The sequence below is a fragment of the Cyrtonyx montezumae genome, unplaced genomic scaffold (genome assembly GCF_038088225.1).
Source record: "Cyrtonyx montezumae isolate F1298 unplaced genomic scaffold, pur_monq_1.0 scaffold_2, whole genome shotgun sequence".
NCBI lineage: Eukaryota > Metazoa > Chordata > Aves > Galliformes > Odontophoridae > Cyrtonyx > Cyrtonyx montezumae.
Genome location: NW_027071936.1, coordinates 47,258,003 through 47,388,643, shown reverse-complemented (window position 1 = coordinate 47,388,643; position 130,641 = coordinate 47,258,003). Strand labels below are relative to the sequence as shown.

The following is a 130,641-nucleotide window of genomic DNA, read 5'->3' as shown; positions in this document are numbered from 1 at the left end:
GCGAATTAGCTGGTACAAAGCTTGTATTGTGTTCTCAGGTTAATGTAAGAGAAATGTAGTCATTTGATCACAACTGAACCGAATTTATACTGCTAGATTTTCTTAATGCACAGATACAAGCTTAACGAACATCTGACCATAACCTAACCTGTCAGGGCTTACAGATAAAATATGGCTTGCTCAAAAGGAGTGATTCTACTGAAGCTGTCAGAAGAGGGTTTTTGAGCTCTAGAAACATCAGCTCACCAACACAGACTCTGAGATACAAGCCATCAGTCAGGAGAAATGATCACAAAGGATTGCTAAAATGCTGCCAGATCATAGCTGACCAGCAACATTTTCCAAACCAGGAAATGAAGGAATGAACTCCGAAACTGACGGGACAAGGATTATTTTACATTTATCTAGAATATTGACAAATAGTTTACAGTAACTACAAAATGCAAGCAGACCAACGGGGATGTTAACAAGATTAGGCTGGAAGAAAATATCTAAGAATAGAAGACTAATGTCTGAACCACTGGATTGTTAATGGCAACACCGACTGATAAAGGTACACCAGTTAACTAGGCCAAAAATTGGATGTGTGGAATAAGAACTCTATGTCCTCAGTAACCATATGAATTAATGAGACAAAGGTCTGCTGAATTTCATTGTGTTTGACTATTATGCAATCTCTGGTAGAAACATACTTTGCAAATACTTTGGGAAATCCCCTCTAAAAATGCGGTCTAAGTGAACCAACACCAGTAAAACCCTAACAAATTGTTTTTCCTTTGGAGCAGAAACCATAATAGCAGCTGCACAATTGTGGTGGCTTTCTTGCAAAGAAAATACAAAAAGCAGTGTTTACTGCTTCTTGAGTCACTGTAGTTCACAGCCATAAACTATTTGCAGCCAGAAACTTACCAGCAGCTATCACTGCTCTATTCATCTGAAAACTGTTGCCACTTGGGAAAAACACACAATGTCACACTCCATGTTCACAGTCATTTCACCATTCCCTCTGAATCTGCCTCTGGACGTGAGTCAGAGCCCTCAACTGTTGCAGTTTTTACAGAGTTGAAATAAAAATGAATTCCTGTTCCATCTAACAGAAGAAGACACACACATCTAATACACAAACCGTGGGCACACAGTTCAAGCCAGTTGGTGTAATGAATGTAAGTGCAGAAGAAAATGTTAGAGAAGGAAATGAAAGTAGGACCCCAAAGGGTGTTTTTAACACTTTACTACATCTAATGTGCATGAAGGCATGAAATTTTTCTGGTCAGTATTTGGGAATTATTCTGATCTGACAGGAATGTAAGTACTTTTGTAATTGGTAATTAAAATATTACATGTTTACACAGTATACAGTTGAAATTTAAGAGTAACTGCTCATTAAAAAAAAAAAAGAGGCATTATTTACTAAGAACAAAGACATATAAAGAAGGGAAGGCATTTCACATATCTCTGAGAAGGTGTGTCAAAAGGCATAATTCATGCCAGTCATAAAAAGGATAGCAGCATCTGTGTATGGACTACAGAGAACTAAATCAAATTGTTGAGAGAGAATCTGATCCATTAGCACAGTAAGTGATACTCCAGTTTCTGAAGCACTCTCAACCATGGTTTCCATCCTGGATTTTAGAAGATGAGAATTGAAAAAAAAATAAAATTAGAAATAACTCGTGTCTCAGCTTGCCAAGCTCCGTGTGAACTTCAAGTGATGGCTTTAGCCTGTGCACATTTGCTGTCTGAGGATGTGGTATGGCATAGCTGGATGCTTGCTGCAGAAAGTTATTTCAAACCTGTTGAACAGGAGCTGTAAACCTTAGTAGTTTGATATAAGGAAGAAAATCAGGATTTACAGAGCTGATAAGAGTACCAGTTGGGGAGGAAAAAAAAAGAAAACAGAGTTCTGTAGTATTCAGCTCATACTTCAGGCTGCAAATCTTGCAAAAATGCTGCAAAAATTAACAGAAAACATTTCAATGTTCAGAGTGTGAATTTACATTTCCAGTGCTGAAGTGTGTTTTTGTGGTTACCTTTGTGTTAAGCTACTGAAGTTTAAATTGGACACAGATGTTGCCTCTAAAACTGGAGGTAATTATTGAAGAAGGATAAAAAGCATTTGAAGTTGGTGCCAGAAAGAACTGAGGGAGCAAGACTCTTAGTGGCACCCAGTGTCAGGGCAAGAGCAATGGGCACAAACTGAAGCACATGACATTCCTACTGAACACATTGCTTTACTTCAGTGCGTTGAATACTGGAACCTGTTCCCTAGAAATGTTGTGGCATCCCTGTCCTTAGAGATATTCAAAACCCAATTGGATACAGCCCTGGTCAGCGCTTTAGCTAATTCTTTTGAACACTTTTCTTGGATTGAACTAGATGATTTTATGAGAACACTTTCAATATAATTTCAGTGGGAGTAAAATTATTTAGGATGAGTGATAAGAAAATAAAGAACATCCTTTAAGACATCCAGAAATGTATATGCAAGGAGACACTACATATCTACACTGTTTGCTGTTCATAGGTTTTATGTCTGATGTCTGAGCAGGGAAGGAACCTACAGCATAACACCACTACATTCCTAGGCCTAGGATTTGGAAGCTGTGAAATCCTGAAAGACAATCATACAGCATGACTGAATTTCTCCCAGCATGACTAACCTCTAATTGGGGAAAGAAAAATACAGTCTAGAATACTGCCTTTTAAAAGGTGCCAATTTCCAATTTACCATGTGATCTTTTTGCACTCTGTCAGGCAGATGGGAAAGCTGTAACAGCAAATTTTATGAGATGGGTTATACCTCACAGAAACTGCTATAATTGCTACCTCTCATTTGAGAAAAATGTTCAAGACAAGCTCCTTATACCCAAAATGTGTCTTCTGCTTAGCAAAGGAATGTGCTACTACTGAAAAGATAGGCACATAGAATAGGAGGGATCTTCTAGATACTGTTCCATGAAATATTAGGTGCTTGACAGACATGCAAAGGCAAGAAATTGCCTACCTCTGCTGCATGCAGGGAAATGGTACATTACTTGATGCATTAAATGTATGCTATTTGTGCCTTGATGGTTTAACTTGACTTTATCCTCAATACCTTCCTTTAATAACTTGCCACATCCTATGTGCTTGCTATCTACGTGGAGACAATTAAATTAAGAAAACAACAAAATCAGTTTGTCTTTGTTATCTTCTTGAACTGTTACTACTGGTTTACATGACTTCAAACGCAGTGCAATTAACTTTTTACATGGCTGTGGTCTAAACAGTGAGTAGTGGTTTACACTTAGTCATTTAGTATTCGTATTTAGCATAATGGTTAGTATTCAATCATAGTAAGACCAATAGAAAAGTTTTTTTTCCTCTTATAGAGCTGTCCTAGCCTCCAGACTGCAGATATTTTAGGGTGGTATCGAGAGCAATACAACTTGACAAATTACCCATCTGTCATGGATGAGCTCTATTGGGATGATCTCTGACAAACTTCACTAATTTGTAAATTTTTATTCTAGACAGTTCCAAAAGACTTACATCAGTTGTGGATTTGGTGCTCATCATGACAGATTATGTTGTAGTTCCGCAAGATGGCTGTCGGAACTCAAATTCTAGCGAGAATTTCAAAAAGCCTCACAATCCCCGAATTGCTGGATCAACCAATACTAGCTGAATGCAAAAGCTCTAGCTTTCTCTTTTTGTTTTGTATTTTATTAAAAGGAGCAATATTTTACTACTTTTTGGGATCCCTTTAGGAAACAGATAGACCTTTGAAAGGATTCGTAACAACTGATGATGTAAAATGCACTGAACATTTTTTTCTCTGTGGTGTTATTGATTTTATTTTCTCTAGTAGATTTCTTATTTTGGTGTATATACTCTTATACTATGATTGTTCATGCATTATTAATCCATAATCTCTCGTAACTGGAAGGGTTTTTTGAGGTGGGACCACATGAAGTGTGAAACTACTGCCTGTAGGAGCTTGGTTCCCATATTGCACATCCCTCGCCGCAGCCTGCATTGATGGCTGCCTTAGATCACAAACATGATGAGCAAGGCGTCCAGTCATATCCCTTCCTCCCAGGCAGACACAGTGGTGATGTAGGAGGACAGCTTGTAACATACAATCCCTGAATAAGTGTTGCATGTCTCCCCAAAGAAAAAGGCAGAAGCCAGCCAGAAGCATCCTGCAGACCCAGATCTGATCTACACTCAGCTGAACCACTTTGTGCACCACAAGCTTTTCAGCAGGTAGCTCATCTACACTTTCAGAAGTCTGAAAATGTTTAGGCCGGCCATAGTCAATGGCCAAAGTCATTTAATGACTGCTGTTGCATGATTAACTCGTGGCTGCATTTCCTCTAATAGAAAGTGTTTTTATTTTTTAATTTATTCTGGATTTTCATGCTCATTCATTCAATGCTTCATAACGAATTCTGCTTCAGTTCTAATTTTAAAATCATTTCTTCTAATGAGACCCTAAGTCCACCTAATAATCATTCCAAAATACTAGCACCATTTTAACCTTCTCTCACTTTTTCACTGCGTTTAGCTACCTCCTTGGCTACTACCGCACTGAACAAGAAATTATTATTAAATAAAGTTACATAGATTTGATAATGTAATAATTAATAATAAATTACTAGACAGTAATGCAAAGTGCTTAAAATAGTATAAACAGCTCAGTCCGAGTAGAACATGTTTCTGAATGGAAAACAATATACTAGCAAAGGAACATAGTAACTGTATCTTTTGTATTATCTGTCAAATCCTCTCTTCCCCTATAACTCTAATACTCATGAGTCTAATAATATGTTGTGAAATCTGATTTTGTATTCCCAATTTGCTTCCATTTTGAAAGGACTCTCAAAAAGATGGCTGTTTTCTTTTTGTAATAGGAAGAAAGGAGCACAGCTTCACAACTTTTTCTTTATAAGAAGCTTCATTTCCCTCTGATCAATCTGCCAGTCTGCTGAGGCCAATTTTTTTTTTTTTTTTTTTTGAAGGCAGATGCCCACTCATCAAGAATTAAGAAACCTGAAACCTCTTGGTGAATTATCACAAGCCTCTCACAGCCCAATCTGATTTTTATTATTATTACTTTTTATTTATATTTTGTGCCTCTCATGAACCCACAGGAAGCAGCCCCACGGTGTACATACCACCACTTGCAAACCACTTCTCCACAAAGAAGCGTAATTTTAACAAGATAATTTTGCTGACAGACTTAACAGGAGGCTGCTCGTTCCTATGTTTTGCTATCCAAGACATCAGGTTCAGACATAACATTCATTTGGAAAACACTGCCAGGCCACCAAATTAATAAAAAGTCCAGGCTGTAACATCAGTTTCTAATGGAAGTCCTTAACAAGTGAAGAATAAGTCGAGTGTTGCTGCTAAACTACCCAAAATTTCTGCATGGGCATTATTTAATGGAAACTTTGCTAAATCTTGTTGTTGAAGTCATAGGTCGTAAAATCAACAGCTGAACTCATTTCTCGTCTGACTTCATTAAGTTAAGGTGAATTGCATCATACAATTTCAGGCTGACTGCCTTCAGATACATCTGAAGCTTAATGAGTACATGTACTGAATTTTTAGCATGTATACTCAGGCTGCTAACAACCCGAAAAACACAGCTTGTAAAGTGGGTGAATCGTGACCAAATACTGCATCTCTCCGCCGGGAACGCCGAACAATTTCTGTTCTGCTGCTTTGAGCGTTTCTGACTGTTCTTCCCGAGCATCTTGACGGGAAGGAGCGGACATCGCCGTCGTCAGCAGCAGCGCCGCAAGCTCTCCGCGCGGCGAGCTGCACCCCACCGGCGGGATGCATCTCACGCGAGCAAGGAAACCTGCGCTGTTCCACCCGGGAGAGGGCACTGTTCCACCTGGCCACGGACCGGACACGGACACGAGGAACGGGAAAGAGGGGATGGCAGCCGAGAACTCGGCCGACTTGCACGACCAGTAGTTATTTGAACGATAGCGCTCATCTTCGGAATGAGCTGAGTCACTCGGGACAGGAGCACTACGTGACAGGCAATAAACACGCAGGGTAAGCTTATTTTTGCGGTGTCTGAAACGTGCCAAACGAATTGCAGGTCAGAAAAGCAGCTTCTGGAGTGTAGATCTCTCCGTACAGCTGGGATGGCAAGAACTGTGGGTGTCATTTTGGAGCCAGACGAGGGTTGCATTTCAAAGTGATGTTTTTTAATGAATATTTTAGTCTTCCAATCCGTTGCTGATTAATCTCTTTGATAAAGCATAATGTAAACGAACATTCAAACATTTAAATACAAAATTAATTGCATCTAACAGGGCTCTGAGGTTTATGCTTTGACGGATGCCTCTTGAAGATAAACAAAGTAAGAGTACAAAATATGTTACAGCTTCAGTCCCTCTTTCTAAAGTGTTTGAAACGGCACTTAAAGATCTCTTGAGACAGCTCTCTCCTCTGTTAAGAAATCCCTCAGCAGCGATGTGAGAAGACCAAACTTGACATTTCTGATTATTCTAAACGAAAGAGGCCACGGTGGGGTGGGGAGAAGACTTGTTATGCAAGACACAACAGAGCAAAGGAAGAAAAGAAATGTTGCATGCTAAAAAGTTACCGCTTCAATAATTGTTTTATTATTTTCACAGGGAACAACCTCAGAAACTCCAAATTCTCCTGGATAATTCTAACAGAAATACTCTACTGAGATGAACTGAATAAAATACAGAATATATTGAAATAGAAAAGAGATTGTGAAGGATCTTAACCTGAAGGACAGAAATTTAGTCATTCTTAGCGCTGTCTTACTCAGCTTGGAGTCCTCAGGCACTGTGCTGGGTGGAGGGGCAGCCAGTCTCAGACAGATGAACCATGCATGCCATCATTGTTGTGTGTTTGTTTGCAGCAAGTCCAACACACCTACATCGTTTGTGTGCGAACAACAGCCACCTTTCCATGAAAATATAGAGCATGGTTTCTGACATAGGTTGTAGGATAGATAATATTTCCCATACTACATGTGAAAATGTATATTGTTTAGGATGTTTGGTTATTCTTGTATCAGCTAATGAGGGCTGGCAGCCCTTACCCATCAAGAACTTAGGCTGATGCCTTATATCACTGACCTTGGCTTATAAGCAATGATCCTATAAACTTTCCTTCTGCAGTAACATTGCATAGCTACACTTTCATTTAATGCACCATATCCCCTGCGCCCATTTCAAGAAGTATTTCAAAGCACTGTGCCAAACATACTCAGTGCATGGATACTCAGAGATGTACCTCTCAGTCTGCTACTTCTGATCAAGATCAACAGACAATTTTGAGTCAGTTTGCAAAAGCTATTATTGAAAGAACTGTTTGCTCTAAGGCTAAAATGATGATGAGATTAATGAAAGAGGAATCTCCTGAAATGAGATGTGCAACACATTTCCATAACACAGTGAACTGACTACATTCAAGGGACTACAGTTTTATATTTTGTGTATGGATTTTTCTAAGGGTGAAAGACTAATTAGAATTTAATTCAGAAGATATACACAGAATTGTATTACCGATATGTTATAACATATAATGAAGTCAAATAAAGAATACATTGAAATCATGTGAAGTGGTTATATTCTCATGTTTTTCTAAGTGTTTTCTATTACAACCTAAAAGCCAGTGGAATCTTCTGTAAAATATAGAATACTGCAGTACTGGAGGTATACTGTGATAACACCAGCATGTAGACTGTGTAAGGTACCAGTGTCATGCAGTATTTTAATGTGCACAGAAATTGCCCCCACTCCTTCCTGCCTTTGAAAAAATAAAGAAGTCTTTTTGTATTCACTATATTTTACCAGAGAGAAAATGAGGAGAAAAATGACCACAAAAATGGAGGGCTGGAGGAATATACAGTGAATATGAAACATTTGTGAGATAAATGAAAAATGGCTGCTTAAGAACCACTGAAAAGAGTGGGTTATGGTAAGGGAAAGAGAACAGTAATTCATATTAATTAGATTTGCTTTTTGCAGTAACAGACTGACATTTGTAACCCAAATGAGCACATGCAAATGATTCTAGATACAAACCAGGCAAAATCACTGCCCTTTACTGTGGCTATTATTTGATGTCTACTACCTATAACATACAAGCACACTCACAAAGGATTCTTACACTTGATGGAGGTTATTTTTTCACTCTGTTCAGAGCAAAATGTGAACATTAGAATTTTTTTACTACTAGGAGCTGCCTGGAAAGACATGAGGCGTTCAACCTGCAGATTAGATGCACATTTTTTTTTTTTTTCATTTTTGTCCATAACATTCAACGGGAATTTAGTACACCACAAACCTAGCTAACCTAAAGCTCTGTAAAGCAGAGTTATTACCCCTGTTTCACAGGTGAAGACGCAGAGAAGCCATGGCCTACCTCCTCAAAAGGAATTCCAATACATGATCAGGATACACCTCATTCCTGGGGGTGTTCAAGACCAGGCTGGATGAGGCCAGTTGGAGCTCAATGGTCCCTAAGCTCCCTTCCAACTCTTCCTCATTCTGTGACTTTCTGAAGTTGAAGGCCTAAGATCACCCTGGAAGTTGTCAAAAACAAATCTGGCCTAATTGTCCACCTCAAAAAAAGGTCTGAAACCTCAGGTTGGGAAACTGCATTGTGTATTGTGTTAAAAACAAGCTTGGGTTTAAACATCTAATTTCATGAGAAGGTGCACAAGGTACAACACTGTTGCAGGAAAATGGACTTTTTCCAGTGAAATCACAGGGGAAGAGTAAATACACATAGAAAAAGGACTATATGCATCTGTATGTAGCTGACAGGATTTGCTGTAGTGTTGTTTTATTAAATCTGTTAGGTCTGTGCTTTCTTTAATGGAGATATAATAGCCAAAATACTGTGTGTACTAATGGAGATAAGCAGATAGAACTTGTGCATCACAGCCAGACAACAGGTAGACAGCCCCAGTCAGAAGCCACTAAGAAGCCAGTTCTAAAGAAATGGCAACAAACTGTTGAGAAAAATGCCTCTTCTGCGTGTTGTCCTGCACTGTACAGGAGGAGCAGGCACTTCTACAGACCTCGGTGTCTCAGAGGCCTCTAGTTCCTTGAATAAGCAACTGCTGTAAATGCAATCTCATGGTCCCCTCAGAAAACCTATCTACATTGCTCCATACCACATCATATTTTGCCCACCTCAGACCAGCTGGGATGGTTCCTGGTGTCCTATTTCACTTTTCCAGACAGAGAGCATCCGTGGCTTGCGGCTGATGGTTCTGCAATACAATATATAACAGCCCATTACACGGGGCTGACATTTCCACCATTTACTCTACTTTTAAAGTCTTGCAGCAGAATCCACGCAGAGAAATGGTTGCTTGCTTTGTGTGCCACAATTACCTGCTCTTAGGCCTGACGCGCCGTGTGAGGAGACTTCAGCAAGTCGGAGCATGGGCACAAGGAGAGAAGAGCTGCCAGTGAAGGGCGGGCACTGCGGTTTTGTCAAGAGAGCATTTGGAAAATAAAAAATAAAAGAAGCTGGGAATTGCTGTACGGGCAGGAGGGATGAGCAGATTCTCAAAGCGGGAGAGAAGTCCTCTGGTTCCCAAGGAGCTGCCCCTCACTCGCCAGCCACACGTTCCCACACAGAGTCCCAGGGGAGCGCTGCTGCCCGGCCCTGCCCAGCTGCCCTCAGCGCTCCCTCGGGGCTTCGCTGTCCCCGCGGGGCCGACGCCGGGTAGCCCGCTCCGTCCCGGCTCAGCCGCGTCGGGGCCGGCCGGCTGCGGGGACGGCCAGCGGGGTGTCCCCGGTGCGAGACGCCCACGCCACGTCACGGTGCTGCGGCAGCCTTCCCTCGGGGGCAGTGGGGAGGAAGAGGAGGAGGCTGTGAGGGAGCCATCCCCACGGCGGACTCCTCGCCCACCCTCGGCCGACGGCCCCGTTACCAGCGCCGTACACACGGCGGCCCCGCCTGAGCGGCGGCCGCGGAGCCGGCACCGTAGCGCGCATGCTCGGCAGCCGCCGCCATTTTGGTGGGGCCGGGAGTTTTCCAGCGGGAGCGGCGGCGGCGGAGCTCGCTGGGCCCGGCTCGGAGGTGGCGGCGAGTGGGTGCCCGCTGCGGAGATGGCGAACATCGCGGTGCAGAGGATCAAGCGGGAGTTCAAGGAGGTGCTGAAGAGCGAGGAGGTCAGAGCCGCTCCCGCTGCGCGCCGCCACCGCCACCCTCCCCGGCTACGCGGTGGGAGCGGGGGAAGGAGCGGGCGCCCGCCGGCCCGCGGGGGACCCTGCCGCCCCTCGGCCCCACCTCCCCGCGCCGGGGGTGGGATCGTCCCGCGGCCTCGGGGAGGGGAATGGCGATCCCCGAGGAGAAGGGACGCGCTGGGCGGGGGGAAAGGGGGGCGGCGGACGCCTTCCACAGCCGGAGCTGGGGGAGCGGGGCCGGCCCGCCGCAGGCCGGGCGGAAAACCCCCGTTGCGGGCCGGGCAATGCGGGGCGATGTGCTGCCAGCCGGGCGGGTGGGGCCTGCCCCGGCTTCCTGCCCCGCCGGGCTGGGGGGGGGGATGGAGGGGTGCCCCCAGCATTGCCCGTCTGCTGCGCAGTCCGCGTTTTTAATATGTTGGATTTTTTTTGCAGGTAAATCTCTGTTTATCTAGGCTGTTTCATTGCAGGGTTTCCATTATCCCAATGTAGGTTCTCACCTTCAGGTGGATGGCTTTAGAACCTCCCTCACTTCTGTGTTGTTACCCTCTTCACCAGCATCCTTCTGAGATGATGCGTACCTGAGGGTATGGGCGGTCGGTAAGGATGGCCCGCTGCTCTTAGGAAGGCACTGAGGAAGTTCTGATCTGTTCAGGGGAGCATACAGCTGCCTTTGCAACACTACATCAGCACGGCTTTTGCTGTGCCCATATCTGAGTTGGTGGATGTCAGCCAGATAGGATTTAATAGTTGTGTCGTCATCATCGTCCTACTTGGGATGATGTTGCAGGTTAGATGCTTGTGAAATATTAATGGGAGTGTGTAACTCCTAAAGCTGGTGTTCTAGAAATCTGGACACATTCTTGAGGAAAGGTTGAGAGGGTATCTTGTAAAATACATTGATGGTTTAAGGAAAATGTGTTTAGCATAAGAGTAGTTGATGCACTTCAAGTGTGCATACAGTGTTGTTGTTGTACAGCTTGGATGATCCCCTTGAAGGAATATACAGGCCTAGTTCTACATCTGCCTTAGAGCCCAGGCTGATGTAGCCAAGCTCTTGCACAGTGTTGGCAGAACTGCATGTAAACTGAGAGAAAGTTCTCAGCGGGTTTCTTTGTACCAGAGCTACCAAGTCTGAACCCTGTACCCCATATAACATAGCTTATATTTGGAGTTAAAGTCTAGTAGCTTCAAGATATTTTCCCTTTGCTCTCTTTAGGGGAGAGGGAAGAAAACTTACCCAGTTTTAGGGGGAAATCCATGCTGAACTTTTTTACTGTAACAATCAGATCTGGAGAGCGCATTTTTCTCAGTTCTGTTTATTTAGTTTGTGCATTGAAGGGCTCAGCATAGAATGTTGTAAATATATAATACTATGGAATGCTCCTTAAGCTGCACAGAACTCCGTACAAAGTCCCTGATCTTTACAAAGCTAAAATTATGAGATCTTAAAATATATGGCTTGGATATTTTTTCCCATGCCTTTAGTTAGCCATATGTGAGTGTTACATTGATAAAGTAATACATGTGAAATTGCTGTTTAAGGATATATTAATTCTCCTATCACAAAGACAGAATCTCAGCATTCATCAGTGCCTGCAATTTAGACAACCTGAGCATATTTTGAATGTTTGTGTGCTCAAAGGTGGTCAGACTGTGGTATCAGTGGTACCACTAATGTGAAAACACGTGATGAAATGAGGAATGGAGGATGGAGGTATAATTAAATATACAAATCAAAGAGGAAATAATTGTTGTTTTTTTTCTGCATAATTTATGTACTGAAATTAGTCTAAAACCTTGTTCCTTTAAAAGAAAAGAACAAAACAACACAAATGGTGATGCTAAATTTGTTACTTAGAAGTTTAAGTCCCTCTCTGAAGGCAAAGTGACTCATGTTATTTGCCCTTTAATTATTCTTCATTTCGTGCTTGAAGCTACACCTGAGCATGGAGAGCAGCCCCTGTTTCCCTGCAGATGCAGTAGGAGCACAGATGCGTGGGGGGAGTTGGGCAAAGAGTACAAGAAGGGGTTGGCTCTTATCTGCCAACCCCCTCTTGTACTCTTTGCCCAACTCTGTACTCGTCTTGGGACTGAAACAAGGTGGTAGAACCAGAGATGTTTAAAAGGGAGGAGCTGGATGGTATTTAACTTCTTCTGTAAGTGGAAGCACCGAATTTAACTTATAATATTGGTGAAAACATAATTCTGAAAAGTGTGCTTATGCTTGCTGTGGATAAGGTTTAATGTTTACATGAGTAAATATACTTTGTGCTTTCTGTTTCTGTGACGTTCAATAATATTTCTGGGAAATCATTACAACAGTTTTCAGTCTTGTCTTACTCTCTGGCTTGCAGGTAGGAGCTGAGGGGATTTTGATGTGGGAGGAGGGGTTGACAAAGCATTTGAAAATGTCACACTTCAGCATTTATTTTTATTTTTATAATTTCTAGTTTTTTTTATAAGGCCTTACACATTATCTTAAGGAATGGGATGTAGTAGAGATCCTCACAGCTTTGCAACTTTTTGAGTTTATGAATGAGGTATGTGAAGCTGACAACAGTTTCCTCATCAAGAGTGCTCTCCAAAGTAGAATTTTTACTGTACTGTAGACAGTTTTATCATTTCTCTGGTTGATGGTGTCCTGCATATTCCAAGAAGTGAAGCTGCTAGACTAGGTAATGACTTGACTAGTGAAATATATGTTAGAGGGCACTGTACTGTGCCTGTATTAAAACTTAAAATAGTAAACAGTGGTTAACTCATGCAGTGTTTCAAATCATAATCTAGGCAAGGCATCAGTTTCTCTTGTTTTCTTTTGTCATTTCATTAATTTATCTTGTTAGTTTCATGGGTTAGGCTAAATTAAGTTCCAGAGCAGCAAAGCATGTTCTGAATGAATGTGTAAGGCTGCAGCTTGATGGAGGGACCAACTATTGGTGGAAGAATAACAGCTCAGTTTCTTTCTTTTTGATGACTGGGAGGAAGCTTTGGTGAAGGTTGGCTGGTATTATTTCAGAATAGGGTTAGTGGAATGCTACAGAGGCTAGCCAGATTCTTGCTTTCTCTGTAAGCAGCTATCCTATGAGGGGAAGGATCTGGCATTTAACAAGGAGTACTGAAAAACATGTGTTCATTCATGGTCTGGTGCTGACAAGTGGTTGTGGCTCATCAGGCATGTTAACATGTAAATCTTTCTTCATATTTTAATATAGTATCATGTTGTCCTTTAAGGAATGATATCGTGCTAGCAGTGAAGTTCAACACAAAAACTCACATTCAAGGTGAAATTGGCTATCCAGTGTCTTTATCATGTAGAAATGTAAGGAGCTTTCTGGCCATCTCTAAGTCAAACACTGCTATGGAGTGAAATTGCCTCTCTGTGGCATTGAGGGTAACACTTTGGTAAAGGTGGCTTCCTCCTGGTGAGAAAAGAGTGGTGGTATTTCTACCACAAAATGTTCCTCTTCCGTGTATCAAAAGGCAGGGGTTTATCTGCATGGAAGGTAAACACAGATAAAGCTGCAATCAGATTAAACTCAACTGTAGTTGTGGAATATGAATATCTTCAAGAGCAGATATGTGTGGTAGCAGTTAGAAATTTTAACTTAAGTCCAAAACAGTTTCCAAGTGGAAACTGTATATTGATAGCAAAAATTTAGTTGCATCATTTCCAAGAAGGATGTCGACATTCGTTCTGGAGTCTACTATGTGATTTTGTATTGTACAAGAGAAGGGGAGAAGGGAAGAGTAACAATTGTGTGCCATGCTGTGCCCCTTCCTAGGCTTGCAGTGGGTAGTTCTGGCATTTGTTTGCTTCTAGTGGTCTTGGGATTCTTGGCAGTTTGTAAGCTGCTAAGTGACATCTTGCTAACTGGGAAAGCCGTGAGCTAAGGTTTGGAAAAACTTCATTATATTTGGTTGGCTCTTACATGAGCAGTCTTAGCTGCTAGAAGCTGAATTCACTAAAATGGAAGCTTTTGCTAGTGATTGTGCTTGAGTGTCATCAGAAAGGCCTGATGGATACTGTGGATGTTTTGTGTTTTTTTCCTTACCATTTATTATGTAGGACCAATGCAGATGAATAAAAATGGATCTCCTCTATTATGACTCCTGAGTCAGCAACATTATATTTAAACAATGCCAGCTTTCTGCTCAGGCATATGTTTAAGACTTGATTCATGAGAATGGCCTATTGAGGTCAAGTGTAGGTTTAGTAAGTGCAGAGTGTGAGTAGAGCTAGAGTGGGCCTAGTTAGTTTTTAAAAAAAAAACATGTAAAAATGAGAACTTTTAAAATGAAGATGTTGTACTGGTACAAATATCTGTTAAGCCTCTGTAAAACCTGCATATGAGTTCAGATTGGGCAGGAGGAAGGTGTCAGTGCATGGGGTACAGGCTGCTTTGCAGAGGGACGTCTGGAGAAAAGAGAAATTAATGAGCTGCCAGGAGCCTTGTGAAGTTACCTGTTAAGTGCTGAGTCCTGAATCTGGGAAGTAATACTGCACATCAATATATACTCTCTGGGAACTGCCTGGAGGCCAACTAAGTTGGCAGAAAAAGACCTGTGGCAAAGAAGGCCAACTGCATCTTGGGTTGTTTTAGCATGAATGCAGTGAGAGCGATGGCGAAGTGGGTCTTCACTTTCCCCTGCTCATGTGAGACCATGTCTGCAGTGCTGTGCCTAGATGTGGGAAAGACATTAATATACCAAAGTGAGTCCAGTAGAATGCCATAAAGGAGATTAAGGGGCTGGAGTGTGTGATGTGAGAGAAGTGTTTTAGTGGCCATCTTTCTGCCCACCACAAGTACTTGGCTCTAGAGGAGAATCATACTAATTTCAGTAGTGCATAGGGATAGGATGAGAAACGAAAAGCTGGAATGTGATAAATCATGACTGGAACCTGGAAAGAAAAAAGTTGTTACAATAGTCAGATTTAGCTGATTGGATGGAGAGACTGTGGGATCCCTATCCTTGGTGATATTCACAAACTCAACGAGACAAGTTCTTGAGCAGCCTGCTCTTGTTGGACCTGTTTTGAGCTGGAGGTGGGACTAGCTGCCCTCCACGTCTCTTCCTGCATTGTTTTATGCCTCTAGTGTAAGGTTCTTTTGAATTATTGGTGTGGTTGGGTTTTCTTCTTTGTGAAAGAAAATGACAGAGGCTCTAACTGAGGCCTTTTACAGGGTCCCCACAACATCCTTCTTTCCAAATTGAAAATGTGTGGATTTGATGGGTTGACTGGTGGGCAAGGAACTGGTTGTAAGTTTATACCCGGGGAGTGGTGGTCAATGGCTCAGTATCCAGATGAGGGTCAGTGACTGGTGGTGTCCCTCAGGAGTCAGTGCTGAGACCAGGGTTGTTTAATGTCTTCATCAATAACATCAATGGTGGGATTGAGTGCACCCTCAGTAAGTTTAAACTAATATGAGGGAAAAATTTTTATGGTAGTGAAACACTGGAATGGATTGCCTAGAGAGAGGGTTGATTGCTTGACCCTGGAGACATCCAAGCCCAGGTTGGACGGAGCTCTGAGCAACCTGACTGAGCTGCAGGTGTCTCTGGTTGTTGCAGAAGTTGGACTAGATGAGCTTTAAGGGTTCTTTCCAACTCAAAACATTCTGTGATTCTTTTAACTGTCGCCACACCTGATAAAATATTTTCTCCATAAACAAATATTTTTAAAGTAGAAAAAAAGTAAAGTAGATATGTTTTATCTTTAACTGAGAAGTTTCTGCTGTTGTAAGATGAATCCTTTGTCCTCACATCAGAGGCAAGCACCTGTTAGGTTCCAAGTTGCTGTGATTTTTAGGTAGAATGAAGTCTGGGTTGGAACCATGAAGGTAGAATGGATGTGAAGCCCATAATGCTTCTGTAAGCTGCATTTATCTGAAATGTGAGGATCTTAACTTGAAGATACCCATTTGTGGTGGTATCCTTTATACCTTGCTATGAAGAGCTTCACTGTGTATTCAAGCTCTGCCTATGACAGCAGGCAAAACAAAGTTTAGAGCTGTTTTTTTTTATAATTAGAGGTTACTAAAAAGGATGTTGAAATGCTGTTATTATGTACTTTTTAGTTTTTAATTCTTTCTGGTGTGTTTGGTTATGTCTTCTAATTTGTAGTAGAAAATCACAGGGTCAGTTAGTTTGGACAGGGTCTTCAAGATCATCAACCTCAACTACCAACCTGACCTAAGAAGCCCCGTTGTTATACTATATCCCTTGGGCAAAATAACTTGGGGTGGATCTCTGCACCTCAGCCTCTATAGGATTTGGTCCATAAGCAGCTTTTTCTTGTTAAAGAGTAATTTCCTCAGAACCAAACACATTTACTAGGGTGTTTCAAGAAAAGTGCTTACTATTCTCGCTTCTAAGGTGATCTTTCTCAACTATTGATTACTTGGATTTTACACCTCATGTACCTTATGTAGGTACTAATGAACACTAGTGATATGAATAACACTGCTTAAATCTTCTGTTCAGGATTCTCAGTGCATAGTACCTGTGATGGTTTGACCAGAGCTGTGAGTTGGCTGAGTATTGGAGTGCTTGTGCAGGGAAGGCAAGTTGTGTTGCTCATTCCCCATGCTCAGATAATGGCATTTTGGTTGTTAATATGTATCCAAGATTTCTAGTGAATGCTGTTCATTTTGAAATAATCCCAAAGATGCTGGAAGTTAGTAGAAAGTGGGAAAAACTTGGTAACCTCTGAAGTCAGTTTCATGTGATTGCCTTCTGTAATCTTTTAAAAACCTGAGGAAATGTACAGTGCTGTTTACAGGACTGGGGCAGTGAGTTTAGGATTCGTGGTTAGGCTGCAGCTACTAGGTGCTGCCTTCTGAACTCAACCATGTGGACCCACCCATAGTAAAAATTAGCCAGTTATTTAACCTTCCCCGTCTCCCATTCATTCTTCTGTGCTTGTTTCTAGGAGTTTGACTTTAATAGAAAAGAAGTGTACGAGTTCTAAGGTTAGTTCAATTTACTTGGTCTGAAATGTAAAGACTATTACTGTTTTATAATAGTGAACTTCTATAACCATAAAAGTGTGCAGGAGAGCACTAGTTAATAATCCAGTCTTGAGTTGTGTCTAATGGTCTTTCAGTCACATTAAAGCATTTTTTTTTCTGCATGAAGGGAATTCAGTGACACAAAATCTCCAAACACACTTCCACGTCAGCCACTGTTTTGTCATAGTGCTCCTCTGCTGCCATCTGTCACATGGCAGCAACATATAGTGAAGTATTGTCAGGAAGATTCCACCTCTACTGCCACACCACCAACATCTGCCTCTGACGTTGTGGGGCAACATAATGAAAGAAACAGCCCTCTCTAGGGCTGTACTCCTGACCTAATGAGTGTTTTCCCTTTTTGATGTCCATGCAAACCTATAACTGTTAGCTCTTGTAATGTTTGAATTGAGAGCGTGTGAATCTGCTTGCTGTGGGTATTTCATGAAACAGTTATCCACGTAGTAAACAAAGGATCACTGTGAGCAGCAAAAATAACCTTGTATGAAGAGTAGGTTGGTGTCTGCTTTTCTGTTTTAACAGAATTGCACTGGGTCGTTGGGTTGTTTCTGTAGTCATCAGTGTCCACATAGGAGAGAGGTGTTAGGAATATCGGTGGGTGCAGAAGAAGCTTCCTTTAGCACTTATGCTTTATGGGACAGCAGTCATAGCAGTAGCTCCACTTTGTGCTTTTGTATGTGAGAGCTGAGCTCATATTGTGTGTGCATCATGCTTCTACTGGACTGTTAATGGGAACTATCCTGTCTGCTTTTGTCTGTTGTCACAAGGAGCACAGAAAACTTAACTTCTGTTTGTCATTTCATCATTTCTATTATTAGTCAGATCAACAGTCCATTAGGAAAACCAAACCATCTAATGGCTGTATAAGTCTAGTTGCTTTGGAAAACCAAGATCTGAAGTAACATGCCTTCAGCTTCTGAAATGTTTGTGAAATATTTTATGAAGGGGGGGGGAGGGGAAGCAAACGAATGGGTTAGTCTATATTTTCAGTATGTAGTTTAGTTCAAGCCAAGTACATATGACTTTTTATTTTAACTGGAAATAAACTGTGAGAAAGTATTTCTAAGTTTTTTGCTTTATTTAAGCAGGGGAGGCTATAGCTGAGTGAAGTAGCATGCTCACATGGGAAGTGCTGTAACGGTGTGTTACCTGCTCCCTTTCTGGGATCCCCTTGAGCTGAGACTTCGTGGCATGTAGGTGTAAGCCCTTTGGCTTTGGAATAAGGGAGTCCATAGGGGAAGCTGCCATGGAAGAACTGTTCTGAGCTATTTCCATGTGTACAATGAGTGAAATAGCATAACTGATTTAAAATGAGCTGAATCCTGCAGTGCCTTTAGGTGTAGCATTACTCGTGACCTAAGCAGAGCAGACTTAGAGACTCTGTAAGGTTTGCCTCAAATAGTTCTGTGTTTACAAAATGACTTATTCCAAGTACAAATCAAACTGTTTATTAAAGCATTCTTTAACTGTAGGGGTTTCTCAGTTGTTTTGCATCAAAAAACAGAACTCTATAAAAAAGTTTGAGGAAATACACCTTGCAATCTTAGTGAATTGCTTGTTCACGTAGGCTTTCCTGAACTGTGTTGTTCAGAGCAGGAGTCTCTTACACTGCATTTTCGGACAGTCTGTATCTCAGTGGTACTCAGCTTAAGTTCCTGTTCCAGTTCTGCAACTCCTGCCCATGATTAATGCTTCTCAGTACTGTAAATATCATGCGTGGTTAAACAGATATAACCTATCTCTGTGTTAGGGCCCTTACATCAGCACAAGAGTGTAAGTGTGCTGCTGCATACACGGCTTTCATGGCATGGCATCCCTAGTTTAACCACACCATCCTTTCAGTGAGACAGGCTGTCATTGTGTAACCACACCAACTCGTGCCAGCATAGCTGTGTCAGTTACACCTTTGCCTGCCCGTGACTGACACAACTATTTTGTCAGATATAAGTTTAGACGCAACTAGAGCTGAAGTGTCAAAATACTTTTAGGCTGTCCTGAGGCGGTGCCAAGAAGCAGTGTCACGTGCCTCTTGTAACCTTGTTGCTTCCTACTTTCACGCTCCCTCTCCTAGTCTCAGTTTGCAGTGGATCAGGCGGGGGAGTTGAGTTGAAATGAAGGAATCATCTCAGTCATGTCCTTGTAACCAGGTGTGCAGCTGTGTGAACACTTGTGGAGTCCTGCTGCCTTTCTCATGGAGCTCTAGCAAGAGCAGAGCAGAACCTTGGCAGCTGTTCAGCTGGTCTAAGCTGCTGCAATTGGGGGCAGAGTGATGTTTTAACAGCTGAACGTAGCAAGGGCTGATATTTAGGTACTTTAAGGAAGCTTTATGAAGACTTACTGTTTTGCAGAGTCTCATCTAGCTCTTGCAAGGTGAAGATGTTTTGTTTTCCTACAGAAGAAAATCTTGTTAGATTGCTGTTGTATCTAAGTACATGTAGTAGTACAGACTTTTAAAGTTGGTGTAGGTTGAATCTCTTGTTAAATATGTTAGTCAGAATTTGAGGTGAATTCATGCTAACAGTGATCCATGGGAACTTCAGTATGTGTGCCTTACGGTACTGCAGAAATATCCCAGGGTACTCATTTGTATCTCCTTAGGTACATTCAAATATGTTACTTAATAGTTTCAAAGTATATTGGTTAATAAACCAAGAAACTGTTTCTGTTAGTAGACAAAGCTAGTCGGATTTCATTTTGTAAAATGAGCAGCTAGAAAATACAGGTGAAACTCGGATAAACAATGTTCAATATGGAGGAACTTCAAGACTGAGAGCGGTAGTAGGGCCCGAGGATGTAAGAGTGGTTTAAGAAAATGCATTTCTTTGTATTGATCTTTTCTTATCTGGGAAAGCTTCTCTTTAATGTTTAAAGTAGACAGTCTTGCTTCCTTTCTCCTGCCCCTCCCAAATGCTTAATGATGATGAGCATTGCTTTGAAGGTCAGCAAGAGCTTTTCCGGTGAATGTGAGGCACTGATCTCAACTGATTGTGCAGTACAGATAATCCATTGCTATGTCTGACAATTGTGGCACTTTGGTTCTCTTTAGAAGCTTCAGGTTTTTTAGGGCTCTGGAGATGTACTTCATTCTGGCTTTTAAGTGGGAGTGAGTGTGAGGAAATACTTCCAAGTTATTGAGCTATTACAGCTCTTCAGAGTTTGTGATGGGGGGATTGTGTGGAGCTGAATGGTTTTTTTGCTGTTGAATTTGCCACTTTACTGCGGCATAGTGCCTTGCACTTCTGGTTTGCTGTCTGGTTAAATGATACATCCTATGTTTTTTCTGTTCTCCCATTTCTGGCATGAGAGAACTGTCTGGATGCAGTGTGCTTCCTGAGCTGCTCTGGGGGAGCAAAAGGTGAAGGTTGTGAAAAAAGGAAGGCCAGAGAGCTGAAGGAAGGGAGGTAAATGTGTGATTATAATAAGGCATATGGATTCTAACCAGTTGGTCTGAAAATAAAAGAGTAGAACATTAGTATGATGCAGGGGATGCATTTAAAAATGAAAAAAAAGAAAAGCTATTCCTAATCTTCCTAGAATATTGAGGGAAAAAGCGAGGAGGGAATGCCACTGTGCCTTGCATACACTGCTTTGATCCTCATTTTTCTCTTTTTTTAAAAATGATTTTGATCAAGGCTGATTAAAGTGAGATGATACAGCACTGGTTCTTGTAGATTCCTTAAATAAGGTTTTAGTGTGGGGAAAGCGTTTTTCATCTTGACGAGGAATATTAGTGGGAATCCTTACAAAACTTCTTAGGAACTGTGGAAGTAAATGCTGCTAGTGATGGCATGGCTCAGATATTTCAGGAGTTGTTAGCCCAGTGATTCAGTTACCAAACTGCTACTGAATCAACAGGAGGTGCTGCTATTCTGGGCTTGGCATAGAAGAGTGATGAGGTCTTTGTAGAAGTGCTTCAGGAAAAGTCAGCTTGTGCTGTGTGATCACAGGTTGGGTCATGAGTTGTGCAGTGAGGACTGTTGGTGTTGAAGAGGCATGCTTCTGGAGCGTGTAACAACGCTGCTGGTGGCAGCTTCATAGAGGCAGCCCTGATGGTTGTGTGGGAGGCCAGGGATTTCTTCTGTTAGAGCTGCGAAGATAAAGTGCTTTTATCCTCTGTGATCCTCATTAAGAGGAAATATTATAGGAAAACACCCCAGATTTAATTAGATGAACAGTCAGTACGGTTGAATGTTAGTCATTGCTCTGGGGATGTGGAGAAAAACAAGAACTGGCAAAGCCAAACTGAGCTGCACCTTGAAAAATCCATCCGTGTAGTGGGAAAGGGGTCCTTCAGCTACCTAAGTCCATTTGTTATATGGGGAGATGGTGGAAATGAAGTATGATCCCCAAAACAAATTATTCCTTTCACTGAGACAATGTGAGGCAGCCCAGTGTTCTTAGTACTGTACACGAAGGAGGTAGCTGCAGTGATAGACCCCATTGTCTCCCAGGGGCACTGGGCTTGCTGCTTAGGGAAGGAACTGGTCCTGGGGTTAGCAGTAATGAGTGTCTGCTTGTTTCCACCAAAGTTAAAGAGGGATTTGTTACAAAAAGCAGCTAGTGTGATATTAATTTTCAAGGAAAATGAAGGTGGGTATCCAAGCTCCTGCATCAGCATGGAGGGCCTTAGGGAAAACACAGAGATAACAATGCTGAGTAGAAAATAAAGTAAGTTATAGCATGGGTTGAGCATAGATACTGCCATTGGCTTTCTGGGCAGGCTGTGCTGCTGCTAGCATGTGTTATGGAGACTGAGTTCTGAAAGAAAATTCCCTGGTCAAGCAACTTCTCTGGAGAGTAGGAGAAACGAAAATCAATCTAAAATCTTTTAAGATGTAAGGAATATAATTTCATTGATTCTGTTAATAGCTTCCTGCCCTTCTCTGATGTGTTTTCTAAGGCTGTGAGAGATGACAGAACACTTGATACTGAATTAAAAAAAAAGAGTTAATATCTTTAAACAAGACAGTAGTTATTAAATACTGACTTGTGATTCTGGATGTGTGTGGTGTGGTCTTAATCTCGTAGTGCAGTTCACTGTGCTCTCTGAAGCCCCCTGCTTGGCTGTGCTGTCACAGGCACTGCCTCCCTGATGAGAGTTGAGGGATTTTTACCCAAATTCTAAAGGGAAGTGTGTATAACCAGAGGGGTAGGAAAAAAAACAAGTCCCAAATCACCACTGGATTAATTTAGTAGAACTTCTGTTTGATATTCTTTACCTGGTGAAACTATTAATTAAACTTTGCCTCTTTTCTTCTTAGCTTTTTTATCTGTGAGCTTTTCTGGTCTGAAAGGCACACCTTTTTTGGTGGGTGGCACTGGATCTGAGGAATGTTTATGGGAAGGAAATGGGTAGTTAATCTCCTAGATGTTGCTCAGTTAATTCTGCATCGATAACATCATTGGTAGATCTGAGAGCCAGTTGATAGCTGGTCCATCTTTCCATTTTAATGGCGCAGGATGGCACTACAAAACTTCTGAAGAAAACAATGTGCAATTCAAGGAAATCCCCGTTGCTTTCAGTGAGTGCTGTGTACACAACTGCAGAATGGGCAGAGCTTTGATAACTTCCCAAAATGTCGCGGCGCTCCTTTCTAAAAGGGGATTTTGCTTTGCCTTGTCAAAAATGTTACTGGCTGAAGGATCCGTGTGTATTTCGTACTGCTCTTTGGACTTGAAAGGCGAATTCAGTGGATTGCATAGCTCTGGCTGGGCATCAGAAGCGCTTTCTACAAAGCATGCATTTTCTCGTTAGCAATAGTGTTTTTATTTTGCAGGGAAGGTGGTACAAGTGTGAAAATGCTGAGGAGGTGACAATGAAATTCAAGTGTATAAATGAATAGTACCTTATGCCTAAATATTAAAGATAAACGTGATCTTAAACAAGGCTGTTTAGATCATCATCTTGTTCAGAAATAGTGAGTGCTCCATTTGGGGATGTCTTTCTTACTCCAGTGAAAGTGACAATTACGGCTATTATTATTCTAGTAACTCTAAGCCAGGAAAAAAAGACAGCATATAATTCAGCTAGTGTATTTTTAGCTAGTTTAACAGATTGATCATTATTTAAATGTAACTATAATAATATAGAAAAAAAACCCCACAGAACTTCAGATGCTGCTGGGTTGCTTTGCTTATTTTAGTGATAATATAAAGGAAATTAATGATGCTGTTAACGCTTTACAGATTGTTTTTATTGGAGCAACTGGAAGATCTACTTTAGGTTACTGTATTTAAAAAATTAAAGGAGTTCTAAGATTTACTTTATATTTGGGGGGGGAAATGTATATGTCAGATGCTTACTTACGACTCTTTTTCTCTGTTTGTTTTTAAGACGAGCAAAAATCAAATTAAAGTAGATCTTGTAGATGAGAATTTTACAGAATTAAGAGGAGAAATAGCAGGACCTCCGGATACACCATATGAAGGCAAGTAAAGTTCTTGTGTATACAGTCACTGTACGCTTCTTGTGCCTTAAGATGCTTTGTTTGTAAAAGTAATTAACAGCATAAAAATTAAGAGTTATGTGTTCTTAAAATGTTCGTTTTCAAATAGAAACAGAGGGGTTTTCTTTTAAGCAGTTTAGCATGTGTTGCCTGGTGCACCTGTTCTACAGCAAGACAGGCTGTCCAATATCAAATGCACAGGTACAAGCCGTGTGGTACGACTGGTACGAGGCTGGCTTTGTCCACTGTTAATAGTTTTAGACGTCTTAGCCATGTAACATTGAGAAGCTAAGTCTCAGAGTCTAACAGACTATAGCTTTTTGACTGCAGAAATGCACATATGTGCTAGTCATTCAAAAATGTACTGATACGTTGTCTGAGGGAATGCCGTTGCAAGTTAGATTTGGGATTAATATCAGGCTTCCGTGGGTCCCCTGTACTTAATTTATATTGGAGTGGGGGGACTCTGTTGGACAACCTGACTACAGCTGTCTTCAAGAATTACCTCACTGACTTTTTAGTTTGGTAAAGCTGATAGCAGTAACCTCACACTTCAAGTAATCACCCATTTCTTCACTCTGGAAAAAGGGAGGTAATTTAGTATATATTAAAAGCAAGCGAAGAAACCTTAGATGCTAATAGAGCATACATGGTCAGAGATAGCCAATAACTCAGGAGCTCTTACAGCTGTGGACACTGTGTATGATAAATGTGCAGCTGATGGTGATGCTTTCTATTAAAATTCCTTGATGGGAAAAGGTTTTTTTAGTTGCTTTTAAACGATGTTTTGCCAAAAGTTCCCATGCAGGGCATCTACTTCATTTGAACTTCTAGCTAGAATTTCAGTTAACAAAAATGTCTCAAGGAATATTGCAGACAGATTGTTCTGCTGCAAATCAGTTTTCCAAGCTTTCAGTTGCTCTTGTTTTCTGTGCCTCAGGGCCAAGATTGGGATTTGAGTATTGTTCAGCAGTTCTCCCCTATCTCCTGTGTCTCTGTACCTTCCTCTAATCAGTCACCACAGTTTAGCTGGCAGAAGATAATTAGAAGTCAATTTCTTCAGATTGTAACATGTGCCTTCAGTTTGAAAGGAGAGCTACACTGCAGGCATGAATGCACTGTCCTTCTGGTAAACCTACCTGGACGTTGATACTTTTGCTTAATGGAATAATTCTCTTGAGAATATAGTTGGTGCTGTAAGTAAAAGCAGACTTACATGCAACTGCAACTTCTTATTTTCGTACTAGGAAAGATCTCAGTTATTTTTGTTTGGAAAATGTTTTGAGGATTACTACAGTGAAAGGTACATCAGTGTGTCACAAACTTAAGAACTTTACATCAGCTCATGAAGAGGTTAAAAAAGGTTTTAATGGACATGTGCAGAACTGGAGTCTGTGTGATGTTGGATAATTCCAGCTGGACAAAACTTCAGGAATGGAGCACTGTGTTCATACACTGTGTGTCTAGCTAATGAAAACTGGCAGTGTGTTTAGTGCTAAATTTCTGATGGGAAGTGCAGGCATAGTTGCATACGTGCTAATGAGTACATGTAATGATGCGGATGAGAGAGTGTACTCCATATCCTGTTTTGGGGAGAAGTAGGGCAGAACTATTATGTATACTTATTGTGACAGAACACCACAGAAGATAATGTGACCATGTACTCACTTGAATCTGCAAGGTGTTTGAAACCATGAGGCAAAATCAAAGTTTCCAGCAGCCCAAATTCTGTCATTTCCTGACACTTGAGTTCTTCAAATGTTAATATTTCTGTAACATAGTTTTATGCCATTATTCCCTTACTCAGTTACATCTGGTTTGCCAGTGTGTGTAGCTGATATTTTATGACTGAAGTGGAAATGCATGCTGCATAATTACTGACTGATTTCATGTAATCTGCAGTCTGAACAATAATACCACACATACTTTATGGGGAGCAGCTAACACAGCCATTCAAGTTGGACCCTTCCCTGATACAGGAGGGAATTTTTAGGGCTGTTGTGAAGTAAGAGAACAATAATATTTATAATTTAACTCAGCTGATGAGGTATCTGAAAACTGCTGCTGCAGTGTTCTTTTGTAGGCCATATTGGGACATTAATCGGTCTCAGTATGACTGAGAGGAGGAATGCAATCTGTTCTTGATAAATGTACAGCTCCTATTTTTCTACAAGTGTTGTCTACTCATGCTGATCAATTTTCATAAAACACTGCTGCTTTCCACTTCAGAACAGTCACTTGAAGAGAGGACCTTTAAAAGTCTGTTAGCAGCTGCTGTTTTACTTGGATCCAAGAACTTGTCAATAGTTTTTTACACATAAAGGTATAAATTTCAAGCCAGGTTTGCTTGTGAACCACAGTTATTGAAGGAATGTCTGACTGTAAATTCCACGAGAAAAATTATTAAAGCTCAGGCTAAATCCTGTCATGAGATGCACTTTCCAAGAAGAGTGCAGAAGGAATGTTCTTCCATTATTGGTTAATTTGATCTCATACATTAAATGCTGGGAAAAGGTCAAACAAATGATTCCCTTTTTCTAAAAAAATAAAGAAAATGGAGAAACGTTAGCATTTTGAACTTAGTGTTGAGGAAGTGAACAACTGTCCAGACTTGTTCACTGTATTCCATCTTCAAATCCATGTTTTTAACTGTAAACTTCAGTGCACAGCAACTGTGCTTAATGAGTAACATTGCCAGCTTATTGGTCCCTGTTGTTTTAAAGTCATTCGGAGCTGTACATCCCAGCTGGAAAAGTCTGGCAGCCAAGTAGACCATTGTGGAGAAGGCTGTAACAGGCTGCCTTTTACAGGCACCATCTTAATGGCATGCAGAAAAAATGCTTATATCGAAGGCTAGGATTTGTTACATTGCTACAAAACGGTGCGGCCGTGAAGTCATGCAGGGACTGATAACTTCAGGAATCCAGGATCAGTGTAATAATTCCGCTTCTTGAAAAAATTGCTGCTCATTCAGACACACAAAAAAGCAAACATAGGTGACTGCAGTCAATGGAAATGTTAAGTGTCTTCAAAAGTAACTTGCCTCTGCTATCCTGCAAGCAAAGGCAAGCTATCATGTTAGAAATGATGGTAATTTGGAGCTTGTTAGCCCTGTTTATTTTCTGTAGAATTAATATTTTTTGCTGAAGTTACTGTACAGTTAATACAGGGAACTATGGTTGTAGTAGGCACTGCAAAGTATCAGCAGATACTAACCATAACTGGTTTAGTGTACTGTATTATACTGAATTACATCTAAAAGTGTGAGATATTGATAGCTTCCACTGTATTTTTACCACAGAGGAAAAAGATGCCATAGACTTTGACTGTTCACAGTGTTCCTTAGTTTTTTGTTGTTTTTTTCCACACATAGACTATATAGAGAGTACTTGAGAGCTATTTTTGTATAGGGTTGTAGATAAGGAAACATGGGAATTCTAAATTTAATGATGGGAAGGGTTTCTTTCAGAAAGAACAGTGGTAGGATGAGGGGAAAGATCAGCACATGAGAAGCAACGTTTCCAGTTTCTATAAAAACCAGGTGTCTTAATTGGTGTGTGTGTCTTGCTGTGCTGTTCTTTTAATCATTAAAATGATGCCACTCCCTCCTGGCAAGTAAGCATGAGTAGGCAGAAATGGTTTGAGGTGGAAATCTTGCATGTTTAGATAATGATACAGTAACAAGCAGACAAAAACAAAATATGTTTAGAGAAGGGCAGTAGAGAGTTCCATCTTCCAGATTAATCCTATCATTCATTTATTTATAAAGTATATGAAATCTAGAAGTACCTTCTAGGTAATACTTACTAGTAAATTGAAATTGCTGGAAAATACGAGCATTTAGAAGCCTAAGTGTTGCTGACATAAGATTAAGCTTAGTTATGTTCAGTTTTAATTTCTAACTTGTTTTTGTTTTCCAAAGGTGGAAGATATCAATTAGAGATAAAAATTCCAGAGACATATCCTTTTAATCCTCCTAAGGTAATACAAACTTTTTTTTTGTAAAATAATTTGCCTAACAAGTTATTTGTGATTATTGATGGTTATTTACTTGTGTACCCATTTGCTTTGCAGTCCATGTCTCCCTTTTTTGATTCTGCTCTACACAGAAACTCAAACTGTCTTGTCAAGGTAGAAATGGTGCAGGATGTGTAACTGTATCCAATCAGATACTCTCATTATTCTTCAGAGTACGAATTGAGGAATTCTGGGCAGTGGTTCATTGACCCACTTGTAATTTCTTCTTGGCAAGATACAGTTTTTGGATAGTTTTACTTGATGTAGATAATATTGATTTCTGCCTGCCGCACCTTGGAATCACTGAAGAAATGCTGTAATAGATAACTGTTCTTTTAATTCTTTAAACCCCATATGCTATATTTGGTGAAGTATTAGGTTTAACCTTGCAAGTTTTCTGTTAATAATTCAGTCTGGCTAGAGCTGCTCTTATTTATGACCTCAGGACCAATGGAAACAGCAGGGTTTTACTGCAGCTCTTCTGAAGGAGTGCATAAAAGCTGCGTGCAAGTGTGGGAGATGTGAAAAATGTGTTAGATTGACTTGTACACTTCTGCTGCTTGCTGCCCTTCAGTTTTACCACGTCTTTCTCGTGTCTTTCTAGTGTTTTCAGTTTGTGACTCTGCTTCCATCTTAGTGCTCACAATAGTGTTTGCTCCAGTTGTGTGCAGCTGCAGCTGTTTATTCCTACAGTCTTGTTTGGCCCCTTCTTCAGTGACTTACGATAAGCTGGCAGACTTCAGCATTGTCTTACAGCTGTCTCATGGCGTCTTGCTTGGCTTTCTGTTTAGGTCTGAAAGATGTCTTTGGCTAAGAAAGTGTCCTTAATTGTGATAATTTCACCCTGCTGTGTAATAATGGGAAGACACTGGGAAAGGGAGGGCAGTCAGTAGCACTTAGCTCTTGTCCTTTGAGTGACTTCAATAGGTCTGGAGTAAAAGGCATTAATTTTTTTGTTACTGAAATGTCTGTTGGTTTCAGTTGTTTCATCTGCATGTGTTCTGGTGGGAACTAAAAATAAGAAGGACTGAAACTGGTCGTAGCCCCTGGAAGATGAGTCTGTGGACCGTGGCTTAATTGCTGCTTTAGGGCTTGATGCTCATTTCCAAAGCTTCTAGGTAGCTGATAGAAACTCAGTTTACTGTAGCATAGTACTCCTTATTCTGGAGTAGGTGGTGTTGAATTGGAGGCCTTTGGGCTTGTATCTAGCCCTGCCTTTCATCTGAAAGATTTCTTTATCTCGTTCAGAATGTACTTTGACAGCCATTGTTAGCTTGCATTCCCTGTGAGAGAATACCCGATATTTACATATAGCCTTTTGGTGGTGGTTTTTTGTGTGTTTTACATCTACAGAGTTGAGCTAGTTAATAATAGCTAAATGTCTTGGAAAGCAGATCTCAGCTATTCACACACTACAATTGGTTTGATTTTTACTATAGTCCTGTATGTACAGTATTTTGCTGTAGTACTTGACCAATAATGTGTTGGCTGCACTGATTTGCTTGCAGATCAGGGGCAAAGGTTGAAAGCAAGTCTGTGCCATTCATAAAATGTTTGCAAGAGTTTGGAGTGAGGAGGAGATGGGGAACACTGAAACGAGTCAAAGTCATTCCAAGGTAGTTAAAAGCAACTTAAAAGGTTTGAAGAAAATTTGATGGGCTTCTGTGGGTTTGCATATATTCCTGTCAGAGGACAGCTTTTAGAAATATGCATGCCTTGTTATGCATACTTTGAGTGTGAATACACTTCCGTGTTAAAATACGGATGTGATCAATGAATGAGAGCTGGACCGTATCTTTCCAACAGCAAAGAATTCTAATTTAGTTAGGTTTTGGTTTGTTGATGGCCTTCGTGCAAGTGGATAGCAGGACTGAGGGTTGTGGAAGTAGTGGCATCGATCAAGGGAACATTTTTGCTGGTCTGGTAGCTACCAGCAATTCAACCACACAGTGAGATGCAGTGCCTGCATCTGAGGCCAGGGATCTGCCTTAACTGAGCAGGCTTTCCAGCACTTAAGTTGTCTTTTGACAGTGCTGAACATCTCTGTCTGCTTTTCACTCCGTGCCTGTGTTCAAATACTGGTCCTACTGGAGGATGTTTCTAAGTGGCTTCGTGTGATATGAAGATGAGCCCACGTGACAGTATATGGGGAAACAGCTGGGGATGATTTTGTTGTACTCAATGGAGCAGTAGTCTGTTCCTGAGGAAAGCAAGGCTGTATGTAACAACTGGGCTGGCAAACTTGAGGCATCCTGAAAAGGGTTGTATTGTAGTCTTAGTTCTATTTTTACTTTGATCTTTTCTAAATCAGTGTTACATCATAATTAGAAATGGTGCGTTTTAAATATGTTTACTTCATATCCTGCATGTAATAACCACTTTATTTGAACATTTTCTTGTGTTTTAGGTGCGGTTTATCACCAAAATATGGCATCCTAATATTAGCTCAGTTACTGGGGCCATTTGTTTGGATATTCTGAAAGATCAATGGTAAGATTCCATATAAGCTTTAATGTGCAAAAATCAAGTATAACGGGTGTGCTAGAAGGAAGGCAGCAGCTCGTGTTGCTTTTCAGATTGTTTGTAATTCCATATGCCTTTAAAGCTCAACATATTTCAGTGCATGGTTTTATAATGGAATGGTTGGGAAGTAACTTCAGCTAATATCTACTCAGTACTTTCTGACTAATGAGCTTTTTCAAAGACTTTTCCACAGATTGGTGTACCTTTCATTGCTGATGGTTTTTAGTTCTTCTCCAGTAACACACACTACCTGTTGCCTTCTGAGTGTTGTCTTTTCAACCTCCTGAGATGTAAGCAGAAAAAATAAGTATTTCATTTTGATTTTTGGCTCGTGCTTCCATATAAAATTAATTCTGCTAGAGCTAAAACAATATATGGAGTACAGCTGGGAACCTGGGAGTGTAAAAGGTAACAGGTGGACAACAGGAAGGGGAGAAGAGACTGCCATGCTAATTTTATCTCAGTTATGGTTGATAATACCGCTTGAATGTGTAAACTTTTGCCTTTTAGCTGCTGTTCAGTTGCTGACTGATCATTTGTTACTGTTGTTACTTGAAAGTTTTAATAGCCCAAGCCCTTGGAATAAATCTGCCCATGCAGTAAGACCTGAACTCACTGTACGCTTTTTTCCCCAAGTGATAAAATCTTCAAGCAGTATGAAATGTGTGCACCAGTTGTATCGTTCTGATATCCAATGGAAGAGAGAGGTGTATTTCTCTCTTAGATGTATGTCTTTCCAAAAATGGGACTGTAATTCCCAGCTAGACAATGTCAGTATCTAATCCATATGGGCCTCAAGTGCTCTGAACTTCCACAGGTTTATCAAGAGTAGTATTGGCCAAGCAGGTATCACTGGGGTTTGAAAGAGGAACTTTAGAGTTGGAGTTCAGGACTTGCAGCTGACACATGGTATATACCCTTTTTTTTTACGTGACAAGTTTTGCAGCACATGTGGCAGAGTATGGTATAAATTAGTGAAATGAGTTATAAGCTGCATAAATGATGATTATTTGTAGTCTTCATTTTTTGAAACTGCTTGGTTTTTCTTACAATCTTGCAGCACTTTGGCCATAGTTCAGGCAGTAGAATCTTTCAGCAGACATGGTACATGGTATAACTTCTATCACTAAAACCAGTGTACTTCTGTGTCGGCTCCCAGTTATCCGTCCCCTACAGCTGTACTGGAGATTAATGGCTCTTCAACTGTGCAAGTGCAGTTTCCTGAGAGATCATGAGGCAGATCAGTGAAAAGGCATTGGGTAGAGAGCTGGCAGGCTGGTTTCTCTACTGCAGAATTTTTCTTTGGTTGGTTGGCTTTTGGCTTTGGCAAAATAACAAACTTAAGAGGATGTTTTTAACAGGGATCCTTTCACTGGTTTGAACACCAGCCTCACTGGGGGAGCAGGTTTCTTTCATTTGAGACAAGGTTTACATAGTGAGTGTATGTGAAGTATTTCTTTCTAGAAGCAAAGGTGGTTAACAGGGAAACTTCATCCCAGTGTCATTAATACTGTCATGGGAAGAATGTATCTAAAATATTGAAGTTCAGTGTTTTGGTTTATTTTCCTTCCATCTTTTGCTGTTCCTTTATTCACTGTCTGGTTGCATTACTCACAGTACCTAGGCCTGTGACTTCAAGTATCTTCAAGGCTAAATCTTTCTGACTGAAACAACTTAATGCTTTTTTGTTTGTTTTTCAAAAGTGACATCTGCCATTTTCTGTTGAAAACTTAGAGGAAGGAGTCCTTCGCTGAAGTATTCCTTATTTATCATATATTGAAATAAAACCAAAAGTCTATTAAGAAATTTTTACAGAATGTTTCATTATCTTCATGTTACTTTAGTGCATTCCTGAATTAGTGTTTCCTGTGAACAGGGACAGGTGTTCTTGCCTTTGTATCAGCAAACTGGGATTCAGGAGATCGCATCTTTGTCTCCATTCCTGGAACAGGTCTCCTGTTCTCTTTCAGCAATGCCAAATGCTATAACTTGGCAAATTCTCGCAATTCAGTCTTATCCTGGAGCTGGGAGTTGAGCAGTTAATAGGTTCAGGTGGGCCTCTGGCCTTTTCAGTTGCTGTTGAGACTTTAAAACAAACAAATGGAAGAAAAACCCCAAAAGACCCATTTAATATCAAAGGCAACGGACAGCCATTAAGACCCAAAGATATAATGGACAGAAATTTGGAAAGGAAGAGCAGGAGAGGAGAATTGACTTGTATTCTTCTAATCTTTGGAAGTTAGATCTTGTGCAGCTCTATTAATCTATATCTGCCAGTGAAGAGAATGCTCTTTCCTTCCATCACCAAGACGTATTCAGAATGGGGCTGTTTGAAGATCTTCCCATATGTGTATTTAGCTGTGGTACGAGGTGCACTGATCCCATCCCATCTGTATATTGCTGATAATACCATGGTAATGCTCACACATGTGGTGAGTGGTACAACTATTATCCTCTATTGGTACAGTTATAACATCTCTCCCCTACTCACCCGACCTATGACAATAGTTTTCTAATGAGCATGGTTGAGATACTGTTATGTGTATTGGCAGGAGCCTTTATCAGCTTGCAAAGTGATGCCTGTAAATGATTTTAATGAATTTTTCTCCACAGTATATGCTCCATGCTGACGTTCTGTGCAGCTGTGGAGCTCTGTATTTAGATGTGTAAATACCTGTTATGCCAGTTTGTTTGCAAATCTGCTACTGTTTACTGGTAGAATTGAAATGGGGCTGTGTTTTTATAGAAAGAATACCATTTATGCTGGTCTGATCTGACTCTTTTGTGGTTTCGCTTAATGTAGCTTGCATTTATCTTCCAGGCTAGTGTTCTCTCCCTGAATTTTATTCTTAAATATAAATTGTATCCAATACTTCCAGCTGAAACCCGAGAGCTATATTATTTGAAAGCTGTTTTGTGTAAATCCCTTGAGCGGTGATTTTTCAAGCAGACATGTTATGGCTGTGTATGTTGCTACAAAAAACTTTTAGCTGTTACGGTTTTGACAAGTGATATAAAAATGAATGATAAGACTATTTTTTTGGTAGTGACTGTACTGGAGCATTCAACCTTCACTTTTAGTTGATAAGCAAACTCATTATAGGAGGTAATGTAACTTTAATAGGTACATAAGCAACAGGGAGCAGGTAATCATCTTGGGCATCTAAATCTGCTGGGGTTTGCTCAGTTTGTTGGAGGGACACTGAGCCTTTTCAGGGCTTTGGGGAAAAAAACACAGAGTACTGACACTAACAGAGGATCTCTGCTGTAAACCTGCTGCTTCCTCCATCCCGATGTCAGCGTCACCCACCCAGCCTTGTATTTCTCCTCTAAATGGTGGCTGTACCACCAGCTTCATCCTAAAGGCCCTCATTCATTTCTCATCTCCTTCCAAATTCCATAAACCCCCAGTACAAATTCCTGGATCTTTTCTCTTGGATTAACAAGTTTAGTTCTTCCTCAAACTGAATAAGTATTGCAGATTATTTAATAGTAGTAGTAATGAAGTGTTTCCAGTAGCCATGCCTGGTTGACAGACTGGAACAGCAATCTGCTGGCTGCAGCTGTTCTGTTGTTCTGCTGGGCTGCCTCTCAAAGGTGGAGCACCACAGAGACTGTTGTCAAAGAGGAATGTACAGAACATAAATAAAATCTTTCTTAATAGAAAATTACTTAGCCTTTAAAGATGATGTGGGGAGAGGGAGAGTGCTTCGTAATCCTCTTAGGGCTCTTTCAGTTCATCTAAAGGTAGGAGATTTCTTACCTCAGGCATGCTGAGCACAACTGGGTTGGCATGCTTTTCAATATTCTCATTGCATTCAGCCCCAACTAGGGCTGCTTATTTTTAATGGAAATGCCCCCAAGATGTTAAACAAAGAAAAAGTGCACGTTTGCACATCCGTCAGCATTGGGATTGGCTCCGGGTTTTCCTTAGTGGAGTGCTTTTGTTGCACTTCCCTTGCACGTTTACCAAGTGCTGTGCCACCAGAAAGCCCATTTGGGGGATAGGACTTGCAGGGTGGGGCTTGTAGTTTTAAGTTCTCTTTTCCCACCCATTTTATAGATCCCAGGATATCAGGCTTGCCTAGTGGCTGAAGGAGCATTTTGAGATTGGGTCAGAGGTTATAGTGAAGTTCAAGAGGACCAGCAGTCAGTCATGTGGTGGGACTAGATAAGGCAATAGAAGAGTGGGGTGTCAGAGGCTCACCTGCATCAGGTATCTGCCTGCTTTTTATTTATAGTTGGTAAGGCTTCAGGTGGATTTGTGTACCTGCTTGGAGCATTCTATTCCAGGAAAGATGGGAACCATGGAAAAAAAAAACCCAAACAGAGGAAATAACAGGAATGAGAGCCTAAGCAAATATGACCTATGAAAGATTTTAGCTTGCCAATCAGCAAATGCAGTGAGGCATCAAAGTAGATTTTCCTAGGAACTCGTGAGGCAAAGATATCAGGCAAAAGCACATTCTCGTCCAGCTTCTGGGGAGGTGATGCTGGATGTGTGCTCTTGTTTGTTTGTTCTGTGCCACTCTCAGCCTTGCTTTTCTCCAGAAGTGATGATGACACTTGTTTCTGCTTTTTGCTAATGAGGAACAGGTCCTGCTGCTTTTTCTGGTGCCTGTGAATGTAATTGTGAGCCGTCATCTCTGTTTACTTTATTCTCTTAGAAGTAGGTAATAGGAAGAAAAAAGGTGGCTTTTCTATTTTCTTTCTTTTTTAAGGAAACCGGAGAATGAGAATCTATTTTTAGCTGTCCTTCCCATTTCCTCTGGGAATCATAATTAGCTTCTGAAAAAAATTATTTTCTACGAAGATGAGGCTTAAAAGGCTTTTGGACTTCTGATCAGGAAAGCTAATTCATGTCCTGAAGGTACAAAGCGTTACTTGACATATGGTAGCTGCAGTAAATATCAGAATATATATATATATTTTTTACTTTCAACCACAAACCTCATCTCCCTTTCATTAAAAAAAAAAGTGCATATACGTACAGAATTAAAAGCTAAAACTGCAGCTGGTTTTCTTTTATAACTTAAGAACATTTCCTCAGGTGCTTGTGACAAATGAAGGCCATCTTATGCACGAGATGAAGAAGGCATTTTGAGGAATTAAAGTAAATTTTAAAACGTAGTTTAGAGCCTTTTAACATATATAGCTAACCCAGTCAAGTCTTTGATTTTTAGAGTGAGTTCTGAGTTACTGGCCATCTCTATACCCACACAAATGAAATATTTATTTTTGTTACTCATTTTGAAACTGGAGTGTCAGAAATTCAGGTCCCAGGATGCTCCATATCAGTCTACAAACATCAGATGAGTCTGGAAAGTCAGAGCCAGCAGGAGCCATGCTGGGACTCGTGCTCTGTTTCTCTATGGCACCTCTTGTTCTGGGTAGTGCTCCCTGCCCTGCTGGGCTTTTCTTTCTGTTCCTAGAAGGTACAGTGTTAATGAAAGTAAATAGCTTGTAAAAGCAGCGTGTGGCCAGAACTCCATTCACGAGGTCTATCCACTCCCGTTTAAATGGTAGTAGTATTCTCAGACATCTCAAGTAGAAGGATTTCTTTCTGCAAGGGAAAGTTTGGAACAGGTGGCTTTTTTTGGCAACAGAGTAATTACAGTATCAGTTACAGTTGATAGATAGCTCATGTTAAGTCCTCCCCCCTAAACAAATCATCCTAGACAGTGTAAGATGACGACTAAACTGAGAGAAAAGGACCTTGGGTTGACAGCATGTGTAGTGGCTGTGGCAGCTTCTGAAATCCCCTGCATGAAGATGGAAATGGTTGCATCCAGTTGTGCTTAGAAGCGTGTGCAAATTCGGTGGTCTGTGCCACCTGGGTGCAGGAGGGTCAGTACATTGCATCAAGAGTCGTTCAGCAGTTATAGTGTGGGTTGTGCCAGCTATGTATGCGTTGGGCAGATGGGTTTCAAATCGGTCTCAGCCAGCAGAGGTGGCACAGAACGGGAAGACTGTAAGAGTAAAATAGCACAGGTGCCTGTAAGGCAAAAATACTTGTGTTATTCAGGTTTGTTCTTCTGGTGTGTGTGATTTAGGCACGGAAAAACAAGATGCTTTGTATTCTGAGTTTCCTGAGTTAGCCAGGAGCTCATGGTGCAGCTGAGGCTGCGTTTCGGTGATGAGGTGTTCTTATTGGATTAAGCATCCTTCTGGTTAGTCCTCAGCTTTGTAATTTAAAGGAGTGTTCTCTGGCTTGAGAGAAGCATTCAGCTTGGACACTGAAATACTTGATGTTAAATTTAACTAGAAGAGAATCTTAAATTCTGAAGGAAAAAAACCCTGTTTAGTTACTGAGGAGTAGGTTTGGAGGAGGAGAATTGTTTGTTGTGATAGTTCTGATTTCTTAGAATATGGATCTTCTAAAAGCATTATGGCTTTTCAGTTTTTTGGGTTATGTTTTGAGAAGTTAACTCTACAAAGCTGAGTGCTTGAGGGACTTGAAGCTGACGTAGCAGCTGGAATAAGACAATGTGTGCTAATTGAAATCTCCATCACTTGGGATGCTCCCTCTCCCTTGCATTTTGATGTGGAATGTTGCAGTATGAAATCTCAGTGATCATCCAGTTGTGTTTCTTTTAAGTTAACTTTCTAGGAAAAATATTTAATGATTTGACATAATTAGGGAAGAATGCCTAATTTAACTGGTTAGCAACATAGGAGGAAAACCATACATGCATACAGGTAGGAATATAATATCCAGGTGTCACAAATGTACCTCTGGCTCCCTGCCTGCATAGGGACGTGTGCCATACCTCAAAGACAGTGCATCAGTGCTGGAACATAGCCAAGTTTCTGAAATCTGCCTCTGGAAATACAGAAGGAAATGGACAGCAGTTCTATCTGGACCAGCAGATGAAATTCCTCTCTAGCCATTCTAACAAACTCGCTGCATTTACTTTCAGCCTTCTGGAAAGGAGAGACTGCGTTCTGTTAATTGATGCTTGCATTGATCACGCTTGTTTCATGACGTTCCTTTAGCATTTCCTGTTCTGTAACTGAAATCTAAGATGTTGCATTTTCCCAATTCCACTGCCTCAATACTAGTACAAGGCTAAATAGTTTTGTGTGTTACCTTGATCTGTCTGTGCTGGCAGTGCAACAGCTGAGTCTGAACCACTCAGCACAGCGGATCCTGGTTCAGTCGCCAACGTATGCTGGCTGAAATGGATCAGAGATGGTATTCGTGATCAAAATCTATTGAAACTGTACATTTGAAATGTTACAGCTTTACAGATTATGATTTCATACCTCTTTTCTGAGTGATGATTCACTTTAGGTATATGCCTGGTTTTCCCTTTTAAAAGCGATTGAAGCCTCTTATTCTAGGTAGACATTGGAATGAAGGTAAATGATGAACTCTTAGGAGATGAATGGTTTCAACTCCAGAGCCATATTGTCTTCAACAAACTTTTCAGAAAGGCAGTCATTGCTTCTACAGAAATACTTTCCTATGCTGTCTGGAATTCTGTCCCAGCTGAAACCAGGATGCACTGGTTAAAACCGTCAGCAGTGTTGTGTTGGAACGAGAGGAAGTTGAGAGAGAATCTCCATCTGCATGTTTCTGTAATTGTCAAACTCTTTTATTATTGTGGTTCACTGTGTAAATGGTCAACTTTTGGGGGGAAAAAGTAATGTAAACTGTTACAGTGCCAAAAGATGTCAAATGTGTACAACTACTCATCTGTTACAGGAGTTTTAAATATAGGTCACTGTTTCTGTGTATGCTATTTTGCTCCAAAGAGTGCCAGCAGAGGGAGCACATGTTGGCTGACAGTTCAGTACCCAGAGTTCGAGCAAGGTGCTGTTACGGGTAGTAAAGAAGGGCAGCACAAACTTCAAGATAACAGAATTCATTTCACTTGCTCCAAAAAAAGTTATGTGGGTAAAATAATCGTGTAGGTCAAGGGCTGTTTTCCAGATACTTGAAGCACTGTTAATGACCAAGTCCCCATTTTAAAGCTCGCTTCAATTAAGCTGTGTTTTAATACCCCTAATCTGTACCAGTTCAAGTTGATAACTTTTAGATTTAAAAATTCTCTCTGTATTCTCATATCCTCTGTTTTATGACTGTAGCAGCAGAGATGACTATAAGTGTGGGATTCGGTAAAGTCACTTTCCAATTCTATTTCAGGGCAGCAGCAATGACTCTAAGAACGGTGTTATTATCTCTGCAAGCTTTGTTGGCAGCTGCAGAACCAGATGATCCACAAGATGCAGTGGTGGCCAACCAGGTAAGAGGCTCTGTAACCTTCACTGACTTGAATTAAGTTTGGAACCTTGGACACAACAAAGATTTTTCAGTAATCTATTTGAAAATTACTTTACAGTAAATGCAAGTTACTCTGGTGATCTGTGTTCTGTGTTCTTTACACTCTAGATTCCAAAGTAAATAGAAGTTACTCTGCAGGGTCAGAAGATTCTTTGTTATTGTCTTCCTTATTTAGCTTGTCAGAAATGTCAGGAGATAGCGCATAGTAATAAAATGGATTCCAATACAGCTTTCCTTTTAAAATTCAAGACTTATATAAGTATTTGTTTTTAAACAAAAACAAGTTTTAACCTGGTGTTTGTTGGCTTTGTAGCTCCTCTTCTAGATTAGTATGAGTGCTGTTGAGCATTGTATTTGTTAAATACAAAAATCTTAGCGTTAAATGCTACAAGTAACTACTGATGAGACACACTTAATCTATATAGAGTGTTCTGTATTTTACCTTTGCAACTACTTGGGTTAACTATTTTAGTCTAGTTGAATATGTATTCATAGAATTCTCATGTAATCAGCAAGGTTTGTTACTCTTCAGACAGCAGCAACAATTTATGAAAAATAAATGTTAATTAGGTCTTGTGCTGTACCAGAAATGGTGCTATTTAAAATGTTGATTGAAAATGTTGATTGAAGATCTTCACAGCAAGAGTGACAGAGCACTGGCACAGCTGCACAGAGAGGTGGTGGAGTCTCCTCTGGAGATTCAAGACCCACCTGGACGCCTACCTGTGCAGCCTGGGCTAGGGAGCTGCTCTGGCAGGGGGTTGGGCTCAGTGACCTCTAGAGGTCCCTTCCAACCCCTACAGCTCTGTGATTCTGTGAAGATAGGAACAGTATTTCCATGACTTTAATCATGCTAGCAGATTGGCCTTTAGTTACATGCATGTATGTTAGTAGAAAGTTGTTATCATCCCTGTGAGAGAGTGGAAGAGCTGATGTTTCCCTTCACCATGAAGTGCGTGATCTTTGTTTTTCCAGGTCACCTGTCTTGTCCCATCCCGTTGTTCCCCTCAGTCATCCCCCCAAAAAAAAACTTTCTGAAAAGAAAAGCTGATGTGGAATTATTTATCCTGCATGCTTGTTCTTTGTTTTACTTTGCTAGTTTACATAAATTATTTGTTAAATGAGGTACAAGGTAGTATTTTCCTACCTGTGTTTCAGCTGAATCCCGAGGAGAACATGGTGTTCTTCTCCTGCTCAGGTAATGGCAGTGTTTTCGGGTACCTGCCATCTTTAGATACTGTCTGGTGCCAAAACTACTTCATCACTCTTGACTAGTTGCAGCTGGCTTTTAAGTACAGCAGCACAATTGACTGTGATTCCCAATACAGAGACATCAGTAAGAGGTGCTTGTATGCTTCTCAATTCAGTGAGAACCCCCATTATTTACAGATACTGAAAGCTGGTTCTGAACAAAATGCACTTATGCAAACATGACTTCAATCCTTTCCACTTCAGCTGGTTGCTTATTAGGTCTGTCAATGCTTTCAAATACAGCAAAAACAAAAAGTAAAAAGAAAATAGGAACATTTCTTAAGAGAGTAGAAAAATACAGTGCTTCGGGATGATACTGATGCTACTGTTACTGCTTCCTCAGTTGTTTAGCTGTAAAGATTAAAAATGTATTAGAGACCGCTGGATATGTAAGAGTTATTTCCACCAATAGATTATCTTCTCTATTTGTTTTAACACCATTAATTATCAGTGCAGGTTTCTTCGTGGGGAGCGGAATTAGCAACAGGTGTACAAAGCTCATGATGCAGTCGAACTGGGGGCTGTGCTGTAGGAAAGGTAAAACGAAATGTAAGAAGTACTCACTTGGCCAGTGCTTTGCAGATATGGTTGTTGAGACGTATGGATGGAGTACTCACAATGATTATCAGTTGCGTTTCTGTCCTTAAAATGATTCTCAAATATTTGAATAATGCATTCTCCAGTATTGTGTCTCATCACTCAGTGCTCAAATGTATTATATAGGTAAGAATGGGAAAGCCTTTTCGAGAGGAATGATTAAGGGGAAGATATTCTTATAATAAAGGCAGTGTATGGTTATGGAGATTTAAAACCTGATTTTGTTGATGAAAGTTGCTAGAACATGGAGCTGTCATCTTGCTCTGTTGCATACAGCTCATGGCAGACGATCCACTTTCCTGTCTGTTTTGCTGCTGGGACAGGATGAGAGCACTCACTATGGTCCATTCTGTTACTGCTGAAAAACCTGCTAGTGACAAGATTGGTTCAAAGTAAAATCATGCAGTGTATTTAAATGGCATTGTCTGATTGACACTAGCTTGCAGAGTTGCAATTTCCTGGTTTTCTTGCACGCTCACCTGCTTTTCAGCACTTTTTTTGGTCACGTGCTGTCCTGACACCCTTATTTTGAGTAGGAGGCTGTGTAGTAAAAGTCAGTCCTCTCTTAAAGGCTGCAGAAGTCCTTGCAGCATACAAAACCAGGCATGATTTTAGTGGTGAGAGAAATACACAGAAGTACAGTGTGATACATATTATATTTGGCAGTTGTTAATGTAGGGGTTGCTTATGCTTTGCTGCACTGAATATGAATATTCAGTAGCTGTGCTCAGTAGAGCTGCTGTATTCCTTCCTGGTCAGTGCAATTGAGAGCAGTATTGGACTGTGCACACACCTGTAGTGTGTCATTTAACCTGACGGACAGTGCATGCAATTAAGTGCTGGCATAGGCTTCAGCTACATGTAATGCTCACCTCCAGGCATCGTTTCAGAAGCTTCAGTGGGATCAGTGTGAAATAGGGTTGAAGTAGTGTTGAAGGTGTTAGGGAGAGAATTACAGACTGGAAGCTGCCGTCTCATCGTACTCTTCGGTTGTACTGCTGAGTTGAGTTAACTTCCCATTCTCCCTTCTCTTTCTTTTGTGTAGTACAAACAAAATCCAGAAATGTTTAAACAGACAGCTCGACTTTGGGCACACGTGTATGCTGGAGCACCAGTTTCTAGTCCAGAGTACACCAGAAAAATAGAAAACCTTTGTGCTATGGGCTTTGATAGGGTAAGTATGTACATGAGGACCCTTCCAACCCAAGCTGTTCCGTGATGTATAACTGGAATGTTCTGCAGTAGGGGGTGGGGCAAGCATATGTGTGTCACTACAGGAACCGTTTGGACATTAAAGTAAGATCTGCTGCTTCTGTCAGCTGTTGTAGGCTCAGTCATACGGGTTAGCTGCAGTTGGAGTTCTGAGATGTTTCATTATTAGTAAATCTTGAGTTCCCCTCACCGTTTTTGAAATAATCTTTCTGCAAGGGATTAATTAAGACTTGGGGGAAAAACGCACGTTTAAACCGATAAATCTGCAGACATCTCATTTCATTTGTGGTGGGTTCGGGCACCGAAAATGTTACTGTTTACCTGTTTGTTTTCTTGTTGCAGAATGCAGTAATAGTGGCCTTGTCTTCAAAATCATGGGATGTAGAGACTGCAACAGAATTACTCCTGAGTAACTGAACCGTGTAGAGAGCTGCTTCGGTTGTCCAGCTTGCCCCTTCTGGAGGAGCATCACCATCTGTTATTTTTAGGATTCTATATAGATTCTCTTTTAAAACTGGCACTCTTGCCTGATGATGCTATCTAGGCACTATTGGAGACTGAAAAACCGCTCTGTAAATAAAGCTAATTAAACGTCTGTGTAAATTTAAAAAGGGGAAATACTTTAATTTTTTTCTTACTAAATATTGTAAAAATTCTTTGAGCTCAGCTAAAATAACAGGGGAGAAACATACCTACTTTTGTGTTTAGCAGTGTGACGAAAACTAGCAGGAACTTTCTTCAGGATTTTGATTTAGTAATTCAGAAAGCGACATTTTTGAGTGTTAGTCATCAAAATTGTTGGTGCCGCTCATCACAGCTATCTTACTGTTCTTAACATGGATCCTATGTGCCTGTGGATTGACCTATATTTGCATGCTTGTACTTAATAGACGTATTAGGTAGGGTCGCTGAAGAGAGCACCATTTAAATACTCAGTGTTCTTGTACCTATTTTCCTGAGAGACTTGCAGAGATTTGCCCAAAGTTCCAAATGGTGACCTATTCAGAACCTTTTTCTTCGTAGCTTATTAATTGGGAAACCAGATTCTCTTCTCCCTTTCATCACACAGCTGAGAACCCTCCCGAGGTGGTTCTTCATTCTGTTGGTATTGTGTGCCATGTACAGTAGTCTAGGCTCGCCTATGAAGAACACGTTTTGAATTATCAATGATTTTCATCCATCGTGTTTTCTATGCACCTGGTAAGGGTTTAGTATGCCTTGGATATAGCACAAGAATGGAGCTGGTTTTCTTTCTTTATTTTTTCTTTTTGTCTTAAGTGGATGTAAAATGTTCTTCAGTGTATCTTGGATAATATGACTTCACTGGATTTGAAGGAGGAAAAAGGCTAATTCTCTGGCATACTGAGAATTATATTTTCTTTTGAGTACTTGATACGATGCAATCAGCTGTTTTTGCAGCGGTTTTCTAGCTTTATTTTTGGCTTCAGTTTAAGGATTGCTTTCCAGGTACTTGAAAACTCATCCTTGCTCATGTTTGTCTCTAGTTGACACACGGAGGCCGTGTTGGTGTTTTTACTGTACATACTTCAAATGCACATAGAAGTTTGTTCTCAACTTAGCTTTCTTTTGGATTGATGTTTCTGATAAACGAGAACTGAAACTTACCTTGGCTTGTACATACAGTCAGTCTTCTTATTCGTATTAAAATGACGTTTCATCCCGAGTGCAAAAGCTTGAAAATTATTAGTTTGCAACTTCAAACACTAGTGCATCTATTTAAAGAGAGCTGTCACGTCCTTATGAATACGATGCTAACATTTGAGAACATATCTGGTGAGGAAGTTCAGAGAAATCCTGAGAGCAGAGTGGGGATTGGCTGTGTGGTACACACGAGTCATTTTTCCACACCTGTTCCTTTTCCTGAGTGGTATTACCGGGCTGGGGCGGGACGCACGTGTCTGGCTGGGGATCTTTCTGGACCGTCAAGTACAGGTTGAAATGGCTTCACCCTTCCTAGAGGTTTGTTTGCACTCTGTACTAGATGAGATCAGGAGCGCTGTACCTGATCAATATTTGGAGCACAGCTGTGGAACAGAACCAGAAAATAGAGCTGTACAGACCTGTCTCTTTGGGGATGTGTCCTGAACTCTTCTGTCCCACACGTGTCCAACGTTTGGGGCACAGACAGTAAATACTCCCAACTCATATCAGTGCAGTACTGAATGCATTTGCGTAGCCTCAGACGGACTGCTTTTTGAGGTAGAGTCAGTGATCACTTGTCTTGGATTTTCTTGAGTTAGTGTAAATCATTCTCGAAGATGCCAAAGGAAACAAACTGTTTTGTCTTTCTTTATATTTATTTGTATTCTTTAAACAAGAAGCTGCTACTGTTCATCTGGTTTGCCAGGTGAGAACCAGGTGTGGTAGGAAACTGGCTCGTGTTAACCTCAAGTTGCTGTCCTTTCTGTTGCACGCGGTTACAACTTGATTACATCAGCGCCTTTTTCGTTACTGTGTTGTTTTATCCTGGTGGTAATTATAAATTGCTGACAACTTTCCTCTGCTCTTTGCTGCTATTTGTCAAAAGAAGGAACTTGGAAATCATTGTCAAGGGATATAAAGGCTCTGTCATGTGCTTCTGTTGGTGAGATTGTTCTCCTGAGAACACACGCTGGAAGCATGTGTCCAGAGATAGCCACGTTTCTTGAGCTGTGTATCAAGGACAAAGGAGGACAGGGAGGGGAAGAAGAGTGGAAATGGTTTTCGAGGTGGTCATGGTCACCACTGGAACAATAGCCTGTTAAGTTTCACTTCTCTTGTGAAGTTACCTCATTTTCATGTCTGTTGAAGAACACTCATCTTCCCCTTTCCCCTTACGCATAGGTGATGGATGCTATTTTTTGCCCTCCGAGCACGTGCCTCACAGCAGAGATACCTTGATGCTAGCTCAGGTGCTGGCAGAGGGCGGTTTCTGAAGGCCTGGGCTGGGAAGGAGAGATGGCCCAGCGTGAAGGAGACATCAGTGGGCTGAAGGCCCTGAGTTCTGATGTCACTCCTTTGTGAGGAGTGGCTTTGTATTCTCTATAATTATCAGTGTTGGATATAGGAATAAGGTTGAACGGCGTGAGTTGAGCTGCAGCTGGGGCTGAGCCCAAGGGAGTTTACTATCAGCATTCAGCTCACTGAGTTTGTACAAAATGCAGTTCTGCTTTCTGTGTGAGCATCGCCGTGTTCAGGGCCCCACGTGTTTGCCATCACGGAGCTGCCACGCAGGTTGTTCTGCTGCAGGCACGGGCTGTGCATTTTCTGCTTGCTTAAAACAGGAGCGTTACATGTGAGGCCAGCTGATTATACAAATAATCTTGTATTGTCTTCCTTGGGTAGTTAAGAAAACAGCTTAAAGCAGTAATTCTGAAGTTCAGGTGGCATGGCTTTTCTAAACAAGGTGTTGTTAATGGGGCATACAGATTTCCAGAGTTCAATGTTTTAGTGTGCATCTGGGGAAGTGGTTGGTGGGGAACTGGCCGCTCCAATCTCACCCACTTTCTTAAGAAGCAAAGTGTGATTTGGGATAGCGGTGAAGGAACATCCCTATGTTGCCAAAATCCTGTTTTCCTGTGAGTGCCAAACTCTATCTCTGGCCACCGCTCCCCCCTGCCGAGCTCACGGCTTTCTCTGCTGTGTGTGCGGAGGAGCTGTGCTCTTGGTGCTCCCAGCTGGGAGAAACCTGAAATATAGTTTCAAGTGAGAGTTCTTGTTTACTGCATCTGTTAATGTGAAATGTTCCGCTTTCAGAGCAAGGGGAAGAAGCCTGTGTGCGTGTCCCTTGTTTCCTTCCTAAGTACCAACAAAAGCTGGCTTACAGTTGGATGCTTGCCCAAAGGGGGAAAGGATGACCAATTGAGCAGTGTTAGGTTGGTTTCATGTCTGCTTATGAGCAGCTTTGAGGTCAGGTGTCCTGTCCTGTGCTATTTGCTGATGGCAGTTGATCCAAAGCATCTGAAGGGGTGCAGCTGCTGAATGGTGATCTGGTGATATGCTCTCCAGGGCGTGATGAGCTGAGAGCACCTTTCATCGCACCATCCACTGCACTGCCCAGCTGCAGCAGCAAGTGAAGGCGCTCACTGAGTGCCTTGGGCCAGTGTCTGGGAAGGCCACGTTGCTGGTTTCGCTGTGACCTGTCCCTGTTTTCCAGGCAGAGCCCTCTGCCGTGGCTAGGCTGAGGGCAGCGGCTTCCTTCCTTGTTTGTTTCTCATCTATTCCGAGGCCATCAGTGACAGTGCACGGCTCGCTGTTCCGCTGCTCCGCCCATAGCTTTGTCAGCCCAACGCTCCTCGATGCGTTTTGCTTTGCTTCTCGCTTGGTTACTCCAGCTGCAGTTCTCTGTAGTTAGCAGCTCATCTTGGAGTTTGCGCTGCACTGTGCTGCGATGTTCCTTCTCTGCTGTTACGCGCTGTGCAGGCACAGAGCTCGCTGCCTGCCTGGTGTGGCTCAGCAGCTGAGGAAGCGTACTGTGAGATGCTGTACCTGCCCCCAGCTGGGGCTGGGGGAGCTGCCTTCATAATGCTGATGGCAGCTGTGAAGAACCCTGTTTTTCACTTATCCATTTGAAATTCTGACTTTGTTTTTTAATTATTTTTGAAGAAATCTGCTAAAAGCTACAGTAGCAGGAGGGCTGCTGAGCAGCAGCCGATCTGTAGCAGAGTGGGGGGGCTGCAATGCAACATCACTGCTTTTTTGTCTTGAAAATAAAAGCCACACAACATTTTTGTATACAGATGATTTTTTTCAATAAACACACATTTGAAAAGATGTTGATTTCCCCCCCCACCCCCCTCAAGATGCTTAATAAACGCACGTTTCCCTGACAGCAGTTTTTGGTTCTGCTAATTGAGGTGGTCTCCCGCTGTGCAGAGCAGCCAGGACCTGCACTAATGCTCGTGGAAAAGGGCGAGGGAGGAATGGTGCAGGTGTGAGGCTGAGGCTGCACGCTGTGTCTGAAGAGAGACAGGAGGAAGCTTTTGTGCTGCTGTGTGACGTGAAGAGGGGCTCTGATGTGCCGGGGTCTCGGCTGTGTTGCACGGTGGCACCGCGTTCATCGCTGTGGTGAGGGAGCGGGAGCACTCCCTTTGCTGGGGCTGGAGGTTTGTGGGTGGGCAGGTAGAAATGGGCAAGTGCACTGCCTTCTGCGTGTAGTTACAGACCGCTTTGGTGCGGTGACTGAGAGCTTCATGCTGCTGTGTAAAGTCCTCGCAGAGTTGTCTGCACCCCCAGCCTGGAAGCAAGGCTCCGGCTGAACTGGACTCATGCCATCTATCTCAGTTCTTCCTGTATTTCACTTTGTGCTCCGGTAGCTGTACTGCTGACAGATCTCAGCCCTGAGCTGGGTAACTCGTGATGCCTTTGCCGCAAGTCTGGGATTTAAAATTGTTTTAAGGGCAAGTTTGGGGCTGAGCACCCATGTCTGGTATAATGTCAAATAAATTACATTGTTCCACGCAGTGGCTGCTTTGTGGTGAAATACCTGAGTGAACTGTAGCTGAGTGAAGAATAAATGCTGAGCAGCAGCAACCGTGAGGAGAAAGAGCAATGGGAAGCGGCTCACAGTGCAGCTCTTACGCAGGGCAGGAGGAGGACGGTGCTGGCGAGTGTTTGCACTGCTCAGGTCCTTTCCTCCCTGCCTCACACCCAGAGCAGTCGTTCTCTTTGCTGCTGGGCTCCAGCTGAGCCTGCCGAGAGGTCTGGGAGGCTCTGCAGCCATGCTACCCACCTGCAGCACAGCCCTGCCTGCCTCGGGAAGGGCCAGCCCAGCAGCAGCCCCTCACCATCTACAGCCCAGCACACAAGCACCAGGCTGTGTTACACGTCCAAAGTGACGGAGCCAGAGCTGTCAGTTTCAATGGAATGAACACTTGTTTATGGCTTTTACTGTTAAAGGGAAAAAGTCTGTGAAATGAAGCGTGTGTGTGAATGGTCCAGAGGCACATTACAGCAGGCCATGCTTGTCAGAAGAGAGAGCTACATAGAAGCAGACATGTCTGAACAAAGTAAGTGCCAGCAGTGCACCAACTCAGACAGGGCAGAGGAGGAAAAAGCCAAAAGGCTCTTAAGAACAAACAAGGAGAATGTTGTTTCTCAGACTGATCACTGCCCCTCTTCTCACCTGGGAACAGTCCTCAGCTGTCACTTCAGCACGGAGAAGCCCAGAGTGCTGCACCTGGGGAGGAACAGCAGCAGGACATGCTGGGGGCACCCAGCTGGGTGGTGGACACCAAGCTCAACTTGGGCCAGTAACACACCTTGCTGCTGACAAGGGGTACCCACACACGGGCCAGGGCTCCCTGCCCAGCCCTGCAGAATCACACAAGCCAGGCTCCAGCAAAAGCCATCCATCTCAGCCCTGCTCCCCTCCCCCAGCTCTGGGAGTCTCTGCACTTGCACCTGTTTGGACAGCAAGAAAGCTGCCACAAGTCTGAACTGTAAAAAAATAAACAGATTGTTTATATATATATTTATATATACATACATATATATTTCCAAGTAGGTCAAAGCCACCTCCCTTATCCTACTTAGAAGGATTTTGGTCACATCTGCTGTGTCAGAGCATTCAAATGGTTGGTGCCTGAAGGTTGTAAGAGATTATACAAAAAAGCCCCGATGTTACTGCCACACGTTGTGCTTACGGGTTTTGAAAACAGGAGAAATTAAGAACTTGTGTTCTGAGCAAAAAAAACAACCAAACAGGATCAGCGCGGGGAGAAAATGAATGGGAAATGCACCCACCTGGAGGTGTGCAATCAGAAAAAAATGCATTGCTGCCTGGAGTGAGCTGCCATCATTTCAAAGGACTCACAGCCCAGTACTGAAATCACCAGTGCACATGGCCAGGAGGCTTCTGAGGATCTCCAAGGAGTAGACCCACAGCTTCTGGGCAGCCTGTGCCACTGCTCCATTACTGTACTGTAAAGATTATTATTATTATTATTTTAATATTTGAATGAAATTCCTTGTATTTCAGTTTGCCATGACTGCCTCTTGTATAGTTACTGAGAAGAACGATTGCAGTTTTTTACCTTCTAATTTACACACAGGGACACGATGGATCCCCAAAGCCATGAGGCACCTGCAGCTTTCAAAAAACAGCTAGAACTATCTACTTGAGCTGGGATAGCTTCATGCTCCAAATGATGGCAAAGGACAGGTAGGGCTTTCTAATAGCTGGGAGGAACACATGCAGTATGGAGCTGCAGGTTTACTTGAGCTTTTCCAGTCTAAGTCAAGCAAAACCTATCACACAAATGCCATCTCACCTCTGGTTTCTGAAAACCACCTTAGAAATCCAACGTGAATGCTGTTGTACCAAGAGGACGTATCACCACTGGCCTAGAATAACTCACAGTGATCTCAAGATAAGGCTACAAACCCTAGTTTGAGACTAGGAATATTTACAAAGTAAAATGAAGCATGTCCTTGCAACATCCAGTTAATCACGTGGAAACCATTGGTGTGACAAATTAAGTTTTCAGACATACACAAAAATATACATTATATATATATATAGGCTAAAAATTGTATTGGCTTCTAAATAAAAGCAGTAAAGACATCAGACTTTCAAATACATATAGGAAAAACTCCTCTTTAAAGTGACTGAAGCAGCAGAGAATTTGCTCATAACAGTGTTATTAGGCACCAAAGAGAAGGGAAAGCTTAAAAGACGCGGATAAAACAGGACAGAACAGAACCTTTTATAAACAATAAAAATACTCCTCACTGGAAATTATGAGGTATTTCAGAGCATTACACGTTACAGTCCCACACTCCCCCAGTGCTCAACGCCATGGAGACACCACTGCCACCTTGCAATCGCAGCACCAAGCACGGGCCTGCGTGCCAACCCCCGTCATCCCAAGTAAGAGAAACCTCAGCCAAGCAGAAGTCTGGAAGCGTGCTGCAGTGAGACCTTCCCTAGAGACACCGGTGTTACCCCCAAAACATCCTGAACATCCCAGCTTTCTTTGGGGCAGAGTGCCAGACTCCAAGGCAGCTGGCGGGGCACGCAGTGCTTGCTACAACTACACTGCACCAAAGAAAGAACCCTAATTGTTCTAGAAGAGGCGGTGATGGTCTACCTGCTGTGGAGCACCCAACACCAGCGCAACCCAGCTCACGTCTGGGACTGCCATAATCACAGGCCAGCTTTTCCTTCCCAACCTTTGGTGAATCAGGGCCAGCATACATCAATCTCAGCTTCCAGGGCAAAGAGACATGAATTACATGACTGAACTTAAGGAGTAAAACGTGTATTTCTTGTTCTGGCGCCTGCCTGCCTTGCAGCTGTATGAACACACTTCTGAGCTCTTGTGGCTGTTGAAATAACAGTCTTGTTATGGGCGTGGCACAGCCAATGTATGCAAAGCTACCTGGTCATGCTTCTTACCTCAGCTGACTTGCTGTTGACTACCCCATCAGCAGTGTGACTTCTCAGACAGCTACAAATCAGCTTTAATAACCCCTAAGCTTCCACATGTCTCTTGATGACTGTTCCTCCTCCTCAAGGACCCAGCCACGCTGACTATCTGTGCTGCCCGTGGATGTCTCAGCTCTACTGACCATGGATCTAATTGTGCAGCTGGTGGTAAAGCCACCACGCTAAAAGTTGAATGGCTCTTGTCAAAGTGAAAGGGTCACAGCAAGCCCTGACTCTTCCACTTGGCTGACAACACCCAGCCACTGCACAGTCTAGCTGCTCCCTGATAAAAGTTTGTCATCACACGTGCAAAGCAGAAAGAGAAAAGGAATGCTGCTGTGGCTCAGAAAGACCTTTCCATCAGGTAAAACAGGAAGGCTTCTCCCAGGGCAGCGTTACAGTGACTGCGCACTGCTTGGTGCAGGCAGTAATTCTGTAACTATGTCGTGTAAGTACAGCTTGTGTCAGACATCCACGAGTGACACCAAAGCTCTGAGGAACATGACCACATTGTTTGTCTTTAGGCAAATGAGACACCAGCTGAGTTCAGGAGTAGCTGCTTCTATCAGTCACTAGAGTGAGTGTGCCTGCTTCTTTGGCTTTTGTAACCTGAGCAAAGGGTTTGAACAAGTCTGAACTGACCTCTTCTTGCAGTCCCACTGGATCACTTATTTCTTTCTTTACAAGCAGCTTCAGTTGCCTAAAACCTCATCAGCTCCTTTAGAACTATAGAAAATAAGGCCAGGTACTGAGGGAAGAGGGATGGGACGTATTTCTGATACTAGAGGGACACAGCAGGTGCTGCTGTACAGAACCTCATCTGCTGTTCAACAGCTTGCTATTGTCTTTGCATACCTGTTGTTGCACTGAGACACAACTCCTCACGCTCAGACCAGCTACTCTGAATGATGTTATCAGCTATGCACCCCTGGAGCCTGGCTGGCAAGCAGACTTTATAGTCCAACTTCTTTGGTTTGGGCTATTTCCTCGACCACTGATTAGTATCTTGATTTCTGCACACAAACAAACAAACTTATTACTGCCAATAATACAACCTCGGAGCACACACTGGACTAGGATCAACGCAGTCGATTTGTTAAAGAAGCAAGTTCCCTGGGTACTGATTCAGCCATGCCATATCTTTCAGGAACTTCAGACAGCTCAGCTATGAGAGCTATCAGACTGGCTACTGAGTTTCAGGCTAACTGGTGTTGAACTTGGTCCACTAATGCGTGCTAAACTTCTACCAGCTGGAAAAACATTTGAGGTAAGGTTTCTTTGTTGTTATTTAGTAGTTTTAAACCTTAGTCTTGACACAGCTTACGCAGAAAAGATTAATAATGCATATTATTATTCCTGTTTAAGGTGTATACCAGATTGCTCTAGAAATATTATTTTGTTTACAACAATTATTCAAATTAAGTTTTGCTGAGTGGTTCAGGTCTCATGCACTGCTTTACAAAGGATAACCTCAGAGCAGCCTTCCTCTCCTATTGCTTTGAGAGCCGAACAGCCCAGGAATCAGAGAAACAGAAATAAGAGCACATCTGCTAAGAAACCAAGCCATGGTTTTATGAAAACGGGAACTTAAAAGATGATAACTTAGCACTAACTGTGGATCTGAATGCGAAACCTCAACACCATTAAATCCTACACTGGATAAAAGCCACAAATGCTGGCTTATAACTGGGGTTTCTTTTATGCTTTATCACAGACTACTAAGGTGAAAACCTCTGAACCAAGACAATACCCACTGTTATTTTAAAGCTCAAATGCAGTCAACTACAAAATAAGCATCTCCTCCTTTGCACTAGTTTGCCTTCAACTCCACAACTCTACACTGATCAACAGATTTTTATTATTGTTTTTAACTTCATAAAGAGTACTGGCAACGCATACGTTAAGTGACAAAAATCATGCCTGTGCTTCCCTGTATTTGGCATAAGGACTAACGTTCACCCCTGAAGTAACTCAATTTCTCCACATGTGCTCTCAGGACTTTGGTGAGTGGTAGCTGCAGTCAGGCAGAGAAATACTGCACGTAACCTGGTACGTGGTGACCACAAGCCAGTGGACCTTTCCCTGCAGTTGCTACATGTTTCTGCACAACCTCATTTGCAGCATGGAGGCACCCATTTTCTTTAGCTATACTGGCAGTCAACATGCAGAAGGAATTCAAGTGTTCATTTAAAGGAAACAGAAGAAACTCTTAGTTTAAAAAGACAACTGAAAAAAGAAGCCCTGCTCTGAGCATGGCACTGAACTATATGACCTCCACGAACACTTTCTAGCCTAAAATGCTCTATGAGGATTCCCTGGGTGTCTTGACATTTAAACTAATTAAAAACTGACTCATATATATGTATACACATCTACTTCTCCCCCAAAAATAGTATCTTGAAACAATTCAGAATTAAATATTTGCACAATGTTTCAATTCATTTCTAGAGGCACATCACCAGCTTCCACAGCTCGTTTCTAAGACAGTTCCCTTCCAGGCAGCACCTAAAAACTTCTATCTAAAAGGTTTACAAATTGTTTGAAACCAGCAGAGCACACCAGCTCCACAAGGGAAGCATTTGAGCAGAGCACCAAAACCAAATCACTAACTGTGTTATGGTAAGCGAATCAAATTTGTGGAAGCATTTCAGTTATAGAAATCAAAACCCTGATGGATCAATGTGTGATTCAACGCTTTTCCAACCTCCTTGCCCCCTTCAATGAAAGCACTTCAAATACTTCAAGTAAATATTCTCAGACTGTTCTAGAAGTTGCACATACTTGTCAAACAAGTTCACTTTCTCTCTAACAGAGGAAAAATACATTGTAACACCAAATAAATGCTTGCCAACTGAGTCCTTGTTTATGAGCGTACAACCACACTGTATCTATCCCAGGCCTCAACTCCAGTCAGCAGTGCCCAGCTCCTCTACAATGCCACTGGGGGCTTTCAAAACAATTTGCTCAAGAGAAATGGAGCACTGAGGCACAGAGGAAAATGAACTGCTCCCAGACATTCTGCAGGGCAGCCCCCTTCTTCTCAAACAACTCCACCGTGATTTCACCTAAAAACGTACCTTTTAAACCACATAAAGCTGTCTGCTTCACAGCTTATATGCTCAGTGTCTTATTTCTATCAACACCCAAGACCATGCACAGACACAGTTCTTATGAGAAATTAAAAAAAATAATAAGGAAAAAGAAAAAAAGAAAGACTGCCACGTGACACCTAGAAGCGTTTATTTTATGCAACAAACTTAAATATGATCATGTGTACGTAAAAGTGTACACTTTTATCTATGCTGAACAATGCCAGGAAACGTAATATTGATGCAACAATCTTCTAAAATAAACATTAAAAATGAGCCTGAACAGGAAGACAAAATGCAGAACAGACTTACTTCCAATCAGCACGATGCTTAAAATTGAGAGCAATCCTAAACATTTCCAACTTTCCTTACAAAGCTGCCAAAGTCCAACTATTTTTAAAAATTGATTTTTTTTTTCTTTACATCAATAATAAAAATCTGGTGACAAACATTATAAAATCAAATGCTGGACTGTCTTTACTCCTTTAAAATTCAGAATATTCCAACAGAACCGCAGGAGTAAAAACACTTAAAAGTGATATATGTTTTTATAAAACAAACATCAATATGTACATTTATTGCAAATTATATTAAACTAAAATGGAGGGAAAATTAAAAAATGAAATGTCTACTTGCGAATTAATAATTTTAAGTGATTACTTTCCCACTCTGATAAAAATCAGAAAGCAACATTTATAAAATTGCCACCACATGACTTTTCATAGCAGGGAACTGAAATCTGTACATCTTACTTTTGCAGAAAAGTAGGCAGGCAGAAAGAATTATACATAAAACAGTCTCCAAAAGTAAAGCAAAAAAAACCAAACAAACTTTTTTTTGTGATTTCTTTTTTTTTTTTTTCTCCTCTTGTCTTATTTAAAATCCATTCAGTAGACTTCTACTTTTTCTGTGAAACATGGGAATACCTGGCTCTAGGATCGCGAATTTTCAGTGTCAGTGTAAGGACCTCCCTCTGACTTCCTTTAAAAAAAAAAAATGCAGCATGAAAATTAATGGTGTAAATACACTTTTAAACTCCAGAATGCAGGAACTGGAACCAAGTGTTAAGCAATTTGCTTAATTATTGACTTTTCATAAAAAAAGTCTCTGGGGAAATAAGTACAGATGCTTTTAGCCTCTTTCTCAAGAGTTTCTGCTTTACATTTCCATTGAGAAGGATTAATTTCACGTGAAAGGGAAGCATAGTTTTCCTTCTGTTTTCAGAGCTGAAAGCTGTGTGTTTTGAAGTAATTTCAGTTCCTGTACAGGAAATTTCTGAATCCTAGTTTTTGCAGAAGCTTGGAGCATGCCTTTATTTGGCCTTCATTTCCTCCCTTTTCGAGTGAGTTTTCTTTTTACCTTTTTGGGGGGGAGAAAAGGAAATAAAAGTTAATTTTAAGGACAAGGAAATCACAACTAATTCCAAATCAAACACTATCTATAATGCCTAAGTCTTATGGTATTTACTCTTGCTTTATGCTTCCAACTCTAGCTTACATCTTCTGAACTATTACTTCATTAGCTCAGTACAACTGAATTTCCTTGCTGTGTATCAGAGCTTTCTGATAAACTTGAAAATGCACAAGTTCCACCATGATAATTCCGTAACTGAATTATATTTTCTCAGCATAAACCGAAATGTATTAATCAGGAGTTTTCACTGAAATCGCAGAAAGAGAATAACTTGCTGTAACTTACTGTATTTAAATATCTAGGTTTATCAAAATATTTAGGAGCAAATTTTTTTCAAATTCTTACACTAACTCATACATTTTGACTTAAAAGCAAAAAATCCATCACACGTAGCTATTTTTACATACGTTCTTCTAGAAAAAAGAAAGACATTTCTTTGATTCCCTATTGTATGAACTGCAATAAAGACCACAGAATCGTTCTGCATAAGATGCCTGCTACACCTTAAGGAAGCCACTCTCTGCTATCTCTGTATCCTCAGTTTCTTCCTGGCTGCTCTCACAGGCCTTAAAAAGATCCAGTGCATTCTGGGGAAATCCTGGACTTGAGTCTATCTCCAACAGTGAATCTCCATCACTTCCAAGCACCTGGCTTCTGAAAAACGTTAACACTGTTTTGGTATTTTATCCAAGAAATGATGCATTGCATATTTCAAAGAAGGTATCTTGATAGAGGTAGTTTACTTAAAGCTACCAGCAGAGCAGTAATTTTATGAAGACTTAAAAGAAAACTGACAAATAAAACAAGTGTTGCAAGGCAGAACACAAATACTATTCTCTCGAAAAACTGAACAATTTACAAGTAGTGAATCTTGTCAGAGGAAAAGGGTAATTCTTTCTGATCAAGGTCCTCTGCAAGATCTTCAGTTTGACAGAATCACCAGAAAGAAACCATTCCAATTATTCATACCTCCCTGAGATTGAGATTACTTCCAGTGTGCTGGCTTGCAGACTGTACCCTTACTGCTCTACAGCTTTGGACACATTTTCATTAAAATTACCACTGTATCAGAACCAGCAAATTATGCATATTTGGTGTTTGTTTACATTGGAAATAAATCAACACATTTAAATATTAAAAGACAAAAATACATTTTCATCAGACAGCTATTTTTCAGTTTACAGTTTCAAATTCTACTGTTGATTTATTTAAAATATATATTAAATGTTCATTGATATTAAATAAACATCAGATACAATATATGAGAAGATAATTACAGTTAGAATTACAGTTTATTCCATCCATTAAAGACGATCACTTTTTAAGTCATCATCATCAGTGAGCAATGCACAAATTCCTGTACACCTAGCATTAATGAACGTATGAAAGATGCTCCACTCTTAGTCCTTTTACGCAGCAATGCTAGTAAGGGCAACCAGGATGCAACATACAAGAAAATTTATATTATCCTGTTCTGAGAGAATAACTTTAGTTCTCTGATTGTAAGTACACTGAAAAAATAGAAAATAATGTATGTTGGACCACGGTGTTTATAAATTACTGTGGCTTAGTTGTGCCCTTAACAAACCCTGTGTAATTCTAAATACAGAGTCTACCCTGAAACAGAAAAAACCCATCCCACCCACTTATTTTTAATTTATTTTTACCTTTGTAGATCGATTTGCCTCTGTGCTGCTGCTGGCTTTTTTGCTGTGTCTTGCTGTTTTGGTGCTTTGGCGTTACCTGCCTCTATACTCCCTGGACTTTCTTGACTGGCTGCTGCCCTTTTCCTTCCCCTAACAGGTGGCTTATTTGTTTCCTCATTTTTTGCAGTGGTACCCTGAGGTTCAGGTTTGGGTGGACGCCCTCTCCTGGTTTTTGCTGCGAGCGATGGTCCTGTTTCATCCGCATTATTTTCTTCTGCTTTCTGATGAATATTCTCAGTTCCAGATGCTGTTGCTGTTCTTTTCTTCCCACGTTCAGTACTGTTTCCTTGCGTAGCCTGATCAGAATTAATTTCCTAGGAAAGAGAAATTAATATGAAGAAAGATCACCAAAGTCAAGCTGAAACTGTTACCCCTGTTTGGCAGAAGCATGAGCTCATAAAATAAAGTGTTCTTTAACAACAGAAAGAAAGAAACAAACAAACAACCCCCCCAAAAAACCCACACCCGCTTAGATCTACTACAACTTTTACTACATAAAATTTTTAAGTTTAAACAAAAAGAAATTTTCTAGATTGTGTGTAACGTTAGTAACCATACTCAATCTTGTAGTTGATGGAAAGTGATGTTAAAGTAAGACTAATAACACAGCACCTCCCATGATGGTTGTGGGAGTTAAGTGATGTTTCTTTCTGGCTCATACTGTGACAACACTATAGGGATCTGTAATATGGTGAATTCTTGCTCTCTTTCTACTGGATAAGAGACTGACTTGCAGCTAACTGCTGAAATAAAACTCACACAATTTTGTAAGCGTCTCAGAACAAGAACTGTACAGTAACACTCCTGTGAAAGTTGCAGAACAAGCTCATGTTGTGCCCAAGCACAGTGGACAAGCCAGGAGTTAAGTCATCTTGACTGAGGCTGGGTCCACCCCAGCCACAACCACCATGCAAAGGGAGAAGCACAGCTGGTACAGCACGCGCATGGCACGTGATACTGGACTCTCTCCACCTGGCAACAGCTCCTGGCCCAATTGCAAGAGACCAACGTATGGCATAAAAGGAACTGCCAACCTCACAGCTGGTGGCACATCCCATCACATCCTCGACCACCTCAGAAAGAGGAGGAGGAAGAATGACTCTCAGGACATCATGGGGTCTGCAGTGACTTGCTTTCCTTTCATTTTTTCTCTCTTTCTCCTCCTTTCTTTTTCCTCTCTCACTCCCACCATCTTCCAATAAAGGCACACTCTTCTTCAACCACAACACTTCAACTCCTTTCCAAATCTTAATTCAGAGGGATTGAGGTCAATATAACAAACTGCAAGCCGCTTCAGCTTGCAACAGCAGTTGTTCTGAACAAGCTCCTTTACTGCCTCTATACCAATCTACTGGAGAGAACTGCCAAGTGAGAGCAATGACTTTAGTACAGCAAGTGATATGTCAATAGATGCGAATTTTGAGCACAAACACCAGTGAAAGTACAGCCTACTAAAGCACTAAATAGCATTAAAAGGAGAAAAACATAGCTTGTGTGGAATAAAGGGATTAAGATCTGGTCATCTATGACGCTTACTTGGATAATTCTGCCATGTTTAAATAGGTATGGCTTATTTGCGTGCAAAATAAACAAAGTAATGGAAATGTTTCAGCTTCACGAAGCACTGCCTGGATATGAAAGACAAATGTGTCAATGCAAGGCTCTACACAAAAAATTATTCAGATGGAAACAAAAATTGGATGCTGGATCTTCCCCTGAACGCTAGCTTGTGTAGAGACACAGAGAAAAGAGTATTTAAGAAGCATAGCTGGGAGGACTTAGCAATTTCAACTAATTAAAGTCCCTCACTATTTAAAAGTGCTATGTCTGAACCAAGGATTCATCTGTTAAATATTCTTCCATTTTTATAAATGTTTAAATAAGTCTTGCAGTCTCTGTAATCTTTATTCTGTTTTACAGACACATAGGAGACATTTACAATTGCCATTCAGACTAACTTTACAATCACTCTTCAAAAATTTCCACTAAAACCATCCCTTCAAGAACCTAAAAAACAATTTGAAGAACTATTTCATGAATACTTTCCCTCTTATCTACCTTTTCAGAAGAGCTCTAATTTAGGAAAGAAGAATTAAAAACAGAAAAGAAAAAAAGAAGCATAATACTGTTGAAATATGTGGATTTTACTTTTCTTCATTAGCTCACTGCTGTGAACATGTGGATGTTATTTGTCAAGATCATGAAAATTTCACTTTTTATTGCATAAATTCAAAACATCCATTTATTACTCTGATCTCATCTAATTAAAAGCATCACAGTAAATATTTAAATTCTTAAAATTTGACCATGAGTCATCTGTGTATCCATACATTACAAGAGAAATCCATACTCATTTTAGAATCACAAGACTCATACAGATTGGAAGTGACTTCTGGAAATCACTGTTCCAACCTTCTCTTGGAAATAGGTTACCTTACTTGTTGGCACAGCAATCCCTGGAGAGCAAGTGACATTCCATAATGCTTCTGGGCAACCTATCTCAGTGTTTAGTTTTCCTCACAGTGCATGTATTTTTTTTTTATTTTTTTTTTTGCTTATATCCAAATGGCATTTCCCCTTAACCAACAAGAACAGAAAACCTCCACCTTCTCTGTGAATATATCCTAGGTACTGAAAGACTGATAAAAGTCCCACCACAGCTTCTCTCTTCTGGGCTGAACAAACCTAACTCCTTCAACCTTTCTTTAAATAACAGTTTCTCCAAGCCTTTAATATACTGGTGGCTCTCTGCAGGACTCCTTGTTTTTCAGTACCTGAGGTCACAGGATTCCAGGTATGGTGAAAAGAATGGTCATATAAGACAGAATAATCACATCCCTCGTCTGCTGGCTCTGCTGGTGCAAGCCTATGGTCCGGTTTGCCCTCATGACTGCTAAAGTATACTGCTAACAAGTTCTGCTAGTTTCCCACTGACACAGTCCCCCAGGGCCTTCTTAAAAGACCAGCAACCCCAGGCAGATCCCAGTATGTTATTTGAGCTTAAATATCAAGTCCTACGTGTGGGATGCATTAGTGTTGATAAACTTCATGCACTACATGCTTTGTAAATTAAAAACAAACTGTGAATATTTAGGCCTGGTCATATCTCTCTAATGGAAGTGAAAGAAAGCACTGAAAATCCTCGAGTTTAAACAACATATAGAGCTAGTTGCATGTTTGTTCTAGAGGACCACTTGACATTTTCTAGACAATATATTCAGTTACTGGAAAAATATAAAATAAAGGTGGGTATCTTTTGGAACTTCATAAAAAAGAAGGAAGTCTTTTCTGACATTTTTTTGAGCACAAGTTCTGTAAATTTCTCTAGATAAAATTAACACTGATTTTGAAAATCAGAGGACTTTCACTGGGCTTCGAATTGTACAATTACATTAAATGAAATCTGGCATTATCAATTCCTTAGAGACCATCCACAGTGACACATACTGAAAAAACACCCACTGTCAACCTAATTATACAGTCCATGAAATCCCCGAACATACCTTATTTTTCACAGGTTCTGTCTTTGCTGGTGTGACGGATATAATTCGCACGGGATTTTCATCGTTTTCGCTGACACCAGTTTCTGATATATCTGAACTTTGTTCCCTGGTAGCATAATCAGAGACAAAATAAAGCCAGAATACACAAAACAAGATGTTTACAACTTTTTTATCACAGACACAGTGCCATATAATTATTTTCACAAACACTATGACTGTTACTCTAAACTAATCCGTGTTTCAGATAGAAAAGTCGATGCTAGCAAAGACAGGGAGAAAAAATAAAGACAAGTAGTGCTCAAACTAATTCATACAAACACACAAAGGTTTTAAAAATGATAATCAAGACCATCTCAGCATATGTTATGCACACACATAGCACATTCTTAACTGAATCATGCTTCCCTCTGGCTTTATGAAATGTAGCAACTAGACTTCACTTTCTTTGCTTTCCTTACCCATTTATAACATTCAGTTAAATTATTTCCAAACAAATAAAACTTATCCTAAAATTTGAAAGTGTAAGCTGTTTCTCTAGATTTATGACAAATTTAGAAACTGGATATTACTGGAAGAAAGACAGAATAATACAATCACATGTTGCACCTTTTCAAAGAGCTCCTCTTAAGCACGCTCTTTTCTATTGTTCTTGATCTTAAATGAGTTGAACATTTCAACTACACACAAAAAAAATCCTTACAACCAATCAGGATTAATCCTAATTTATACATCGTAAATGTGAGTTGCAAACATGTATCTCTTGCTACATTACATAATATCACAGGCCAGCCACACCCATACAGTAACACTGTACTGATTTTTTTTTTCCGTTAAAAACAAAAAGCTAAGACTGAGATTTTACCTGTGAGCAACTACTGGAATTTATAAAAACTGGACTAAGTGAGATATCACTGTTCAAATACAGACATACACACCAAATCATCTCCTGTCCTAAGACGAGCAAGTACACTGGAGAACATGAAACACAGGGCCCATGGAAGAACTTTCACACTTCTGTACCTTGATCTATTTCCTGCAGAAGAGCTCAGCTCAGAGTTTACACTGATATTGCTTCCAGTCTCTGATCCTGTAGTTCTAATATACGGTCTCCTTCCAGTTGCAGATAATGGTTTATTTACTGTACCTAATACACCGGTTGGTTTTGGCTAAAAGAAAATGGTTTGATTTTAAAAACAGGAACTTCAGATACATACTTTTAAAATATTTTCACAGAATCACAGAATCATAGGGGTTGGGATTTTTTTCTGGATTAACAGTCTCAGTCATGATCCTATCAGTTTAGAGCTACAGACCTCATATTTAATTAACACGCAGTCCATCACGCTTCTATTCCTCATCATCTAATGGCACTTCATCAATTGTTCTTTCCTACTTTGAAGTGATAGTGCTTATTGAAGTGATAGTGCTTAGACAAGTGTCAGCAAGAGGCAGAATGTTGGATCATACTAGATGACTGAAAGGATGTAGCAACATTCCATATTTGCAAAGCAAAACATCTTTGGGAAAAGGGATTTCAAAATATAATGCAGAATTGGGTTCATTGTACCAGTAGAAAATGCATGTATATCTGTTTCACAGAAAGCAGGTGTAAAGAATCACAGAACACCCTGAGTTGGAAGGGACCCAACAAGGATACACTGAATCCAACTCCTGGCTCAGCACAGAACTATCCAACATTCAAATCGTATTTCTGAGATTGTCATCCAAATGGTTCTTGAACTCTGGCACCTTGGTACTATGACCATCGCCCTAGGGACCCTGCACCAGTACCTGACCATCCTCTGAGGAAGAATCACAGAATCGCAGAGGTTGGAAGGGACCTCAAGAGATCATCGAGTCCAACCCCCCTGCTAAAGCAGGTTCCCTACAATCTGTCACACTGGTAGGCATCCAGACAGGTCATGAATATCTCCATAGAAGGAGGCTCCACCACACTACCTCTCTGGGCAACCTGTTCCAGTGCTCCATCACCCTTACTGTAAAGAAGATCTTCTGCGTGTTTGTATGTAATTTCCTATGTTCAAGTTCTAGGCCACTACTCCTTTTCCTATTGCTACGCACAACCAAGAAGATCCTGGCCTCATCCTTTTGCCTCCCACCCTCCATCAGAGACTTGTAAACCTTAATCAGATCCCCACTCAGCCTTGAAGTTTTGCCCTCTACACCCTTCCCTGTCTTTTTAGCCCTTCTTCAGAACCTCTCAAGTTTTATGTAATTCCTGTACTGTTGTGCCCAAACTTGTACAGGTGAGGTCACGCAGCACAGCAGGACAACTCCTTCCCTTGCACTGCTGGCAGTGCTGGGCCTCATGCACCCAAGGGTACGGTTGGCCTTTACAAGCAGCCAAGGCACAACGTTGAGTCATAATTTCTTAAAACACCATCTATGCTGTGGTACCCTGATACAGGGATGGCATTTTATATCTTGCTAAGGCTGCTGAATGATTTGATCAGGCTGAATTGGCATTAAGATTTTTTTTTAATGTTGTTTTATGAAGAAAACATCTTTGACTTCTCTCAGCTATGTCATATATCTCATATTCATCATGTAATTTCACATTTCCTCAGAGATTAATGCATTCTAACAAGAAAAAAAAATTTCCATGCATGAATGCTGAAGGAAGAGGCAAGAGAGATACCACAGATGTTAGATAACATTTGGCCACCAAAAAGCAACATCTCTGTAAAAAGCCTATCACTGGAGGCTTGTTCAGTAGCTGCATCATCCTAGTACAAATACTGCACAATATTTACTTACTTATTCTTGTAAGATGTCTTATTTGCTCAATTTACTGTGCATTTTTAGAAAACAGGAAGCATTTGGTACAGGTGAGAGAGAATACTTAAGAAATAAAATAAAGTTCTACATAAACAGGCTGTGAACACGAGGCTTTGAAGGTAGAATATCAGTAGGTTCAAAACAAGAGCAGAGAAATATGTGAACAACTCCATAAATAGATATAAAAACCAACAGGCATACATAGAGTCCAGCTTTGCATTAGAAATTATAAATGCTGGGAAGAATACAAAAGAAAGTGGCTAGGACTGCCCAATCGTGTTAATTTGGTCACTGGACAGAAGAAGGCCAGTAGAACTATTGGTCTGATTTAATGGGGTATCTTTGTACATCCGTGTTCTCTGAAAGAGAAGTAAGACAAAAAAAAGAGTGCCTGTGCATTCTATTGGAGCGTGGAATGGAACTTTGTTTTCCCAAAACACTGAGAATTATTTAAATAATGCTAACTTGACACAGGACACAATTACAACAGTAAGTAGATAACCACCAGCCTACTACCAAGTGCTATCCATGAAGGAATAGCTTATAAAAGGTAGTCTTCTGCCCACCTCCTCTCTGCCTAACATAATGCCAACACTTGCTAAATGAGCACACAACTATTTACACGCCCCCATCCCTATCTTCCTGCCAGTGTAACAAGCTTAACCAGCTCACTGAGCAGCATCCAGGCTAGTGCTGAAGTGTGAACACGAAGTGAAGCATTCTGCCAGCTGAGCAGAACTCACCCACGTGAACTGCTCTGATAGCAGTTTTTGTAAAGAAAAAAAAAATGCATGAGGAGCAGCAGTTTGAGATGATAAAGCTATTGATGGAGTGACCATTTCTTTCTGCCCTTAACATGAACAATTACTACAAAGTTCTGCTCTTACTGAAGACTTTAGTAGTAGTTCACTCAACACAGAACGTATAAACTTTGTATGGCTTTTTCATTTTCATTAGAGACATAATTTATACTGTTCTTTTGCATGTCAGCCACATTGTTTCACTAAACTCAAGAAATCAATCTGTTAGCTTTGTGAGCTACTATAAAAAGCATTCCAACAAACTTTAAATGTAACCTAGGAATTCAAAAAAAGAAAGAAAGAATCCCCCTAAAAAACAATGGCTGGCAGAATGGCTGGAATAGATTGTTGCTTATGTTTTCCCTCCACTGGAAAGACTTGGTATTTTCTGTCCCACATAGAATGTCAGCCAAATTATATCTGAAATAAAATGAGCTGATCAGAAGAATGTAGACATTTGTGGTTAAATTTAAGAGCTTTAGCAGCTATACTGAAAGTAGTATGAAGAAAAATCTAAGATATTCAACCCCAGCAACATCAGTTAAATTAAGTATCTGAATTATAATTTTGTCACAGTAACCTGAATAAAGAAAAAGCCTGTCATTATGTGAAAAAATGTGGTTAATCAAGAACCTATGCCACTGTTACCTTTGTGTTCTCCTTCCTCTGTACTACCTTGGAGTTTTGTCCTCACCAAGTAGTATGTGGAGTTAAATGCATTCATTATTCCATCAAGTAAATGAATAATGAATCACTGCACACAAACTCTTGATACAATTTTTATGGTATCACAGTTCTTTTATGATTTATTATCAAACTAAGGAGAACACTTAAAAATCACAATAATCTTCAAATTAATTATAACTTGACAGAATACACTACCTTTCCTGTCAAAAGAAGAACCCTTGTCTCTTCTGAAATGTAATTCCGGTCATTGGAAAAATCCTATTTAAAAAATAAATAGAAAATAAAAAAAATAATTTGCATTTGATCTCTCAATCTTGCTGTTTTTACGTATACGTGATTGATTTCTCAGGAGTGATGGTACTGTGAAGTGCTACTACACAGTATGACTTCTGCAGCAAACAAAACAGCCAGTTATTAACAGCTACAACAATGCCACAGATAACATCAAAAATATCCCCTTTTTCTTTTTGAATGTTTTGCATTCTAATTAGATATAAAACCAGAATATACATATATCCCCATACATTCAGATGAACTTGTACAACACTTAAACAAAATGATCTAGCAATACCTGCTGGCATGTTGATGTTTACTCTAAACAGCTCTCAGCAGGCCACAAACATTTCTGGCAAACGTTAGCTGAGACACAGCTAGCGCAGCATACAGCTGGTGATACCAATTACATTGTTGAGGATAATATATATGCATTTTCCTGTAACATGATCTCAACAATCAAAGAATTTCCCCCTATTACTCTGGAAATTAAATTAACAAAAATTTACCTTTTCAGGTTGTGTAAAAAATTTGGTTGGCAACACAGGGTCCTTTGGTGAATCTGCATTGCATAAAGCACTTTTACTGTTGATTACACACAGTGCTACATCACATACAGTATAAAGTTTCTGAAGAAAAGAAGAACATCATGTTTAGAAATTACTTTCTGTTTTTGTAGGTGTACAGAGAATGCAGTTCTTTATCAAGTTGAATCTGTATGTAAAATAACCACTACTAAGGACATATTTTGTAATTACATCATTAACCACACTGTTGGCTCTTCTCAAAAGGAGAATTCCTCATTTTTCACATTATACTATTTAATAAAAAATAAAAAAAACCTACAGATGTCTAAGCTGTACAATAGAAGCTCTTAAATCATCATAAATGGTTTTCTCATCTCTGCTGGTAACCAATATATTTAACAGCAGCCATACACTACAGTATTTCCCAAAAGCAGAAAATAATTGCGTTGGAAAATTAGATATTTGGAATTAAAGTAAGTACCACAGAATAACAGGAATAATAACAAATTTTGTTTAACAACTTCTCCAGTACTGCTTGCTGGCTAAGACCAACAAGTTTCCGAAAGAATGAAACTGGAAGCATACAGACAATGCTTGCAATTAGCACACTCTGAAAGATTAAAATGTCTGAGCTAATGCTTTTAAACGCCTCTAAATCCAGTCCAGCAAGTACCTTGTGAAACCCTTAGCCCATCTCCAAACACTTATCTGAACTACACTTCTTACTTCATTGGCCTTTGGCTCATCAGGAGACTGAGCATCTCGTGTAAGCTTGATGTTTTCTGCCATCTTTTTCATGAAGGCATGGCTATTGTTCTCGTTCTTTGTCATTAAAACTTCAAGCATGAACCACAGGCACCTAAAAAGCCATAAAACCACATTTGTATTCCAACTTTTACGCAGTAGCTTTTTTGGGGAATGAAAAAAAGAAAAAAGCCAGCTGTACTAGTTCTTCCTTAAGCAACCATAGTTAATTTGAAAATATCATAAACAGATAGTATCCAAAGAAATGAACAGATACTAGGTCTTATAATTGTAACTGTTTCAGTCGTACTCTTCAGAATAGAAAGAAGAATTCCAGCACCTTGTAGATGAAATTCCATAATCACTGTCTCAGGCTATGGCTGTGATGCTGCCAACTATGTATCATGACCACACTCAAAACTTGCTTAAAATATACGACTGTTCCAGTGTTACCAACACTACATAAACACTGGAACTGACATTCTAGAGGATCCTTAGTGAATAGGTCACACATGGCTGATGCAATAGAAGAACAGTCACATAAGGAAAGTTTATCCTCTGCATGCATTTCACTATTCCTTCGGAACATGAATTCAGAAGGAAAAAACATTGTTTTTTGAGATAGAGACAACCACCACCACAACTCTACAGGACAGCCTTAAAAGACTTTGTAAGTGTACAGATTACAGATAAGGAACTCACAAAGCATGTATTTACTTTATTTGACTGCATTTAGGCCACATAAAACCCAAGATGAACTGAGACCACTGCAAAACACACTGCCAGTCTGCTTCTAGGAGTGTAAAAGCATCTATGTCAACACTTTAAAAATGAACACTGTAACTCTTGGAAGCCTTGAAAGAAATGCTGTATTATATTAGGAGAAAAATGTTTTGGATTCGTCTCAGGAAACTCTTCAGAGAAGGATTCCTGCCAAAATTCCTGTACATAGCATTTCTTTCTTCGGAGCAGTCCTCTCTGGCTAGTTCTGCCAGCCTGTGACAAGAATGAGGGAGGAAATCTGGCAACAAAGGAGAGCTACAAGGGATGTCCAAAAATCTCTGTGTACTAGAAAGTACTTCTTGGAGAAGTATTAACAACTGCAAATCAGAACTTGTTCGCTTCTGGATAAAACAGTGAAGTACACAGTGGAGTACTTTCAGGTGTTGCCAAAAACAAGGAGTCCTCGAAAAAAATCCCAGACTTCATTATTAGGTAAGAAGTCTTTCTTGACTCCAGGTTCTGACCAGGTGCGAGTCAAGTAACTCAGAAATCAGAAGAAATTGAGAGTTTTCAATTAAATAAGAAAATCAAACTGGGATTCTCACAGATACAAGTGCAAAAAGAATTAAGATATGAACTTCTCTATTTGTGCAACTAATTGTTTTTCTAGTTTTATATATATATATATATATATATATATATATACATTGCAGTATGACATTGTAAGTGCTTTTTTAGCACCGAAGCAAGTTAGGTTACAGCTCCATCCAGAATGAATACAAGAGAGAAACAAAACACAAAAAAAAAACCAAGGGCAACGTGGAGAGAGGGATGCCTAAACTATTAATAAAAGTTGATGGTCACCATTTGGGTTTTCAGAATATACTGCTAAACAGTACACAGTGTTTTGCAATATGCTGTTGATAAAACAAGAGTCCACTTTCCTAATAATTTTTTCAAGCACAGGAAATAGTTCTAGAATCATTTAACACTTACTCTTTGACATCACGAAGCTGATCAACATCCTGAGGTTTTGTGAAATCTGGATCATGTGCCAGTAAGTGAATCATATATGGTACCACATATTCAGGCAGCAAGGACAGCAATTTTTCTGCAGCAAGAAACAAGAATCATAACTAATCTCTTTGTTATATATACATACACACATGCATCACAAGAAGAAAACATTTTCAAGTATTACTTTTTCAAATACAGAACATAAAACTTCAATTTGCATTCTTTTTCCTGCAGACTCTGCTTTCCAGAATCATAGAATGGTTTGGGTTGGAAGGGACCCTGAAGATCACCTTGTTCTGACCCCCTTGCTATAGGCAGACACATCCCACTAAACCAGACTGCCTCATCATGAAAAATAGATTAGTTTTACTACTTTAAAACTATTTGTCCTCACATCAGGAAGAGATTGTAAAACCTAACATCAGAAAACAAAATTTTATTTCTCAATCAAAACAGCCACCAGAGGAACAATATTGGACTTCACATGTGTATTTCTCAGTGATGTACAGAAAAGTATTTTACGGTTAATGCTGAAGTAAATTTAGATTTGAGTGTGTTAAATATAAAAAATGAGAAAACAAACTTCATATCTATTTAGAAAAGCAATTTGCTTAACTTTCAATGATTAGTGCTTCCAATTCAGTACTCAAACAATTGTATTCTGCACAACTTTACTGAAATACTAACCGTTAGCCATAGGATTCTGCTTAATATATTCTCTTCGTATGCTGATGTTTTTAAGCAAGCACTGTCTGGCATGTGCTCTTCTCTCTTTCACAGGATCTTTGGCACACAAAGCAAAAATTGCCATATATTCCAAAGGGAGCAGTAATTTCACAAGTGCTTTATGCAGTTTCTGGGCAAATATCTGCCTCACTTGGTAGCACTCATCCTATAGCAAAATAAAACATAAGAATGCAACCACAACAATCTTGCTTAAAACAAAACAAAAATGAAAAACATCAAACTGAAATGATGGTGAAACATATTTTAACAATATCAGCAATTGTAGTATAATAAATATTTGAAGCTTCAAGAACTCTTGAAAGCTGTGATGAGCAATATTAAATAATCAATTTAGCAGCAACAAAAGCTCGGACGTAAGGACTTCGAACTCTTAAGAGTCACTTCAATTTAGAAGTATTTACTTACATTAATGACAAGTGCACAGAGTTGGAACTGTTCTGGGGTAATTATTTCATGGTAACACGGTTCCTGTGCAAGCTTCATTATTGCACTGCCAGCAGCTAATCGTAGTCGAGACATATCGGACTTACTATACAAACACAAGAGGGAAAAATCCCAAACCTCTGCTTAAATTACTTACATATCACAATTCTTTTTACAACATCATTCAATGAACAATCAAGGTTTCTCCCAGTCACACCAGATCAGGGCTCAATAGCTTTGTATTAGGTTAAATTAACCCAATGACATTTGTGACAATAAGGTGCTCCGCTCTCCCCCTAGAAACTTAATTTCATTAAAACAGTGAAATTAGAAGAATCAAGCTTCTTGTTTGCATACCACTATGTAAATCAAAGCAACTCATTTGTCACAGATTTCCCTTACCCTCTGCTGAATGGACATGTGGTATAAAAGTAACCTCACATTGGAAGATGGTCCACTCAAAATTGCCCCAACTCTTAAATGTATTAAATCTGATCATTCAGTTATTTTCAAAGAAACTCCTGCAGGTCTCTTTGGAATGTCTTTTACTAGCAAGATACCTACAGTGTTCTGAGTTAGATCATGAGTAGATCACAAGAAAGAATTAATGTCAAGAATACTTCAATATAAGTCATTCCGCTCCTTAATTTTCAACTCCAGTCAGCTCCTCCTACTATCCAATACTACCCAACATTATCTTCACCATAAGATTCCAAAAGGGCTCAAATAATCAATGTTCTTTAATATACTAATATATATAAATCCACAACAATATCATTACAAGTCTAAAAGTAACAGAATCCGACCTGATTCGCTTCTGTTCTGTCAGGTCTCCTTCACTGACAAGCATGGCTGATAACAATCGGAGTGTGGAATTTGCAGATTTTGACTGGTTGTTTTTCATACCCAACAGCCAGCGTACCAAAAGTTTAATTGCTTGCACCTATCAAAAATGGACAACCAATTAACTTACCTCCTAGACTTGATACATGCTACAATCTACTTCTGTCAAACTCACACTTCCAAAGGCTTCTACTTATCAGAATTCATATATTTTAAAAGGAACAGAACAAAGCAGGAATATTTACAGAAATAGAAAGGATCTATTAACTATGGTTCAGTGCCTTCTCACAAGTGCATGTATGATACCTGCTACATTATCAAAAATAAAAGCAACTAGACAATCACAGTACATAGCTTATCAAGGAGAAGAAAGAAAATTTGAAGTCTCAATTCATTTTAAGTTTATTTACAATCAATAGAGACTAATGACCTCTCTTACAAGGAAAGCTACAACTTTTGGTTGTCTTCATTTTCCCAATGCTCAATATACTCACTCAGCATCAGTAAATGAAGACACCAAAATGTATGGTTTCCACCAGTTTTGTAATTGAGCGTTTATATAATCGACAGAAAATCTAGAACAGTACTTCTAAAAATCTAATACAAAAGTAATTACAGAGATTTACTAAACTCTAAAGAGATTTTTCATACTCTTCACTGCACAACTTCAAAATGGTATGTTTTTAAACTCAAATATGTACATTATTATTGGCAGCTGACCATTCACCTTTGCTAGTACTTCTGGAGAAACCTCTTCATCTGGAGACCACAACTTCCCATTTTTCTCACCTGTTGACTACAGATACTCATGTAAGTTTAAGAACTGGTTCAACCCATACAGAAAACGTAAGGAAATGAACAAAAGAGATTTTTGGACTGAACCTATTTCATAGATCAGATTTTTCTACCATGCAATACTCTTTACTAATCATTTATACAACATTCCTCTACTGAAACACTTTGCAAATACAAAGCAAAACAGAACAGCTCTGTTCCCCACAGAGTTAATAACAGGCAAAAAGAACTGTGTAGACTTAACAAAAAAAGAAAATCTTACCCTGTCATTCATTAGAAGATCTTTCACAATGAAATTTGCAACAACAGATTTCATTGGAGAAGCAAACTGGTCTGGTGCCAACATAGAAATATGACCCAGTGAGACTAATGGAGTTATAAGTTGTTCTGGTACATCAGCATTCAAACTTCTACTAAGAGGCTGAGGAAAAAAAAATTATACATATAAACACGTATTAAAAATGAGCTATAGATATGTAAATCACCATGCCTAAAAATAGCTTATGTTCATACTGGGCTGCAGATGACTTTTACAGTTTTCTTCATAAGAATTAGTAACATTTGCAAAACAAAACAGAGAAAGAATGCAGTTTCCCAATCGACAGAATAACTAAAATCTCACATGAGATGGGGTCACAATGATTTTATGTTCTCATCCCGTTTTAATAGTGAAACACATTAAATCCTGGGAGAAATAGGTGAAAACTCAACTCTATACTCTTCATGAGTTGTGAAAATCTGAACTGCAGCTGACAAACGTCAGAAAATAATGGCAGGTTAAAAAAAACCCTAACAACTGTACAACCCTGTAAATAGGGCTGATACTGGTGATCAGTATTTTCCTTCTAGACAACAGTTATGATGATAATTCTGTGTTCCTGTTCCAGTACCTTTCCATAGTAAACCTGATAGTAGAGAAGGGAACGTGAACTCACACTCTCATGTAAGTCTAAGCAGAGATTAAACACTGTAAACCTAACTCAAAGATTTTCACACTTCTGAATTATATGTATGTTCAAAGATGGCCACAGTGAATAATCTATGATATTTGACAAGTGCACATTAATGTTAGTATTATTTAAGACCTTATAGTAAGAAATAACTTCTCGGCCCTACATGATTTTTTGCTCTACCACACTTCTAAGTAAGAGAGGAGTGAGCTTCACTTATAGTTGTGTATTACTCTGCATTCATTTTCTTAGTGAGAAAGTACTACACAGAGACCTTAAAGCATGGGAACTCAATATGGTTAGAAAGTAGAGGATGTTAATCCCTGTTTAATATCTGCTACACGCATTCTCGTGAGATTTGGTGTGAAACATTCCAGCATAATTAATTTTTGTCTAACTTCTCCCATAGAGACAAAAAACGGAGTAACTTGTGTATCAGAATATTACAAAAAAGACTATAAGAAACAGAAATACTTAATAATTTTCTATCACAAAAGTAATAACTACCATACACTTGTAGATTTCATATATTATCTGCTAATTAAAAATAGAAATTCATTATTAGTCTCACTAAGAATAGAAACAAATCTTAAAAGCAAAAAAGCAAGACATACCTCAAAGATCTGAGCAAGTTGCACTTCTTTATTTGAAAATATGGCATGTATACAGTGAACGGCTTGTTTTGCCTGATGGGGAGTGCCTCTTTTTGCTTTCTGATGCAGAATTGGAATTAAAGTTCTGCAAACATTAAATAAAACACTTCAAAATACAATCTGTGATCTACAAAACATAAAACTTTTCACCCATACAGATACATCTCTACAGAACGTGATCTTACAAATCATGCATTCTTTTGCTCTGTACAAAAAAGATCCTGATAATAAATTAAAAACCAAAACAAAATGTTATTTAATATTACCTGTTGAACTTCTGACTTTACACAGGCAGAAAAATGGCCCAGAGGGAAAATCAAACATGAAAGAAAACGACCATCAAAATAAGGTTATTAAGGAAGCTAAGTATAATGCGCAGGGAAACCAACAGCAGGGTAAACTCTTGGGCATGTTATCCCTGTCAGGCTTGGAAGCAATGGGGCTGAAGAAAATTTATATAACCTAGGAACAGCTGTTCAACATTAGTGGGTTTACAGGCTGTTACTGCTCTAACTTTGGTCTTTATTTACAGTGTATGAACAGATCAGTAACTGCTTTGAGTTTTCATATTTGAGACCCCTGAAATCCATTTGCTGATCAGGTCACTGAGGGAAAGCGCAGGGCAGAAGTCACTGCAGGGAGTCCTGAGAGTGAGGGAAGGCTGGCCCATCACCTGAGATAACATCTGAGATACTGACTCACGATCTTTACCACTTGGTAACTGAGTCAGGATGACAGAACTGCCTACAGAACGCCTGACAGAGAAACATTTCAAAAAATCCTAGCTTCTTGAAAAGTAACAATACAGCATTAGGTACGCACATTACTTAGTGCTAACACACTAGTTAGCTCACTAATGCATTCTATGTAATCAAAAGTAGCAACAACGGGTGGAAGAAAAAATACTGACAGCATCTTCACTACTCTCAAACTAAGGTAAATCTGCATTTTAATGTGTACCTTTGTGTATAAACATGTACAAGTTTACACGTGGTCTATAGGCTCTACTGAAGCGTGGTCAGTGCTTTCAGCAGACTCTGGAACCATATGGAATTCCTGTCCATGAACTGGGGCACAAAACAATTTGTTTCTCATATGAGGAAGAACTTGGGCTACTCCTGGTAAACCCTATTCCAAAAGAACAGCAACTAGTCTGCATAACGTTGATTAAAAAATAAATAAATAAAAAACCCAAATAGATTACTTGAAACAACTATTTTTCACTTACGATAAACACCATTGAACATATGAAATCTAGAATATCTGCTTGTATTGTCTTTTTATTTGTGTCAGTGCAAATACTGACCTCATTTTGTCTTTCAGAATGGTAACCTGACTCAACTGCTCATGCTACGAGCTAGATCTCCATTTTGATGTTCATACTTGTAAGTTATTTAAAACTCAACTGTGAATATACTTTAGCAGTATCTGGCTGAAATGTAACGTCAGAAGTAATGCTGGCAATATCAGCTCCTTTGACATAAGATGATGCACCCCATCAATGCAAAGCCCTATTAATCTCTAGAACTTATGGAAATGACACTGACAAACAGGCAGCTTGGCTTCTCCTCTTTACCTACAAATGTCTTAAAAGGTGCCTTGTATGTGAACTTGTAGCATTTTTCTCTTGCCCAGGACTGATTCACAGAATCATCATGCTCATAAAAATAAATCTTCAAGATCATCACATCCAATCATAACCTTAACCTATCAAGTCTCATTGTTAAGCTATGTTGGTTAGTGCTATGTCCACACAACTCTTAAATACATCCAGGGATAGTAACTTTACCACTTCCCCAGGCAGGCCACTTCAATGCTTGATCGCCACCTCCATGAGCAAATTCTTCCTAATGTTCAATCTAAACAAGGTTTCCAATCTATACCAGGTTTCTCAAAGAGAGTCCCACGGTCTAAAAAGCTAAATCTCTGGATATGAGTTATATCCTGCAACCATTCAAAATCGTATGAATGACTGAGGTTAAATGTTCAGTTCATGGAGAACCATGAGTATGCATTTTTGCACAGCAGTAATACTGCCAGTATTTCGACACATAAGAACTTGTAACCTCTGCTTTATAACCTGCACTAGTTAGTTACTAGAAGGCTGATTTCACCATTTCAGATGCCAGCCACCAAGTTGTGAAGTCTGTGAATACTCAGTAGATTACACAGCTTTAATCAACAGTTAAAGCATGAATAGTATGATGACAACTTATAGAGAGCCGTTTATTCTTTCTTAGAAATTCATGTCTCCCTTCAGACCATTTCTCCATTTGCTTCATAACACTGGTTAACTAGAGATAATATTTTCACTCCTTAGAAAGATAGAAAATATTGTGTGAAGGAAATCATTGTGCCAAGAAATTGCATTTCCACCATATTTTTGTCGTTGCTTGCTTTGTAACCTGGAAAACTTGCTACGCTCTGGTTTCAAAGTCTATTGAAAGAGGACTTTTAAAAAGTAGGTAGCTTCCTAAATAGATAAATAAATACCACAACAGGGAATTTAAAAACGAAGAAACAGAAACTTAGTGAAAGAATACAAAGTGGTGGGAGATAAGCTGTTCATATTCACAACACTACAAAGTAATTCAGTGTATTGCCCCTAAAGTTAACTACCAAGTGCCAGAAGTCCGCGTATGAAAAACAGCACGTAAAGAAATACACTCACGATCTTATCTGTGGCAGGTCTGTTTCTATTTTGTGACCCGTGTTTCTGAAAATCTGAATGGCTGCCTCAGCTACCTTATCATCTTCCATCCTGAGGCACTGCAGCAGAGACTCATAGGTCTCTGCAGAGTGAAACGAGGTAGGATGTGTAAAGGACAGAACCTGTAAATACACATTAAACCAAAGGTATAAAGGTATATTTCTCCAAGGTGAAAAAAAACAGAAAAACAAACTTACAGCTGTTTATGAGCCTTATCAGCAACACAAATAGCTACTATATGCTCACATGAGACTATTACACTCAATAACTGCATTTTTGTTATACATTTTCAAATAAATTCACTTACACTTTACTCTTTAGAGCCTTCTCTCCTCAAAACATTTCATAAAATAAAATAATATTTGAATATGGAAAAACATCTATTAAAACGAATACTCATCCAAGATTATTCACTTATATTCCAGACTACTTAAGAACACTTAACAACTACATTTAATCGAACTGAAATCTTAATTTCTCCATAATCTCTAGTCTCTGAGCAGAGATCAAGAAAGCATTAGTAATCAAAACTACTCTGTCATTACAAAAGTTAGCTAAATAATAGCTTTCATACAATTAAAAATATTTTAATTATAACTATTAATAACACACATTCTTTACTAACACCACTGCCATTCCTTCCTTTAAAAAACATAGCTACTTTAATGTAGATTATGTAATATAAATTACCTTGAGAAGTTCAAGTCCTGCACGAATTGCAGTATCAGGACTTACACCCTCCTCTTCATCATCAGCTGTCCCCTCTATTGATTTATTCATCAATTTTACTAGTGCACTTAAATAAGAAACAGAAGAACAAACTAACTAAAACAAAAGCAGTAAATGAACTTGAAAACATGCAATGTCAACTCTGAGCAGCAAGATTACCTGGTTTGTATAACAATTTAAGGGACAGTGGTTGTCTGGTTTGTGTTTTATTTATTTTTGTGTTTGTGTTATAATTCTTTTTCACAAATTAAACTATTGCATTATTCCTTTTTACCTTCTGACTTATCTTAATGCAAAATTTAATTGCTTAGAAAAAAGAAAGACACATTGGCAGCATTCAGATCAACACAGAGTTGCACGTTTCAGAATATAATTAGGTTGCCAGACAAGTCTCAAAAGGAATAGAAACAGTCTCTTACTCAATCTCATAAAAATTAATTAATTCAGCTGTTACATTGAAGACTGTGTTGCAGTTAACTATGTGAAAACTATGATCATTATATTCACTTTACACTCCACAAATAGCAGTTTCACTGGGAACCACTACTATATTTTAAAATCATCTGCAGATTTAGCATTGCAAAGAAGAACAACCCCTCCCCTCCCCCTTGAAAAAACAACAAAAAAACCCACAAGTCCTTAGAAAAAAAAGTCCTGCTAGAAACGTGAGAAATTTATGTAAAATTCATATTTTTAAAATGTCAATCTACAGTTAGGGCATACTAACTTAAATCCCAAGAACACTTTTTTTTTTTTGTTACTTAAATAAACTTTGTAATCATCCATGAGTTCGTACAATCTTCCAAACTTACCTAATGGCTTCTGAGTCAATATGTACAGGAGCAATTCTTTCCAAAAGAAATTTGACCATTTCCAGAAAAGGATTTGTTGGCTGCTTAGGATTCGCAAGTTTCCGAGCTATCTCTCTCTACAAGAATATTATATTACAAAAAAAAAATTATTCTCATTTTAATTTTTTGCTAAGCATGTTGAATAAGTTAAAAATAACTAGTTCTTTTATCTACAGAAATTATATACAAAATCAATGACATGTATTTTAAGGAGGTCTGTTGTTATCCCTGTATCTTTCTTCACCACATTATAATGAAAGTAGGCATGCTTCACAACAGTATTAAAACTCAAGTTGCATGTAGGCTTCTAATAAGAGTTTCTTAGGTGCTTCTTAAGGAATTGCAGACTGGATTCAAAACAGAACCAAGGAAGTGCCAAATGCATCACAGACAGAATTTAAGTATCTGTATAGAGTAATCCATAATCTGTAGGTAATCTTGCTGCATGCTTCAGATTCCATAAACAACAAAATGCAATAAAAGCTACAATGCTGCAGATATACAGAAGCACTGTGCTACTTTAGTTACAATAGATGTTCAGACTACATGTTATTGCCAGTGAGTATCTTTGAAAAAAAAATTTGCTTTTCCTTCTCTGAATGCACCAGGTGTCAAGAATGTTACACTCTCCTGTAAACTCAGCAGAAGGTGGTGGATACAAAAATGTTTTTGTTTTGAACACAAGTTTAAAGTTTCTAAATAAAGAACTTTTCAACCTCCCTTTGCCTTCAAGTTTGGAAGCAGCAGACCCTACACAGACCAGGAAATTGTCCTAACTGCTTCAGTAAAGAATATTCAGGAGAGAAAATAAGTCTTCCTTCTGAAACTGCATCACTGCGTTCCCAAATCGCAAAACATCTCTTTCTTAAATATGCAGTATTCTGTACATTAGTGGTTAGAATATAATTCTGAAGGCCATTCTGTTCTCTTCCCAGGACAATTACAGAGCCATTAGACAAAAACCAAGAAGCCTGCGTTTGCTGCTGCTCTCTACTGAGACTTCTGCTAACCCAATTGCTGTGATAGTTGGCATTGTAAATCTCTGGAAAAGCCTGATTCAATATTAACGTGTGTATTCTCAGCAGTGATATTAAATACATGAGAGAGAGAAAAACAAAGACTGGTCTCAAGGTAATTTTGTAAGACTAAAATGAAGGAATAATATGCAGATGGTGCAATAGTTGTTGTGCTGGATTTAAGTTCTGTCAGTGCTGGGAGACAGTTTAAAACAGTTTACCATAAAAAGAGACTCTTGAAATGAAACATAAAAATGAAGTTAGTCTTTTAAATGTAATGTCTGATCCTTCTAACTCCAGGAAGGAATTAAGACAGTGTTTTTGTTTTTTGTTTTTTTAGGAAGCAAGATGATCGTCGAACGTTATATTACCAGTAATCTCTACAGGTTAACTAAAAAGGTATTTCATAAAAACGTTAAATGCATATAAATCATATTAAGGTGACAAAACAGACCATTAAGTCTTAATAACTGTTTTAAGCAGAAATATTAAAAAGTTTGCTTTTCCATTTCCTTACCACACAGACATCTGCCTGTTTACAAGAACACGTAGGGCTAATTAACAGTTCAAGCTGGGACCGAAGCTTTTCATCATCGCCTAGAACCTGATTGAATTTCTTCACGAAATCTTGTGCTTTTCCAGGATCTGGAAGGTTTTCTATATAATTAAACAGAGTTTAATATAAGATAAATTTGCTACTTCAGTATAACAACATTCATAGAAATTTAATTTCCAAGAATGTTGTAACAGCAGTTTAAAGAACTTAATAACACTTACTTGCTATGGTCATCAGCTTCCCAAACATGGCAGCACTGTTTGCTTCTGACTGGGGACAAGAGCAAATAGAAACAAACAAAAAAACATCAGCATTGTTTCCTTCATGAACTTTTAAGATCATGTGTCCTATCGCACGTTCTACTGGAAAAAGTGCCATTGGAAAAAGACCTAAAAAACCTAACCAACAACCACTGCTAATAAACAAAGAAAACCCCTCAACATTAAACCCAAAACACTAAAGCAAACTTCCCACAATAAAAGCCCAAAATAACCACACAATTCCATTTACAGTCTCTGCTAGCTTGAAGACTTACTCTTAAAAGTAATATTCTAGTACGAATACTTATAAATTTACAAAATATTCCACAAAATCTCAGAGTAGTTTATAAAGTGAGAATCAGGAGTTCTATCAAAAATGAACAAAAAACTTCAAAAATTGCCCTAATTTCTTCTGAAGATACTTAAGGAGGCCATATACATGGCAAACACTTCCAAAAGCAACTTAATGAGAACAGAACAGTCTACATGTTGAAATCAAAAGTCAACTAAACAAATAATACACAATTAAATAAAAGATAAATTAGTCTAACAAGTCAATTTGAGAAAGTAGTAATTTTTCCAAAACCGTACTGTGGGCTGCTTATGCAAGTCTAGTAATTCGCGTACGTGACTCCTCAGCATGTTCTGACACTTCCACATCTCATTCAGTGCTCTGAAAAGGTGCAAAACCAGAAAGAAAAACTTGACTTGCTTGTCACAAGAACATGCTGGATGTACTATTAAATAAATAAACCATCTTGTTTACTAAGTGCAACACCAAATCAACCAAATCCACAAAGTATTATTAATAACAATTCCAAACAAGATAGATAATTTCTTTTATTCATCTTCTTGTATCAATTTCATATACATAGGACAATACAATGAGAACTGCACCGTTCTCATAGGATGAAGACCTGAAAACACTCTTCTCAAATATCAAGGTATCTTCTTGACGAAAGACCTTGTTCAGCTTCTATGTAAAATTTTTTGAGCTAAAGGAAACATTTTGAAATAATATCTCAAACAATGTTAATGTTACTTATAGTGTTAGTCAAGTCTTGATAATATAAGCAAGTGATGTTAGAAGAAAAAATGAAAAACGGTAAGTATTAGCTGAATATGAACTATACTCACTTGACAGCATTTGGATCCAAGCTGGCGTACAAATAGTACAAGCACTTCATTCGCTCTTCTGTTTCCAAATTGTGTGGAACAAGATACTGAGCAAAGATTTTCTCTACTAGTAATCTGCAGGAAAAGAAGAGAAAATCTGTACATTTCTAAAAGTGGTAATATCTTTCAGATATGCCGAAAATTAAAAAATAAAAATAAAAAAAATCAGAATTGAAACCAGATTTTTCCCCCACAGAGAAGAAAAATGGCCTTTTTTCATCTTTAAAGATCCCTTCCACTGCTGATAGAAAGATTAGCGAGGATTGCTTCTTGAGAACTTTTCCATTAATTTTCACCTTTAAGAGAATGAAACTTTTTGTCACCATCCAAATTCTCCTTTTTCTCTAGGTTTCAAGAATCTTTGTTCACTCTCACGCATAAGCGAAAGAGATACAGACAGTAAAAAGCCCAGATAAAGAAGCGAGGATATAAAAATATAACTTAAGTGGAAGTAAAAATCTGAAGCATCACAGAGGGAAAGAGTAAGATAAAATAGTAGTATTTGACAAAAGTGGAACATTTGAAGCTATTCTTTATAGCACAGAAAGTAAAGTCAGCAGTGAAAAAGGTGAAGAGAAAAAGAATACCCATACGCGTACAGGAGAAGGAGCGTAGGGAAAACCAAGTGAATGGGAACTAAACCAGCAAGAACTTTATCTAATTACCTCTAAAGCAACAACAATACCCTAACAACAGAAGTATATATACCTAGGGTTTTCAATAAAATACAAAACTAAAGCTACTGTACAACTGTAGTCCATCTAGAACACTCCCCAAAATGAAAGAACATTCAGATATTAATTTAATCCATAGCAATGGGAGTTGTGCACAATGTCCACTTACACGATACCATATTTGCAGACAGATATTTTGAATTTACAGACTTTGTTTACTATGATCCCTTTGTTTACTATGATCACTAAATCGTGCCTTGTACAAAGAGCACTGAAAGCAGAACAAGTCAAACTTAACTTATTTCAACACAAGGAAAACTCAAAGGGACAAGTTGTCAAGGCAGAGGAATACAAGTATGACTATGAATACAGTTATCTCACAGTGTTCCATTGATACTAAAGAAAACTTGTCTTTTTCCCTTTAGATGTACATTTCCAGTACCGGTGACTTTCAAACACTACATAACTTGGAAAACAGGATATTCAGATCTTACAAGATTCCATCTCTGTTTAATGTAACAAGTGATTAAAGGCATCAGAGCTACCTCCTTTACTGATGTCTGAATACCACTGTAGTCCACGTCTCTACAGATACACTTCCCAAAATAGCTGTCAGTACAAACTGTGAGACTATGTTATGCCTTCCTTGGTCTAAGTCAGTTAGGGAAAAGATTTACAAATAGGTAATATCTATGGAAAACTGATTTTTCTCCTCCGAGGAAAGTCATTGACTAGCATATTGAGAGCTGACAACAGGAGAGTGTTTATGAAGTGGTTGTCCTGCATCATTCCCGATGTATTTGTTGTAGAACTAAGAATCTCTGAGCATATAGGTGATGAACTACCTTTATGGATGCAAGTTCTCAGCCTTGAGTACAGCATATCAATAGTTATGTTAAATCAAAAATATTAAATGTGTTAGCATTAAGGATGTCATGAAAAAATTTCTTCTATTCCACCTCATGCCTGAATACCATAAAACCATAACAATGTGATACTTCACTATTTATTATCCTTTGCAAGAACTACTCTCATTCCATGTGCACAATGGAAAACACTCCAAGGCTCAGAAAGATGTTCACCATTTTATTTTATCCTCTTCCTTCCTTATGGAAAGGATACAGGCCAGAAGTTGCCAATTTCGACTTATGCTTGTGTGTCTAAAGGCCTGTAATGGTTGAGACTAAGATCATAGCCTTTTTACAGCTCTTCTAGTGCTTAAAGCACTACATTTCAAACTCTATCAACAACAAAGCTGAAATACATTTATTTCATAGAATAGCAGAATGGCTTGGGTTTGAAGGGACCTTTAAAAGACCACCCAGTCTCTTAATGCTCTGCCTTGGGCAAGGGTTGCCACCCACCAGCTCAGGCTGCCCAGGGCCCCATCTAACCTGGCCTTGAGCACCTCCAAGGGGTATCAACAGCTTCCCTGGGCAGCCTGTACCAGTGCCTCACCATGCTCTGAACATAAAATTTTTTCCTAAAATCAAATCTAAATCTTCTCTTTTTCAGCTTAAAACTATCCCTGCTTGTCTAATCTTCCACTCGTAAGTACATCAACCCAATGAGACAGAGCAAGAATTTCACTGTCCCACTTGAAAAACGAGCAAAATTTTGATTAAAATTCAGGGCATCTTTAAGACTACTGAGAATCAAGCTGACAAACTTTCAGTGTGGACACTCAAAAAGCAAACAGCATGCAGCCACTGCCTAATCATAACGCTGTCTTATATGGCTTAACAAGACTTCTAGAAGACAATCACGTTCAAAAAAGGAACAGAGCTTTGACGATGTTACCCCTCGAAATTCTTCACCTTGTTTCCTTTAAAGTATTCTGCATTTCTAGGAAGCCAGAATACTGAAAAACAGATCTGCCACATTCACCACAGAACTCTGATTCATTTCCTGCATGCTGAATGAGCTATGAACATGCTAGAAAAGACACAATCTCTCCATGTAAGTTAAAGTATATTTGATGTATACACAAATACAAAATTAGCTTTGTATAAAATGCTTGGAGATTTCCTGGTTGTTTCCACTATTTGATATTTCCACCTCAGCCAACTTTCTGTGTACAACTTTTATTATTTTTTTTTTAAAGGAGGCAATGAATTAAGTATGTAACTGAATTGATTATGATAAGCAAGACAAACAAAAGTGAGATCCTACAAAACTGCAGCAGCATTTTGTGACAAAGAATTGACTATAACAGGCGGCAATCAAAGGATGCTGTTACCCATTTGGGCTAGTAACTAAGATTATGCAACATGCTGAGGTAGTAGACTGCATGTGCAAAATGCTAAAAACCACTATAAAGATAGGGCTGGATTCCAGGTCTGCTACGTTAGAAATCTAAGCTCAATTTCCATCACTGTGTGACTGCGTAGGTTGGCTTTCCTTGTAAAAGACAAAGAAGTAAGAGCTGAAAACTATCTTCCAAAATCTGAGCCAAAATACCTTCTCGTCCAAGCAAAAAACAATATTACAAAAATTAAAGGGACTGAGGAAAAATTAAGACAATGGTGGAATTACTCCCTGACATTTCTTCAGCTTCTGTTCTAACCAGAGGGTCAGTTCTGTGTAGTCTACCAAAAGGAGATGTCACTGTAATACATATGTGTATGGTACTCACAGACCGCTGATTTCAACATAAAAGACAAACATAAATAGGACATAATAAAAGCAAAATCTAATGGCTTTTTTCCATGCAGAAGTTAGTTAATGAGAATTTACTATCATAGCAGACATAGTTTCATTGGTACATAGAATAAATACATGAACAGACTATGAAACCATCCTGGAGATCTTAATACATCTTAGTTATTGCTAATATATTACACATAAATCCATGTGTACAGAATGTGATATGACAGCTTTTTCATGATAAGCAAATATTTTCAATTTCAGAGCATCTCTTATCACCATACAATTAAAATTAGGTTGACTCACTTGTCATCAATGCTATTTTGATAATATATGTGCAAAAGTTTATCCTTTATCCAGCTCACTTTCTCTGCAGCATCTTTTCCAGCCTCGGCATGAAGACAGTATTTCTTGTATAGCTGGGCAAGACCCATCATAGCTTCTTTTCTTACTCGCCACTTGAGAGGGAAGAGAAGGAGACGGGTAAGTAGTTTTGGTAAATACGTATCAGACATACAAAATACAGTAAATATGTAGACGTGTGAAAGACAAAATGGACACATTCTGCTCCCTTACATTTAGGCACTGCAGAGTTTCTAAATAAAACTTCGTATTCGTTTCTTCTCTTTAGTATGCAAGGTAAACGTTATCTGTGAAGAGTAATCCATTGCTCCCATATGCTGAGCAAAGAAAATTTAGGAGTTTGTTGGTGTTAAAAATTAAGTAGAGCTTAACAGAAATGTCTGAATGAGTGCTTTCTTAAGGCAGGGCTTGGAAGATTTATGTATTCCAAGTGGGGCACTGACCAGAGGTGGCAGCATTTTTTCATCAAACAGCTTTAATCAGCACACTTGTCCAGGATTCTACAACTTAAGTCTAGTTGAGTTTGCTAAGGCTTCAACTCTGAACCACTTTCCACAACAGTGAGAGCATAATTTTCCCAAAGCTTCAAAGTAATCAACGTTAAGAGTGGTTTTATTTTATTTATTTATTTATTTTAAAAAAGGGCTGTCTGCAGCTTCATTTCTACATTGAAACCCCAGAAGGTCTTGATTAACTAGTGAAATTTCTTCAGCAAAGACTGGAGCGCTGAGTTACAAAACTGATCACGATAATCCCTTACCTGTTGGAATAGCGAATCTATTCCTACCGCAGAATTAAGAATAATTAGAATCAAACAAACAAACAAAAAACATTGAAATATTCCTAATTCAGCTGACAAAAGCCACAATGGTTTTCAGTACGTACAGAAAATTAGGAGTTACAACTAATTAATGCAGAAATTATTAAAGAGACATAGTCTCTTTGTGCTAAGAGTCTGTTCATGCGAAGGTAACAATCATCTCACTCTGACAAGTTGGAAATGCCAGTGAGAAGCGGCAGTTAGCCAAGAAATTTTAGAACTCACAAATGACTTTTGGGTGATAAGTGCTCAACGGCTGAAAAAGATGGAAGAGGTCTTAATCATGCCTGAGCAATGAGTAAGGTCATACTGCAGGCATGAAGCATTGCTTTATAATACTTTATAATAACAGTGAATATAGTATATTCAAAATCAGAATTGTTTGTTTATGGTACAAACATGACAAATCTCTATTCTCCAAACCCATTACTGTAAAACCCTCATCTAAAAATGTGAATGTAAAAGAGAGAAAGTTATTATAAAAGAATTAAAGGGATTATCTAGAATGACGTGGTTTATAGAAAGGACACCTCCCACCAAACAGTAACAAAAAAAACCTTAGCACTGCCAAGCCCGTTAGTAAAATATTGCCCTCCAAAACATTACTGAGCCGCGTTCAAAACAGTTTAAACAGGAAAGCATATAAACCCTGAAAAAGTTGGATGTAAAACCTTGATAAAGCATGGCAAAGTTTCAGAACTGGTACTGCAAGCATGTGAAGTAAAACACGTTCATCAAAGACTCAGGAAACAGGAAGCATTCAAAACTCCTCTGCAGGGCTGAAATCCAATTTTATTCCATGAGAAAAGTCTGAGAACGACTCTTAAATTAAGTGCCATCAGAAGATGTTTTAAAACAGACTTAGGAAGCATTAACATGATCATTAAGACCAGATGGTATCCTAACCACGACTTCTGCAGAAATTTAGAAATGATGCATCAAATACTAACTATTCCATTACTGCAATCTGTCAATGAACAGAGTGAATAATTGTCCAGCAAAAATTGAACACGGAGAATGTGAAGTTATTTTTTCCAAAAGGATTCCAAGAGAAAGAATGCCATGCCTCAGAAAATACGGTTTGAATGGGAAAACATACTGAAACAAAATAGAAAGAGTAGACAACAGAAAAAAAAAATTAGGAGAATTAATCATTGCGCTTTACATAAAAGGAATTCATGTCTGACAAAAACTTAATTATATCAGACCCACAAGGATGGCAGTAAAACTCACTAAGACCCCCCAGAAATTACCAACTAAAGCACAGGAGTCAAAAGGTGGAAACAAATGGCATCTCATAACATGGTATCTCACAATAAAGGGAATCTACTGATGGAATCATCAGGGAATTTGTGTCAGTTAATAAAAACAATTCGAAAATGAACTGAACACTGAGTGAAAAAAATTGCTGATGTAGGACAAGGGAGGTAATCAAATCTAATGCTATGATAATCACTTTTAGAAAAACGTTACACTACTGAACCATTTCAACATAAATGAAAATCAATTCAGATTAAGGGCAGGTTTTCCCACCACCAGCACTAACTGCATGAAGAGCACTGGAATACCATGCAAGATACTGAAGTCAATTTGGAAATTCTCCAAAGCTGTGAGCTCAGTACTCAGAAGCAGTGCATAATACAAATGGAATGTTACAGAGTAAGAAAAAAAATTCTGTCACAGAGAATGTACACAATATTGTACATATTTTGAATGCCACAGCTGAGTCTGGTTACCTTGGTTCCACCAGGACTGTAGAACAACCAGACAAGAATGATCAGAGGTATGAAATGACCTGTGTGAAAGTCAGTCAGGTGAGTCTTTATCTTGGAAAGCAGGTGACCGGAGAATATAAGGCATAGATATTTGTTAATTTTAAGTGGGACAGGTTTTTTTGTTTTTTGTTTGTTTGTTTTAGTTATTTCATATAACGTAAGAACTACAATGCAAGAACTACTTTTTCCGCCACACATACATTGAACATGTACAGGTTCCGGGCACACCTACCAAGTACAAACATGTCAAAGAAAGAACTTTCTAAATTCAAGGGACTAAGTTCCACTGAAAGCTAGGACAAACGTGAAAAAGTAGACTGAAGAAATCCATAAAAGAAATCGATGTAAACCAAAACTGACCATTGTGAGAATTATACAGGGCTGTAGAGACGTTTGTCCTAAAACTATGTTGCTATTCCTATGCTGTTACAGCATTCCTCATAAAACAATATGAGGATTTTTTACATATATGACATATTTGCTTACAGCATATGATTGGTGTTTCCATAATACAGCTATCATTGTTAAGACAAAAAATATTTTCACCAGAGTACTCTAGATAATGGTTAACTTTAAGATTCTCTATTTCTGTGTGTTTTTGTTTTTTTTCTTTTTACTTTTATCAATGATATTAAAGGCAGAGACATTCTTGATAATAAAATATTAGCACTTACTCGTTTGTCCAGTGTTCTTTCCCTTACGAAGCCAAGCAGCTGGTCATTGACTAAGGAAAGATCTCTCTTGCCTGCAGTAATAATTGTAACAATAACATCATGCCGAATAGCTTCCTCTGGGTCATGTGACCTAACCTTCAAATACTCTGTTACAATCAGAAACAAGGAAAAGTTTGTCTTTTTGCACACATATTGCAACTTACGAATAAGTACAAATTAAATTCATATATTCAGTCATACAACAATAATCTTCCTTGCAATTAGCAGTTATGTGAAAGAAAGCTGCTTAGAATATACTGAAACTAAATGAAATAAGTAAGGGGAAGAAAAAAAAAGATCAAACAAAGACTTATTTCCACAGAGTTAAGATAAATAACTTATAAATAATTGGCTGTTGCTATAAATTAGCTTGTAACTAAAAAGAACAATATTTTTGGTTACATCTGAAATTCTGCTCATAGTTAGAATGATGAGGCATTGAAGGAACAAACTTTTTCTAAACTCATTGAAGGAGAACACTCAGAAACACATTGGCTGTTTTTAAAAACAATTCTGTATGTTGCAAAATATTTGCATTCGTGCACCAAAACTTGTTTACAGAATCTGAGAATACTTTCAATGGACTTGAAAACTTGGAATTGAAAACTTCAATGGACAGCTTCTTGAGGATTCATTATAACAAAGGCCACACAGTGTCATGCATTACATGCATATGCATGCCTTCTCCTCATACACTTGTCTTCAGAGGAAAGTAATTATACATTAGTAAGCTCCTCCATTCAGCATCAAGCACTGGACTTGATACATTTTAGAACTATGCTGCTATGTACAGAAGTAATTACATTCTATCCCGCTCATTTCTTAAATCATTCTAAATACCAGTATTAGCATCTCACCAGTGAGGTCTTTTGCTAAGTCTGGATGGTTCATTAAACAATGACTGGCGAATTTCACACTCTCTAATCTCACAGGGACATGGATATCATTGAACCTAGAGAGACAGAAGACTATGAATGTTAATTTTTAATTAGCCTTGCAAATCAAGATCATTCTCTATGTAAGTAACATGCATTAATAGTATGTCCCCATTAATTATTAGAATGCTTTTATATGACAAAATACATTACCAATATTCTGAATTTATTGCCATCATGTACCTCGTATAAAAATGTGTTACTATTTATGAAATAAAATCTAACTAAAAGCATAAACATGCTACATTGCAAATGAAATGATGGCCCATTTGTTTTCACTCAGTGACAAAGTTCTCCCCATCACATGCTGACTATTAATCATCACTATATAGTAAATATTTTATACATATAATTTTATATATTTATATAGCATGTATAAAGAATGTATGTATACATCCATACAACATGTACCATTTAAAAACAGTCACTTTTTTGATGCTGAATTTCTTATTTACTTTTAAGTACTGTCTGGAATTTCATTGTGTAACATATGCCACGTATCTAACGTAGCTATTTATCTAATCCATATCCCCACAGGAATATAGCAGTAATCATTCAGGCTTTCCATTCCAACATGCAACCCTATGCAACTCCCTGCTTCAAAGACTTAAGGAAACGACTTGCTTAAATACGAACAGTTATATTCCCTAACAACACAAAATTGCAACACTATCAGGAAAATTCAGTACAAGAAGGAAAACTCAGAATTCTATCACTATTTCTCCTACCGCCCAAGAAAGCACTGCCAAAGAGGACGATTTTGTGTGGCCAGATCAGAATCCTTAGAGCCAAAGAGTTTAGCCAAAAGCCGAACAACAGCCAAACGCTCTTCTCCATCATTGCTCTAAAAATCAAAAAACAAAAAAAAAACTGCAATGATATCTTAATAATATCTTACCTGTGATATCTTAATAATAGTTTATGGCTTCCACTTCCTTCTGTTTTTATAATTTAGATTACAAAGTTAATTTGAAATAATTTTTATAAACTCCAATCTTTCTAATTACATTCAATTCTTAGATATAATTAAATATACATATGCAACCTCTACTTAAGCCTGAAGTTTAAATATTACAGTCAATGATTAGAAAGCTATGTTGTGAAAATGCCTTTCAGGAATAAAAAAACACATATGCTGTAGTTTGGATAAAACATATTTCTAACCATTTCAACAGCAAATAGTCTTATTTTTGTTTTTAAACATACTTAAGACTTTTATGCATGTGAAATATAAATAGCAACTAAGATTTTCAAAATACATTTGCACTAATAAAATAGAAGATATTAAAATAAAAAGATATAATTTCACTGGTTACCTATACCTTAATTACTTTTTATTGTCCCTATGCCTTTTGTATACAAACACACACAATTTCTTCACAATTCTTTCCTGTGTGCTTACATTCTTACCAGTAACACACCTTTCTATTTAAGAACAAATCAGAAGGATTAATAAACTATTTCCAAAGATTCATAATCAGTCAGCAGACTTACTGTTGATTGTTTAAAAAATGACAAAATATTCGGAAGCAATTCCTCTATTATTAAAACATTATTTCACAAAATGAAATACTGCAAATCAACATGGTAGCCAGTAGACATGCATTCCATGAGTTAAGCCAGTCACACCCTAATTACAAATTTCAGGTAAAATCCAAAGATTAAGCACACACAACTTTCACACTAGATCGTATGAATTTATGACTGCAACAATTTTATATTTTGTGTCCACACAATACGCATTTGCAAGCACAGAAAAGTACACAGTTGTATTTAATGCTTTGGTGCCTTTATTTAAACAACTGATGTAATATTAAACAAAAATGATAACTAAAATTTTTATCACACAAATGAACACTTATTCATCTATAGCACCTCACACTTTAGTATTAATTTAAATTTTATTACTTGTCCCAAGTTACATTACAACCTACCTTCAGTTTGAATTCAAGCTGGGGCATGACAGACAGCAGTAAGTGAGGATCTATGGCAAAAAGCTCTTGTATCAAGTCAAACACGTGCTCTGACAAGTCACTTACTGAAGACTTTCCCAGTACCAGAACCTGGTTAAAAAACTAGAATACAAGCATTATTATTAGCAGATTTCATAGAATCATGGAATCAGAGAATCCTTAAGAGTTGGAAGGGACCTTTAAAAGCCATCTAGTCCAATCCCTTGAAATCAACAGGGACACCTACAGCTCATTCAGGTTGGTCAGAACCCCATCCAGCCTGGCCTTGAATGTCTCCAGGGACAGGGCTTCCACCACCCCTCTGGGCAACCTGTTCCAGTGCCACACCACCCCCACTGTAAAAAACTTTTTCTTTATATCCAACCTAAATCTATCCTATGTAAGTTTGAAACCATCTCCCCTTGTCCTACATCTCCACAGTCCTTGCTGAAGAGTCTGTTGTCCCTTTCTTTCCTGCTCCCCTTTTCCTTTGTTAACATTAGCACTATTTAAAAACACATTTTAATATTAATGTCATTTATATTTTAATGCTATTGGAAGGTACCCAATGCACATTTTTTATTACATGAAAGCTTTTCACCCTTATGAGCTTTGGTTCCAACAAATTAAAGACAAACATCCTTCAAAGAATCATACAATGATTTGGGTTGGAAGGGACCATTTTAAACAACAGCAGATGACTATGATATGTCTTTTGGTATTCGATGGTATAAAAAAAAAAAAAAACAAAGAAAAGGTAGCCTAAAATAGGAATGATTTCTCATGGATTTGCTACATTTTCATGTGCTTGATACACTTCCTATTAGGTACTATGGATTTATGATAGTATTAATTGAGGAATGCAAATGCTACAGAGCTATTACACGCTTAAGCAAGAACATGACTCTACAGTTCCTCTCTACTATTCTGCTTCCAGTTATGACCAATTAAAAAGCTTAAAGAAACAGGGGGATTGGAAAGTGGTACTCGATAGTGAGACACCTTTAGCTTTTACATACTTGAGTCTTTCATGAATTTACCTAATTCCCTCTTTAACCTAGTCTAACTTTTAAGAATACCATAGAATGTATTACTGATATTCATCAAAAAGAAATATAGTAGAAAAAAGCCTTGTAAAGAATTCAAGTCTTTAAGTCTTTCTGACATTTTTAAAGTAAGTTTAGGACAGGCAAAATCTCTGAATGAGCCATTAGTTTGAAGTGCTTCATCCTACGTCTAGGCATGAAATGAGGATGCCTGGATGCTAGATATAAAAAGCACTAACAATTCCTTTTGTTGCAACAGGATTCTTTGGAGCCAAATGATACTGCAAGGCAGGTCATCTGTTATCATAGTCTAGATCTGTATGCTTAAGAATGAGATGGAAAAAAAAAATCTAATTCATTTAATAAGAAAATCTTTCTCTTTAAAAAACATAAAAAACATCATTTTTAAATATACAAACCTCCAATAAAACATTAACAAGCACAATTGTTAATTGTAGTAAACATGAGTTAATTTACATACATTGGCAATGCATGGTTCAATGGTCTGGACAGTCCTTTTCAGCAGGACTTTTGCAAGATCAAACGCTTGTTTATTAAGGTTCTGGAAAAAAAATAAATATAAAATTTTAAAGAAAGACAAACTAATTTAATTAACTTCACATTTATCCCCCAGCCTTAAAAGACTATGATTTTAAGTGAAATGTATTTTGCCAACAATCTATTTTCAAAGCAAAGTTCAGTTATATTAACTACACCATGGCAGAGATAACAATGTTTTATTTATTTTTTTGTACACAAAGAAATCTAAACCTGTACAGTCTTCTAGGATGTTTTCAGTTTAATTGTCACCTTTAGTACTGCACTAGTAACTAAAAAAATGTTTTAACGTGCAATCATTAAAAATTTTGAAGTAATGTTACCCCACCTCCACACTTCGGTAAGTATCATGCACTCAATCTGTCACACTGAGGTGTCTGCAATCTTTTCAAGTAAACAGTTGATTGAAACACAACAAATCTACAAATCTAAGCATTGCTTTTATTAATCTCAACCAAGGTAAGGAATATAAGTTCACATAGGAAAAATGTGACTGCCCAAATCTGCAAAAAATCCAATATGCAATATATCATTTGATCTAGGGATTAATGCAGCTTGTAGAGGATGAAGGGAAAAAAAAAAGAGAAGGGTGAATTAGCTGATTGCTCTGAAAATTACTAACTACTGCAGATAAAGTACAGAGAAAGCATAAGGATGACCAATTATTAGAAAGACTGTATTTGGCAAGTCTACAATGAGAATGAGTCTCTTGTGTTCTTTTAGCTGACAAGATGACAAAAATAAGGCTCTCATCAACTGATACTACACAGAAGCAAATGGCCGAAGGCTGAAACAAATACATCCTCAGTCAGATTGATATATGTAAACTCTTCAGAAATTCTTACTATTACACAGTCTAAAACAAATTTATTTGTCTCCCAATCAGACCACCTTGACAGGTATGTTTGTATTAAAGTGAAGAAACGCCAACTGTATATAAATGTATATTTATTTGGATCTTCAAATAAAAAAAGCAGTCTACAAGGCAGAGCATAAAACCTTGCAGGTCTGGATAGGCCATGATGTAGAATTTGCAACAAAAATCTAAAGATCTAAAATACATTAAATATATATATTTTTTTTAAGGAATAACCTTGTCAAGAGCAGTATGAATAAATAAGCAAATACTCAAATAAATAAATCACTAAATAAAGATATTGAAAGTACTGGTTTTAAAATTAATAAAAACAACTGCAGCTTGATCGCATGTGTCTTCTGAGCTGATGTATCATATTGGTTTTAAACTGCATTCAAGAGAGGAGAGCCTTGTTAGCGCACAGAGAAAGAGGAACAAAGTATATTAAAGCCACTTTATTGGTAATGAGAGTACAAGTGAGTATCATTTAGATGCTGAGATAGACTGTACTTCATGTCTAAGTAGTGGTATATTTCTTTTAAATTGCACTATTGTCTTAAACAATATAGAAGAGTTTGTTTATTTGTCTGAAAAAGGATCAGAATATACCATCTAAAATACATATTTCAACTTTGTTACAAAGATGAATTTCCATTAAATGCAATGGTCTAGCCATGCTATTATCTATATAATGTATAGCAGAGACCGACAACCATTCAGCTGCTTTGCACAGACACAACAGTATTGTTATTATAAGTTGTGTATCAGAAAATAAACTATGCTTTCCATGCAATGGTGTTTTGATTTACATTAACTAAGTTCAAGACACAACAGTATTGTTATTATAAGTTGTGTATCAGAAAATAAACTATGCTTTCCATGCAATGGTGTTTTGATTTACATTAACTAAGTTCAAACAACTAATATAATCCTAGAATTTTGTAGATCTGCACATGAAAAGAGAACAATTACTACATTAAAACTCTTTTTTGGCAGAGAAAATAAAATAACTTGTTTCTTTTTGTTGTTTTGTTATTGTTGTTTTTTAAGTACCGTGTAAAGCAGCAGTCTTTTGTTCTGGGTAATGAAAAAAGGTTAAGACAGATGAAATTACTGGACCCTGAATACAGAATTATTATATTGTCAGTCACAATTGCTAAGAGCCAGTGAGGACTGGTGATTAGTAATGTAAAAGATACTAAAAGATAAGTTGCACATTCCAGTATTTACTTGAATTTTGCCTTCCTCTTACCAGTCTTGACACTTACAATCAATAGGCAAAATTAAATTATAAAAATAATATGAATGCAAAAAAATCACTCATTTTTGCTTTGTTTGCATGAAGCAGTTACAAGAAACTGTTTAGCTGCACACAGTTTACCAGGTCTCTGTATCCAAAGAGCAAGGCATCACCAAGCACTTGCTATAGACACCAACACATCAGTACACTTCTGCTCTCTACTGCCTGCAATTGATTAGAAACAGCTTAGAAAGATCTGTGTATTTTAAAATAACCCTTCTGTAGTTAAGAGGACTCTTCTGCCATTAGGGATTCTAATAATACATCATCTCATTGCTGTCATTAGAAAGAAGCTGATACTATGACACTGCAATCTCATGGCTTCATGTACAACTTGTCTAGGAAGAGGAGAGTCACAGCTAAAATGATGCTGAATTCAACAAAAGCTGAAAGATTACGGAATTCATAAGACGGAGAACTAAAAGCAACTAGCTGAGCTACAAAACTAATGCTTTAGGTAAGAGCAGGAATTATTAAGACAAAAGCTTAATGTAGAAAAGAAGCAGGAAAAAAGTAACAGGGAGAGGGAACAGGAATTTGACTGACAAGTTGAGGCATGAAACAAGTCTCCACACAAGCCTTGGGAAATACATATATATATATATATATATATTTATTTTTTTTTTTTAAAGTAAAAGTGTTTTCATATTAGAATATGAAATTTGCTTGAAGATGCTTTGTTCCTGTTTAAGTACAGAGCTGTTGAAGTTACAAGTAGACAAAATTTCTTAATAATGAATAATCCAGACTAAGTGAAGAAAGAGCGCCAAACAAATCCTAATGGCAATTTTCAATCCACTGTTATGAGGTCTGAAAATCTACAACTGTCATGGATAACCTAAAGTGCGCAGAGATATAAGCAAGCTAAAGGCAATTATCATTGTTATATTGTATAGTGCTGTAATATTTCACTTTGCAGACCTTGTGTGCAGGAATGAGGTTAATCAAAATGGAGTCCAGCAGCTCCTGAGTTACTCCATCGCCTTCCATGATGATAGAACTCATCAAATCCAGCATATGCATTTGTACCTTCTGGTTGTGGCTATTACTAAGATGATAAAAGCACATTATCAAGTCAAAGTTTTCAGACACTGACAAATCCTAATAGCACTTCAAGAAACAATGGATTAATATTAAACAGCGTTCAGCACATGCTGATACTTTCAACATTTGAAAACGCAGAACTATTTTGACTTTCCTCTGATCTAGAAAAATTCAAAGATCTAGAATACCCTAGGCTTTGCTTTAACGGAAACAAAACAAATGAGAAGCAAACATCCAACCACAGAAATAAAAATGTATGTAAGTCAGTAACATTGCAACATAGAAATTTTAAGAAGTCAGAAATGTCTGCTTTTAGAAACACACCTCTCTATATTGCCAGCAACTTGTACTCATTTGCTTTCCTATTATCTCATTTGGAGGAACGGGGACTTGTTCTGCTCAGATCTATTCATCTGTAGGCTACATAAGGATTCAGTCTATCCCCAAATCTGATGATATTTTGACAGTTTAATATAATTGAAGTGATTCAACTTACTTGATAACTGAAAAAAGAGTCCTAAAAAGCTGAATAAAAATTTCATTGCAATCTTCCAACTCAAAGCAGATGTTGTAAGATTTAACCCAAGCTAAATTCTAAAACAAAAATAGGATATTCAGGATATTAAAACTTTGCAAACCACTTAAGTATAATATTGTTAGTTAATGTTTCTTCTATTCAGATAAAAATATTATACAATAAAAAACCCTTTGGAGAAAGAGACTGGATATTTGCTTTGCATATATACAGCTCTTAACACAAAAGGGCTTTGCAATACACATCCACAAGAAAACTAAATAGAGAATAATCTGATTTCTTAGGTACAAAAGCAGACTGATAAACGATTAATGTAATAAGGTTACATCTAGACTTATTTTGGTTTAATGGTATAAAACACTGTTTGTTTGGTTTTTTAATTAATTAAATATTTTAAAACAAAACTCTTTCTAAACGCAGCACTTCTTGTCATGATCTTATATTTCTTCTCCCACCATCAATATAAGAACATTTGCATTTTAAACAGTATTGAATTTTTTCTCTTTACAAGGTAATAAAACCTTAAGGATAAGTACACAACACAAATAAATGATGTCTAATATTGGAAGATAAAGGCTAAACATTGATAAATATCAATCATTTTAACACAACCTCAACTATAGGTAGCATGAACTTATTAAATGCACATGAAATCTTAACTGCTAAAAGAAACTATTTATCAAATTTTGTCTGCTATCATTTACACTAAGAACATCTGTAAATCTAGCACATATGAGGTAAGATCAATTACATTTCTTAGAATCACAGAGCAAGCAGCATCTACTCAAAATTACAATTATTACATTACCTCTAACAAGTAAAAGTATCTGTTAAACTGAGGGCTCTTTGTGTCCTCCAAGCCTTTTAATTGTCTTGTAATAAACAAGAATATGTCCTGTCAAAAAACAAGAAGGTGTTTACATGTTTGATTGTGCTGAGAATAAAAACACAAACTGTTACTACTGACATCTACTCCCTATTACAGACTCATGACACAAGATATTTCAGGCACTGAGAGAAATCTATTAACACTGCATTTCTGGCCCTTAAAATACTCCTGACTCACAGAACTAAAGCAACATCTCTTTAATAAAATTGAGTGTCTGTATAAATGCATTTAAAAAAACAAAGAAACAACAACAATGTGAAAATAATTTCTATCTGAAACAGGAGAACAAGGCAAGTAAAAAGCCATTCTTTACCTTAAGTTTGTCATGGGAAGTATATGGAGCTTCAGGAGCATAGATACGAAAGATATCAGCCAAGCAACATGCTACAAGGAGGCGCACATCTTTATTGGGATTCCTGAGGAAGAATTCAGATGCAAGGTGCAAGGCTAATGGGAGATACTGCTGTTTCTCATCTTCTGAGTCCTGGTCCATATCCATGAACGTTTTTACCACCATCTGGAAAATACAGGAAAAAAAAAAAAGTCATTTATGTGCTTTCAGCTTTTATTCATAGAACAAGGTTGGAAAAGAGGTCCAAGAACATCCAATTCAACCTACCACCAATATTTCTGCACTAAACCATGCCCCTTAGTACCACACCTAAGTGTTTCTTGAACACCTCCATGAATGGTGATTCAGCCATGTCCCTGGGCAGTCCATTCCTCTGCCTGACCACTGTTTCTGAGAACAAATTTTTCCTAATATCCAATCTGAATATTCCCTGGCACAACTTGAGGTCATTCCTTCTAGTCCTATCACTAGTCATGCAGGAAAAAAGGTCAATCCCCACCTCTCCAAAACCTCCTTTCAGGCAGTTGTAGAGAGCAACCAGTTCTCATTCTTAATACTTCCTGAACTGATGTAATACTATCAATATATTTTTATTTTTTAAACATCAGAAAAACATTATTTTGATGTTTAAATGCTTACAGAATGTTAAATTGATGTTTTACACTAAAACACGTATTGACACTAAAAAACGTATTGCAGCTCTTCTCATTTTGCCAACATGAACCTGAGGTGCAGCACAAAATGCTACATACTGATGAGCTGGGAGCCCTAAATCACTTCAGTGTGAGGACTTGCTTCAGCAGGAGGAGCTGGAAGCCACCTCGGCCAGCTGGCCTAAAACATGGTCCACAGGATAGTGCAGCTGCACAGCTGTACCAGCCTACAAGCAGGCAGTCTTACACTGGCTGTATCAAGGCACAGATCCCAAGAGTTACTTTACATGTACACACGATCCTTTTATCTGTATTAAAAGAACTAGATACCAGATAAGCATTTAATCTCTCATGTAAAATATCTTTCTCTTTCTGCATACTCAAAACTGCATCTGTATTCATATATAAAATGAAAAACCTATGTTTTTTCCTTGTTTTCTCCAGCACAGTAAAGAACTACTAGTTCCCATGAACTGACATCAAAATTGTTTATTTTTGAACACTTCCACCTCATGTTGGGATTTAAAATCTCAACATAATCAGTTGGTGAAACTGAAAGTGAGAATTTAGTTTGAAAAAATAACGAGACATAGGCTTAACTTTTGAAATAGAGACATTAAAGGACAAATGATAGTTTCCAGGATACCAGCACAGAACTGCAGACAATGTTCTACAGATTAATATCTTATTATGACCTCAGTTAAACCAATCTGTGTCTCATCTTTCCATGCACTAGTATTCTTAGAGTGAAAACGGTGAAGGAAAGCGGTAGCAGCTTGTATACCCAATACACCCAGTACACATACAGAGATAAGAAAACAGAATGGTTAGGTCAGTGGGTCAAGTGTAGCCTGTAGAATATTAACAGTAAAACACAAGAGAAGACTGAACTCATGAAGCTAATAAACACATCTCTTATGCCTGCCACAATTCTTTTGTTAGTACGTCATTCAAATGATAATAAGGCTGTTTCTCAGTTAGTAAGCATGCCTCACTTCCATCATGAAAACAGTGTCTTTCAGCTTTATTCCCTCCCTGCATTTTGGAACTCAGTTTTAAACACTGTAGAATCAGGTGTTCAACTGTAACCTATCTTGCATTGTTACTTAAAACTCCTGTTTCTATAAATGTACATCATTCTCTCATGATCTAACATCTAAGAACACCAAAAATCAAGGTGAGTGGGAACAGAAATCAGCAAGAACAAAACAGAACTTGAAAGCCACATCCCACAGAAATCCCAGTTCTGCTTATATCAGCCTGTTTCTCTGAGATTATTCTTAAGCTATACTTAGAAGCATTAGCTGGAAGGACAAAAACACAGCTCCAACAAAACTGTTTTACTTAATTCTGCTGACAGCACAGATCTCTGTTACAGTGTCACAGATCACCTGTCCTTCATAGATCCTAAAGTTTAAAATAAAAATAAACCAACCCATTTGATAACCTGACTTCAAAACCTACCAGATAGTGTGAAAAGTAACTGCCTCTTTGTCTGCTGGTGGCAGGACAGGGAACAACGGCCTTGACCTGCACCCTGGGAAGACTCTGAATTATGCACAGGAAAAATGTAACAGTAACAACTGTTAAGCATCGATTCAGATAACGACATTATTGAAGGCTTTAAAAACAGGGTAGAAAGGACTGAAACATCTGATGATTTGGAGGTCAACCATGTATCTGTGCCACTAAGATTCCTTCCAGTCTTTCTTTTTACTACAATTATGGATAGCCTATAAAGCAATCTTTTGATCTCTCTCTTCAGTCCTATCTCCCCTGTGCCTGTAGGCATCATGAGCTTCATAAACAGAACACCCTTTTAGGTTCAGATCACTCTGGGCTTCTTTTATATGACAAGACACAGAAGTCTTGCCTCAATTCCTTCTCTGAGATGTCAAAAACAGGCAAGGAAAGGCAGTGTGGCACTGAGAAAACCTGCACAGTGTTCTCATTTGGTACTAAAATGTTAGGATATTCTGGGATTGAAATAAACTAGTCTTCAAAACAGGTACCTGTTTGGAAACTAACAGCTTGTAAATCTCCACATGGTTCTCTCTAGCATTAGAAGGAGTTGCCAGCAAATATCCATAAGCCTCATTCTATTTTCCTGCAAAGAGCTCCTGGATACTTCTTTTCTATTACAAAACAACACTGGGGTAGTAACTAGGCCATTGGCAAGTTGCAACTGTTAATTAGCGTACAGATCTATGTTTTCTCCATTGTTTCTTTTTAGTCTCATATCTGCTTGCACTTGTGTATTGTCTTCTGTTTTATTATGAAGTCTTTGGTGCATGACATTCTGCTGATAGTGTGCACAAAACCCAAATGGAATAATGGCCTGGTCTTTATCTAGAATCCTAGTTACCAAAGCAGTACAAATAAGAAATTGTAAGTATGGGGTATATAAAACACATACCATAAAAAAAATAACGGAATTAATACATACGAATTCAACTTCAAAAGATAATGCAATAGTTAAAAACATCAAGTACATATTGGTAATTAATAGCAGAGCATTCTGGGAAAAGGTAATTACTATTTCTGAAGACTTGCATTTAAATACACCCTACAGGATCTGTTGCTTTTGTCAAAGTTCAACCATTCTAAATATTTCCTGAATACACGTTACTAACTGTATCTAAAATCCTACACCATAGGAGCACTCTCTAAAGCCAAGCAACTACTGGCATTGGTTAAGGCATTACACACTACAGCAACTTCCAAACACCTGCTCATCTACATAAGAGACTCATTATTGAAAAAGAAGAGAAAAAAAAAAAGCACCCAGACATTAAGTACAATATATGCTTGGCTCTTAGCACTTGCTAGAAAGCCAAGAACTCAGCCAGAACTTCATCAGTTACAAGGCTGGTATACTCTTGCCCTCCAGCACAACTGAAAAATTAGTTATCTAACAACAATCAAGAAGGCAACCTATGCCTTTAGAAATACAAAACATGGCATATTTGATTAAATCATTTATTCATAAAAGAATGGTATACAGCAGCCTGGTTTGCAACACGCTGCTGCCTTTCCACAGCTATCTGTTCCCTGATTTTCTCACAAGCTCTGTAAGACAGAAACTACATTCCCTTCCACACCATTTAAAAAACTAATGCAGAGTCCTGGTCTATGGACATGAGTCACAAACACTCCCAAAACACTAAAAATTGAAACCTTAACATACATTAAGTTCCCTTCAATGTTAAGGTTTCAAAAAAAAAAAAAACAAAAAAAAACCCAACAAGTACTTCTCATCACTTCTTACAGCTAGTGGTGTTTTTCAGTGGTTCGTACTGGGGTGGTCTTGTCCAACATCTTCATCAGTGACCTGAATGAAGGCAGAGAATGCACACTCTAGTTTGCTGATGATTTATTTAAAGCTAGGAGGAGTGGCTGACAGACCAGAAAGCTGTGCTGCCTGTCAGACAGCTGGGCAGAGAGGAACCTTATGAGGTTCTATAAATAGGTTTAGTGTCCTACACTTGGGGAGAAAGAACTGTTAGATCACATGTTTTTGGAGATAAATAAGAAAATAAATAAACAACTGTAGCATGCAAGTTTCACAATGCTCAGTAAATGCTGGCAACATCTCAGGAAGTTCTGATAGTATCTGATAATATATTTTTACAGGTACAAGACATCTAGCCATACCATAGCAATATGATAGCTATACTGCTGCAGTGCCAGCAGCAACTGCAGTAGCTAGAAATGGATGTACTCAAACCATTTGCTTATAAAACAGAAAATCTGGAATTGTCACACTAAGCCAGTTTTTATTCCAGGAGAAAAATGATTAAGGCATAACAGCAACTCACTACTTTTGCAAATTGCAGTACTGTTGGCTAACTGATGTCCAGCCATGCAGTAGAACCAATCATAGCTAGGGCAGCAATTGTCATTTATGTAAAAACCCAACAGACTTAATAGTTTCCACCACAAACAACTGTCCCCAGTGCAAAAATCAGGAGACAAAACAGCATTATTTGAATATATTAATGTAACATCATCCACTCTGTTCTGAACAATTAAGCACCCAATTTCCACACTAATTGCTAGCAAAAGTAAACAAAATACAGCTGTTCACATTTAAGACTGAATTCATTCTACACTGCTTTGATTAAACGTGTCTCCATTAAGTAAGCTATCACATACTGGCACTTTACTACGTGTTAAAACTAACCTAGAAATTTTCATTATTGCTATTTTTACCATAACACCTTGAAATCCTAATTGTCATACTAACATGCTACCTTCCCAGGCTCTCCAAGTACAGCTGCAGCAATTCATTTCCATAACATAAGAGACAGCACAGAAATGCTAACTGCTTCATTGCAGCTAGCAAGTCATTCTACACATTATAAACACACTGAAAATTGAAGAATTTAGAACTTCCTGGGAGGTGCTTATATGAATACATAAAAACATGTACTATGCAAGCCAGTCACTCTATCAATTGCTAAAAAGCTATCCCTTACACTTGCTGGGGAGAAATGAACAGATACTGACCAAATTCAAGCACAGACATCTACAGACCTCAGCTCAATTTTCGCCTGAAAGAGCCTAATTATCTCTAAAATAGTCTAACTTTCTCTTCAAGAGCATGGCTGCCATAAGGAAAAAAGCCAAGGAAAAGCCTCCACTCAAGTTCCAAAATGCTCAATTTTGTCACTAACGAGTTTTTACTTCTTTCCTTAGATGTTTTAAGCAATATCATGCACTGCCTTTGCCATTGCCTATCAATAGTAAATGATGACCTTTGATTAAGACCATTAGTAAAATCTACAGACACATTAATCCAGGAAAAATATTTCTCAACAGTTGCAGAAGTAATGATGCAGATTTGAGATGAGCTTTGTTTATCTCAGTTAGTCCTATCTATCAGCTGGAAACACCGGTAAATATGGAAACAAGGAAATTACTGCACAGACAGCAACAACACTAGAAGACATCTAAACATTCAAATCAGGAGGACCAGATTTCAGAATTCATCAATACACCACATTGCAATCACATACTTAGCAACAGGTTTTGTTTGCTTTCCTTTAAAATACATCAAACAAGGACACCACATGGTCAGAAAGCAGCAAATATTAACCTATATCAGAAAAGGTGATTCAGCAACACAATCCACAGGCTGACATCAGAAGAATTTCGTAATACAAACCACTTTGGAAAAGCTAAATAAGCAAAGGAGTTTAGAAAAACAAGATAGAACATAAAAAGGGATTTACAAAATTACTTTCCTAATCTAATAAAACTTCCTTTGTTAAGTCTATCAACTTTCCAAACAAGAGAGACCATGACGAGCAATCTGAATGTGAAGGGGAGCATCACACTGAGCTACACTGAAATAAGTTGGAGAAGATGGAGTTCAATATTGTCATTCCTCCTTAGGCACTTTTTAGGTGTTAACTTGAAAGGACATATAGGACCTGAGTGAATTTATTAGCTGAGAATGGCGTTATAATTGACCCTGTTTGCTGTTCCCATAAACAACTGCGGCATAAGAAGTAGGAGTAATGACAACTGACAGTTAGGGACCAGCAGCACAGAATAAGATATTACATGGAAAGAAATAAAAAAAAAATAATCTACTAATAGTAAATAGTCGTGCATCTGGAGTTTAAAAGCAACAATTTGTGCTACTAAGAGGCCACCAGCTGGAAACAACAGAAGATGGGCACTTACGAGCAACTGTAAAGAAATTATTGGCCAATAACAGGCTATGTACAGGAAAACTATGAAAATGCAATTGCAAGATGTGACAGACAAGGTATTTGCAGGCAAGGCAAGAAAAAATAGCAATACTACTCATGAAATGCTAAAAATACTAAATGCTAATTTAAAACACAGCCCTCAGCTTTTCACTGATGAAAAAACAACAGGAAAAAAAAAACAATTCAATTTGAGAAAGGTATGGAAGATGGTTGCAAAAGGAGTCTAGAAAGCCATTTCTTATAAAGGGGCAGTACAATCAAAAGATTGTGACCTGTTTAGTTTACCAAAACAACCACCAAACCTGAAGTACTGACAGAAATAGATACACAAATTAAACAAAAAACACGTGGACTGTAGAGAAAAATGAACTAGAAAGGATGTGTATATGTGAAGTTTTGCTGTTGTCATAAGTAACATTAAAAGCAGTGTTTCCTTTCTGGTACTGTTATAGTAACCCATGAAGAAGAAATTTATTGCCTGATTTCCATTCCTAATTCTAACCCATAATCTGCACTCTTTGACATTACCCTTATGCAGCTCTAAATAACTCAGAAAGGAAAAAAAAAAAACAAAAAAACAATTCCATAAAATATTGTGCAAAGCAAATCGGAGCAAAGACTATTTGCTTCCTTCTTCATACTCTGCTCCCCAGTCTACAATGACTAAGGTTTCCAGCTAAGAGATGTAAAGCAATGGCAGCTTGCACAGCAACAATCTTGTGATCAGATAAACTGCTTCAGCAGCTGTCCTTCCCATGGGGATAGAGGGCATTTCTGTGGAGCTTTGTAGAAGCAAAGTAGTTTTGTAATTTACTGCTATCATCACACTCATAAAACAGCAGGTTCGGTATTAGATGTGCTTGATGTAAGGAAAGTAATGAGAAAATTTTCTAAAAGCCCAGAAACTAACCTGACCTAAAAAAAAAGCAAATAAATTGACTACTACTTACAGAAAAACAGTACACTGAGTAGTTCAGTGACTTGAAGCAACTTTCTTGATACTTAAATTGTAAAGTAACTACACAATGATTACAAACATCACACACACACACCACATTATCACCAAAACAAAAGGGTAAATCTTGTTACAAACTTGGGAGAGGTAGTACAATTTCCTGTATGCTTTATTTCCATAATTAAAAATAAAGCAGTACTTAAGTTATGCTGTAAAGGTAGGAGATTCTCCATGTAACACAAGTACTAAAGGCAGGGTGAGGATGCAGACAAAATGCGAGAGAGAAAAAGAGAAATCATGTCTTGATCCAACACTTCTTTCACATCACAACTTATAACATGCTATTTAAACAGTGGTAGAATATTTGCCCTGCACTACCAACCACGTAGCTTTGATATCTTGATTACAGTAACTTGCATGGACTGCTGCATGAAGAAGTTGAAAAGGCATCTCAAGATTAGAACAGCACAAAAGGAAGTAAAACGGTGTCCTTCCTGCTCTGCAGAAGATAATCCTTACACTGTTATTACAGCATGTGATGAATCTTGTACTCTTTCACCACGAACAATACCAGGGGAACTCTAAGATTCACTATGTACAAAGAATGATTATCCTCCTTATCAAACGTTGACAAAATACAGCATAACAAGAAGCATTTTCAACACTATCATCAGCTTCAGCTTTATACTGTAGAAAGAATTGGAAAATTCGGTATCATTTATACAGTCTCAGTTCCTTCACTATTACATGTAATGATGATTTTTTTCTCCAAGACAAACGCTACTTTCCAGCCACCTCTATTTTCCTTAAGTAGGAGCCACTATTCCTCACATAAAAATACACTGTAAATTCATTCATATTGACTACTGTACATTATGAGATCTTTTTCATCTCTCCCCTGCTGTGAAAAAGAACTACTTCAAACTTTTAAAGAACTCCATCCAAATAGGTCATGTTTCTGCTTGTACTGAAGTTGCAAACATTTTTTGGCTAGGAGAAAGTAGATAATAGCCAGTGTTAATGGACAGGAATTTAAGAGAAATTTTCTTGTAACTGACTGACCAGAGGTGGTAATTATCTTGGAGCTGCTGCTCTTACCTTCAGTAACCAGTGACTAGCTCTGCTGATTTGAACTCAGTTGAGAGCTGTTATTGAGACCAGAATACAGTACTCAGCACAGCTTTTACTGACACCCTACTTCACTGAAGTTCTGTACATAGCGACAGGGTATGAAATACCACAGCAAGATGAAGCACAGACAGAATTTCAGACCTGTTTGCCAAACAGGAATCACAGCAGTGTGCAGTTTAAACCCCACTCCTGGTACTTATAGCTTTGATTCCACTGACACAGAGATCCAGTTTAACTGCTCACTGCCACCATCTGCTTCTCCCTCCCACATTACTCACTCTTTCCTGCTTCTGGACATGCAGTGCCACCACATATTTTGCACTGGCCCCAACAGCTGCTGGGTAACTGCGAGTTGATGTGAAATGCAGAAAACCTCCTCAGAGAATATCCTGGGCTGTTTTCTGACAGGCACAGATAGGCCAGCAGATGGGAAAAGACAATTCAATTATCAAGACCAAAGAGTGAAGAATTTATCCTTCTGGTAGATAAACCAAGCTCTTCACTTAACTGTAGTGCAGACTCTTAACAGTGACAAGCACATGAGGCCTGAAACTGGCAACTCCTGCTAACCCCCACCCTAAACTCATCTTTAACTCTGTTCAGAAGAAATGGACATAAGTATAAGATGTGATCACTGATAATTTTGAATTCTTTGTCTCAGAAACATTCTGGTCCAGGAAATTCCAAAACCTGTATCCAATGCATCAATCCATTTATTCATTTAAAATTTAATGATGTATTTCCTGGTTTTGTCTCATGATCTGAGATAGCAGAACTTAACTTATCCATTTACATCTTTAGATCATCACTTTTATTGTGTTTTCACCATCCTTATTATTCTCATCACTTCCTCCAAAGGGTCACCAGAAGCACAGCATCACAGAGAGCATATTCACACAATTTTTTAAACTAGCAGAGATACCTGATTTCTCAAAAGGAAGAATAATGTCCATGGCTGTTTGCAATCCTGCTCGTAACACAACTTCATGGTCTATTTGCCTTTTTAGACAGAAGTTACTCAGTGAAAGGTTTCACTATATGGTCTATGCTCATGCATCACTATTTCCCAACTTAGTCCTCTAAAACATAAATTCACAAAATAGTTGTTTTCTCATGATATTTATTACTGTTTTATTAAGTCTAAGGTCTTCTACTAGATTCACCTCATTCACTTTAAAATATTGCTTCCAATTTCCCAAACACCTAAAAAAATATTTAACAAGTGTGCTAAATAATCTTAGTTCATTCTACACTCTGTCATTAATAAAAATTATTTCTTTAAATCTACTTCTTGTTTGTGGTCAGTTTTTGACACCTGGCTACTCAATCCAAGATAATTTAACATATTTATAAAAAGCACTGTGAAATACTGTTAGTTTGTCCTTCCTATACTGAAATTCTTTCAAGTATTTTGTTATCCTAGTTTTAAAACTGCATTGCCCAATCTGCTATGATACAAGCTGTAATTCTCCAGATCAAATCACAAGTTTTAAATGGGTGTATGCTTCTCAAATAATGAGAAGGAAGAGACAGTGGACATATTAATCGACACTCTTCATATTTATGCTGCTTACCATCTCTGAGACATCTATGATTAGAGTGTGATGCCAAAGCACCAGTATTAATTTTGTTAAGCAATTCAATCTTCAGCATATCTAGTCTTTATTACTAGAAAGAATTGGAAAATAATTCTTTACAGTTTTCCCTGCCGAAGTCTTAACATTTGCTAAAGTCTAAACAAGGTTAACATTTTCATAAATTAAAACACTGAAAATCTGCTTTCTCAGAAATTTCACTCCCACGTTCATAAATTCGTAACCAAAAAGTATTTGCAGAACTAAAAAGGCTATTCTTTGAATATTATAATTCAAGACATAATCAGAAGCGTTTCATTAAACAGACCTTTTCCCCAAGGTACACTAGGAAGTGTTACCTATTGCTGGGGGAAAACCAAAAAAATTCTTAAAAGCCTATTCCCTGTGGTGAAGGAGTCTATTTCCACGTGAAGTTTCCCAAGTACATTTATAATAGCCTCCAGATGTGAGAGAGGATTCTTTATAACCAGCTCATTGCTGTGTGATAATTCATTTCCTCTTCCAGGACAGAAGGTGGTGTTGGACAAGAAAGTTATTTTCATTTTTACTGTGAACTGTCTGCAAGGCTTCATTTTGCAGTAAATATTTAGTCTAAATTCTCACAACAAAATCAAGCCTTAGACTTGAACTTTAAAACACAACTAGAAGACTAGACTTACAGTACTAACAGTATTTCAAAGAACAGATTCATGGTTATTACTACACTACAGTGTAGTGTTCTGTGGTGCATCATACAGTCCTCCTGACTCAATCATCCACAAAGATATAAAAAGCATGGCATGCCTGTGCCTGCTTGAGTTCCTACAAAACCAACGAGAGAAACAAACAAATCAATTATTTTCTAAGAATATAAACATTTTGTATTACAGCAATCTTGTAAATTATGGTGAACGGAAAAGTTACTGCATCTACAGAAGCAGAAAAATTATGTAAAATATTTCTAATCTTGATCTTCAACTGCAACAGTAACAGAAGAAAGAAATTATTAGTTATTTAGCAGAACCTGTTCAGTGACTGGCAACCACACATAGTACCACCATGTAGTGGATGGAAGCATCAATGTCAACAAGAAAATATTCATCAACTGTGGCATTCATTTCCTGGTTTCATTAAGAAGCAGACTGCACTGAGCCTGAATGAACTGTAGGAGGCAACAATGTGGTGTCCCAGCATGAACCCCTGCCTGGTGATAACTGTAGCAAAGAATTTTGTCTCTGTGCCTGTTACCTACTGGAGCCTTAATAAAAGGCTCTCAGGAATGAAGACCAAGTAGAACACAGATGGTGGGTTTCCATCTCCATGTGAAAGACTGGATAAAAGTGAGAACTGCCAAATAGTAAAAACAAGCAAATAAATAAACATTATTTCACAATCAAAATTGATACTACAGACCAGAAACAACAACAAACCCTAACTGACCATGCTTTAACCAGAACCTGCTCCACAGAACTCACTGCCTAGAATGGACATCCCCTCTCAGCCCACTACCACAATTAGCAACAAGCAACTGGTGGGTCTATCAGCTATTGCATGGATCAAACTAGGCATAATTCTGCAAAGGTTTTCTATTCAGATAAATAAAAATTCCCCAGTGAAGAAATATTTTATCAAAAAATTCTGCTACCCCTTTTAGCCTTTGCTACCTATTAGGTACATTACTAGCAAAAAAAGAAAATCCCCTTTAGGTGGCCACCAAACTTAAAATGGAGCACTTTAATCCTGTAAGATGGACTGAAGGCAAAATGCAGGCATTTACTTACTGTTGCGTGGTCATTTTGTTTTTTGGTAGCCCCACTAAAGAGCATGAAAATGCTGGGAACTTTAAAAAAGGCTGCAAGAATTGGGAACTAAAACACAATTGCAGTAGATCACTGCCTGGGAGTCTTATTCCTTTTAGTAATAGGAAGAAAAAGAAAGTATAATTTCTGCATGGAAGGTGTGGTACTTGTAGAATTTATTACATATATTTATTTTACTTTGACATAGTGACAAATATCCTTGGTAATAAAAGACTGATCTGATTTCTGATCTGTATTAAAAAGAATTAAAAAATATTTTAACAAAGTTTCCCCTTCTGAAAAGTTTCTACCAAAAATATATAAAATAGATGGGTAGGAGATCAAAAGAATCAACACTGCAGATATAAAAATCTAAAAGTCAAACCCATAGTGCTCAGAAACAGAATGATTCTGAAGACAGAACTGGTAAAAGATTATGACATGACTATGTACTTTAGTACTACGTAGGTAGGAAAATGCAGTATGAAAAGCCTACAACAAATTCAACTGTTATATAATACTGCCATCATAACTGCCTTAAAAAGGAAAATGTAGGGGACAGAGAATGGGATAAAAAAGAGGAGAGAAAATTCATGACTGTCTCATACCTGCTTTTATTTCCTGGAATTTTACATCTGTATCCTATCAGCAGTCACAAGATGGGATTTTCACTTGGTTCAAATTGCTGAACACGTTAATTATACTTTCAAACCAAACAGCTATCTTGAACCAACTTAAAATTACCCCTTCCTCCCCAGTCCACAATAAATATTCTTTTCCCAGAAACATGAGGTTTTGGGGCATCTAACCTAATAAATAAATAAAGGACGGCTTTAACAGAGCTCCACTATACCTTTCTGCATGGGTAGTATTGTACATTACCTCCCAAAACTGTTGTTTCTGTTTATTTTCTGCAGTTATTTTAATTTCAGGCTAATGAAGTCTTATCTGGGAACTTTTCTTGTGTTTTGAAAACTTTAAGTAACTCATTTTTTTCCATAACAGTTCTATAACTACTGCTTATCAGTTCTGTCAGATTTCTGCCTTGTGGCTAGTTAGACTATGCCAGCAACTGCCATACCTGTCCCTCAACATTCCTCATGTGCAATTGCAGCTTTATTGCTGCTGATTTTGCCAAGATAAGTAGCAGGCGATATAACAGAAACAACACATTACTGCAAGGATTCATTTTTGCTGAAAGATTTCAACACACTTGTAAGCACTCTGACTTCTAAGTTACAGTAGAGAGCCTTCTCACCTTAAGATTTTCTTAGAGAAATATCACTAAGATAAGATCACACATGCCCCAAAAAGTCAGACACTATAACAATTTTCCTTCTTTCCTAAATAAAGACTTCAGATGAAGACACCACCAGGCACTCCCCATTAGCCAGACCCCAGAGACCACTCTTACTGAGTCTGCTCACATCACTGGCATTAGGCAACGTTTCCTTATTTTAACCTCTACATTCACTTCTGCTCCATATTGATGCTCTCCAACTACTGCTACTATTTCATTATCTGAGCAAAGATGTATTCTCTGTAAAATACACTATACAAGAAAGAACTCATGATAGACAAGCTTCCCAAAGTTACAAAGACTGAAAGGTCACCACATAGAATCTGTGACATCTTCCTGCTAAAATAATACTATTTAAAAAAGTTCAGTTGCATAATTATTCATTTTGAATTTAGATTAAAACAAAATTTATCTAAAATATGCTGCTGAAATCAGCAATTTGCAAATGCTAAATATCATTTAAGCGGCTGCCAACAATGTTCTCATAAAGAATAGGAATCAAAAAAATTTGAAAGGTGCTCCACCACACTTAATAAAAACAAAAATAAATAAAAAATAAAATAAAAAGATGTAAAGTCGAATAGTCTTGTCTCTTTCCAAACTCTTCTATACATTACATTTACCCAGAAAATCTTCTACCCAATAAAAAAATTGAGATATTTCAACCCTGAAAATACAACATAAGACCAGATTCATTTCTTGAGATGTCATTACTAATGTTTTGCCTTTTGCTAGTTGAAAATACTTAGCACCTTCTTTAAACAACCTTAGAAATCAAAAATACATTTTAATGACTTCTGCAGCTTTCAAGAGTCCATGGATAGCTCTGTCACTTCTTTCTTTAGACAGTGGTAACAGTGAAGAAATACGCGTGCAACTTCTGCCTCCACCTGAAATAGCAGAAAGATGAAGCTGATTCCCTTTGTACACTCAGACACCTGAAGCAATACCAGCCTGTGCACCAAATGTGAACACAGACCTGACACCCACGGGCAGAGGATTTGGTCATCTCACAAATGGCTGCATCTATGACAAAGAGACAGGGCCAGTGACTTAAGAGAAATCAACACTGCCTCACAGTCTACAGAAGTTGCCCAGAAAACATGAGAAAGTGCACACTTCATCAAGTGCTCTGGCTTGGAGTGGCCTGAAGCTATGAGGAAAAATAATGCCTCACTGTTAAAAAAATGATCTTCGTTTTGTTTCCCTTCCTCAAAAAGTGAACAGAGAATCAAATAAACTTCATTTGCTCAGCTGCAGTGCCCTCAGAATAGCAGTCCACAGACGTGCGCTGGATATATATATATAAAAAGCCATTTAGAAAACAAAACGAACAGAAACAAACCAAACCAAACAAACAAACAAAAAAAACCCACACACTGTGATAACAGAAAAGAGGATGGGAAAATTTGTGTATAAAAGGATGCAACAGACCTCTCACCTACAAACTGTAAAGGAGAATGCTAACTTGTTGACCAGGTGATTGTTAAATCATTTGATACCAAATACATTACCAAAGCACAACATTTAGCCTTTCATATCTAACAGCATTCTAGCCTATGAAGTTATTGCCTTCAGGGTTTTAAGACACAGACGCTTCCTATGTTTTTTTAAACTTGCATATACAGTACTTTGGGGAAAAAAAAAAGTTCCTTTGCATTAGTTATGCTTCAAAATCCAAAATGTGGAGAAACTTGGTAGCTTCATTCATGTTCTATAGGCAGAACCGTCTCTTGTGGATTTCTTTTAAATTGCCCCCATGATCACAGCATGTAGGTCAGCAGCACTCTGAAGCAGTTTACTCCAAACCTATGGACAGTACTATTTCCCTATGCATGTTTTCCCACTTTTCCATTCTATAAAGAAAAATTTAGCAGTGTATTATTGCTTTGCTGTTTTCGCTCACTTGCTTTTTACTTCCTTTTTTAAAATGTTTAAATATTTTGTAGTTCATCTGCATAGAAAGAAGTGAGGAATTTACAAGTACACTTTGGCCTACAAATTGCTTGCAGAGGTTTACAACAGTCTCTAGTAACTGCAGGAGTTGATTTGAAATCGTAAACATGCTGTTAGCCAAGATTTACGATGAGGGAAGAAAAGCTATCAAGCAAAATCCTCAGCGCCTAAAACTCAGACATTAAGACAAAGCATTTTAGCACCTTCAAGAATAGTGCTGAGATCAATTATTTGACTATATATCTCACTGAAAATTACTACAGAAGATGACAAAACACAGACCAAGTTGACACAGGTTGACAGAGTCTACAACATCAGTTTTGAATTTGCTTAGGAGCTGTTTTTACACATCAAAAGGACTTCAGAAAATAGATGATTCTTAGGAAAGTCAGATATAAAGAATATACAATCACAGAATCACAGAACTGTAGGGGTTGGAAGGGACCTCTAGAGATCATCTAGTCCAATTCCCCTGCCAAAGCAGCTCCCTAGCCCAGGTTGCACAGGTAGGCGTCCAGGCGGGTCTGGAACGTCTCCAGAGAAGGAGACTCCACCACCTCTCTGTGCAGCTGTGCCACTGCTCCGTCACTGCACTGTGAAGAAGTTCCCACGTACATCTGTGCAGAACTCCCTATGCATCAATACATATAATTTAATATACAATATTCTCTTCTGACTTAAGCATTTTGTATTTCTGTCTGCTTATCACTCATTTTGGCTAAGGAAACAGTAGCCCCTGGTAGGTGATCTCAGAGAAGCTGAGGAAAATGAACATGAGCAATAATTTCTGCACTCTGAGGGTGACAAAGCCCTGGAACAGGCTGCCCAGAGAGGCAGTGGAGTCTCCTTTTCTGGAAGGAGAAACTCAAAACCTGTCTGGATGCCCGCCTGTGTGACCTACTCCAGGGAACTTTACTTTAGCAGGAAGGTTGGACTAGATGATCTCTAGAGGTCCCTTCCAACCCCTATAATTCTGTGAAAAATCAGGACATCTTTCTCACCCCTTTGCCTTCACTAAGACCACTGTACATGCATTGTGGTTTGAATTAAGGCAGTGAAAACTCAGTGTAAAATTTATGTGGGCTCCCTTTACAACAGCATTATCACCTAGAACCAGCATACCAAAGTCCCTTTGCACTGGCCAAACCACTGAACATTTGATCCATTCCAGTTGCTTATAGTTTTTCCCTGTGTAATCAGACAAGGAATTCAGTTACAGATTTTGAAATCAATACCCACCTAAGCTCTCCAAACATTTTTTTTTTTTTACAATAAAACCAACTGAATTCAGAAGCCCCAATAGAATAACCAGTGATACATGCAATGCAGACCCACACATTTGTTTTTTTTCATTACTGTGAAGCTTTCTGAATTTACAATGACAATTACAGACTTGCTCAAATAATAATACGAATTGAAACTAGAAACAAGCTGCAAACTCACTCAGCAACGTGAGATGGAATCAAAGAGAAGATCTGTATAATCAAAGTTACCCACACAAATTCATACAACAGTTTCTGGTAACATTCCTGTACAGTCTTCTTCATAAGATGTTTCCCATATATTACATACATATTACTAAGAGAAAAACAAGGCAGAATTCTAATGTTTGGCAACTACTGAATTTCAGTGTATGCACCACCACAAAAGTACAAGCTTTTTGCAAGCACTGCATCCCCAAAGAATAAGCAAAATCACGCCTGAACATCTTTCAGTATTTTTTGTTCAATTAAGGGGTCTTTAATACATATATATATATATACATATATAATAGCTTTTAAGAACCTAAGAGCATAAGAAATATCAGTTAAATGGCTAACATTTTAAAAAGTGTTTTTGCTTTATATTAATATTTGTGGAACAAGATATTTGTGGTCTATCCACAAATCCTGGAGTGTTACTAATGCTGGCTTTAGGTTGACAGAAAAAGGTTCCAGTACTTCATTAGCTCATGTTTGGCAGAGAAAAAAGAAAGCAAGCTCTTTCTGGTGCTTATCTGCTGGGGAGTACCTTTTTTAAAAAAAACCAGTACAATTACCTAGAAGATTCATTTCTCTGTACAAACATGTAAGTTCACACAAGCCTTTGTTTAAAGAACAATCAACTGCAGCAGGCATTAAGGGGAAAAAGAACAAGAGCTGGCATAAGGACAAATCCATTTGCAAGCACTAGCCTGTCCCACCCACTCCAGTTCAAGTCACAGCACAAGACTCACAGCACAAGTAGTTTGGACTGCAGAACAGGAAAAGACCAGTCTAAACATCAAAGCCTACATCTCCTAATCATAATACCAGTACAGAAAAAAGATAGTAATGGGAGTAAGCAGGAAACCAAACATTCCTAGACAAAGGAGAAGTTTAAGTACCTCTCACTATATAAGACGCCCATCAGTTCTGAACTCCAATATAAAAATCTATTTATTTTGAAAGCAATTACATGTTAGCATGAATGGTACTGTTGAATCACGGTCTGAACCACTGATTGATCACCTGAGGTGAGCACTCAGTCAGCTGCAGAAGCACAGGTGAAGGCAATGTACCTGTGTGACCGGAAGGGGTGGAGTCTGGCTCCACCTCTCCCAGACCCCATTTAAGGGCTGACCACCACTGGGGAAGGATCTCTTGTTGGAGATTGCTCCTTTGGAGTTTCCTATTGTGAGCTGAGGATACAGGTGAACATTTTTTCCCTTTATTTCAATTGTCTCTTTTCCATCACAATAATCTATCTAACTATACCATCTATAAAATATCTTGGCTATAATATCATTATATTATTCATTGTGTTAACCTCACACTTAACAAGTACGATTGATTGTTATAGCAGCCAGTCAGAACATTAGTAAATTCATTCAGGCTCTCACAACATTCACATCAGTTCATAACTGCTGGCACCATCAAAATTCATAACTGCATATGAACACAGCGTGGATTTCCACTATAGCATACAACTTACATTTAAATGTGAAGCTCTCTGAAACAAGAAACAAACTTCATTTTGTCTCACCAAACTGTGATGGGGGCAGGCATTGTAGAAATTCTAAGGGTGCAATTTCACTGCAGCCTGAGTTAATCTAAATCTGCCTGTTTTGTCCCTTCACAACATCAGCACTCATGGGATCACTGAGTAGCACTACAGGAAAGAACTTCCATGTGGCTGTAAAAATGGTATTGTTAGTACAAAACAAAGGCATCCCCATCAGTGGAGGCTAAGACTGCTACAGTCTAATTTCAGGGTGCAGTTTAATTTATCTTGAAGTTGATCTAATAATGCTGAACCAAATCAACAGCATTCTAAATTAAACTGTTACTGAATGTAACAGTTCTACCACCCCAGGAGTGCCACACAGATTCTACCAGCACAAGGAGAGGGAAGCACATGACTTAAATTGCACTGATCCAGATGAAAACTAACCTGATACAAAAAAGTTTTGAATGGGATAAGCTCTACATTCCAGTACTGTATAGGTGACAAAAACATCTGTTACTGGCATGTGGGTCCACAAGCAAGCAAGGCTACTTGTCTGGCTCTGCTGTGTGCCCATCCACACATTCCAGTACAGCACAGTTTGATTATAAGTAATCCTCCAGTGACTGGTGTAGCAACTTCATCCCTTCCAACTTCATTATTTCCCTTGCTCCTCATTCCTTCCCTCACTCCATACCTTTTTTTTTTCCCACTTTTCTCATCTTAGCCTTCACAAACTTGATTTGCTTCTACAGCCTTGAGAGAGTTGCTGACTCAAAGGAGAACAACTTTGAATTGGAGTTTTCAGAGTAGCAATAGCAGCATAAGGATGAAACTCTTTCCTTCAGTAGCAGCATCAGCTTAGAGTACTCAGGTGCAACACTGCCAGAACAAACCTCCAAAATACAACATACAAGAGGACTTCCATTTCTTCTTATGGAGAAGATGACTAGTTTCACACTGGCATAAAAAAAACCCAATTCAAACCAGAATAGAGTGGCACCTGAGCATAGGATCCAAAATGAGGTCCCAGGGTAAAAATGTCAGCATTAAACAAAATTAACTGGCAGCATTTCTACTTTGTAATCAGACTGAAGGCGTTTTATTCTTTAAAAGGAAACAAAGGCTAGGAGTAAAAGACTACCTTTGGAAAATGCATGTGCTACCCTCTTCCCTAGCTAAGGTTTAGAAACATATTCATTAAACTGATTCTCACTCCCAGTTTAAAAAATACATGTAAAACTTACTAGGTTTTCAGCTGACTCATTTCCAGTTGTACCAACATGCACATATTCTACAAAAGCAGACTTGTATCTTAAAGCAAAAATCTCACCATTTCAAAGCTGTCAAGGTTACCAGTTTCAATTAGAATACATCTGAAATCTTATTTCCTGATTTTCTATTTTTCCTTAGGCTGCAGAGTTACATCTACCTTTGTTTTCCATGTATATTTTCTAAGAAAAACATATCACTTAAAAGCTCACAAACACAACTCTTAGATCAGGAGTCCTAGACCATTGTAGTCAACATTTACTGACTTTACAGAAGCAGAAATTGTACTTATTTTCTCGCCACTGGCATTTTACTGTCTTTAGAGAAGCTTTAAATAAGAGATGGACTAGAAGGTTTTGCAGAAATAGTGATGTGTATCATCTACATCTGCAAAGGATGACTGAAAAGGTATCTGAATAAATGTACTTTCAGTTAAAACCTTTACAATTCTCCTGATTTTCTTTCTGCTTTACTTTTTAAGTGAATGAGTGTTAACTTTGCAGCAATTCAAAGCTAAGAAAGAATCACACAATTAAAAAAAACCCAGAAGTGTACATAGGATGACCTTTTCCACCTCTTCCCAGAATGCCAAATTCTGTTTCCACTGCCAGAAGTAAGAAAAGTCTATTTTACCTCATTGCTGGAACAGCTTAAGAATTAAAACTTCCCTTCAAGTACCCTTTCATACCATTATGTCATTGCACAAACAAAGGGGCATAATTCTAAATGATTCCTCTTCACTGTTCCATTTAACAAAGTTTTCCTGGGAAAGTTTTATCCTTTCAAATGCTGAGGACATTAGAACCTGAAGGTCACAGGAAGGCACTGCAGCTAGTGAGAGGTAAGTTACTGAATACCATGTTTTATTACTTTAACTCACAAGAATTTCCATGTTCCTCATAATTTAATTTCAAATAACTCCCTAATAAATGATGACTGTGATTAAATTTCAGTGATGAGTGTACTATAGACAAGTACAACTGCACTTTGGGTAATTAAGTACATGCATATATTTTCAAGCAGGAACAGAAGATGACAGATAAAACACAAAGCTACATTAAAGTAGCATGACTTTCACTACTTGGCCCACCACCTACCTGAACATAGAATGAAAATTTTAAGGGGAACAATCTGGCAGCATTTTCCTTCCATAAAAAGGATAATAGAAGTACAGTCAAACAGTTTGTTTGTTTCTTTTAAAGAACAGTGACTTATTCTGGTACTTATTCCTTTTGCACTCACACTGTAGCTACATTGTAGCACCACGCTTGCAATCACAAGGCTCAAACTTGAGCTCATCTTCATATGGAGCACCTTCAACATTCAACTATTCACTTTTACCTTCCTCAGATTTTGTGAAGCTAGTTTTTTCAGGCAACAAAATCTACAAATCTAACAAGATTTTCACAGTAAGCACAAGTTTGAAGTTGGCGTTTCAATGGTCTCTAATGTCAGACATAGCAATAAAATAGCATCAATATTAAAATGTATTTTGTAAATCTCCAAGTCTAAAGCTATTCCCTAATGATTAATCAGGGTATTTCCATAGAAAGTTCTAAGACAGACTACAATTGGAGAGGAAAGGGCACTCTTTAATGACTGCAAAGTGAAATTAGCACTACTATTCACTAGCCTGTAGCTACTGAAGAGTAAACATCTTAAAGGCTGTGTTGCAATCAGTACAGAAGGAAGGGGGGAGAAGAAAGGAACTGCAGAAAAATGTATCCAAAGGCCTTTTAAAACGTTCTTGTCTTCTACATCAATTAAATAAAACAAACACATCTCTTTAATGCTTATAAATGTACGATTCCAGTATAAAACCTTCGTACTATTTCACCAATTTGGAAATTTCTGACAAGTCTCCTGAAGATAGCTGTCACAGTTTCTATGAAAAGACATTTTAAAAAACACAACCATATCAACATCTTATAAGGCCTAAAATTTATGATGACCACACCAAATAGGATTTCAGCAAAATTAACAGGCTGTATTTATTGATGACAATACAATATTATGAAGGTGAGTGACATTACCAGACAGCTAGGAGAAAATGGGCAAACTAAGGAAAACTAAGCCATTAACTAGTCTGACTGCTCTTCACAATAAGGTTTTATGAAACTTTTCCCCACACCATGACTGCAAAACTGATCCCCCCACTGCAGTTCTGACACCTCCATCAGATAAGCATGTCTCATCTGTCTCACATCAATAAAACATACATTTAGGATATTCCTCAACATTTAAGTACAAGAAAATTCTCAACTTTTGTTTCTGAGCGGGAGAATGCTTTATACTCCTCCTATCTTTCTTTGCTTCCAGCAGTCCTTCATCACCCTCAGAACATATCTGCAACAACCAAAATTCTGATGTCAGCACAGCAGTGGGAATACAGTTCATTAGTTCACTGTAGCTGCAGAGCCGGCCAACACACACTGCTTTGAGTGACACTGATAATAAGCATGTGTTTTAAATTTCCAGGTACCATGGTGAATAAGGAGATACTGCAGTCTATAGAAGAAGTTCACATATGAAGAATGTTTAACAAGGAATAGGAGCTAGAGAAGTTCCTTTAAAGTAGAAAAGTGACTCTAATATGTACTGTGAACTAATGATCTGCTAATTTATTTATTTGGGTAGCAAAAGATGTACACAGGCATTAAGCAAACAAAATGACATCTTGATCCATGCAGACAGGAAATAAAAGTAACCTCAGACAATGTTTCATTTTCCTTCCTATCAATCACCTCCATACTACTGTCTGCAAACAAAGACAATTTTTCTTACAGCACTAGTGTGAGAAAAACACAGTTTATGAGCTTTGAGCACAGCTAACGCTGCTATTTCACAAACTTATGCATACAAACTCTTTGTAGGAACTTGGCAATATGGCTAGGATTTTGTATCCAAACTTCTTCTAAAATGTTTGAATACAGAAGGAGTTTTCCACATTTATAGCATAAAAACACATCCTGCCACACACACCCACCTAAAGTGATTTACATGAATATAGCACACCACTGCTGCAAACCTAGTTCAGCTCTGCTCTGCCACAACTTTCCAGTAAGACCCTGAAAAAGAGTTAACTCACAGCAATACTTACGTTTCACCTTTCAATTAAATTAATGCTCTTTCTCCATGAGAAGATCAAAACCAGAAATTCCTAACTACTATCTGTCATCAATTATTTTGTATGGTTTTACCACAATTAATCTCTTCCATGTTAAACAAATCTACACATACCAAACCTTTGTACCATTTCCTCAATCCTAACGTTAATATGGTATTTGCTAAGTGATTATTTGCATTTAAAACAAACAAACAAAAAAAGCCTTGATGCCATTTCTGCTTTTGTTTATTGAAGCTGCAAGACAGTAAACGAAGGAAAATATTGCAAGAGGGAAGTATTTTACCCCTTGTTGGGCAACTGATCCTGCTATGCTGTCAGCTATTACAAAGTTTCTAGAGGATGCCTGTCAGACAGCCTGCAACAAACTTTTTCCAGAAAATGTGTCACTTTCTGGGTTCCTAGGCAGAAAGAGGCCCCTTGCTTCAAAGAAGTGCTACGCAACACTCCAAATTGTAACTGAAACCAAGTAAACCTGTGGCCTGAATAAGGAAAATGCAACAAAATGCACAGTCACTGCAGAAGTTACCTTGCAGACTTGACAAATGAGGCCCCTGAAGCCAGCTTTGTGGGTGCTCCCCCACCTCCTCAGTAGCAGTAGCTCTTCAATTCCCCATCTTTGAAACTATGGATCATATAATCCCCTCACCTCATAACAACAAACCAACAAAGCACAGTACTATCAATAATTCTTTGAGGTTTTGATTAGAATAAACAAGGACATGAAGACTTCTGACCTAGTCTGTCTATTCCAGTGGTTCATCATCAGATGTTAGCATGTCTAATCCAGCAAACTTCCGTTTCCACCCTGTACCTCCATCTCCAAACCAGACTACTTTTCTCTCACAATACATTTATATTGCCAGGATATCATTGAAATAATATTATACGCATGAAACGGCCATTAATTAGTGATGCAGTTGCAACATAAGAAAATTATCTTTAAAAAGGATTTAGTCATCAATCAAACTGAAATAAAGTAACACCTAGGTGAACCTACATGGTCTGTTTCTCCAAGGACTGAAAAAACTGGGGCATTTACAAAGAAAAGAGCTAATACTTCAGTGGAGAAAAGAAAAAAAAACTCTTCTCTGACGAGTGGCCTGCCCTAGTTAATGAAAAACTTGATTGTTGCAAGTGTCAAACTAATTAAAAAGATTAAACTATGAGCAAATTCAAATTAGAAAATTGGCTTTAGGCTTCTGTGGCCAGCAACAGCTCAAGAACATTACCAACTGCAGTCTGCAGTTAAATACAATTAATCGAAGTTTAAGAAGTGTTAGAATAATTAATTATCTGTGGATCATTTTGTAACCTGACTATGCAACCTCTGCAAAGCTACTTAAAATTCTTACATTTAAGCACATATGGACATGCAAGTCAGAGGTCTATGCCACAAGAACACACATGTCCTCTCATCCCAGCAAACAGTATTTGTTAGTTAATGCAATCCAACTTACTAAATATGGATCTTTTTTTTCCCTTAAATGTACCAAATCCCAGCACATCACCATGTAAAACAGGTTTTCCTCTCCCAGATGACATTTTATTTAGTATTTTTTAGTTTCCTTCAAAATAAGAACATATGCGCATATCAAAAGTCCGTTCAGATTAGTCCACACAATCCCAAACAAAGGTCATATAAAGAAGAATCAGGTGAGTAAAGAGATTTTTCTCCCCCTTAAACCTCCAGCTTACTCCAAATATTGAAAGAGAAAAAACACCAACCTTTCTTAATTTTAAAATCACATAACATATCTAAAAATTATCCGTGCATAATTATTAGCATTCATTATTACCATTAACAATTTCTAGTAAGGTGAGAATAATCTTCCAGAGATAAAGGCACAACAGGCCCAGCTACAAAGACAACATCTAATAACCAGAGGAACATACAAAAAGACAATGGTAAGGATAGGGAGTGCCTGTTTCTATCAGCTAATTTAAAAATGCCAAGGGACAAGATAAGGAAGTCTGCAAGGCACACCAGGAGTACTAATCCAGATGATCACACACAGGACCATGGGGTGGGGCAGTAGGGGGGTAACTGGAGGGGAGAGGGATAAAAAGAATCTCATAGAAAACACCTTGTTGGACTGCTAACATGGGAAAGTGACAAGACTACCAGTCTGACTGCGAAGTACAGGAAGATCATTTCCCACCCCCACCAGAAAAACAGAACGAAAAACATAACTCTAACCCCAGCAATGACAAAAGAACTGAATAATCCTCAACAAATTCTAATCCACAGAGCCCTCATTTCACTATAACTTTATTCACACAAAGCCTTAAAGCTTTGTTAAACATCTCTACACTGAAACATACCTATCACTCCATTCTTTTCGGAAAGTTTCAGAAACTGTTTTTGTATTTCTGTATCTCAGTGCCTAAGTAAACGTACTTCATACATATTTTATGAGTTAGCATTGCTTGTACTGATATGTATATGTAAAAACAACTCTGCTATAAACACTTCTCGTTTTCATACAAGAACTGTCACTTATCAAACTGTGTCATGGTCAGTACAGACCTATACTGAACTTGTCATCACATGTCAGTTCTTCCACTGAAAAGAAATATTAACAGCAAGATAAGATTGGAGACTTGTGCATAGTTTCTGCATACTATCTCAAAACAAGATGTTTGCAAACTTGCACAATGAAAGACTGAAATATCTTCAGTACAGGACCGCCATAAAAAAAATGACATGCCTTCTCTCCTAGGCCAGCACAAGCATTTGTCACCACATGTGAAAAACTAGGCAAGAAAATGATTCAGGCTAAAACTGATGCAGTAATTTTTTTTCTCCTAAGTTTTAACCCAGATCTGTTTACCCATCAATTTTACCACAAGGCAAATGAAAACCTGTTGAGAAGATAGAGAACATAGGCAGGGAAACAAGCAGCAGAGTCAGACATCTTTCAATGGTAGCTCTCACTTCATTTTTAAAGGCTCTAAGAAACTCTCAGCAATACGGACTGATGCGGTTATTCTAAGTATCTGTGACAATCAAGTAAACTACTGCTGATCTTACTCCTAATGACAACGAGGTAATATATAAATATATATATATATTATGATATAACGCTGATAGCATGATTGTTCGCAACTGGTATTTAGTTGCTGCTTTATTTTAAACGTGAAGAACAACTTGAGTGACTTATTTATTTTTCACTTGTATTATTCCATTAAATGAAAGACGTTACCTCTCCTTACAAACCTTACTAACCTGATCAGCATTCGATTTACAGCTCTGAAACCAACTGCTATATAATGAATTGGTGCACTGTCGGGAGGAATATTATGCCCTCCTGAATTTTTTGCAGCCACTGTATTTTGCAGCAAGTTTCAAAACTGTAACTTGCTAGCTGCCTAATTAGCCCATTTAATAGATTCAGTTAAGTTTAGGCCATCTGTCCGTGGCCATAGAGCAGTACTGTTAGAATCACTTCTTTAGTAGCTGAAATTACACATTGTGTACCATTCTACACCAAGAAGGCACTGACCATCAGTGTAACCTAACACACTAAAAACCATCTTTGACACCATTAAGTACTTGAGCTCCTGGTGCTTCATGCAACATACATGTGCACTTCAGAGGCTTTTCCTTGCAGCATCACTCAGAAGGTAAATGCTGATTTGAAAATTCTCAACACCTGCATTTTTGGGGCAGTGCTAATGTTATCACATGTATATATCAAAACACTGCAAACGAATCCGGCCTATGTTTTATTATCCACAGCCCAAAGCAGAAGGAGAGAAAGGATAGAAAAACACTCTTTTTTAGAAGTCCTTGGCACAAAAGCTGCTGCTCAGGCACTCTGGGACAGGTGCCCAGAACGTCTCAAGTTCCAATAATAAGAAAAGCCTTCTTTATGAGTAGAAGCCGGGACACAAAATACAGATGTGATAGCAGAAAAGTTGCTAATATCAACACAAATTTGCAGCCAATTAATTTGACCATCCCTTCAATAAGTCAGAAAACAAAAATTTGCATGCACCAAGAACAGGGGTGATAAGAACACCAAGATACATAAAAAAGACACAGAGCATCTTCAGGTCATGCATGGCCAAGGCAAAAATCCTTCAGCTGCAAAGATCAAAACATGTCTGAATTTGTACATCTTGCTAAAGCTGGCTTTTATCAATATTTAAAGCTCTGGAAAGTTATCCTTAAACTGAACAAAACTTTTACGTGCATTTCTATTAAAGTACCATATTACATATTACTTTCTTTCTATAAATCAAGTTGACATAAAGGAACTAGGATTTCATATACAAGGATTAACACACGTCTGAACAAAAACAAAGAACAAATATTTGTTGGCCTACTTCTTAAATGTACTATACTTATTCCAGTTTTCTTGATGTTTTGGGAAAGTGCAACTGATTAAAAAATCATTTCCAAACTTAGATTTAGCAATACCAGAATGAGAAAAAAGAGCTTCCTCTGTTGCTTTGGCAACAGTGGAGCCACTAAAAATGATTTGCTCCCATTTACAATTAGTCTACAGTCTTGAGGTCAGTGAAATTCCTTAACAGCACTCAATATAAAATGATAGAAAAGAACACCTTCTCTTATCCTGAAAGTTACATCCAACACACAAACGTGCAAATTCAATGATACACACACATATGACTTGGAAATTCTATTATTTCTGTTACCTAGGATGGCATAGCTCAACACCGCTAGTTCTCCCATTAGAATAGTAAGAACACCCATTTAGCATGAAGATCTCAAAACTGCACTCCTCCCTATTCCACACAGTTTGATTCAAGGTCTCGGTCCAAAGACCTAGATTCTTCTTCTTTAACAATATTCCACTGCAGTTTCGAAAATACCAGGTTAGACTCTTGCACTCAACAGACAAATTTCCAAACTGTAACTGGACAACAAGGTCAATTCTCATAGAACCAACAGCCATGAACCTTGCTGCTTTACAGCCCAGGATGATGTCTACAGTTTCTTCACATCTATATAGTTCAGACGTTTTAGATTGTGCTGAGTGACTAGACAAGACCACAGTTTCTATCTTTCCGACTCTGTGGGGATATGACTGTGATGGGAAACATATCATCAGATAACAGAATATTTTTGATGTCAAAAAAATCATTACCACATCTCCACCCTGGGCACAGGACCAAATCCTAGATTAGAACAACACTGTGGTCCAAAGACCGTGGTGCTAACAAATGAGCTGTGCTAATATTTTGTCAATTCTTAATCTTCTTCTTCTCTATTTTTGACACAGAGTTAAGAAATAATGTTAATATATCATAGTATTTCATGTACCTAAAGGAAAGAGAGACTAAAAAAAATAAAACAGAGATAAACCTCACAGTCCTCCAGGATGCTGTCAAACAAACAGAAATTATCTGTTTACAATGAACTCTTTTGTTTATCAAAATTTAGCAACTTTGCCAAGCACCAGACACGTTGAGTGGTATTAAACTGAAAATGTGATGATTTTTTACATAGGAAACAATTACAAAGTTCCACCTATGAATTCCAGAAATTCGCCTTCACTGGTTGCAAGCAATGCTGTCTTTTTGGTCCAGAATACCTTAAAGTAGACATGGTCACATCTACTACCCCACTGTATCTCACTCTGCTGGAACTCAGGGATCCCTCCTAGATTGCCAGCAAGCAGTTTGGCGATATATCCTGCAACTGTTAATTATGACCCCACTTCAGAACCCTCTCCAGCACTGTGGATGCATTTCATGTACAAATCAGCAGTTCTCCGTACCAAGTTCAGCTTTGAGAGAACATTTGAGGACAGTCACAAATCAAAAAATAATGTATCTTCTTTTAGAGACAAGCAAGGAAGCGGTGTTTTTATGAATGTCTGTGGGCGAGGAGACGTTTCAGCTATGACAGAACTCGGCAGTCCTGTGACGACACGTTTACTGCGAGAAGCAAAAGTTGCAGGAAGAGGGGCTGCGACTGCCTACCTTTAACCGTTTCACCACCTCATCGTTGGTAATCTTGTCGGTGATCTCCTTCACTCCTGGCGGGTAGTAGATGATTTTACCATCGGCGGCGGGTTTTGGTTGGGCAGCCGGGAAGTCCATCCTGGTGCCGCCGCTCAGAAACTTTCCTTCTGCACAGTCCTCTACCGGCCTCTATCGGTCAGAAAACAAAAGTTCAGCGGAATGGCACCGACTTTCTAACCCTCTTTTTCCATTTCGAACCCTCAATTCGCAGAAGGCCCCGGCCCCCTCCGCGCCGCCCGAGCCCCCACCGCCTCCGGGCCGCATCCCGCCGTCCCTGGGCCGCGCCCGCCACCTCGCAGTCCCCCACCGCCCCGGCCGCTCCGCTCCCAGCCGGTGCCTCCTTTCATCGCATCGGGGCCGCTCCAACCCAACGCTGATAGTTGGGAGCTGCCGATTTTACAATGAAATTTCGGCCCCGATCGAAGGATGCCCCGTCCCCCGGGGACGGCGTGGGGCCGAGGCGGGGCTTGGGGCCGCGATGCCCGGCCCGCAGGGGGCCGAGGAGCCGGCACGGCGGCGCGGAGCCGGGAGCCGAGGCCTAAACAGTTAGGCCTCAAAACTATCGGGAGGCAGAGGAACCAACAGGAGAGGGGGGGGGAGGGTGGGAGGCGGCGGCGGCGGCGATCGCAAACAAAACCCCCCCGCCCACCCCCGGCCCCTCGCCCGGCCACCCCCGGGCCGCGGGAGCCCCCCCCGGGGCGGGGGCTGGGCCGCTCGCCACTTTCCGTTTGTTCCCGCAACTTCACGGCCCAGCCCCCTCCGGCCCCGCGCCCCGCCGCCCCTCACCGCGCGCCGCCGAGGGGCCCACAAAGAGCCCCCCCCCCCCCAACCCCGCACCGGGCCAGCCCCGCGCACGGCTCCCACCCCCTCCCTCCCTCCCTCCCTCCCCCCCCACGGCCGCGGGGAGGAGAACGAGAAGGGGGCGAGGGGAGAGAGGGAGGGACGCGGGACGCGGAGCCGCCTTTACCTCACGCAGCTCCGGAAGGTGCAGCATGGAGCGGCCGCCGCTCCGCCGCCGCCCCGCCGGCCGCTGCCCGCCCGCTCCCGCCGCCTCCTCCCTGCGCGGCGGTGCGGCGGCTCTGCTCGGAAGGGGGAGGGGGAGCTGCTCGGTGGTGGCGGCGGCAGCAGCGGAGAGGGGGAGGCTCCGCCGAGCGTGCGCCGCGGGGACACAGTGCCGCTCTCCGTCCGGACGGGGAAGGACAGCCGGGAGGAGGCTCCGCGCCGCGCCGCGCTGCGCCGCCCCCTCCTTCTCTCCTCCCTTCCTCCTCACTCCGCCCGGGCCCGGACCCGCAGCGCCGCCCAGGCGGGACGGCCCCGGCCCCGGGGCGGGGTGAGGCCGGCAGTAAGTCGCGGAGCCGCCCGCGGGGCACGGAGAGGGGCGCGGCCGCCTCGGCGCTGCTTCGCGCTTGGCGCCAAAAGCGGCGGAGCGCCGCGGGCCGAGGGAGCGGGATGGGGGCTGGAGGCCGAGGGGCCGCGGCCTCTCGCGGGCGGGGCCGGCCGCTCCCGGCTGCCGAGCGGAGACATGTCGGTGTGTGCGCGCTGTGCCCGCAGCTGCCCGGGGCCTCAGCTTTTCTTCAGGCGCTGCTTGGCCCACGTTTCCCTCGGCTCTTGGTTCCGAAGTGCGGATGGTGGCCAGAGCTGACCTGCGTGGTAAATGGTAAAATGGGGGAGACGGTGTATGGTGGCCCTGTATCAGGGAACGACCTTTCTGCGGCCAGGTTTGCGTCTCCATGTTGACATCTTGGTGTTCTGCCTTCGCTGCCGGCAGATGATTTCCTCAAAATCGGATTTCCCTTCCCTGGGAAATGTCTGTACTGCCATATTCCTTCTGCTTTCCAATATGCTTGCAAAGTCATTGGCAAAATAGGGTCCATCCATCCGTTTTGGGCCTGCATTTTATGCCATGTGTGTCCGCGTACAGGTGTCTAGGAAGCACCATCCATTTGCACATCCTGTTGATAATTCTTAGTTACAGAGCAGCTAAAGGTTTCCCATTCACAGTTCATAACATAGCTCATGCACTAAGAGTGGCGTACTGAAGTCAGTTTTAAGAAGGTTGTACTGATTTTAAAGCATAAATGATAAACAAGTCAGCTATTTAATATTTCTTCCTTAATGTTAGTGCTGTTTAGATTGTATTTCTGAAAGCAAGACACAACCTTTACTTGCTGTCAAAAACATGTAAAAATACATATCGCCAAAACTATTATACTTGTAAGGATTAAAAAAAAAAAGTTCTTTAATTTAGTTACTTTGCTTCCTAAAGCAGATGATGAAGATAAGCAATTTGATGTAGATTCCTCATTTTTAATATACTTATATTAACAGAATAAATCAGAAACAAATTCTGGAAGATAATTCTGTTACTTAAAAAGAAAAGCATATATCAAGAACATATATGAGCTGTCTGCAATTTAAATAGGAAAAGAGAGAATGGCAGTTACTAAAATTATACAAGAAATAAATTTGAAGGGACCCTTTGGAATTTTCTTTATGACCTAAGTATAGGTCTAGGAAAATGCTAAGCAGATTTTTCTGTTGGGCAGAATTGAAGTCATCAGTGTCATAATCTTGAAATTTCTTTGAAGTTCCCCTTTTGAAATGTTTAAATATTGGTGTATTCTTGAAAGGCAGTGTTTTATATCAATAGTTTGACCTAGAGTCATAACATCTTGTTGTCTTGGAGTTTTTCACAAACAGACACCAGGTCTACCTAGAAACAGCAGGTATAGCAGGGGGAAAAAATGGAAGAGGGCTTCTGTCCCTCACGTTGCTTTTCGTCCAAGTGAAGAGCAAGTGCAGTGCGCAGCTCAAGTGTGCAGTTCTGTCAGTTTTATTGTCCACCAAAGAATAAGATAAACTCTTGTGTCAGTGTATGTACTCTAACTAATGTGTAGTTAGGTGTGACAGTTAAAAGATTTCACTCAAGAGCTAAGCTGTGCTCGTTTATTTAAAGTTTTGCCTTAAGCAAGCTGTTCATGTAGCTGAGCGCTTTGCTGCATGGACCGAGATCTCTGTGTCTTTTTGCAGACTTCAGATAAAAAGTGAAGTTAATAATTACTGTGGAGTAATGTTTGAAGATTCTTAATTCTCAAAATTTTGTATCTGGAGTATGAAAAAGAAAAAGTCACGAAATACATCGGTAGAAAGCTCAGTATTCCAGAAGAGGTTTACAGTAGATTTTGTCTTTTACAGTTATGATTAGCCAGCAGTATGAGAAGTCTGGCCATTCTTCAGCATCGATGAGGTCCATAGCTGCTACATGTAGATGAAGCTCTGTGGTAGGCTGTTCTGTTCCTGGTAAGATCTGCCCCTCTCTCTGACTGTTTCTGCTATCAGTGCAAAGCACAACTTGCTGACATACTGTAGTCCACAGCAGGAGTGTTTTGCCAGTGTTAAACTATCAGAAGGCCCTTAGAGTAGCTATTAATTTAGATGCTGTATGCTGTTTTGAAATGACTCTTAGGCAAATCATGATCAGCTGAGTTGTTGAGAAGAGTAGGTGCAAATTCTGTAATCGCAGTCTGATTAGGCAGTGGCCTGTCTCCACAGAAGAGAAGCAGCGGGATACACACTTCTGCACCATGTGAAATTCTAAAGGGCAAAAATAAAGTGTGTAGTTCTGATACCAGACCCAATTAAGGGAGTTATGAACACTTAACTGCCTATTAGTCTGAATACATGCATCTAGTCTTTTGAATGTGCAAACATAAAGACTTCAGATAATCCGACCTGTAGTACTCTTAATCTAAATGAACAGTCCTGAAATCTTCTTGCAGGTATGATTGCAGCTGGTAGTATCTGGTTTGTTGCCTTTGCTTATTTGACCTTCACCCTTCTAATTTCAGTGTGCAGCCAAGATCTGACTTGGACTCCGCTGCTTCTGCATCTGTAGCCAGGTTCACATGATCCCTTGGGTTTTAATGGATGGCTCTGTCTAATAATAAGACCTACTCCTTAAATTTTACTGAGTCCCTATCTAGTGAAATTTCTATTGGTATTTACTGACTTTCAATCCCTCCTCCCCTCCCCCCCCCTTTTTTTTTCTGGAATATATTAAATGTTTTGTGTGTTTTTATTTTTTTAAATACCCTTGTAATGCTAATCTGAAATATAATTTAGAAGCAGACTAAAACAAAGGATGCTACACACTCTTGAGGCATATTTGTTTCACTTCTTTCTCTGTGTCATGTAAAGGAAAGTAATGGGAAAAAAAATTTCTGGTAGGGGAAATAATACAGCACAAGATTCTCAGAATAAAACAGCCCAGCTTTCAAGTGAAACAGAGAGTATGGAGTGATTAAGCACAGGGAATTTCTTAATTCATGTTAAATTAAGCAATGTGCCCTTGTTTCCAGGGAGGGCTTAATGGTTGTTATCAGGTCTTTGTCAGTACAGTAAGCACAGATAGTGCTAATGATTGAGAACGAGGCAGTCCTATCCATTAGTCCTATCCAATCCTATACATTGCAGTGTATCATGAACTGCAGAATAAGTCATATCTGTCAGTCAGCTTAGCAAACAAGTAAGAAATTCTATCTGGTTAGTTAGCAAAGCACTTGTCTTCCTAATAATAGCTGTGCTCTTGAAAGGTCCTCCTTTGCAGAATCTCTGTGCATAGGTGGAGTGTGGACCTTCACTGATGATTTTTTGAAGTAACAAACAAATAGGTCAAAAGGAAAAAAAGCACCATTACTTTCTTTCAGCTCTAGCATTTAGCTAGTTTTCAATATCTAGTGGATTGCTTTGTAGTTTTTTGTTTTTATTAAGAGAAACTTTTTTCAATAACACACTTTTCTTTTATGATAGACAAGTTCCTCTGAACTCAGTAAATTCAAACCCTGGAAAATCTTTTTTTTTTTTTTTTTGTCCTCAGCTTTGCACAGAAGGTTTTTCTTTTAGCTTTTTGACTTTGATATTAGACCACGTTTCTGATCCTTTACCTTTTGTCTGTCAGTTTATTCTTTCACGTATGTAGTTGCACATAGCTCCTCCAGTTATAATTATAACCTGTAAGTTTGCTTCATTGGGTCTTCAGAGAAATGCTTTATGTTTGTAATTAAATTTTGCAGCATAACATATCTTGCATAAAAGCATCTAATTGTTTTAATTACCTGTTTTTATATAATGATGTTTTATACATCTTCAGTAAATTGAGAATGGTGGTTACACTCAGCTGAGTTAAAGGTGGGTTTCCTGGCAATGTGGGTTGCCATAATAAAAGAGCTCCAAAATAGATCCCATTCCAGAGGGTATTTGCAGTGAAATTACTCTCACTGAGAAATCATAGAATCACAGAATGGCTTGAGATGGAAGGGACCTTACCGCCCATTCAGTACCACCGCCCTGCCATGGGCAGGGCTGCCACCCACTAGATGAGCCTCCCTTTAAGTACTGGAAGGCCACACTGATGTCTCCCAGAGCCTTTTTCAGGCTGAGCAAGCCCAGCTCTCAGCCTTTGTTCAAAGGAGAGCTGCACCAGCCTTCTGACCTTCTTTGTGGCCCTCTCTAAAACTCTGACTTTCTCTAAAACTTGTGCTCACGTCCCAGTGTGATGCAGTGGGGTTTTGTCCTGAAAATGGGGACAAAGATAGGAGGAAAAGTCTTCCACCTGCATGTGATAAATGTGTGATATATGCAACAAATATAGCTTTAGAAGCAAGTTGTTTTGTTTACAGCAAAATTCATAACTCTAAAGAAGGAAGACTTATTCATGTTATCTCATGAAGACTGGAGATTGGAAAGACACAGAAAGAGCTTCCTTGGGAAAGAGAAGAGGATCCCACAGTTCACCAGCAGCTCATAGAATAGCACCAGTTGTGAATTAGGGAAGGGTCATGTACCAGATGGATGGTGTTCTCCTTTTAAAGTGATTCCTAGCCATCATCTGTCTAAATGGAGATTTGCTCTGTTTTTGTTAAGGGCAGTTTTCTCCTGTAGTGTCTGAAAGATGTCATTTGAATCACACATGCAGATAGAGCAGTTTTACTTGCCACTAGACATTCATGGTATGAGGCTGAGTTCAGGAATAACATGGATTGGTAAACCAATGTGAAAAAGCATTTACTTGTGAATTCACCTGCAGTACTGCATTGACAGAACTATTGTGGTTGTTTCCTTTGAGTGGAAGTTAAGTCAAACCAATCTGTTAGCACCTGCATTTTGGTATCACCTTAGGAGAATCTTTAGGAGCCTCCTCAGCGCGTCGCTAGTTTGGGGCCTTCTCTAACTGAAGTCATAGCAATCTACTACGAATCATCTATCCACTTCCCTTCTTGCTGTTCTACATTATGATGACCTGTCACTCCATAATTACATTCTCAAGGATATTTCTATCTCTACTCCTGATGTGTCCAAAGTACATACATTTACACCTATTCATTTCTGACAACCAAGTCTACTTTTGTCCAGTAATATCTTTAATAGGAGCATTTATCTTCTTTTTCTGTCTAAGAGATATGTGAGAGCCTTCACTTGAACCACACTCAGAAACTTCAATTTTTTTTCCTGTCACTATCAGTAATTTGTCAGCATTCACATTCATAAATGTCTACAGCAAAGAAGCAAGCGTTTCAGTTAAGTCTTTCTACTGCTTGAGGTGAAATGTTTTTTTCAGGCTTATATAAGGAAAGCTGTGGCTGAACCAACTGTTATTCAAAATGTTAAGGTTTCTGTTGGGTAGACTGTGATTGTATATATTTCATCCCAGATAACTGAATTTATGAACGGTTTCTGTAGCCAGACCATAGCATAAAGTTAGGTTATA

The 130,641-nt window shown here is 38.9% G+C and overlaps 2 protein-coding genes across 4 annotated transcripts; one reads left to right on the top strand and one right to left on the bottom strand.

Moving 5' to 3' along the window:
• Positions 1 to 10,018: 10,018 nt before the first annotated feature.
• Positions 10,019 to 42,165, top strand: UBE2K (ubiquitin conjugating enzyme E2 K). The gene is made up of 7 exons (XM_065737100.1): positions 10,019 to 10,175; positions 23,556 to 23,649; positions 27,590 to 27,648; positions 30,092 to 30,174; positions 38,357 to 38,456; positions 41,388 to 41,516; positions 41,897 to 42,165. Exons 1-7 carry the CDS (start codon positions 10,113 to 10,115, stop codon positions 41,969 to 41,971), a joined length of 603 nt encoding a protein of 200 aa, XP_065593172.1. The 5' UTR covers positions 10,019 to 10,112; the 3' UTR covers positions 41,972 to 42,165.
• An 11,040-nt stretch (positions 42,166 to 53,205) lies between these two features.
• Positions 53,206 to 125,002, bottom strand: PDS5A (PDS5 cohesin associated factor A). Of its 3 annotated transcripts, none has more exons than XM_065737106.1 (33): positions 124,843 to 124,946; positions 123,834 to 124,004; positions 95,392 to 95,595; positions 94,998 to 95,084; positions 94,151 to 94,248; positions 93,532 to 93,658; positions 90,378 to 90,458; positions 88,833 to 88,973; positions 87,627 to 87,742; positions 86,821 to 86,915; positions 85,925 to 86,070; positions 82,599 to 82,750; positions 78,934 to 79,047; positions 78,388 to 78,469; positions 77,758 to 77,806; positions 77,498 to 77,637; positions 75,926 to 76,041; positions 75,075 to 75,180; positions 74,346 to 74,506; positions 71,636 to 71,759; positions 70,334 to 70,492; positions 70,004 to 70,072; positions 69,240 to 69,376; positions 68,416 to 68,539; positions 67,951 to 68,155; positions 67,243 to 67,357; positions 65,506 to 65,638; positions 64,762 to 64,881; positions 64,175 to 64,237; positions 60,714 to 60,859; positions 59,694 to 59,799; positions 56,152 to 56,504; positions 53,206 to 54,430 (listed from the first exon to the last, which is right to left on the bottom strand). In XM_065737106.1, the coding sequence occupies exons 1-33, from the start codon at positions 124,867 to 124,869 to the stop codon at positions 54,427 to 54,429; spliced, it is 4,071 nt and encodes a 1,356-aa protein (XP_065593178.1). In that variant the 5' UTR covers positions 124,870 to 124,946; the 3' UTR covers positions 53,206 to 54,426. The 3 variants fall into 3 exon arrangements, with proteins under 3 accessions (XP_065593178.1, XP_065593179.1, XP_065593180.1); XM_065737108.1 differs by lacking the exon at positions 53,206 to 54,430 and adding an exon at positions 54,437 to 55,138 and having other exon boundaries at positions 124,843 to 124,949; XM_065737107.1 differs by lacking the exon at positions 70,004 to 70,072 and having other exon boundaries at positions 124,843 to 125,002.
• Between the last annotated feature and the right edge of the window lie 5,639 nt (positions 125,003 to 130,641).

What these genes read in the sequence shown, in the direction of transcription:
- UBE2K (XM_065737100.1), top strand. Translation starts at nt 10,113, where the DNA reads ATGGCGAACATCGCGGTGCAGAGGATCAAGCGGGAGTTCAAGGAGGTG. An exon ending in AGGTGCTGAAGAGCGAGGAG is followed by an intron (nt 10,176 to 23,555) that starts GTCAGAGCCGCT and finishes TTTGTTTTTAAG; the next exon opens with ACGAGCAAAAATCAAATTAA. An exon ending in ATCCTTTTAATCCTCCTAAG is followed by an intron (nt 27,649 to 30,091) that starts GTAATACAAACT and finishes CTTGTGTTTTAG; the next exon opens with GTGCGGTTTATCACCAAAAT.
- PDS5A (XM_065737108.1), bottom strand. Translation starts at nt 124,869, where the DNA reads ATGCTGCACCTTCCGGAGCTGCGTGAG. An exon ending in AGGTGGTGAAACGGTTAAAG is followed by an intron (nt 95,596 to 123,833) that starts GTAGGCAGTCGC and finishes TGTATTTTCCAG; the next exon opens with ATGGTGGTAAAAACGTTCAT. An exon ending in AGGCAAATCGATCTACAAAG is followed by an intron (nt 55,139 to 56,151) that starts GTAAAAATAAAT and finishes AACGTTTTTCAG; the next exon opens with AAGCCAGGTGCTTGGAAGTG.